The sequence below is a fragment of the Pristiophorus japonicus genome, chromosome 22, assembly GCF_044704955.1.
Source record: "Pristiophorus japonicus isolate sPriJap1 chromosome 22, sPriJap1.hap1, whole genome shotgun sequence".
In the NCBI taxonomy this organism is placed as follows: domain Eukaryota; kingdom Metazoa; phylum Chordata; class Chondrichthyes; family Pristiophoridae; genus Pristiophorus; species Pristiophorus japonicus.
Genome location: NC_091998.1, coordinates 21,648,966 through 21,793,144, shown reverse-complemented (window position 1 = coordinate 21,793,144; position 144,179 = coordinate 21,648,966). Strand labels below are relative to the sequence as shown.

The following is a 144,179-nucleotide window of genomic DNA, read 5'->3' as shown; positions in this document are numbered from 1 at the left end:
TCAGTACTGCTGTGGAGAGTCAGCCTAGATTTATGTGCTCAGGTCCCTGGAGTGAGACTTAAAGCCGCAACCTTCTGACTCAGGGGCGAGTGTGCTATTAACTGAGCCACGGCTGACACTGATAGGGCAGACCTGGAGAAACCCTACCTCTGGGGAGAAATCAAGAACAATGGGACATTATCTTCAAACTAGAGCTAGGCCGTTCAGGAGCTAATCAGGAAGCAGAAATCTGGAATAAAGGGTAGTAGAAATCTGGAACACACTCTACCAAAAGGCTGTGGATGCTGTGAGCTTTAAAACATGAGTTTGATAGATTATTGTTAGGTGCGGGTATCAAGGAATACGGAGAAAAGGCAGGTAAACGCAGTTGAGGTGTGCACAGTCATGTTCTAATTGAATGGTGGAGCAGGCTTGAGGGGCTGAATGGCCTACTCCTGTTCCTATGTTGTGTGAGGAAAGTAGTGACTAATTTCACAGAAACATAGAAACATAAAAATTAGCAGCGCAGAAGGAGGCCATTTCGGCCCATCGTGTCCGCGTCGGCCGACAAAGAGCCCCACGGCCCTCAGTCAGCAGCCCTGAAGGTTACATATAAACCTATGAACAATGAACAATGGTAGAAAGGTAAAGAGCGCCCAGCCCAACCAGTCCGCCCCACACAACTGCGGCACCCCTTACACTGAAACATTCTACACTCCATTGTTAATGTACAGTTGCTGCAGTACCAACTTCCCAAGGAAGGCAATTTCTGACTTTATGTCATCCCTGTGTTAAAATAGCCTAAAACACCAACACGGCCATCAGAACATAAGAAATAGGAGCAGCGGTAGGCCATCAGACCTCTCAAACCTGCTCTGCCATTCACTAAGATCATGGCTGATCTTCGACCTCAATTCCCGTCTGATCTCCAAATCCCATGATTCCCTTAGAGTCCAAAAATCTATCGATCTCAGTTTTGAATGTACTCAACGACTGAGCATCCACAGCTCCTTGGGGTAGAGAATTCCAACGATTCACCACCCACTGAGTGAAAAAATGACTCCTCATCTCAGTCCTAAAATGGCCGACCCTTATCATGAGATAGTGACCCCCTAGTTCTAATCTGTCCAACTAGCCTGTCAAGCCCTCTTAAGAATGTTATACATTTCAATTAGATCACCTCTCATTCGTCTAAATTCCAGAGAAATGTGTAACAACCTTATCGAATGCCTTCTGAAAATCCAAATAAACTACATCCACTAGTTCCCCCCTTATCTACCCTGGCAATTACACCCTCAAAAAAACTCGAATAGATTTGTTTCAATGATGATCACCTCTTATTCTTCTAAACTCCAGAGAATATAAGCCCATTCGACTCAATTAGAGGGAGCCAGAGAAATAGTTGCTCCCAAATAAGGAGCATTAGCACCAGTTGTTAGTTTTCAGAGAGCTAAATCTGGATCCTGCTGAAAGTGGGCTTTAAAATACTACAAACATTCTACTTTTGCTGGTAGCCAATGGCCTGGGAATCCTGAGGGACAAGCTCATATGCTGTCAAAAAAGTGCTAAATTCAAAGCCTGACATCTCTATCACATACATGTAGAAGGGTAAGCTATGCATGGCTGCGGAGTGATGCACACCAGGTCGAATGTCAAGACAAAGGCAGGTGGACTGAAAATTCCAAGTTAATCATTCTTAAAGCGGCACAGTCATCATGAAGAAATATTTGGTAAATGTTTTCATTTGTTTGTGAATGTTTAATGCCGTGAAGCAAATCTTAATATAAGGACATAAGGACATAAGGAGTATGTGATACTGTCTCTTCGAGCCCTTCTCCCCTTCCCACAAAGTCTTTGGAGAGTGATCTTGGATGGTACAAATGGAGTATTTAAGCAAAACATTCCTTCTGTTTTAGCTAACCGATTATATTATCAGCTCAACATGCAATCATTTCATTTTCAAAATATATACCATATCCAGGTTCACAATAAACAGATTTCACATCATTATTTTTCATAATTCAAACATTAATATTAAATACACAAAATAATATATTGTTTTTCCACTGTCTTGATGCTATAGAAAAGTGTGACTTTTGGCAGTACCAATGGGTCTGAGGCCCGAGCACAGCTTTCCACGTAGGATCATAGAATGGTCACAGCATGGAAGGCCATTCGGCCCATCGAGCCTGCTCCGCCATTCAATAAGCTCATGGCTGATCTGATCATGGACTCAGCTCCACTTCCCTGCCCGCTCCCCATAACCCTTTAGACCCCTATTGTTCCAAAATCTGTCTATCTCTGCCTTAAATATATTCAACGACCCAACTTCCACAGCTCTCTGGGGCAGAGAATTCCACAGATTTACAACCCTCTGAGAAAAGAAATTGCTCCTCATCTCAGTTTTAAATGGGTTGCTCCTTATTCTGAGACGATGCCCCTAGTTCTAGTCTCCTCCATCAGTGGAAACATCCTCTCTGCATCTACCTTGTCAAGCCCCCTCATTATCTTATATGTTTCGATAAGATCACCTCTCATTCTTCTGAACTGCAATGTGTATAGGCCCAACCTACTCAACCTATCTTCATAAGTCAAACCCCTCATCTCCGGAAGCCTCCAATGCAAGTATATCCCTCCTTAAATACGGAGACCAAAACCGTACGCAGTACTCCAGGTACGGCTCCTGTGAAGTGCCTTGGGACGTTAAAGGCGTTATATAAATACAAGTTGTTGTTGTTGTTTTATTGTTTACCTCTTCCTGTCAGTGTCAATAAAAGTGACGCGCAACTGATGCGCAATTCAATCCACACAGCTTACCACACAGGAGCAGGCTGACTAAGAATATTGATGAGCTCATTCGAAGGAATACACCGAATAAATAATGGAGAGAGAGCAGCAGGTCTGATTCATTCTCAAATAATCTATTTTTCTTTGAGAATGCTTGACAACTCCTGCAAAGTTTTAATGTGCAAGATTTCTTACGATCTGCTTTTGGGAAAGAGCATGGGTTTGAAGGCTTGAAACCATTGGCCAGTACTTAACAAACTTGCGCAGAAGGAAAATAGCAAACAATATGTACCGCCAACAGATCAAAAATGAGCCTTTCAAAATTTATAAACATCATCATTTCATAAAATGTATAAACACTTAGGAAGGAAGCTCATTAAAAAAAATTCACTGTTTTTATTTTACACCATATGCTAATTTTATTGGAGATTATTCTCACTGTCAGAAATACAACTGGAATCACAAAATCAGCAGAGAATTAAAGATGAGGGAGGCCATTTGGCCCATCATAATTTATCCTGAAACGCCCTATTATCGCCCATTTCAGCACCCAGTTGTTTCCTCAAAAGATACCATGTATTTTTTGCCTCCAATGCTCTGTCTGAGAGTGCACTCCATGTGCTAGGAACATAGAAGCAGGAGTAGGCCATTCGGCCCCTTTAGCCTACCCTGCTATTCAATCAGATCATGGCTGATTTTTACCTCAACTCCATTTTTCTGCCACAGCTCAATAACCCTTACTTAACAAAACGATATCGATCTCAGTCTTGAAAGCCCCAATTGGCCCAGTATTCACTGACTTTTGGGAGAGAAATCCAGATTTCTGCTACCCTTTGTGTGAAAAGTGATTCCTGATTTCCCTCCTCTATGACCTAGCTCTAATTTTAAGATTATGTCCCCTCATTCTTGATTCCCCCACCATAGAAAATAGTTTCTCTGTATCTACCCTATCGAATCCTTTTAACATGTTGAACACCTCGATCAGATCACCCTCAATATTTAATACTCAAGTGTGCTCCTTACTCTTTGTGAGAAGACAGACTTCCTGTTATCAGTCCTAAATGTGCCTTTTATTAATTTCACACTTCACTAGAAAAAAAACATTGCAGGAATTCATAATTTTGACACCATAAATTTTCAATTAACTTCCTTTCATAGACACTGAAATAGCACTCTAAACAAGGAGGAAAAGTGCTAAAACTGAAGATGTTCAGTTGCCATGGAGATAGCTATAATAATCTCAATATAGCACCATCTGACAGGCTCCAACAACAATTTGCCGGAATGTATTTTGGTTCAAGAAAATGAAACCTCCAGTCAGGAGAGGGTTTTATATAGTTTCTTTCTGCTAAGCAACGCAGTCAGAAATAATCAGTACTGCATTAGAATTTGCGGCATGTGAGAGTGTTATACAGGGGACACTCTGCAGTTCCTTTGTTGAATTCACATTGGTCTGACATTTTGCATTCTGCGAGACGGCTTATTCCGTACCGGTTTGCTCATGCTTACCAATAAATAAATGGCCTCCTGACTGCAGGCACATCGTCCAAGGGTCAGGTATAGATTATTCCTGATTTCTCAGTCTGAATCTGGCAAGATATAGTCAATATGACCTACCGCTGTGATGGGAATGGGGGCTTACACAAAAAGGGTATAGGAAGCAAACAAGAGAGTGAAATGAGACTAGGTGGCTCACGTGGAGATAACTGGCACAGTCAATGGGCAAAAAAAATGGTTTGCTTTCGTGTTACAACACGTTATAATTCTATGGAAGCATGGGAGAAAATTGCAGAGCTATGGGGAAAGAGCTGGAGAATGGGACTAATTGGATCGCTCTTTCAAAATGGCAGCACAGGCATGATGGGCCAAATGGCCTCCTCCTGTGCTGTAAGATTCTATGATTGATTACATTCTCGAATTCTATGGAAGCATAATGCATGGATGGTTTAAAGGGCCTCACTCATCATCATCATAGGCAGTCCCTTGGAATCGAGGAAGACTTGCTTCCACTCTAAAAATGAGTCCTTAGGTGGTTGAACAGTCCAATACAAGAACCACAGTCCCTGTCACAGGTGGGACAGATAGTCGTTGAGCGAAAGGGTGGGTGGGACAGGTTTGCCGCACACTCTTTCCGCTGCCTACGCTTGTTTACTGCATGCTCTCGGCGATGAGACTCGAGGTGCTCAGCGCCCTCCAGGATGTACTTCCTCCACTTAGGGCGGTCTTTGGCCAGGGACTCCCAGGTGTCGATGGGGATGTTGCACTTTATCAGGGAGGCTTTGAGGGTGTCCTTGTCACGTTTCCTCTGCCCACCTTTGGCTCGCTTGCCGTGAAGGAGTTCCGAGTAGAGCGCTCGCTTTGAGAGCCTCATGTCAGGCATGCGAATAATGTGGCCTGCCCAGCGGAGCTGATCAAGTGCGGTCAGTGCTTTGATGCTGGGGATGTTGGCCTGGTTGAGGACGCTAACGTTGGTGCGTCTGTCCTCCCAGGGGATTTGTCGGATCATTGCTACAGTTTTAGGATCAGGAGCGTCACAGGGCTATAGCCTAGTTTTATACCATCATTCTGCGGACACCACAGACCTATGTTGAGTGACGTACTGCTTGTCGCTGACCACAAGTCAACTGCTCCAGGATCTCCCAGTAGGCATTTCATAAAGTGTTAAAGTCAGACATGGGTCCCTATTCACTCCCTGCCAGTTCCATCTGATGATATAGGAGCTCCCCTCATTCCCATGACATGCCATCACTTCACTGAATGTAGGTTGAAGGCTCAAATGCTGCCCAAGGTTGCATAGATTGTGCTTGCTGAGGACAGTACTGGACCTCTCCAGTGGGATGAGCTCAATGGGCAATGATTGACCATCACTATCTGGCATTTGGCATCTGCATCATCCCTATTGCAATTATTCGATGGTATAAAATTATATGGTGAAGTGATCGTATGAATCTTCAATGTGCATGTACCAAATTCCCTTCTTCAATATTTTAATGGAGGTGTGGAAGATTAATGTCTCCATTAAAATAGAGTTAGTAATGTTGTAGGAATATGTTCAACAGTCATACAACAATATCACTGACAGTAATTTTCAGTCATATCTTTACTCGCAGGTGTAATGGGATTGATATTTTCTCCCAGATACATTTTGGGTCAAGGTGATTTTGTTCCTCTACCAAACAGTTTATTTTTAATTTTAAAGACTTGAGTTAACATCCCAGCCAGCAGGGGGGGGGGGGGGGGGGGCCTGGCTGAACAAGATGCACTGGTACTGCAAGCCCCCACATCAAAGGGGGAAAGGTAGCATTTCATTCAAGGTGCCAACTTGGTAGTTTCGCAGGTCAAACTTGGCACACAAAGTTGAATGAGGGGTCAGTGGACATTTTGTTTTTCTCTCCCCTCTATATCTTATATCAACATGTATGGCCTGTAATGGAGCAAATTAGGACCAATTAGGTTAAGGACACCTAGCTTGAAAAGTGAGTTTCCGACCAGAATGGCAATAGGGATGTATCACTTATTGGCCCAGATTTTGCAGTGAGTAATAACAAGAAACTATCAATATTCGCCATCTCTACCCCTCTGATACTGACCATAATTTCAGGATTTAGTGCATGCACATCTAAACATGGAAATTCCACAGATTCACAACCCTCAGAGAAGAAATTCCTCCTTCTCTCAGTTTTAAATGGGCCCCTTATTCTAAAACTATGTCCCCTAGTTCTAGATTCCCCCATAATTGGAAACATCCTCTCTGCATCTACCTTGTCATGCCCCCTCATTATCTGTTGCCTAGGGAACTCCTAAACCTCTCTTTCCTCCTTCAAGACGCTCCTTAAAACCTACCTCTTTGACCAAGCCTTTGCTAATTTCTAGTTTGAATTTTTTTATCTCATAATACTCCTGTGAAGCACCTTGGGACATTTCACTACGTTAAAGACGCTATATAAATATAAGTTGTTGTTGTTGTTGTGTCACCCATATCAAACCTTAGGCAAGTGGTGCGAGATTACCTTAAGCTATTAGTCTCATACCATCGTAGTTTCACAATGGTTCACTTACATCTGTGACTGATGCCATGTGCGATTTACAAACTTTCACGGCAGCCCAACTTTCCAAGCATCAAACCTTCACAATTCCAATGTTAACTGACAATGTTCCATCAGTTTTTTTTCCTAACATGACAATGTAACCAGTATTTGGAAGCCAGTGAGCAGGGATTTACACATTTGTGCCAGCTGAGCTCCACTTTGCCTGCTCAGTGAGCATCATGGAGCCAGCAGTATAACTTAGTTCTGCAGTCTAAGCAGATGCCAGTTTCAAACTGGCATCTGTAGCATAACTGCCTTTTTAATCTAGTGAGTTCACAATGGGGATTTGAAAAAATACTTGATTTGTACCGGTGCTAATTCAGTAGGAACTGAGGCTCCTATAGTGTCAGCTGTGACTCAGTGGGCAGCATACTCACCTGAGTCAGAAAGTTGTGGGTTCAAGTCCCACTCCAGAACTTGAGCACATAAACCTAGGCTGACACTCCAGTGCAGTGCTGAGGGAGTGCTGCACTGTCGGAGATGCCGTCTTTCAGATGAGATGTTAAACCGAGGCCCTGTCTGCTCTCTCAGGTGGATGTAAAAGATCCCATGCCATTATTTCGAAGAAAAGCAGGGGAGTTATCCCCGATGTCCTGACCAATATTTATCCCTCAATCAACATTAACAAAAACAGATTATCTGATCATTATCACATTGCTGTTTGTGGGAGCTTGCTGTGCGCAAATTGGCTGTCACGTTTCCCTCATTACAACAGTGACTACACTCTAAAAGTACTTCATTGACTGTAAAGCGCTTTGAGACGTCCGGTGGTCGTGAAAGGCGCTGTATAAATGCAAGTCTCTCTTTTCTATTGTGTAGGACTCGAAAGCATACTAATTAAACCCCCTCCCCCTACTCTTTGACAACCTGTTTTGCTCAACTAATACAGCAGTCTTTTGCTCAGTCCCACAGGATTGACGTAACTGAATGTTTATCTGCATCACGGTTACCATAGAGTAATCAAGGGATAGCTGGTCGACTGCAACAAATCCCAGTCAACTGCTGCCAGCGATTAAACATTTAGCTCTTCCACGCGCATGCTGCAACCAGGAAAGGTGAGCTCCTTTCTGGCCGCTGCCCTGCCACCACGCTTCATCAGTCAGGAATCCCAGCGTGGAATTTCATTGAGCATTTCAGGTCGGTCACAAACGTGCATCCAACATCAGTGACTCTTTCCCCAGACCGCATCATGCATACCAATGATGTCAGAAGTGGAGAGAGAGAGGAGGTGGGTAATGCTGAAATTAATATTCCATTGGATTGATTGCAATGAATTGTAGATATGAAGAACTAACTGTTTTGTGGAAGAAATATTGTAGATTGCACTCGGTTTTCTTGATATAAAAAATATGTTGTGGGACGTTGCTTGTTCAGAAGGGGGAATAATCATATAATTATTGCACCTCTTCAAACTTCACTGGACTGAAACACATTATGTGGTAATTAAGCAAAACCACGACTGTTTATGCAGCTATGGCAGCATTAAACCTCGCTCAAATCTACCAGCTGCGTTAACGTGGTTAAGACATAACATGAAAAGACAGAGAGAATGAAACAGGTCTAAAATAACAGAATACTGCCAACTCCCCTCCCAAGCAGACACACCATCACGTGTCCCCTTGTTTTGCAGACTGATGCAAGGTTGGCGTGTGATCTGCGTTTTAGGTGCTTCATATCGTTACATTTACCAACAAACTTATGTACTGAACACTTGTAATGGATTCTTGCAATTGTAGACCTTCAACAATAGTAATGAGGAAATGTATAGCGGGTCAGTCTGCATTTGAAAGAGGAACAGGAAGAGGTTAATGCTTCCGAGGCCACTCTTAATCATCACAAGATGACTCTTTTCACCTGAAATGTTAACAACTTATATTTATATAGTTAACCTGTCTAGCTCCTTCAGGTTGATTTGCTGTGCGTATTCCAGCCTTGCCTGCTTTAACTTTTAAGATTTTCCAAATTTCCAGATAATCTGTTTTAGGAAGAAAGACTTGCATTTATATAGCGCCTTTCGTGACCTCAGGATGTCCCAAAACCCTTTATAGCCAATGAAATGCAGTCACTGTTGTAATCTCTGTGCATTTCTGCATTTGTTCAATTTGAATCTACCTCGATAGAGGGTTTACTTACTTTCATTGCAACCTCCATACAGTTTATTTTCGTTAAGACTATTTCTTGCAGGTAAAGGCACAGTCCTAGCACCTTGCTCTATCAGTATGAGAACTGCAACATGCTAATGCCATCAGTATGATTTGTTGATCGACCTTAGAAGTAGGTCCTTGAACGAGGCTATTGACAAACACAGAAACGTGACAAAATAGTTACTAAAAAGCTTCTACGAATGCCTTGCTAAATCTCCCCAGAGGTCTGTAATCTTTCATGAATGAAATCAGAGGGCAACAGGTTGGAGTCCTCTGAGATGACTGAAGCACAACTCCAGCATTCCAATGTTTTCACTGGGCTGACCCAATGTACAAGCAGGATCAGGCTTGGCTGAGTATTTTGCTGTCGGCATTCATTGTCTTTCCCCCAAAAGGCTAAACATAAACAGATTGGCCTACCTTCCAGGCATACTGATTTCAGACATCTAAGTATTCACACAAGCTATTGCTTAAATCTGCGAAGCATGTGTGAGAAAATCAACTTGACCTTTCTGTGTACCTAGCCCCAGAAGATCTGCTGTCAAATCCCACTTCTAAATATGTTCATTCCAGAATTCATTCTTTCTCATATGATCAATCAGTCTCTCAATCCCTTGTGCCAGTGTACAACATACCAGAATGCTCATTGTTAGCATTCTAAAATATTGTTTTTTTTTCTAAAAAATATATTTGTTCTTTCCTCCCTCCCCTTCTGCCAAGCTGGATACATTTCCATTGCGAAGGCCCAATTCTCTGTTATCTCATCCAAGTAGCCATTCTTCATGTGTGAATGTCACCAGACATACACACACACAAGAACATAAGAAATAGGAGCAGGAGTGGGCTATTCGGCCTCTCGAGCCTGCTCCGCCATTCAATAAGATCATGGCTGATCTTCTACCTCAACTCCACTTTCCTGCACTGTCCCCATATCCCTTGATTCCCTTAATATTCAAAAATCTACCAATCTCTGTCTTGAATGTACTGAATATATCTTGAAGACTGAGCCTCCACAGCCCTCTGGGGTAGAGAATTCCAAAAATTCACCACTCTCTGAGTGAAGACATTTCTCCTCACCTCAGTCCTCAATGGCCAACTCCTTATTCTTTGACTGTGACCCCTGGTCTGGGTCACGAACTGGGGATTAGGAGCAAGAACACAGATTAGTTTTGACGTTCCCAAGACTGAGCGTGAGCCACGGGAACTGAGGCCAATTGGCGTGCTCCAGCTGAGCAATCAGGTAATTCAGCACCACTGAGCGGGTTCAAACCTGAAATCTTCCCCATCTCTGTGGTTCAATGCCACACCAAGCCGTCTGGGAAATTAAAATGGAGACAAAGTATTTTTTTTTCATTACACACGCTGACACATAATTTGAAAAGAAGGTAAGACTGGTATTTTTATAGTGCCTCAGAAACATCTCAACGTGAATGACTTTCAAGTGGAGTTTCTGGCATGTTGTGGACACAACTCCACAGGGAGCTTGCCCGAGCAAAGGCTTCAACCCGCCTCATTAGCGGCCCTCAGTTAAGGCCTGAAATATGGAGGTTGGTGTGGGCTATGGGGGTGGGGGGAGGGGCTCTATCGTGACTCGTGGAGTTAGGTAGCAAACCTACAGATTAGGCACGGGCTGTCCCATTGCTAAATTGGTATGGGCACAATGCATACCAATCATGTCTTACTGTAATTATCTAGGGCCCTGGTGAGACCGCACCTGGAGTATTGAGTACAGTTTTGGTCTCCTTAACTACGGAAGGATATGCTTGCCATAGAGGGAGTGCAACAAAGGTCCACCAGACTGATTCCTGGGATGGTGGGATTGTCCTATGAGGAGAGATTGAGTAGACTAGGCCTATATTCTCCAGAGTTTAGAAGAATGAGAGGTGATCTCATTGAACCATACAAAATTCTTACAGGGCTTGACAGTGTAGATGCAGGGAGGATGTTTCCCCTGGCTGGGGAGTCTAGAACCAGGGGTCACAGTCTCAGAATAAGGGGGCCATTAAGGGGTGAATCTTTGGAATTCTCTACCCCAGAGGGCTGTGGAGGCTCAGTCATTGAGTATATTTAAGACAGAGGTCGATAGATTTTTGGATATTAAGGGAATCAAGGGATATAGGGTAGTGCAGGAAAGTGGAGTTGAGGTAGAAGATCAACAGTGATCTTATTGAATGACGGAGCAGGCTCGAGGGGCCGAATGGCCTACTCCTGCTCCTATTTCTTATGTTCTTACTATCCCATTATCTCAATTATAATTTTGCTACTCTACAAATAACATTTTAGCTCTCCCAAATGATTGGATTGGAGAGGACTGTTCAGGGAAGTACTGGGAAAAGTGAGACTGATATAAAATGAAAAGATTAATTCCATGAGCAAAACTAAAGGTCTGAGCTAAAGTTTGCACAGGCAGGTGGAGATGCTTTGCCTTCTGATTGTAACAACATCACACCTGAGCAGCAGGCAGGAAGTGATTAAAAATAGTGCAAGAAATTGAAAGAGGCACTTCATGCCCAGGATACAGCTGCAGGAAACCATGTAAACCCACACGTTCCTTCCAGAAAAAGCATCGCTATTTGAAAGTGTTACATTTAGAATAACTCCACAAGACTGTACATCTTCAGCTCAAACTGTTGTGACCTTGGTCTCTTTATTGTAACTCCAGAGTGAGGAAGCAGCATGGTAGTCTGCCTTTTATACCTGCTTGCCCAGGGTGTGCAGGTGACCCTTGGGTCTCCCACAGGTTCGCCCCCTGGTGGCAAGTCTTACACTTTGGTAGTGTTTACATACATAAGAGCAAGGTTTGCCACGGAGTTGGAAATCAATCTTTTTCCTTGCTGGTGACAGCAGATCTGACGATGGTGCATTGAACAAAATGAAAACACTTTGGTTGCTGACATTAATACGGTCCCTGTCCCTTCGTGTCAGCTGTGGCTCAGTGGCTAGCACTCTCGCCTCTGAGTCAGAAGGTTGTGGGTTCCACTCCAGAGACTTGAGCTCAAAAATCTAGGCTGATGCTACAGTGCAGTGCTGAGGCAGTGCTGCATTGTTGGAGGTGCCGTCTTTCAGATGAGTCGTAAAACCGAGGCCCCGTCTGCTCTCTCAGGTGGATGTAAAAGATCCCATGGCACTGTTTAGAAGAAGAGCAGGGGAGTTATCCCCGGTGTCCTAGTCAGCATTTATCCCTCAACCTACATCACTAAAACAGATTATCTGGTCATTATCACATTGTTGTTTGTGGGAGCTTGCTGTGTGCAATTGGCTGTCGTGTTTCCTACATTACAACAGTAACTATACTTCAAAAATACTTCATTGGCTGTGTTATGTATGTAAACTTTACTAAGACTTGCCACTAGGGGGTGCACCTGTGGGAGACCCAAGGGTCACCTGTACACCCCGGGCAAGCAGGTATAAAAGGCATTTCGTTTGTTCATTTTTTTTGTAAAGAATCATGACGTTAATCAATTATCCATTTCAGTGATAGCCTGATGGGTCTATGCCTATCTTTTGTTGCTTGTCTAGGGTTGTAAATACAAGGGCTCACTTTCTGTGGTCACCTTGCATGGGGGAAGGGGCATGGGAGGAGGTATCTCAGTCTGAGGTTTGCATTACTCTGATGGAAGCAAATCTGTCTGTGATTTCCCTAGTGGTCCAGGGAGGCTGACTTCCTAACCCAATTCTGAATCTAAAGTCGAAATCAATCCAAATGCTCATCCCTAAAACCTAGTAATGATAGCCCCAGGTCATAGCCGCACAAAGATGGCAGGTGCAGGCTTCAACCAACTTATATTCGGTGAATGTGTCTTTTATCATGGGCTCTGTATTGCTGACACTTCTGCCAACAAGATACAAGACAATCAAATGGTGCTGAGCAACAGGTTGCACGACCAGATATTGGAATGACAATAGAAATTGGGTCTATAGGCTTCAAAATGTATTTTTGAAAAAACAATGACCATGATTAACCCCTCCTCCAACGTTCCATCCAACTTTGTATCACAAGTTCAGGATTTGGGCAAAAAGACACACAAGATGTAAGGAGGAAAGAAATGAACTAAAATTACTTGCTTTGCGATAACATTTGCAAAATCTATAATACATTAAAAATCTTAGCAAGATCAATGCCTTGATGCTGGGGATGTTGGCCTGAGAGAGAACAGAGAGAGTACACCTAGCCTGCCAATGGATTTGCAGGATTTTGCGGAGACAGTGTTGCTGGTACTTCTCCAGTGCTTTGAGATGACACTGGTGGGAGCCATGGGAGATCACGTGTGTGTATATAGGCTCTAGAAGTTGGCTTATTCAACAAAATGTCCAACCAACTTTGCCTTTTGTAAGTATAACTCCCAGTCCATATGTCTCATTATGTCTCATCCCATGCACTGTTGAAGTTCATTTGTCCTTTTGAAATACAGTTCCCATTCCTGGAGATTCTATTCCCTGTTTGTGGGAATTTGCTGTGTGAAATTTGGTTGCTGCGTTTCCCACATTAAATCAGTGACTACACTTCAAAAGTACTTAATTGGCTGTAAAGCGCTGTTTGAAGTGGTGTTTGTGGAAGGCGCTATATAAATGCAAGTCTTACTTTATTTTTTTTAAACTGTGACTATATATAGCACCCTACCTGAAACCAGCACAAACTAGGGATTGAACAATAAACTTTTCTTATATGTATTACTGAGTCGTCATCATCATCATCATAGGCAATCCCTCGGAATCGAGGAAGACTTGCTTCCACTCTTAACATGAGTCCTTAGGTGGCTGTACAGTCCAATACGAGAACCACAGTCTCTGTCACAGGTGGGACAAATAGTCGTTGAGGGAAGGGGTGGGTGGGACTGGTTTGCCGCACGTTCTTTCCGCTGCCTGCGCTTGATGTCTGCATGCTCTCGGCAACGAGACTCGAGGTGCTCAGCGCCCTCCCGGATGCACTTCCTCCACTTAGGGCAGTCTTTGGCCAGGGACTCCCAAGTGTCAGTGGGGATGTTGCACTTTATCAGGGAGGCTTTGTGGGTGGACTGAGTACCACACAGAAGTACATTTACCATTGAGAGAGCTGAACTTACTGCCGTTCCTTTAACACATGTAAATTCATGACCACTATAGTTACACCTATCATTTCTGCAGAGCTACCAACATGGGGGAGAAGCTGGGAGTGAGATGATCGACAGTATAAAAACCCAAGTTCCAGTAGTGCAACTTCTAGGGTGGCCAACTCTGGTAGGACATTTTCTGGAGGTATTACCACATGATCTTCTCTGGAACAGGTGTGAAATCACAGAATGACAATCTTAATTTTCAGAATGATAATCATTAAATAGGTCAATTTTTGAAAGCACTGTGAAAGAGACCTGGCAGGCCATTTTTTCAACCCTATATCTACCTAACAATCTGGAGCCATCCTGTTACTTGTCAACCTCCCACTCTCACTGAGCTCACTATCTTCAGATTCTAGAGGAAGTTGTGGGGATGATTCAAGAGATAAGTTTTCAAAGATGTTGATGATTCTGCTCTCCACTTTCAACGTGCAACTCTGAGATTCCTTGCACTGCTGAAGAACTGTAGTTAGCCCAGAAAAAAACTCCAGTTTATGTTCTCAAATTGGAAGTAAGATCACTGACTGGATTTTCAAACTTTAGTCATGACATTAGAGATTTCTTTTTGTAAATTACTTTTGTAAATTTGGTGTTCAGAAACTAACCAGCGTGGGTCACTATGGCATATGTGTGCTTTGATGTTCAACTGTTAACAACAATCCTGCACTCCTCAAGTAAAGGAACATCTTATTACAAACATACCAATAATGACCAGATAAAAACCCAAGCCAATTTGGGAGGAACAAATCAGGGAAATTCCACTCCGATCCACCTCCCCAGGCAACCGAAACTGGTCCAGGAGACCATGCTGGCCCTGATTTTGTACAAGCCGATCTCCTCCCCAGACAGAAACAGGTCCAACTCTCGCTTGAAGGCATTCAGCGAATCGGCGTCCACCGCACGAGACAGCAGCCTGTTCCAGAGGCCCATTATTCTCTGGGTAAAGAACCACCTCCTCCTGGCATCTAACTTGGCCTTATACAACTTAAATTTGTGACCCTAATCCTCCATAACCTATTTAATTGGAACAAACTGTCAACTCGAACACAATCTATTCCCTTCATCATCTTTTAAACCTGAGGCTCTTTACCAGGAAGAGACGTGGACATTGATCAGGAAGTAAAGCAAATTTGGGGAAGGATGAGATATCAGCAGCTATCCATCAACTGTGCAAACTGTTTTCAGTGAGCGAACTATGATTAGAACCAATTTTTGACAGATGGTGAGTGGTACACTCATAATAAAGGATGAAACTGTGTACAATGAGCAAGTATGACCTTAGCTCCTTTAATAAGACTCGAGTGCAGGTACCTCATGCGTTGCCTGCTTATATACCATGTTCCCAAGGGATGCTTGGATCCCTTGGGACTCCAACAGGTGGGCCCTCTGGTGGTCGGGTGTCATACAGGAGTTAAATACATAACATGTGAAGTCAACAGTACGCTCATTTACAAGGTGAGACGATCTGGGGCTTTTCGCTCTCATCGATCGTCTCGGTACAAATGCGAGTGTGGGTGAGTTGGTTAGTTCTTCACTGGGCTGTTGGGCAGCTGGCCTTGCCGGGCTGCTGGGGATGATGAGTTCAGCTTCGTGGTCAATTATGATATCAGTTGCCACTTGTGTGTGTGTTGGAGGGTCAAAGTTGGTGGTGTCTTCTTCGGGTTGCTCGTAGCTGTTGGTAAACCGCAATTTGATTTGGTCCAAATGTTTTCTGTACATTTGTCCATTGGCCAATTTGATCTGAAACACCCTACTCCCCTCTTTGGCTGTGACTGTGCCAGCGAGCCATTTGGGACCATGTCCATAATTGAGCACTGATCATTGATCTCAATATCACGTGACAAATTTGAGCAGTCATGGTACATGCCTTGTTGATGCCGCTAGACCTCCATGTGATCATGGAGATCAGGGTGGACAAGAGAAAGCCTTGTTTTTTGCGCACTTTTCATGAGCAGCACGGCTGGGGAATCCCAGTGAGTGAGTGGGGTCTGGTGCGGTAGCTGAACAGCACTCGAGACAGCCAGGTCTGCAGGGAGCCTTCCGACACTCGTTTCAAGCTTTGCTTGATGGTCTGAACTGCCCGTTCTGCCTGGTTGTTGGATGCGGGCTTGAACGGGGCAGTTGTGACGTGATTGATCCTGTTGCGGGTCATGAATTCCTTGAATTCAGCACTGGTAAAGCACGGCCCATTGTCGCTGACTAGGACATCAGGCAAGCCGTGCATGGCAAACATGGCTCATAGGCTTTCAATGGTGGGCGTGCATGTGCTTACAGACATTATTGCTCATTCAATCCATTTTGAGTAAGCGTCCACGACAACCATAAACATTTTGCCTAGAAATGGGCCCGCATAGTCCACGTGGATCCTCGACCACAGTTTGGAGGGCCACGACCACAAACTCTCTGGGTGCATTGCTCAGCTGCGAGCAAGTGTTGCACTGGCGCACGCATGACTCTACATCTGAATCGATGCCAGGCCACCACACGTGTGATCTGGATATGGCTTTCATCATTACAATGCCTGGGTGGGTGCTGTGCAGTTCACATATGAATGTGTCTCTGCCTTTCTTGGGCAAGACCACGCGATTGCCCCACAAAAGACAGTCCGCCTGCAAGGACAACTCATCTTTGCGTCTGTGGAACGGCTTAATCGCCTCCTGGATGTCCGCTGGGACACTGGACCAGCTCCCATGGAGGACACAGTATTTTTACCAAGGACAGTAAAGGATCCTGGCTGGTCCAGGTCCTGATCTGGCTGGCCATAACGGGGGACTTCTCGTTCTCAAATGCCTCCATGACCATGAGCAAGTCCGCTGGCTGTGCCATTTCCACCCTGGTGGTGAGCAATGGGAGCCGACTGAGAGCATCTGCGCAGTTCTCTGTACCTGGTCTGTGGCAGATTACATAGTTGTATGCCGACAGCATGAGCGCCCATCTTTGGATGCGGGCAGAGGCATTGGTATTAATCCCTTTGCTCTTAGAGAACAGCGATATGAGTGGCTTGTGGTCAGTTTCAAGCTCAAACTTGAGGCCAAATAAGTACTGGTGCATTTTTTTCACCCCGTAAACGCACGCCAGAGCCTCTTTTTCAATCATGCTGTTGGCCCTTTCACCCTTGGACAAACTCCTGGACGCATAAGCGACCGGTTGCAGAATCCCCGATTCGTTAGCCTGTTGTAACACACACCCGACTCATCGCAAGCTAGCACTAATCGTTTACAAAGGTTATACAGGACAAGCAGTTTGTTTGAACACAACAGATTTCTGGCTTTCTTAAAGGCAGCTTCTTGTGAATTCTCCCATACCCAGTCGTCTCCCTTACGCAGTAGCGCGTGTAGGGGTTATAGCAGGGTGCTTAACCCAGGTAGGAAATTACCGAAATAGTTAAGGAGCCCCAGGAACGACCGCAGCTCCGTCACGTTCTGTGGTCTCGGCGCGTTCTTGATGGCCTCCGTCTTGGGGTCTGATGCCATCTGTCATTATTCTTCTTCACAATCACTGTGCAAGCTACCGACTTTAGCAGGCGCTCCATGTTCCACTGGAAGATCGCCGCGGCCGACCGAATCCTGAACGGGCACCGGTTGCAGATAAACAGACCTTTGTGCGTGTTGATGCAGGTGAGGCCTTTCGAAGACTCTTCCAGCGCCTGCATGGTCCAGCTTGATGAACGTGTTCCCTCCAGCCAGGGTCGCAAATAGGTCGTCTGCCTTGGGTAGCGGATACTGGTCCTGCAGCGAAAAACGATTAATCGTTACTTTATAGTCCCCACAAATTCTAACCGTGCCGTCCTCTAAGTACCGGGACAATCGGACTAGCCCAGTCATTGAATTCCACTGGCGCGATGATGTCTTCTCGCTGCAGGCTGTCCAGCTCAATTTCCACTTTTTCATCCATCATGTACGGGACCGCCCGAGCCTTGTGATGGATGGGTCGAGTACCGGGAACCAAATGGATCTGCACTTTCACCCCCGAGAAGCTTCCAATGCCTGGCTCGAACAATGATGGGAACTTGCTCAGAACCTGGGCACATGAGGCGTCGTCGACGGATGAAAGCGCTCGGATGTCGTCCCAGTTCCTGCGGATTTTTCCCAACCAGCTTCTGCACAATCCATAGCGGGAGTTCGTGTACTGCTCCGTCATAGGAGACTTTGACTTCTGCACTGCCAATTACAGGGATTAGTTCCTTGGTGTAAGTCCTTAATTTGGTGTGACTGGGGCTGAGCTTGGGACTGTGTGCCTTTTTGCCCCACAGCCTGTCGAAGGCCTTTATACTCATTATGGACTGACTTGCACCTGTGTCCAGTTCCATAGATACTGGAATACTGTTCTGTTCAACTTTCAACATTATTGGGGACATTTCGTGGTGAATGTGTGTACCCGTACACTACTGCCTCCTCGGTACGAGTCTCCAATTCAGCCTGATCCACAGTGGATCGATCTTCCTCTGCAAAGTGATGGTTTGCAGGGTTTGCAGCTTGCTGAGGTGTCCCATTGTTCTGCAACCTGGAGGTGATCAATGCTGCGCACAGTGCTTGAAGCGGCATTGATGAGGCCGATGATCACCTCCACAACGCCAACAAGGTGTTAACTGCCTCGCATTACCGATTGATGGCGAACTCTGGGTCAACTGAGGTTGAGCAGCAACAGCCGGCCTGTGCGCTCTGCCATGTACATTTCTACTTTATGCACAGTACAGGCTAAAACTTCTTTCTTCTGCGAAATCTGTTTGGTGTTGTCGCTGGTGGACATAAATGCCTGGGCTATCGTTATGGCTTTACATAGATTCGGAGTTTCGACAGTCAACAGTTTGCGAAGGATTGTCTCCTGGCCAATGCCCAGTACAAAAAAAGTCTCTGAGCATTTGTTCCAGGAATCCCACAAACTTGCAATGTCCTGTGAGGCGCCTTAGTTCGGCAACATAGCTCGCCATTTCCTGGCCCTCCGATCGTTGACACAAGTAGAACCGATATCTCGCCATCAAAACGCTTTCCTTAGGATTTAGGTGCTCCCAGACCAGCATACACAATTCTTTGTAGGATTTCTCTGTTGGTTTTGCCGGAGCCAGGAGATTTTTCATGAGGCCATATGTTGCCCCACAGACAGTTAGGAGGATCGCCCTACATTTGGTAGCATTCTCGTCCCCTTCCAGCTTGTTGGCCACGAAGTATTGGTCGAGTCTCTCCACAAAGGCCTCCCAATCATCCCCTCAGAGAACTTCTCCAGGATACCAACTGTTCTTTGCATTTTCACGCTGTTGTTCGTTACCTCATCACCAATTGGTACACTCATAATAAGGGATGAAACTGAGTACTGTGTACAATGAGCAAGTGTGACCTTAGCTCCTTTAATAAGACTCCAGAGTGCAGATACCTCCATGGGTGGCCTGCTTTATATACCGTGCTCCCAAGGGATGCTGGGATCCCTTGGGACTCCAACAGTTGGGCCCTCTGGTGGTCAGGTGTCATACAGGTTACAAGGGGTTAAATACATAACAGTGAGTAATACGATTCATCCAATTCTTTACTTAAAAAGAAAGAACTTGCATTTATATCATCATAGGCAGTCCCTCAAAGCGAGGATGACTTGCTTCCATGCCTAAAACGGATGAGTTCATAGGTGTTTCGATGAAGGACCTAATATTCCAGGTCCCGAATTACATCATGAAAGGTGGAAGATGCCTGTGCGTGGATTTTTTTAACGTGTGGTGGCCGTTGCACACCAGCCACCACACGGGCTTGACAGAGCTAGGTCTTGGTCCAGTGGCAAGGATTAACCAAGATGACTGGAGATCAGCTCTGCTGCACAGACCTAGCGCGCGCACACATCGCAGTGCAGGCTGGCCCCTGGGCCCTTGCCTCTTCTGGGCATTTATATAGCGCCTTTCACAACCTCAGGAAGTCCCAAAGTGCTTTGCAGTCAATGAAGTACATTTTGAACTGTACTTGCTGTTGTAATGTAGGAAACATGGCAAGTAATTTGCACACAGCAAGGTCCCACAAACAGCAATGAGATAATAACCAGATAATCTGTTTTAGTGATGTTGGTTGGGGGATAAATATTGGCCAAGACACCAGGGAGAACTCCCCTGCTCTTCTTCAAAATAGCGCCATGGAATCTTTTATGTCCACCTGAGACGAAAGACTCAATTTAACTTCTCGTGCCCAATGTCAAGAAAGACGGCACCTTTGACAGTGCAGCACTCCCACAGCCTAGATTATGATACTCAAGTCTCTGGAGTGGGGCTTGAACCTACATCATTCTGACTAAAAGGTGAGAGTGCTACCTCTGAGCCACAGCTGACACCTGTAATATAGGATTATATGAATGTGTCAAATGCTTATTTTTTAAGTCTGTGGTCACTGGCATAACACGTAAACCGAAAAATTAGAGGATTAACATTTAACTGCATATGATATACCTCTGACTGCTTCTTTAACAAAGGTGTTTATTTGTTTATTTTAAATAGGCAAACATCTCCATTAAAATGGCAGGTAAAAGTAGATTGAATGAAAGTGCTTAATACCTTCATACAGCATTCCTGCTGCGGGGACTTGACAGGGTAGATGCAGAGAGGATGTTTCCCCTCGTGGGGGAATCTAGAACTAGGGGGCATAGTCTCAGAATAAGGGGTCACCCATTTAAAACGGAGATGAGGAGGAATTTCTTTTCTCAGAGGGTCATGAATCTGTGGAATTCTCTACCACAGAGAGCTGTAGAGGCTGGGTCATTGAATAGATTTAAGGTGGAGATAAACAGATTTTTGGACTACAGAGGAGTCAAGGATTATGGGGAGTGGGCAGGGAAGTGGTGTTGAGGCCAAGATCAGATCAGCCATGATCTTATTGAATGGTGGAGCAGGCTCGAGGGGCCAAATGGCCTACTCCTGCTCCTATTTCTTATGTTCCTCAATCTACTATTATACTAGCAGTAATTTCTAAATCTTTATGCCCTTAAACTGATTGAACCACATCAAGAAAATGGATTATACCCATTTACTTGAATGTCTTAACTGGAACCCCTGGATTGGGATGTACTAAGAAACCCCTCCCCTCAGTTCAAGTTGTTGGTTACTTGCTCAACATTCTCCAGGAGCTTCTGTACAACTCTTGGGTGATCATCACTGTTTAGTCCTCAGACTTTTTGCCAGCACGTTAACTATTGCCATCTCCCAGTGATTAAGGAAGATGTTGGTTCTGGTTGATTAATTAAAGAAGTGTGGGAGTGGGTGTGCCAAGATCTAACCCAAGCTCATCCAAAAATCTGCAGTCCATATCCTAACTCGCACCAAGCCCCACTCTCCCATCACCCCTGTGCTCGCTGACATACATTGGCTACTGGTCTGGCAACACCTCGATTTTTTAACGTTTTCATCCTAGGGTTCAAATCCCTCCATGGCCTTGCCCCTTCCTCCATTTGTAATCTCCTCGAGTCCTACAACCCACCGAGATCTCTGCTTACCTCCAATTCTGGCCTCTTTATCCCCGATTTCCATCACTCCACCATTGGTGGCCGTGCCTTCAGGCGCTTAGGCCCTAATCTCTGGAATTCTTTCCCTAAACCTCCATCTCTTTACCTTTCTCTCCTCCTTTAAGTCGCCTCTTAAAACCTACCTCTTTGACCAAGTTTTTGATCACCTGCCCTAATATTTCCTGATATAACTCCACTGTGGCTCGGTTTCAAATTTTATTTGATAGCGCTCCTGTGAAGTGCCTTAGGATGTTTTATGAGGTTAAAGATGCAACATAAATGCAAGTTGTTGTTTATGACTATATTCTTCCATCATTTGTTAGCGTGGGAATTAAAATCAATATATGAACTACCTAATAACGCCAACTGTAACATCTACAATTAAAACACTTAGCCAAGTTTTTAATGTGCTCTGTATAGATGGATGTTACTTACAAGATTTTTATTGAAAAGGTAATAACATAATAAGGGTCCATGCAACATATACATGTGATATTATGGTAACCTAGAAAGACTCCTTAAATCATTCCCAATTATGAGATGATTAACTCACGGCAGATGTGTTCCTTACATTTGGCTCACTAAAATATTTGTCAGTCTATCTTCCAACTGAGTCATGAATCTAATTGCAGACGGTATTCCACATCCCTCGTGAAGAATATCAAAACAGGTTTTTTAGCCCAGTTCATGGTTGGAATTCTCTTTCTAAAAAAACTTCTCACGGGAACAAAAAGTAAGCAAGCACTTTGAATATTTTAATTGTTGGTTCACTGAAGATTAAGTTACGTTGAGGCCCAGGTCTGACCTAAGCAGCCATATTGAGTTGGAACATGTGGCTACTCTCTCTGGGTTACTTTCTTTCCTCAGAAAACATGAAGGAGCCGAAATAGCCCTCCACCCCAAATGGGGCACACCTAATGTTTTCTTTTTCTCTGCTCCAATCCACGGGGCAGAGAGTAGAGCGATACTCAGCTCTTTCATTTTTATTTTGTGTTGGTGCGGTGTTCCGGCGGCTGCGGGGTGCAAGTGCCGTTGGGATGGGTCGGCCGCCTCTCCGAGTCACAACGTTCCTCCCCTTCAGTTAAAGTGGCAGGCCACTGCGAGCTCTGCAGTCACTTCAGCCACTGGGCCACCAGGGAGGGTTTTGGTCGGGCCAAGAGGGGGTGGCGGGGTTGCCTGTTGGCGGCCCGGCCAAACCCATGGCTGCCATTGTCGGGCCACCTCGGAGTCGGCTTGACAATTAAAATAAAATGGCGGCCGCGGCAGTGCGCCCTCCCCTTTTTTAAGGGCGGACGGGTCGCCCAGCCACAGGAAGCTTCCCACCGGGGTAAGTTGCCGGGCGCACCGACCGGCCGCCAATCCGCTCTCGCGGGGCAATTTCCCCACGCGGGGCAGAAAGGGGGTCACCGACGTTCGGTAAGGGGTTGGGGCGTGCCCAGCGGGGCGGGAAGATGGCCGGGGTGGTCCCGTACACCGCTCCAAAAATAAAGGAGGGAAATTTAGAAAATGTCGGCTCCTCCGCGCGGACCGAGGGGTGAGTGCTTTCCGCAAGCGGTAATAGCTCTTAAAAAAAGAAAGGGGAAATTTCGGCCCCCAAGCGTCTAATCCTTACTTTATATAGGTCGGGAAGGTGGAAGGTAGAAGATCAGCCATGATCTTATTGAATGGTGGTGCAGGCTCGAGGGGCCTACTCCTGCTCCTATTTCTGATATTCTTTTTTTCTTAATTTGTTTTTAATCCATTTCCATTTCCTTAGTTCATTCAAATAATTAATTTGCACATTAAAACACAGAATTCTTTCAAATGAGTTGTACTTTCTTCCAACTCCTATAAGTTAAATCAATCCTCTTTCTGGTACATTGCAGTGTCATACTGAGTCATACACTTTGGTCCCTGGCCTGTGCTGCGTTCTTGTAATCAGAAAAACCCCTTTGAAAATCAGGCCCTGCTTTGTAGGTCAGCTTATGAGATAAAGATAATAAACTTAAATAATGTAAAATAATCTTCACAACCTATAAACATAAATGTATGATCATGACGACCAATCTGTGTTTGGTTCAACAAATCCTATTGATCCCTGGTTCAAATCATCATTAGTTCCCTTTGGAATATGTTGAAAGCAGCCTCTTTGATTGATTGGATTATAGTGATTGTTTCGAGTTGGACATTCACCTTTGATAAGTTTGGCAAGAAAAATGTTTGCATATTATTTCTCCCTTCAAAAGGTTACTGTAGACCTCTGCACCTAAATTCTCAAATGGATGTAAAAGATCCCATTGCACTATTTCGAAGAAGAGCAGTGGAGTTATCCCTTGTGTTTTGGCCAATATTAATCCCTCAATCAACATCACTAAAATGCAGATTATCTGGTCATTATCACATTGCTGTGTATGGGAGCTTGCTATGTGCAAATTGGCTGCCACGTTTCCCACATTACAACAGTGACTACACTTTTAAAAAGTACTTCATTGGCTGTAAAGTGCTTTGAGACATCCAGTGATTGTGAAAGGAGCTATATAAATGCAAGTCATTCTTTTAAATTAATGCACGAGCTTTATGAGTGTGATGGTTTAAAATACATTTAAACTGAAGCACACAGTAAAGAAAAGTTAAGAAATCTTGGACAATTTTTATGAGAATGTAGTTTACATTTCTTCTAATTCTCCTTACTTCCATCATCCATGGTTCCTTCCGCTTTGGCTTTTTCCTTAAGACTTTCTCTCTTATAACCAATGCTATTTTTGATTTGTTTCTAATATGGTTCAATAGTACATTCTCCACTTCTTTTTCTGTGACCTCTTTGAGCAAGCTTTTTGTCAACACTGCAAATCTCTCCATGTTTGGTTCAGCATCCATTTTGTTCCCATCATGCTCCTGTGAATAGTTTTCTACATTAAAGGAATTGCATAAATACAAGTTGTTACTGTAGTCCATTCAAGCTCCTCAGATCTGTTATTCACTTTCATGGGGTACTTCATCGCTGCCTTATCTGCTTTAAAACTATTGCTGTTCGTAACCTCGGTGTCATATGTGACCCTGAAATAAGCTTTCCACGCCATAACTAAAACCGCTTATTTCCACTTCTGTAACATCGCCTAACTCCACCCCTGCCTCTGCTCATAAGAACAGAAGAATATAAGAAATAGGAGAAGGAGTAGACCATTTGGCCCCTCGAGCCTGCTCCATAATCCAATAATGCCCGCTCCCCATAACCCTTTACTCCCTTATCGTTCAAAAATCTGTCTATCTCCGCCTTAAATATAATCAATGACCCAGCCTCCACAGCTCTCTGGGGCAGAGAATTCTATAGATTTACAAGTCTCTGCTGCTGAAACCCTCATCCATGCCTTTGTTACCTCTAGACTTGACTATTCCAGCGTCTTTTTGGCTGGCTTCCTGTGGTGTATAAAATGATACAATGAACTCTGTACTGTGAGCCAGTGACTAGGTGTAACCTGGTCAGTCTTTAATGGCTCCCAGAAGTGAGGATACAAAGGTGAAGTTCAGGTTATATACCGGGCCCAGCACAAGTGTACGTGTGACCCGAGGACCTCTGGTAGTGCCCCCTAGTGGTGGGAAGATCTTATGTACATACATTACATCATTCCCCCCCCTAGTTCTTGGCACCAGTCCATATTACAAGTTCAGACGGTCCGGAGCCCTTCGCTCCCTGGTTGACCATCTCAGTACAATCCCAGTGCTTTCCTAGACTCTCCCAACTTGGGGCTGGGCCACAGTGGGTTCTTCTGATGGCTGGACATGAGTTGGTTGGCCGTCTAAGCTCGCGGTGTCTTCTTCCAACTGTTCCAGTTCGTCAGTGTGTCTTAGCTTGATTTGATCAATGTGTTTTCCTGCACATCTGCCCATTCTTGAGCTTAACCATATACACCCGGTTACCCTCCTTATCCATAACATTGCCCGGGAGCCACTTGGGCCCTTGACCATGGTTAAGTACATACACTGGGTCATTTACAGAGATGTCACGTGACACTGTGGCGCAGTCGTGATACCATTACTGGGGGTGACATCGGTTTTCGACATGATCGTTAAGGTCAGGATGGACTAGAGAGAGCCTGGTTTTGAGGCCTCACCATCAATAGTTCCGCAGGCGGGACCCCATTGAGCGTGTGTGGCCTCGTCCTGTAACTGAGCAGTTTGCGTAACGGGCGTGTCTGCAAGGAACTGTGAGTTACGCGTTTCAGGTTCTGCTTGATGGTTTGAACAGCCCGCTCTGCTTGACCATTGGACGCGGGTTTGAACAGGGCTGACCTCACATGTTTTATGCCGTTGCGTTTCATGAACTCTTGAAACTTCAGGCTCGTGAAACATGGTCCATTGTCGCTGACAACAATGTCTGGTAGACCATGTCTGGCAAACATGGCTCTCAGGTTCTCAATGGTGGCAGTGGAAGTGCTGGATGACATGATCACACATTCTATCCATTTGGAGTATGCATCCACCACCACAAAAAACATTTTACTGAGGAAGGTGCCCGCAAAGTAAATGTGGATTCTAGACCATGGTTTGGATGGCCATGACCACAGACTGATCGGAGCTTGTTTTGGGGCATTGCTTAACTGCATGCAAGTGCTGCACTGATGCACGCATGACTCTTAAGTCCTGGTCAATGCCAGGCCACAATGCCTTCATCATGACAATACCAGGATGCATACAATGGGCCCAATTTTTGGGTGGAGTTGCACTAATATTTTTGGAGCAACTAGTTTAGTTTGGAGTATCTTAGAAATCGCAATTCTCGGCATTTAGTTTGCTCCAGTTCTAGTGAGTTAGTTTAGTTTCGTTTTAGTTCAGTTTTTTTTCAAAAGGGGGCGTGTCCAGCCACTTAAGCCTGTTTTGCAAGTTTAGACAGTGAAAACTTATTCCAAACAAACTTAGAATGGAGTAAGTGTCCACTTTTATAAGTTCTGAAAAACCTTACCTAGAGTTTAGTTCAGTGCAGGTACAGGCAAGGGGATGGGAAGCATTAAACACAAAGGACTAAAGCATTAAACACATCACTTAAAATGGCCTAAAACCTCTTGCGATTATATTTTGCCTTATACACCAACATCAACGGGCGGGGAGTGGGGGCGGGGGAAGGGAAGTTAGAGGATTTTCCAAAGCACTAAACACCTTCACAATAACATTAAAGAAGCATAAGTACATTTAAAGCACCAAGCACTAAACGAAGCACTAAAAGTAATAAACAATTAATAAATAAAAAATAAAAGCAACCCTGCACCTAAAGCACCAAGACCAAAGTAATAACCAACGAATCAATAACAAATAAAAAATAAGTCCTAGCTTTATGTGAAGGGAAGGTGTTTCTGTCAGCCTCTCTCTGTCTCTGTCTCTCTCTCTTTCTCTCTGTCAGTGTCTCTCTGTGTTTCTGACAGTGAGGGGTAGGGGGGGAGGAGGAGAAGTGGAGGAGGAGGAGGAGAAGTGGAGGAGGAGGAGGAGGAGGTGTGGTGGTGGAGGAGGGGGGAGGAGGATGGGGTGGAGGGGTTGAATGCGGGGGGGTTGGGGAGGGGTGATCAGAGGCTGAACGCTGGGGGGTGGGGGGAGGATGGGTGAACATCCTGAGGATAACACACTTAATTCATTTACGATTAGATGTTCTATCAATTCTTCAAAGCTCAATAATGTTCTTAAAATGCTGAGGTCAAGCATTCATAGATCAGGCAAACAGTATACATGCAATAGTACTTAAAAAAGAACTCCATATGAGAAGAACCTATGCCTTTTCAATAACTTCACTTAGCCTGCAGAGATTTGGAGGCGAGGACCTACTGCACATGCTCGCGCACTCTAGCGCACATGCGCAAAGGTCCCGGCACTGTTTTCAGCGCCGGGACCTGGCTTCGCCCCCCCATCCCTCGTGCTGCACTACGCCAAATCTGAAGACGTCCTGAGGAGCTCTGAGAATCATAAGGTAAGTTTTCGGCGCCCTTTGTTTTTCCAGGGGACAGAAACTTGGGCCCTATGTAACTCCAGTACAAATCTCGCCTTGCCTTTCTTGGGCATTACAACACAATTACCCCACAGTAAGATGGAAAGCTCATCTTTGCAATGGCTGTTCGGTTTGGTTGCATCACCCATTTCCTTGGGGATGGTGGACCAGTCCCCGATAAGAACACAACGTTTTACAACCGATAGGGTCGGATTCTGGTTGGTCCAAGTGTAAACTTGTTGACCCTTCACTCTCCAAGGCATCCATGACCATGAGTTGCTCTGCGGGCATTGGCGTATCCATCTCCGGTGTGGGCAACGGTAAACTGCTTAATGCATCAGCGCCCACCTCTGGATGCGAGACAACGCGTTGGTATGTTCCAAGAACAACGATATAAGCGGCTTGTGATCAGTTTCCAGCTCGAAGCGAAGCCCAAACAGGTACCGGTACATTTTTTTTACCCCATAAACACATGCTAAAGCCTCTTTCTCTACCATGCCGTAGGCTCTTTCCACCTTAGACAGGCTTCACGATGCGTATGTAACTGGGTGTAGTTTGCCTGACTCATTGGCTTGCTGGAGTACGCAGCCGATCCCATAGGATGATGCATCACAGGTCAGAACTAGACACTTGCATGGGTCATACAGTACCAGCAGCTTGTGGGAACACAACAGATTTCTAGCCTTCTCAAAGGCTCTGTCTTGAAATTCACCCACATGCAGTCATCTCCTTTCCTGAGCAGCTTGTGCAAAGGCTCTAATACTGTGCTCAATTTAGGTAAGAAGTTACCGAAGTAGTTGAGAAGACCCAGGAACGAACGCAGCTCCGTCACATTCTGAGTCTGGACACATTTTTGATGGCCTTTGTTTTCATGTTTGCATGGCTTGATTCCATCTGCAGTAATGGCATGTTGGCCTTCATAGTGAGGGGATTTGAGTACAGGGGCAGGGAGGTGTTGCTACAGTTGTACAGGGCCTTGGTGAGGCCACAGCTGGAGTATTGTGTACAGTTTTGGTCTCCTAACTTGAGGAAGGACATTCTTGCTATTGAGGGAGTGCAGCGAAGGTTCACCAGACTGATTCCCGGGATGGTGGGACTGACCTATCAAGAAAGACTGGATCAACTGGGCTTGTATTCACTGGAGTTCAGAAGAATGAGAGGGGACCTCATGGAAACGTTTAAAATTCTGACGGGTTTAGACAGGTTAGATGCAGGAAGAATGTTCCCAATGTTGGGGAAGTCCAGAACCAGGGGTCACAGTCTGAGGATAAGGGGTAAGCCATTTAGGACCGAGATGAGGAGAAACTTCTTCACCCAGAGAGTGGTGAACCTGTGGAATTCTCTACCACAGAAAGTAGTTGAGGCTAATTCACTAAATATATTCAAAAGGGAGTTAGATGAAGTCCTTACTACTCGGGGGATCAAGGGGTATGGCGAGAAAGCAGGAAGGGGGTACTGAAGTTTCATGTTCAGCCATGAACTCATTGAATGGCGGTGCAGGCTAGAATGGCTGAATGGCCGGCTCCCGCACCTATTTTCTATGTTTCTATGTTTCTATGTAATCTTGTGTCCAAGGAATTTGACCTCTGGTGCCATGAAAACGCACTTCGAACATTTCAGCCTGAGTCCCACTTTGCCCAGACAACGCAGAACCTCTTCCAGATTGTGCAGGTGCTCGGTGGTGTCACGACCTGTGACTAGGATGTCGTCTTGGAATACCACAGTCCTGAGGACGGATTTCAATAGGCTCTCCATGTTTCTCTGAAATATGGCTGCCACCGAACGAATGTCAAAAGGGCATCTGTTGTAAATAAACAGTCCTTTGTGCGTGTTGATGCATGAAAGTTTCTTTGATGATTCAACCAGTTCTTGTGTCATGTCGGCCGACGATAGATCCAATTTGGTGAACGATTTTCCCCCGGCTAGCGTTGCAAACAGGTCATCAGCTTTCGGTAGCGGGTACTGATCTTGTTTCAAAACTCGGTTGATCGTGACCTTGTAGTCTCCACAAATCCTGACCGTGCCATCGTTCTTTAACACCGGAACAATGGGCCTGGCCCATTCAGTAAATTTGACAGGTGAGATGACCCCCTCACATTGTAGCCTGTCCATTTCGAGCTCGACCTTTTCTCTCATCATGTGCGGGACCGCCCTGGCTTTGTGATGGATGGGCCTTGCGGCTGGGCCTTGGTGAATCTGCACCTTGGCTCCCTTGAAGCTGCCAATTCCCGGTTCAAACAGTGAGGGAAATTTGCTCAGCACTTGAGCACACAAATCACCATCCGCTGATGACAAAGCTTTGATATCGTACCATTTCCATTTTATTTTCTCGAGCCAACTCCTGCCGAATAACAATGGGCCGTTGCCCGGGATAATCCATAATGGTAGATCATGAACCGATCCCTCGTACGACACTCTTACTGCTGTACTACCGATCACTGGTATGAGCTCTTTGGTGTAGGTACGGAACTTCGCATTTATCGGACTCAGGTTGGGTCTCTCTGCCTTGGTCTCCCACAGCTTTTCGAAAGTCCTTTGGCTCATTATCGATTGACTCGCACCCGTGTCTAATTCCATGGATACCGGCACGCCGTTTAATTTTACCTCTATCATTATCGGTTGGATCTTTGTTAGGAACACACGTACGCTATACACTTCCTCCTCTGAGCACTCAAATATCTCTGGCTGCATCGCCAGATCCACGCTGAATTGATCATCATTGCTGCGGACACGTCCTCTGAAGATGCCCCGTCTTCGCAAACCCTCTGCATACATACTGCCTGAAGCGGCACTGATGAGCTCGGATTTGCGCCCGATGGCGGGCTTTGAGCGGCTCCCGTTCTCGCATACGCAATCGAGTAGGCCCTCGATGGCGAACTTTGAGCGGCTCTTGGTCTTGCAGATGCAGTCGAGTAGACCCTGCCATGTGCAGTTCTGCCAGCCGCTGATGCAATTTTGTGCACAGTACTTGCCGTGGAGTTCTTGTTTTGTCACAATATCTGCTTTGTGCTTTTCTGCATGGACATGCAAGCCTGGGCAATGGTGATAACCTTGCTGAGGTCCGGCATCTCCGCAGCCTACTTAAGCAGCTTACTTAAGATCGCCTCGTGGTTGACCCCGATCACGAAAAAGTCACGCAGCATGTCTTCCAACGCAAATTTGCAAGGCCCTGCAAGACGTCTCAGGTCGGCAACAAATGCTGCTATGTCCTGGCCTTCTGGACGAACGTGCATGTAGAAGCGATATCTGGATATGAGGATTCCTTCTGTGGGTTTAAGGTGTTCCCGAACTACAGCACACAGTTCTTTGTAATCCTTTTCTGTAGGAAGAGTGGGTGAGAGCAGACTCTTGATGAGTGCATAGGTCGTGGGGCCACAGACGGTGAGAAGAACTGCCCTGCGCTTCTCTGCATCCTTGTCTTTGTTTAGGTCGTTTGCCACGAAATATTGGTCAAGACGATCCGTGAAATCTCCCCAATCCTATCCCTCACTGAATCTCTCGAGAATTCCAACAGTACTCGATCATGCTGTGCTCGCCATACTTTTGCGTGGGTTCATTTTTGCCTCGTCGCCAGTTGTGGTGTGTGAAATGATACAATGAACTCCGTACTGTGAGCCAGTGACCAGGTGTAACCTGGTCAGTCTTTAATGACTTCCAGAAGTGAAGATACAAAGGTGAAGTTCAGGTTATATGCTGGGCCCGGCACGAGTGTACCTGTGACCCGAGGACCTCCGCCTGTAGTGCCCCTGGTGGTGGCAGACCTTATGTACTTACATTACACTTCACATGTTCGACCCTATGTAAACTTGAGGTCATCCAAAACTTGACCACCTATGTCCTAACTCACACCACGTCCCGTTCACCCATCATCATCATCATCATCGTAGGCAGTCCCTCGGAATCGAGGGAAGACTTGCTTCTACTCTTGAAAATGAGTCCTTAGGTGGCTGCACAGTCCAATCACCCATCACCATCTGTGCTCACTGACCTACATTGGCTCCCGGTTAACGAACGCCTCAATTTTAAAATACTCATCCTTGTGTTCAAATCCCTCTATGGCCTTGCTCTACCCTTTCTCTGTAATCTCCTCCAGACCCACAACCCCCCCGAGATGTCTGCGCTCCTCTAATTCTGCCCTCTTGAGCATCCCTGATTATAATCGCTCCACCATTGGCGGCCGTGCCTTCAGCTGCCGAGACCCTAAACTCTGGAATTCCCTCCTTTTAAACCTCTCCGTCTCTCTACCTCTCTCTTTCCTCCTTTTATGATGCTCTTTGACCAAGCTTTTAGTTATCTGTCCTAATATCTGTCCTAATATGTAGCTTGGTGTCAAATTTTGTTTGATAATGCTCCTGTGAAGCGCCTTGGGATGTTTTACTACATTAAAGGCGCTATTAAAAAAAAGTTGTTGTTGTTATCTTTGATGTGGTTATGCTCTTGTTGACTACGTGAACTAGATTTTTAACAATGCAACAATTGGGTTGTGGTTTGCGTCAGTTTATTGCAGGCTAGGTTTACACATTCTTTCTTCCAAAGCACTTTCCTATCAGAGTGTACTTGATCTGCTTTCTTATAATGTTTAAAATATTAAAATCTGACCAAAGTTGAATTTTAAAAACCCATGTCTTGCGACATTCTTATTACTAATCCTTTGGCTTGACGTAAAGAGTGTTACAATGCATTTCCTCCTTCCTTCTGTTGTGTCCTTAGATGCTCTAACAATGACCCCACGAGGCAGTGTGTTGTACTTGAACTGTAGTGACCTTAGTCCTTTATTAGTTAACTCCAGAGTGAGGATCACACCTGGTGGCCTGCCTTTTATACAAGTAACCTACAAGTTTCCCACTGCTGTGCCCTCTGGTGGCACACCTTGAGAGAGTAGCAACAGTAGCCATGTAGAATACATGACATCACTTGCCCCTGAGCCCTCAGTGCAAATTGCCTCTGCATTGACTGTGCTCTGGACTTAGCTCTATGTGGGTTTTGTCTGTTTGACCTCTGGCGGGCCGGCTCCACCTTGGGTGGGTAGTTGGTGCAGTAGCGTGCTGGTGGTTGCTGTTTGTGTGTTCCTGACCACTCCATTCTCTCCCCCGCCCGCCCCCTCCCCCCGCCCCCCACATTGACATTCATATACATTCAAGTTCAGGTAAGTGGGTTTTGCATTTTTTTTGTTGTTGTGGTTCCGTGGTGCGACAAGTACGTTAGATGCCTTGTCGATGCGGTGACCGGTGTGTGAGGACAAGCTAATTCCGGAGCTGCTGGGTGGTGTCCCTGCAGTCTGGTGGCGGCTCAGTGCCCGGTGCTGGCAGTGGGAACCCGGTTGGCTCGCATAGCTTGCTCTCGGGGCTGTTGCCATGGTCTCTAGCGTTGGGCGGGTGCACAGATGTCTGTGACCTTCCCCCCCGGTCCTTTCTTTACGCCCTGGGTCACAGCTGCTCCCTGAGGAGCTGTCGTCTAGCAATGCACAGGGAACTGCAGACTCGCTGGCCTAAGTTTGGAATCCTGGCTGGTGCTTGTTTTCTCTGGGGGAACAGTGGCGGGTGACCCTACATCTAGGGGTATATGGCCTTGGTGCAATCTGTTCCTTCAGGCTCGTGGCTGTTGGTGCCATCGGTTGCCTGAGAGATGGAGCCGACCCAGGGCATGGTATCAATACCGTTGCAGTTGCCCTGCTGAGGTCGCTTGCTTCGCAGCTCGTGTGTGTTGGCTGCTTGTGGCCACACTTCGTGGTGCCTGACTCTGGTCCCCCAGACGCAGGCTACTGCTCTGGGTAGCTCGCTGGACCTGTGTGCACCCGATGGGTGTCTGCCCGCTGCATTGGCTGCATGCAGTGGGAATCCTGCATCACACAGCTTTTCCTTGCCTATGATGGACACGATAGGGGTTCGATCACAATCGCGTGACTTTTCCTCGCTGGCTGCATGTATACAATACAGTTACACATTTTACATGATCAGTTACACACTTTACATAATCCGTTACACCTTTTGTCTCTAACTTACAATTACTGTTACATTGCTTAAATGTTTGTAACTGTCCCTTTAATTGTAGTGGGTTGCCGGCCTCCTTTAAGAGAGCCTTGCTTGCTTTACCCCAATCCGCTTCCTCGTTTGGTGCCATATGTTGCTCCATCAGCGCTGCACCTCGTGGTCTGGTCGTGGCCATCTTTTTCTTCAGCGCATCACCTCGTGGTTCGTGCGCCATCTTTCCGTCGTCCACGATGTCTACTGCGGTGATCCTCTTCTCCCTGGGTTCTGCCTCCGCAGTTGGGAAGTCATTTCTGGATCCTCCGGAGTCCTGCCACTGGAGCCTGGAAGGTGCATTCGGGTCGTCTCAGCTGGATCATCTCCACGCAGTCGTGCTGAGCGGTCTGTGTCTCGGATGCCGTGCTGGTCTGCTCTTCGGTGCCGGGTTCACCCTCAGGTGAGGGCTTGCTTTGCCTCTGAGCGCTGAGGGCTTCGATCACTGGAGGGGTGAAGTCTTCCCACTTCCAATGGATCTTCTCCATCTATCTTCTGCCGAGTAACGTTGGTCCATCATCTGCAACAATCCACAGAGGTAACGTGCACCGCGCCATCATGGAGTACCTTTACATTCACACTACCAACGACTGGGATGATTTCATTGGTGTAGGTGAGCAGCTTTGCCTGAACCGGGGCCAACTCTGGTCGTTCAGCCGGATTGTCCCATAGCCTCACTGACTGGCTCGTCCCCGTGATCACTTCCATGAAGACTGGACTTCCTTCTATCTCAACTTCCATCTTCAGCAGGGAGCACTCGGTGTTGCAGGTAAACATGCTATGTACCTCCCCATGAGACTGGGCTGCCTCTCTGTCTAACAATTGATAATCCACACTGGATTCATGGCCATCTGCGGACTCCTCATTGACACAGTGAGTCCTATTTCTCTAACACATTCTCTGGAGGTGGCCCTTTGTGCTGCAGCCTTTGCAACCATAGTCTTTAAAACAGCACTGGTGAGCCCTATGATTCCCTCCGCAACGCCAACATGATGCTACTTGATTAGCCTCCCTCGGCGGACTGAGTTAAGGGACTTGGGGCCTGTTCTCTCTTCCCTGAAAGGATTCGCGCTCTACAGTCCAGTACCTGAACGGTGCCACTCTGTGCACAGTACCTGCCAGGTTTGAGTCCTGAGGGTGAGACATCTGCCTAGAGCCGCAGGTCCAGGTCATGAATGACTGGCTCACAGAGATGGCCTTCTGCAGTGTGACTGTGGTATCAACTGACAGTAGCTTGTGAAGAAGGCCCTCATGGCCAATTCCAATGACAAAAATGTCCCGCAACGCTTCGTTGAGGTGGGTGCCGAACTCGCACGGTGCCACCAGCCTCCTGAGGTCTGCGGCGTACTTTGCGACTTCCTGGCCTTCAAGCCGTCGGTGGGTATAGAACCGGCGTCTGCCTGTGAGGATGCTCTCCTTGGGCTTGAGTTGCTCCTGGATCAGGGTTACGAACTCCTTGTACGACTTGGTCGTTGTCTTCGCTGGTGCCGGCAAGTCCCTGACGAGGCCATAGATGTTGGGCCCACAACTGGTTAGCAGGATATTGCAGCACTTATCAGCCAGTATGGCAGGGTCATTTCCTGCTGGGTCGTTTGCTGTGAAGAAGTGTTCTAGCCTCTCCACAAAGGCGTCCCAATCATCACCATCAGCGAACTGCTGCAACGTACCAAGGGTAGCCATTTCCACGCGAAAGTTCGTAATCTCGTCGCCAGTTGTTGTGTCATTAGATGCTCAAACAATGACTCCACGGCAGTGTGTTGTACATAAAATGTAGTGACCTTAGTCCTTTATTAGTTAACTCCAGAGTGAGGATCACACCTGCTGGCCTGCCTTTTATACTAGGCCAGGCAACCTGTACAGGAAACCTACGAGTCTCCGACTGCTGTGCCCTCTGGTGGCACACCTTGAGATAGTACCAACAGTAACCATGTAGAATACATGACACCTTCCTCAACGACCTGCTCCAACCACTGCAAATAACTAGCGCTGCCCAGTTGCAGTATTCGTGTAACCACCATGCCATGTAAATGGGAATGTAGATATTCCGAAATCGCCAATGGCATTGCTGTTGGGGGGGGGGGGGCAAAAATGCAACTAGTTTGCAAAGCCGGGCTAAACAGATAAATAAAGTGTGAAAATTCAGATCAGATCGAGATGAAAACTAAGAGAATTTTTACTGGTTTGGCCTGCAAGCATTGATGAATGCGAAGGTTCTCTTGCTGCCAGCAGGTAACAGGAAAATACCAACTATAATTTTTGTGTTCAAATAAAACCAAAGCAAGAGCACAAGTTAAAAGCAACGTGTTCAGAAATTGTGCTCATGTTGGTGTTGAGCATGTCTTTGGTTCTGTCTCCACGAAGGAAGACACAAATAACCTTCCGAAAGAACTCGGGGACCGAGAGCCTAGTGAGAAGGAGGAACTGAAGGATATCCTTATTAGGTGGGAAATTGTGTTCGGGAAATTGAAGGGATTGAAGGCCGATAGATCCCCGGGGCCTGATAGTCTGCGTCCCAGAGTACTGAAGGAAGTGGCCCTAGAAATAGTGGATGCATTGGTGATCATTTTCCAACAGTCTATCGACTCGGGATCAGTTCCTATGGACTGGAGGGTAGCTAATGTAACACCACTTTTTAAAAAGGGAGGGAGAGAGAAAGCGGGTAATTATAGACCGGTTAGCCTGATATCAGTGGTGGGGAAAATGTTGGAATCAATTATTAAGGATGAAATAGCAGCGCATTTGGAAAGCAGTGACAGAATCAGTCCAAGTCAGCACGGATTTATGAAGGGGAAATCATGCTTGACAAATCTTCTGGACTTTTTTGAGGATGTAACTAGTAGCATGGAGAAGGGAGAACCAGTGGATGTGGTGTATTTGGACTTTCTAAAGGCTTTTGACAAGGTCGCACACAAGAGATTGGTGTGCAAAATCAAAGCACATGGTATTGGGGTAATATACTGAAGTGGATAGAGAACTGGTTGGCAGACGGGAAGCAGAGCGTCAGGGTAAAGGGTCCTTTTCAGAATGGCAGGCAGTGACTATTGGAGTGCCGCAGGACTCAGTGCTGGGACCTCCGCTCTTTACAATATACGTCAATGATTTGGATGAAGGAATTGAGTGTAATATCTCCAAGTTTGCAGATGACACTAAACTGGGTGGTGGTGTGAGCTGTGAGGGGGACGCTAAGAGACTGCAGGGTGACTTGAACAGGTTAGGTGAGTGGGCAAATGCATGGCAGATGCAGTATAATGTGCATAAATGTGAGGTTATCCACTTTGGGGGAAAAACGCAAAGACAGAATGTTATCTGAGTGGTGGCAAATTAGGAAAAGGGGAGGTACAACGAGACCTGGGTGTCATGGTTCATCAGTCATTGAAAGTTGGCATACAGGTACAGCAAGCGGTAAAGAAGGCAAATGGTATGTTGGCCTTCATAGCTAGGAGATTTGAGTATAGGAGCTGGGAGGTCTTACTGCAGTTGTACAGGGCCTTGGTGAGGACTCACCTGGAATATTGTGTTCAATTTTGGTCTCCTAATCAGAGGAAGGACGTTTTTGCTATTGAAGGAGTGCAGCGAAGGTTCACCAGACTGATTCCAGGGATGGCAGGACCGACATATCAGGAGAGACTGGATCGACTGGGCCTTTATACACTGGAGTTTAGAAGGATGAGAGGGGATCTCATAGAAACATACAAGATTCTGATGGGACGGGACAGGTTAGATGCGGGTAGATTGTTCCTGATGTTAGGGAAGTCCAGAACCAGGGGACACAGTCTTAGGATAAGGGGTAGGCCATTTAGGACTGAAATGAGGAGAAACTTCTTCACTCAGAGAGTTGTTAACCTGTGGAATTCCCTGCCGCAGAGAGTTGTTGATGCCAGTTCATTGGATATATTCAAGAGGGAGTTAGATATGCCCCTTACGGCTAAAGGGATCAAGGGGTATGGAGAGAAAGCAGGAAAGGGGTACTGAGGGAATGATCAGTCATGATCTTATTGAATGGTGGTGCAGGCTCGAAGGGCCGAATGGCCTACTCCTGCACCTATTTTCTATGTTTTCTATGTTGACTGTATTTTATACGGTAGAGATTTAAGATGAAATCCTCCCCAATGGCTCAATTGGCCCAAATTACATAGGATAGGATATACAGCACACAAACAGGCCATTCTATCCCTCTGGAAATAAATCCTAGTGCTTGGTTTGCTTTTCTTATGGCCTTGTTAACCTGTGTTGCAACTTTTAGTGATTTGTGTATTTGTACTCCGAAATCCCTTTGTTCCTCTACCCCACCCAGACTCGCACGCTCCCAGTAATAAGTGACCTCCCTATTCTTCCTAATACCTCACATTTAACTGTGTGGAACTTCATTTGCCAATTATATGCCTATTCTGCAAGTTTATTAATGTCCTCCTGTAATTTGTTGCAGTCCTCCTCAGTACTGACTATCCCCCAATTTGATGTCAACCGCAAATTCAGAAATTGAGTTTTTGATTCTAATATCTAAATCGTTGCTATAAATTGTGAACATCAGTAGTCCCAACGTTGATCCTTGTGGAACACCACTACCCACCTTCTGCCACTGTGAATTTTGACCCTACTCTCTGCTTTCTGTCTTGAAGCCAGCTAGCTATCCATTTGTCCCCTGACTCCACATTCTCTCACCTTGTTCTTCAGTCCATTATGGGGTACCATATTGAAGGCCTTTTGAAAACCCAGATAAATGAACATAAGAATTAGGAACAGGAGTAGGCCATCTAGCCCCTCGAGCCTGCTCCGCCATTCAACAAGATCATGGCTGATCTGGCTGTGGACTCAGCTCCACTTACCCGCCCGCTCCCCGTAACCCTTAATTCCCTTATTGGTTAAAAATCTGTGATTGGAATACATTCAATGAGCTAGCCTCAACTGCTTCCTTGGGCAGAGAATTCCACAGATTCACAACCCTCTGGGAGAAGAAATTCCTTCTCAACTCGGTTTTAAATTGGCTCCCCTGTATTTTGAGGCTGTGCCCCTAGTTCCAATCTCCCCGACCAATGGAAACAACCTCTCTGCCTCTATCTTGTCGATCCGTTTCATTATTTTAAATGTTTCTATAAAATCATCCCTCATCCTTCTGAACTCCAACGAGTAAAGACCCAGTCTACTCAATCTATCATCTTAAGGTAACTCCCTCATCTCCGGAATCAGCCTCGTGAATCGTCTCTGTACCCCCTCCAAAGCTAGTATATCCTTCCTTAAGTAAGGTGACCAAAACTACACGCAGTACTCCAGGTGCGGCCTCACCAATACTCTATACAGTTGCAGAAGGACCTCCCTGCTTTTGTACTCCATCTCTCTCGCAATGAAGGCCAACATTTCATTCGCCTTCCTGATTACCTGCTGCATCTGCAAACTAACTTTTTGGGATTCATGCACAAGGACCCCCAGGTCCCTCTGCACCGCAGCATGTTGTAATTTCTCCCCATTCAAATAATATTCCCTTTTACTGTTTTTTTTTCAAGGTGGATGACCTCACATTTTCCGACATTGTATTCCATCTGCCAAACCTTAGCCCATTCACTTAACCTATCTAAATCTCTTTGCAGCCTTTCTGCGTCCTCTACACAACCCGCTTTCCCACTAATCTTTGTGTCATCTGCAAATTTTGTTACACTACACTCTGTCCCCTCTTCCAGGTCATCTATGTATATTATAAACAGTTGCGGTCCCAGCACCGATCCCTAACCACCGATTTCCAACCCGAAAAGGACCCATTTATCCCGACTCTCTGCTTTCTGTTCGCCAGCCAATTCTCTATCCATGCTAATACATTTCCTCCGACTCTGCGTACCTTTATCTTCTGCAGTAACCTTTTGTGTGGCACCTTATCGAATGCCTTTTGGAAATCTAAATACACCACATCCATCGGTACACCTCTATCCACCATGCTCGTTATATCCTTAAAGAATTCCAGTAAATTAGTTAAACATGATTTCCCCTTCATGAATCCATGCTGCATCTGCTTGATTGCACTATTCCTATCTAGATGTCCCGCTATTTCTTCCTTAATGATAGTTTCAAGCATTTTCCCCACTACAGATGTTAAACTAACCGGCCTATAGTTACCTGACTTTTGTCTGCCCCCTTTTTTAAAAGGCGTTACATTAGCTGCTTTCCAATCTGCTGGTACCTCCCCAGAGTCCAGAGAATTTTGGTAGATTATAACGAATGCATCTGCTATAACATCCGCCATCTCTTTTAATACCCTGGGATGCATTTCATCGGGACCAGGGGACTTGTCTACCTTGAGTCTCATTAACCTATCCAGCACTACCTAGTGATAGTGATTGTCTCAAGGTCCTCCCTTCCCACATTCCTGTGACCAGCAACTTTTGGCATGGTTTTTGTGTCTTCCACTGTGAAGACCGACGCAAAATAATTGTTTAAGGTCTCAGCCATTTCCACATTTCCCATTATTAAATCCCCCTTCTCATCTTCTAAGGGACCAACATTTACTTTAGTCACTCTTTTCCATTTTATATATCTGTAAAAGCTTTTACTATCCATTTTTATGTTTTGCGCAAATTTACCTTCGTAATCTATCTTTCCTTTCTTTATTGCTTTCTTAGTCATTCCTTGCTGTCGTTTAAAATTTTCCCAATCTTCTAGTTTCCCACTAACCTTGGCCACCTTATACGCATTGGTTTTTAATTTGATACTCTCCTTTATTTCCTTGGTTATCCACGGCTGGTTATCCCTTCTCTTACCGCCCTTCTTTTTCACTGGAATATATTTTTGTTGAGCACTATGAAAGAGCTCCTTAAAAGTCCTCCACTGTTCCTCAATTGTGCCACCGTTTAGTCTGTGTTTCCAGTCTACTTTAGCCAACTCTGCCCTCATCCCACTGTAGTCCCCTTTGTTTAAGCATAGTATGCTCGTTTGAGACACGACTTCCTCACCCTCAATCTGTATTACAAATTCAACCATACTATGATCACTCATTCCGAGAGGATCATTTACTAGGAGATTGTTTATTATTCCTGTCTCATTACACAGGACCAGATCTAAGATAGCTTGCTCCCTTGTAGGTTCTGTAACATACTGTTCTAAGAAACAATCCCTTATGCATTCTATGAATTCCTCCTCCAGGCTACCCCGTGCGATTTGATTTGACCAATCGATATGTAGGTTAAAATCCCCCATGATTACTGCCGTTCCTTTTTCACATGCCTCCATTATTCCCTTGATTATTGCCCTCCCCACTGTGAAGTTATTATTTGGGGGCCTATAAACTACACCCACCAGTGACTTTTTCCCCTTACTATCTCTAATCTCCACCCACAATGATTCAACATTTTGTTCATTAGAGCCAATATCGTCTCTCACAACTGCCCTGATATCATCCTTTATTAACAGAGCTACCCCACCTCCTTTTCCTTCTTGTCTATCTTTCCGAATCGTCAGATACCCCTGTATGTTTAATTCCCAGTCTTGGCCATCCTGCAACCATGTTTCTGTAATGGCCACCAAATCATACCCATTTGTAATGATTTGTGCCGTCAACTCATTTACTTTATTTTGAATGCTGCGTGCGTTTAGGTAGAGTGTTTTAATACTAGTTTTTAAACCATGATTTTTAGTTTTGACCCCTCCTGCAGCCTCTTTATATTCAGTGGCCCTTTTTGTTTTTTGCCTTGGGTTTCTCTGCCCTCCACTTTTACTCATCTCCTTTCTGTCTTTTGCTTTTGTCTCCTTTTTGTTTCCCTCTGTCTCCCTGCATTGGTTCCCATCCCCCTGCCATATGAGATTGAGCAATACAATCCTGTGAAGTGCTAGGTTTGCTCATTTGTCTGCCTGACCATAGCAGGTTCTTTACAATTTGTCCCGTATCCTTGGAGCAAGGAGGGAAAGATCAATCCCAAATTTCCATCCCCAGATGCAAACCAATGATTCCTACGAGAACGTGTTTGAATGGGGACAGGAGTGAGGAGAGGACCGGTCTAAGCTGTGGTCCCAACTGCTGTCCAATGGCTTGCTAACACTTGGATACTTTGGTGAGACACAGGAGGATGGTTTGTGTCCACAGAATCAGTACCTGACATCAGAAGAGGGGAGAAAGTTGGGCGAATCGTATTTAATCTTTACAGAGATTCATTTCTGTTAGCACAAGTTCCCCAATCCCGAGCTCTCGGCAGGGGTCGGAGAATGGCAACCACAGTGCTGGGACTGCGGGAGTGCTGAATTACCCCCTACACTGTAATAGAAAGCAAGGTATGAAAACTGCATAGAATTTCACTATTTGAAGCTCATCATTTTTTCGAGGAAGAAAAAGAACATCAAAGTAATAGCAGGTCGAGCGTCCGAATTCCGGAAACCTCGGGACCGAGGCCGTTCCGGATTTTGGAACATCTTTGCCCGGGCCGAGGTAGGTGGGGTCGGCCCGCTGAGGTAAGGGGGAGGGGGGGAACAAGGGGGAGGGATCCATGGTGAGGTCGGGCCGCCAAGGCAGGGGAAGTCTGGATTCCATAACATTTTCCGGTTTCTGGACGATCCCGCCACGGATCGGCCCAGTGTCCGGATTCCGGAACATTCCGAATTTTGGAACTCTGGATTTCGGATGCTCAACCTGTATAGACAAATCAATAATTGTTTTCTTTTTTTATCGATACCTAGTGAAAGAAATGTAAAAAAATAAAGAATTACTTACATTTATATAGTGCCTTTCATGACCACCTGACGTTTCAGTATTTTTTGGAGTACAGTCACTCTTGTAATGTGAGAAACGCAGCAGCCAATTAATATCACAGCAATGTGATATTGACCAGATAAACTGTTTTTGTTATGTGATTGAGGGATAAATATTGGCCAGGACACCAGGGAGAACTCCTCTGCTGTTCTTCGAAATAATGGGATCTTTTATGTCTACCTGAGCGAACAGACAGGCCTTGGTTTAACATCTCATCCAAAAGATGGCAGGCAGCTCTGACAGTGCAGCACTCCCTCAGCACTGCACTGGAGTGTCATCCTACTGCTCTAGACACTGGAGTGGGATTTGAACCTACAACTATATGACTCTGAGGTAAGTGTGCTGCCCACTGAGCCACTAGCTGACATTCTAATGTAACTGATGTAATGTACTCCACTTGTCTGGCTATGCTCTTGATCCAATACCCAATCTGACTGACATTTCTGTCTCGTGTGGTCAAGTTTAACCAGTTCTTAGTTGGGCTACTGGTGAGAATTGCTCAATTTTAAGGCTAAGGAAAAATGGCCAAGATCTGTTCTGTCTGATATAACCCCGTATCACGTTGGACAATTCTGGAGCAGCAATGGTAAATTTAGCATGTCTGCCCCTTACTAATGGAAGAAACATGTGCCAAGCAGCAATGGGACCCTGGAAAGGGGGAAAGATATTTAAGATGTGGAAGAAGAATGTGCATTTAATGAGTTGTACATATTTTTAGTGCTGGATATCTTCACGCAGGCACGGCACACCAGTATTAACTGGAGATTATCACCTTCAAACTGAAGAGTGGAACTCAGTTTAAAAAAGAATGAGCAGAGATATGATCCAATCAGTCAGTAAGTTGTCGTCACCAGACTGACCACAGATACGATATGATTTGCTCTTAATCTCTTTGGGTTCCCTCAGCTGTCTCTCTGTGTCACTCTTCCATTCACGATTTCACACACTTAATCGCACTATATCGGCGGTGGTTATTTATGTTTTTCTCTTCTCCATTTGGCCCTTTCCCGCTTTCAGTGATACTAATCTTCGACGACAAAGAAAAAAAAAAAGACTTGCGTTCCATAGCACCTTTGATGACTTCATGACATCCCAAAGCGCTTTACAGAAAATGAAATATTCCTGAAGTCACTGTTGTTATGTAGGAAGCGTGGAAGCCAATTTGCACACAGCAAGGTCTCATGAACAAACAGCTTGCATGCTCTGTTCATAGAAACATAGAAACATAGAAAATAGGTGCAGGAGCAGACCATTCAGCCCTTCTAGCCTGCACTGCCATTCAATGAGTTCATGGCTGAACATGAAACTTCAGTACCCCCTTCCTGCTTTCTCGCCATACCCCTTGATCCCCCGAGTAGTAAGGACTTCATCTAACTCCCTTTTGAATATATTTAGTGAATTGGCCTCAACTACTTTCTGTGGTAGAGAATTCCACAGGTTCACCACTCTCTGGGTGAAGAAGTTTCTCCTCATCTCGGTCCTAAATGGCTTACCCCTTATCCTCAGACTGTGACCCCTGGTTCTGGACTTCCCCAACATTGGGAACATTCTTCCTGCATCTAACCTGTCTAAACCCGTCAGAATTTTAAACGTTTCCATGAGGTCCCCTCTCATTCTTCTGAACTCCAGTGAATACAAGCCCAGTTGATCCAGTCTTTCTTGATAGGTCAGTCCCACCATCCCAGGAATCAGTCTGGTGAATCTTCGCTGCACTCCCTCAATAGCAAGAATGTCCTTCCTCAAGTTAGGAGACCAAAACTGTACACAATACTCCAGGTGTGGCCTCACCAAGGCCCTGTACAACTGTAGCAACACCTCCCTGCCCCTGTACTCAAATCCCCTCGCTATGAAGGCCAACATGCCATTTGCTTTCTTAACCGCCTGCTGTACCTGCATGCCAACCTTCAATGACTGATGTACCATGACACCCAGGTCTCGTTGCACCTTCCCTTTTCCTAATCTGTCACCATTCAGACAATAGTCTGTCTCTCTGTTTTTACCACCAAAGTGGATAACCTCACATTTATCCACATTATACTTCATCTGCCATGCATTTTCCCACTCACCTAACCTATCCAAGTCACTCTGCAGCCTAATAGCATCCTCCTCGCAGTTCACACTGCCACCCAACTTAGTGTCATCCGCAAATTTGGAGATACTGCATTTAATCCCCTCGTCTAAATCATTAATGTACAATGTAAACAGCTGGGGCCCCAGCTGTTTACATTACAGTCTTCTTGCCCTAACACGCACTGTTATTGCGTACAGACCACATATTACTTTGTTGGTCACTCTGACCTTCCAGCTGTCCTTCAAGACACAATGGATTCCAAAAGTATCTAGCCTCTTCTTCTATGACCTCAGTCTCAGCACCATACAGAAGTGTCGACTAGACACTCGCCTCACATACTCTTCCTATAATAACCCAAGACATGGCTCTTCTCTTCCAGAGTGGTTTCTATAATCCACCAAAATATTTCAGCCACAGCATTGTGTCTCTTCCCCTTCATTAGACAGAAAATTTTGCAGGTACAAACTCATCTGTCACCTCCTCCTTCGAACCACCGAGGCTGACTTTTCTCATTCTTACTTCTTCCTCCGGTGCCTTTCCTTATACATAAGAATTAAAAGCAGGAGTAGGCTATGTGGACCCTTTGAGCCTGCTCCGCCATTCAATATGGTCATGGCTGATCTTGGACCTTCACTTTTCCGCCCTAACCCTATATCCCCTGATTCCCTTAGTGTTCAAAAATCTATCGATCTCAGTCTTGAATATACTCAACGACTGAGCATCCACAACCCTCTGGGATAGACAATTCCAAAGATTTACAACCATTGGTCCCTGTAAGGTTTTGTTGGTGGGCTGGCCCTTTAACTGACCTCCAGAGGCCTCATGGTTCTAGACTCTCCAGTCAAGGGAAACCGCCTTTTGTTAGCAAAGAATGATGAATAAGAAGCCAATGATTTCCCAGGTAAGCCTATATCACAAACCATCAAGGCAATGATCAACAGATCAGTTACGAAAACTGAAAAACTGCTCCTTTTAAGAGATGGGTGTGAGTGACTAAATCCCTATAAAGATATTACACTTTCCTTCACAATTCGTAGAGACAAGAATGAAAGAATCAATGGTGGTTATGTCCCTACTCAGAGCGAATATCATTTATTTCTCTGTATGATGATTGCTTAAGACATTGAAAGTGTCAAGACTTGGTCGGACTCAATAAAGGTTATTTGCAACCAAGATTGGTGTCAAGTCTAAGAACTTCACAATAATAAGAGAGGAGCATCTGTGTGCAAGACAAGGATGTATTGAGGAGGTTAACATGGATCTGATAGTCACTGTGTCTAGGCTGAGGTGTAGGTAAACTGGCAAGGAGCAACAAACAGAGCAGTTAGATAGACTTCAGTGCGCTAAAGGACTCAGCAGAGAAGGTTTAATTAGCGTGAGTGGATGGGTATTTGCCCTACTTTCTGATCTGGCTAACCTTGGAGATGTAGGGAAGCTATGAGATACCTACTATGACAAGACAGTGAGGGAAATGCTCAGCCCAAAGGGAAAGACAGGGCAGGAGAAATGGTTTAAGTCATTTTCTGTCTGTCAGCGAATGGTAAGGAAAGCAAGATGATGGAAAGGAGGCGAACTTTCTGAGTACTTCTCTGGAGTGAGGAACCTTGCCTGCTACCAATGCATATCGGAGAATTGCGTGATTTTCTGACAATTGATTTGAGCAGGTGGAAAATTGCAGTCGGTGAACAGTGTTGTTCCTGCCATGTGTGGGCTTCCTCGTCACCACCACATTGGGAAAATGTAGACTGAAATGTAGACAACTACCTAAAATGTGAAATGCAAATGAGGTAATAATGCAAAAACTTGGATTAAAAACAGGCATTTAGCCTATAGCTCAGAAACAATTCAGCTCCAAGATGATCAAATTGTGCAAAGTATCAAAATGGCTAAGCTGCTGATACAATGATGAGTCCTCTGCAATTGGTTCGGGTTGAATAGTACGGCTTTTGAAATTCAATTTAGGCCGTGGAGTTTTAAAGATCGGTGTAATGTATGCATCTGTGAGTATGCTCACAGGTTTGTGGAGCTGTTGCATTGTGAGTGGCTTAAACAGTCGCGTGATGTTCACAAGACTCAATAAAACCCCAGCCAGTTGGGTTCGGGGGATGGGGCAGGTGGTTGTGAGCCTGGCGGATGAACTGATAATGTGTAATGTGATTGTTAAACCTTTTGCTAATAAACCAGCTAGTTCTTAATAGCAATGTGTTGCAATGAATTCTTGACCTTTCATGACCTCTGGATGTCCCGGGGTGCTTTGCAGTCAGTGAAGTATTTTGGATAGAGTGGATAGGATGGATCTATTTCCCTGAGCAGAGGTGTCAACAACCAGTGGGAATCGATTTAAAGTACTTGTAGGAGGTTTACCGGAGATTTGAGGGGAAATTTCTTCACCCAGAGGGTTGTGGGGATCTGGAACTCACGACCTGAAAGGGTAGTAGAGACAAACGCCCAGCTCTAATTTTAAGGTTATGCCCCCTTGTTCTGGACTCCCCCTTGTTCTGGACTCCCCGCCCCCAACCAGAGGGAATAGTTTCACTCTATCTACCCGATCAAATCCTTGAATCATATTAAACACCTCAATTAGATTGCCCCTTAATGCTCTATGCTCGAAGGGGTGAACTTCTGTGGGGGTTTCCTGCTCCTCCACCATATTTTGCCAGAAGAGCTGTGGAAACACCTGAAAAACAGCATAAACACTGAATCTATGGTGGACCAGCTCACAGAAATTTATCCCCTTGATGCAATCTGTATGAGGAGGGAACAATTATTTTTCAATCCTGATACAAATTCTCCCTTCCTCTACTTCCAGAGCCCCGATAATGCCTCTCTACACTTTGCCCTGTCATTTGGCAGCTGTGCCTTCAAAACACCTAAGCCCCACTCGGTGGAATTCCCTTCCTAATCTCCCCTGCCTCTCCACCTCCCACGCCTCCCTTAACATCCTTTTTTTAAACCCACCTCACCTCTCCTTTGGCTCGGTGTCAGTTTCCCTCCCGCCTCAGTGAAGCGTCCCGAGACATTTTTTTTTCGAAGGCACCGCTGTGTAAATGCAAGTTCTTGATTGTCAATGTTATCTCCCATTCAATTTTTTAAAACAAGATCCTGAATTGGTACTGATATTTGGGAGCTGAAACAGCCTCTGTCACAGAGATCTAGCAGTGGACAAGTAAATATCTGCCTTTGTTTATGAATCACTGGCTGATGTCTGATTGCTTCCCCCCCCCCCCCTCCTTCCACCCCATAATCCGACAACACATTTGTGAATGTCCATCAACTGGTCCTGTGAGATCACTGGACCGAGGGCTCTTGGGAACTTAGCCACTGTATCCATCGCCTATTATAGTATTGCTTGTCTGCATATAAGGCTGCAGGGGGATTACTTGACTAAGCAGAGAACTGAAAAGTGTGCTGTTCTCTTTCTTGAGATATCCTGTGCACGTCTTCTGACCTTCATTGCTGAGAGGTAAGTGTATAAAACTCTTAAAGAGAAATGCCCCATAAATTCCTTTCTACTTTTAAATCGTCCCAAATGCCTGCACAGCACACACAGGAGATTGCCTTGAGGGTTGGCTCTAAAGAACTGAGTTGTTATCGCTGCAAAAGACGTACCATGATTAAAAATGCGTATTTGAGGTCAATCATCTATTTGAGACGTTCATTAGCCTGGTATTATATACCTGCCGCTCTAATAAACAACAATAGATTTACTAAAGGAAAATACAGCACAAATCACTCTGTGTTAACCTTGGATCTCTAATTCGCACAGTAAGGTGATGAAACAGTGTACTGTACTGGAAAAGTCAGATCTTGTCCCAGTAGATGACTATTATACTGGCGAAGGTATGACCACACTTATTTTGACCTGATGATGCAACCTTTCTATTTATGGGGCGGAGAAATCGACGGAGGGATCATGTGCTGCTTGTGTGTAAGCCTCGGCTCATTTTAACGTACACAAAAACAAGTTATTAGGAAAATAAAACCACATCCAGATCGGAAGGCGTCCGGGCACTTATGTTTTTGAGGGACATCATGGTGTTTTAACTGCAGCTGAGGCTTTCATTCGAGAAGATAAAGTAAGCAACCCATCAAAATAACTGTCCAAATATAAAAATAGCTGACCAGCCTGTTTGTTTCATCTATGTGATACCCGACACTGACAGTATCGCAGTGCATGTACTCGTTTCTCCATCTGATCAACTCTTTTTGGTTTCTACTTTCATGGGGTCTATTTAAGTACTTTTTACTCACGCTGACTCCCCCTGCAATTTTTCAACTCCCTGCTCCTGGTTCGCACAAGATCTCCAAGAGGTTCGGCGAGTACCTTTCTTTCAAATCATTTTTAGTGTGGTAAGACGGCACAGAAAGAGTAACAGAAATCACTTGCTTTCATCACAGCTGCCCCGAACCGAATGCAAAGCATAATACCTGGCCAGAAGACCAAGTACTGAGGAAGGATTGAAGGATTGGGAATGGGAGCACTTTGACCATTACCAGACAGAACACAGTGATGGTAAGTCCATCTCTCATTTATTTTCGTGTCGTAAAATTGAAGAAAAAGAAACTCAAAATCTCTGCAAAACTGTGGTGTAAATACATCAAATCTGAATTGTAAACAAGAGAATACCCTGGTACAATTAATTTGATTCCTAAGAGGAGTCCCGTACATCGTGGAACTTTGGTGTTTATTTGGAATGAATTTAAGAGTTTCTTCCTGCTCAATATCTCAAATCTAAATAAATGGAATAACATCGATGGATAAATCATTTGCAATGTTTATTTGCAGCCCTTGTGTTACTTGAGCTATGTCATGTATGGTTAAGCAGTCCTTGGTCATCTTGCAGAGAAGTGGTGCCCACTGTGTAGCAGAATGCACCATCAGTAACAACAGAGCTCAGAATCACACAAAATGAAAATGATCCTGTGACAACTGTCAACCAGGGGCTGGTTAGCTGAAAGACAAATTCTCCCCTTATCTTTTAATTCATTGTCGCGGGCAAGTCATGCACGCGTGCAATTGCTTTTCGTAAGTAGTTAACTCACAGTTTGTGCCACAGTGCTACCTGTGCTTTAAAAGCAGATTTTCTGTTTTCACTGAACTATAAGGTGGCAAAGAGCATACGGTGGAGAATGGCGAAAGGCAGGGCTTGTTCGCGGTATGACTAACAACACAATATTCTGCATAAATTATGATTTTTAATGGCAAAATAGGTAAACTCACTGTTCAGCCAACCTTTGTACAGCTTCTATTTCTTCCTCAGGTAATGGAGGGTCTGTGTGGTTTTAAATTATACAGCAAAGAACGGAACGGGTTCAAACAATAGGAGCTACATATTGTATCTTTATGACATCATGAGGTGCAGTGCGGAAGTAGAGGGCAGTGATACACTCTCACTCGGGTATCTGATGATATGTGCATGGTATTCTGTGATGTTTAGCCAACTGCTACAAGATGCCATCTTTATTCCACAATATCCTACAGGCTTGGGGACAATATTGGTGTCCACTGTAATTTTAATGAATCCACTACTTTTTGACTTGGCTTCCTTGTCCAAGTAAGTTAAATATTATTTTTTTTTATTAGTTCATGGGATGTGGGCATCTCCAGCAAGGCCAGAATTTACTGCCCATCCATCTCTAATTGCCCTCGAAGGTGGCGGTGAGCCATCATTTCAGAGGGGGCAGTTAAGAGTCAACCACATTGCTGTGGGTTTGGAGTCACATATAGGTCAGACCAGGTAAGAATGGAAGATTTCCTTCCCTAAGGGACATTAGTGAACCAGATGGGTTTTTAACAACAGTCCAATAGTTTCATGGTCACCATTACTGACACTAGCTCTTTATTCTATATTTATTTAAGTGAATTTAAATTCCCCAGCTGCCGTGGTGGGATTTGAAAACACGTCTCCAGATCATTAGCCCAGGCCTCCGGATTACAACTTCAGTAACATAGCCACTATGCTAACGTATCCAGTAATGTTCTGATGACCTAATGCTGATCATATGGTAACATATCCTGTAGTCTCCTATGGTTCTCTGAAAATCCTTGTCCAAAACATGGTGATCATATGGTAACATATCCTGTCGTCTCATATGGTTCTCCGAAAATCCTTGTCCAAAACAAGGATCCAAATGTAAGTTTGATCATTATCTCATGTGCTTGTGTAAGGTCAGGTACAGACCATTTGAACTATTCCATATCCTCAGAGCCCAAAGGCAACAAAAGCTCATGCCGTTGACATTGATCCATAGCACCCAACTGTAAGACAATAGATGCAAAGCATTTCTTGTTGGAAATATTGCCAAGGCCACACTGAATTATAAACAGTTTCATTCCTGTTTTGGTTGGAATCAAGAAAGTTCTTGATGTTCTGCAGATGTTCATTTTACTCTTTTGGCCTGTTAATCCAGAAGCTGAATCCTGGTGTGAGACATTTAATGCAGTGAGATGAGAAGGAGGATGTCTGTAATGTTCTTCTCAACACTGGACCTGTAGTACTTGTAAATCTGGAGCACTTTGGAAAGTCTAAACAACTATGTCCTCCAAACAGAGATGGGATTAATTCTCTATAGTTCAGTGTATTGGCTCAAGGTGGAATTATACTTTTACAGTCCAAGGTTAGGGCTAGAAATTGGCCTTCTTTGCGTCTCCTGTTAGCGCCTCCGGGGGGGCGATAATGAGGCGCTACCGGCTCTGCGACTGGGCGCAGCGAGAGTACCGACGCCGGCGAACTTGCCGTGGAGGTTAGCAGCGGCGGTAACCCCCAGCGCCACGATCTCCTGTGCCTCGGAGATCGTGACGTCACCCTGCTGCGCGGCACCCCAGATACGAACTTCGGTTCCGTCCCTGCAGCATCGTCATGTGTCAACACCGACAGCTGCAGGAGGCGTTGTTCGGGAGACCAGCTGCTCGGGGAGCACTATTTAAAGGTAATGCCGCTAGCGTACAGTTAAAAATTTGTTTGTTGCCCTTGGGTAAATTTCTCCCCATTCTGTCATGCCGCGATTGATCAGCCCTGTACTCTGCGAGAGTGCTTGATGGCTGATCGTCACGGATCGCAGCCGGCGTCGGCAAGGAGGGGCATCGATTTCATGCAGAGCCTGCAACAATGGCCCTTCCCTTTAAGGGAGGGAACTAGCCTCCGATCCCGGCAGTGCAGTGCTGCATCACTACCGCTACTCTTGCCGGCTTTAGCGCTCCAAGGGAAGTGGTAGTGCTTGATTTAGTGCTCCACTTCCCTCCTGGAGCGCTAAACCGGAAGTTCGTGTCTGCTGGAATTGGGTAGCGCCCAGCGATTCTTTTGCGTTCTCGCAAAAGTTAGCACCCCAGAAGGGGGCGCCACGCAATGCCTCCCCCTGGGTCTTATTAGCTTATAGAAGCATTGTGTAGCCTTTTCTATTTTTCTTCATCAATGAAAATACCATAACACAGAACATGATGAGTGCTCTCCTTTTATTCAACTGTTTGTCCATTGTGTGTAAACTTTAGCTGTACATTTCCATTCTCAGCAGATTGAAGGTTAAAAGTCTTATTTGTTGAACTGGAAGATGACCAGTAAACTGCTTGACTATTTAGCTGTACATTTCCATTCTCAGCAGATTGAAGGTTAAAAGTCTTATTTGTTGCACTGGAAGATGGCCAGTAAACTGCTTGACTAACCCCAGCGAAGGTGGGAGGGGAGAGAGCAAACCATCTACCAGTAGAATTTGACCTATGTCGACCCTGACCAAAGAGTTGCACCACCCAATTTGAGGGAGCAAAGTCTGTCGAACAGATTGAAGACCAGCTGAACACTCTCTTTTCCGAATGACGTGTGTTGAACGGCCGTCAACAATTTTCAAGAATTACAAATTGAGCAGATTGCAGCACATTTGCGTCCCGGCATGACTGCAATAAACAAATTGGAGATTTTCTTTCTTATTCGCCCGGTACAATCTTGCCTCCAAGGCGCATTTAGGGTGGATCTCAGGTGTTGTTCTGCACACTTGGAGGGATCACAAGAGAGTTCCAGATATAGTAGTGAAGGCATAATCCCTGGAATCGTGTCAGAAACAATTTGATGCTAAAATAGGGAAATGTTAGGGGTTTTCTGGTTAGGTTAACAAAGATGGGCTGAATGGCCTTCCTCATCTGTAAATATTGGTGATCCTGAAATCTTTGGCTGGATTTTGTCCACTTATTTTTGTACTACAGTTGTACAGGGTTGTGACTTCTGTGCCATTTTATATAAAATTTACTTCAGAAAACCAGTTGCAGCTGTGGCTCAGTGGGGAGCACTCTCGCCTCTGAGTCAGAATATTGGTGGGTTCAAGTCCCACTCCAGAGACTTGCGTACAAAAATCTAGGCTGGGGAGTGCTGCACTGTCGGAGGGGCCATCTTTTGGATGAGATGTTAAACCAAAGTCCCTGCTCTTCTCAGGTGGACGTAAAACATTCTATGACACTATTTCGAAGAAGAGCAGGGGAGTTATCCCTCGGGTCCTGGCCAATATTTATCCCTCAATCAACATCACTAAAACAGATTATCTGGTTATTATCACATTGCTGTTTGTGAGAGATTGCTGTGCGCAAGTTAGCCACTGCGTTTCCCACATTACAACAGTGACTACGCTTCAAAAGTAGTTCATTGATTGTAAAGCGCTTTCGGACGTCCTCAGGTTGTGAAAGGCGCTATATAAATGCAAGTCTTTTCTTTTAGTTCAAAAGAGGTCCTAATGGCTCAGTGGGTAAATCCATTACTTTGTGTGTACATGAGCCTGGTGGATCTCCAGTATGTGCCCAGTTAGCTAATCTTGGCCAAGGTGTTGTTTACAATTGGCCTCAGTGATTTAGCCTAGAGAATGAGAAAGAGCCAGAGATTCTGACCCTGATCGCCATCCAGTGTTTGCTACTGGTACACGTGTGCAGATGTCTGTTGACAACCAGGGTCAGGCCTAACTGCGTTGGCTATTTGGCTTGAATAGCCTGCTGAACTCAGTCCAGATTCTCACACAAAGAATGATAGCTTGGGTGGGGTATTAAAAGATGGTCAGCATCTGTGGAATCAGGACCAGCAAGGGTTGGTGTCCTGAGGAGGAAATTGGAAAGAAAAAGATCTTTAAATGAAAAGAAAGTATCACTGAATCCTCCATTCTACATGATGGTGAGGCTAAACCTTTGCGAGATTAAGCAATGCTTCATCAAGTCTTTGACTGTTTTGATCTAAGCTGAATTAAGCCAACTGAAGCGATAGACTGGGTGCAAACCATTTGCCCGGCACTAGTATAGCCCTCAGTGTTTATACATCTATTTACTCAGGGGCAGGTTCAAATCTAATATTGTAGTTATACTACAGTTACTGCAGTATCAATCGAATTAGCAGATCTACTGTACACAGTGGGTTGTGGGCACAGAATCATAGAAATTTACAGCACAGAAGGAGGGCATTTGGCTCATCACCTCGATTTCAAACTTCTCATCTGTTTTCAAATCCCTCCACAGCCTCGCCCCTCCCTATCTCTGGAATCTCCTCCAGCCCACAACCCCCCAAGATGTCTGCGCTTCTCGAATTCTGCCGTCTTGAGCATCCCCGATTATAATAGCTCAACCATTGATGGCCGTGCCTTCTGTTGCCTGGGCCCCAAGCTCTGGAACTCCCTCCCTAAACCTCTCCGTCTCTCTACCTCTCTTTCCTCCTTCAAGATGCTCCTTAAAACCTACCCCTTTGACCGAGCTTTTTGGTCACCTGCCCTAATTTCTCCTTATGTGGCTCGGTGTCAAATCCTTTATCTCATAATACTCCTGTGAAGCGCTTTGGGACGTTTCACTATGTTAAAGGCGCTATTTAAATACACGTTGTTGTTGTTGAGGCAAATATGCTGTCCCGCCTCTAACACTAGGCAGGATCGATGAACCTGATGTGTGTTTCTCCTTTCCAGTCCTAGATTTCCTGTCCATGGATATTTACATGGCTGTTTGTGGGAGCTTGCTGTGTGCAAATTGGCTGCTGCATTTCCTACATTACAAAAGTGACTACACTTAAAAAAAAGTACTTCATTGGTTGTAAAGCGCTTTGAGATGTCTGGTGGTCATGAAAGGCACTATATAAAGGCAAGTCTTTATTGTACTATAGTTATATTGTACAAACACCAGGACTGGTGAGGGAGGTAATTCAGCCCATCTAGCTCATTCATACGAACAATGAAGAACAGTCTATGCCACACAATTGCAATGCCTTATGCATCCCACTGAATATTCCCCATCCCACTGAAAACCATGTCATCGCCTCAGAGAGACAAGAAACCAGATAAAGACCCAGTGGGGGCGGTGGAGACGGGAGTGGGAAGAAGTCTGGAAACTGCCACTCCAACTCCCTTGGGTAATCAGAATTAGTCCAGGAGACCACGCTGGCCCTGATTTTGTATAAGCTGATCTCCGCATCAGCCAGAAACAGGTCCAGCTCTCGCTTGAAGGAGTTCAGTGAATTGACGTCCACCGCACGAGATGACAACCTGTCCCACAGGTCCAGAATTCTTGAGGAAAAGAACCACCTCCTGACATCTCCCCTTGTTCTGGCCTTTCATAACTTGAGATAGTGACCCCTTGGTTTTCGCTAACCTATTAGTTGAAACAAACTCTCTACACAAACACAATCAATTCCTATCATCTTATAAATCTCAATCAAATCACTCCCAAACTAAGCTTCTCGAAACAACAACAACAACAATAGCAACAACTTTTATTTATATAGCAACTTTAACGTAGTAAAACGTCCCAAGGCGCTTCTTGAAGTATTACAAGAAAAAACAGATACATTTGATACCGAGCCACAAAAGAAGAAATTAAGGCAGAACACTAAAAGCTTGGCCAAAGAGGTAGGTTTTAAGGAATGTCTTAAAGGAGGAAAGAGAGGCGGCGAGGTTTAGGGAGGGAGTTCAAGAGCTTGGGGCCCAAACAGCTGAAGGCCCGGCCACCGATGGTTGAGTTGTAATGAGAGATGTTCAAGAGGGCAGAATTTGAGGAGTGCAGACATGTTGTGAGGCTGAAAAAGATTACAGAGATAGGGAGGGGTGAGGCCATGAAAGTGGAAAGTCCCAACTCTTGATAACTAAGATGCTTTAAAGTGGGAATTAATCTTGTGGCCCTCCGCTGCCTCAATCTTCTTCCATAGAAACCTTTGATTCCATCCCCCATCTCAGCATCTTTGGAATGATTCCAGCGTTTCTGTCTTTCCTAGCCTATCGGGAAAACCATCCATTGTGTAGGAAGAAGTGCGCCTGGACATCGATCCTAACCTTGCCTTTTACAATGTGTACATATATTCCCTTATCCCGCAGTCATGGTTTAAATGGTGATTACTGACCCAGAGCTGGATTAGTTTCTGTCGCACAGAGTCAGACAGATAGAGTTTCAGGACGGACTACCTTGTGCTGTTCATTTGGAGGGAAGTACGACACAAGATATTATATCGTTTACCATCTGACAGGAGCTGTTTAACGCTGTCTCCCACATACACAGATGGAAAGTAAATCATATTGCAGTTTAGACTGGAGATATATGTTTCCAGTGACTTTAAATGTCAAGAGGTCAGGCCTCATAATTATGAATCATTTGATCCTATCAGTCACAGTGCAGTTGACAATAATGAGAAGCAGATAGGCTGAGAAATTGGGTACCGTCCCGTTTGGAGGGGCGCGGTAACACACGCAGAAGTCTCGCCCTCGCGAGAAATTGGAGTTACCGCCCCCGAAAGGATGTGGAGTGCTGAATCAAGCTTCCTTCCTGGGACGGAAGTGGGGCGCACGGCTCGAGAGCGTTACGCACTGGGCCGCGCAGAGCTGCCGCGTACGAGGGGCTCATCCCTGAGTTAAAGGGAAAGGTCCCAAGCTGCCGACTCTGCAGAATAAAAAGGGTCCAACGTGGACCCACCGGGGAGCGGGTGTGCCACGCGACCAGCAGAGCGCCGGGCTGAGTGATCGCGGCACCGACCCCGTGACCAAAGCAGCACCGGAGCGGGAAGCGAAATGGAAAGCTTTTTTTCCAGCAGCAGCCAGCCACCTCCCCTTTTAAATTTTACCCCAGTATCGTCTTGGGGCAGCTTCAGCGGGTGGAGCCCAATTTAGGTACTGGGGTGCCAACGGGGCAATGCGCGAGGTGATGACGTCACGATCTCCGGGCACTAAACTCCCGCCGAATTTAGCATGAGTCGTTAGCCCGGTCACAATGTTATTTGGGCGCAAATGCACCCAATTTCTCCCCCTCATTGCCAGAGTCTCGATATTCAGCCATACCCCACAACACTGCAACTCAGGAAAAGTAGAAGCTAAAATCTTTGATCTGCAAAGATAATTCGGGCTGATTGCATAACTGTCCTGGAGTTGACCTGTCTCTTTAAATTCAGCAAGCTGGTTGGGACTGTTTAAACATGTGTCGAACAGATATCCACCAGTCTGGATATGTTTCTCCCCTGTCTAGTGTAACACTACTTTGCAGTAATTCGTGATCTTCATCAGCACTCTGCTTGAGGAGATGTCTGGTACAGAATGGGGAAAAGGGAGCACACCAACCTTAAATATCGCTGGAGCGAATGCAGTCTCTGTTGTTATGTCGGCAAATGTTTGCAGCCATTCTGCACACGGCAAGATCCCACAAACAGCAATGAGATGACTGTCCAGTTAATTTTGGAGGTGAAGAATGCCAGCACGATACTGAGAATACTCCCCATTCTTCTTCGAATAGTGCGCCATGGGAGCGGGACAGGAACCCACAACTTCCTCAGAGGAAAGAGTGCTACCAACTGAGCCAGTCTGATGAGCTCAACACTTTTAATCTCAAAGACGATTTGATCTTGCATGTCAGCCTTGGTTCAGTAGGTAGCACGCTTGTCTCCAAATCAGGAGGTTATTGGTTCAAGCCTCACTCCAGAGACTTGAGCACATAATCTAGGCTGACATTTCTGTGCAGTGCTGAGGGAGTGCTGCACTGTCGGAGATGCCATCTTTAATGAGACATTAAACCGAGTCTGCTCTCTCAGGTAGTTGTAAAAGATCACCTCGCTGCAGGTGAACAGTGACTTCACGTAATTCATTAGGATGTCCTGAGCACATAATGAGGGGTTAGATAAATGCAAGTGAGGCACTGTATAAACGCAGTGTTATGTCTGTAATGCACTTATGAATGACTCCATGAGACAATGTGTTGTACTCAAACTGTGTGACCTTGGTCCTTTATTTGTAACTCCAGAGTGAGGCACAAGCATGGTGGGCAGCCTTTTATACTGGGCCCTGCACACCTATGCAGGTGACTCTCCGGTCTCCCACCACAATGCCCTCTGGTGGACAGCCTCTGCCACAGGGGCAGGAAACCCCAGTCTCCACCAGTTGCACCCTCTAGTGGTGCCAGCTTAGTATATACACAGTGTAAACCTTATTGATAATACATCAGGTAAACAAGTCTCCATCTTGTGCAACTATACAATGACTACACAGAGAGTACATCTATAGTCTGCATATATAACACGCAGGTTAATTATTTTAAGTGGGAACAGAATTTTCTCTCTATCACCCAAAGCTGTTTGGCCTTTGAAGATTTGTGCTGTAGGGTTTCAACCTTCCCTCTCCCAAATATCTTATTCTTGTGACATCCAATCATGCAGGGGTAAACAGCCAGTTTGTAACAATGAGGGATTCCAGTTACGTGGATAGACTGGAGAAGCTGGAGTAGTTCCCCTCAGAGCAGAGAAGGTTGAGAGGAGATTTGATAGAGGTGTTCAAAATCATGAGAGGTCTAGACAGAGTAGATAGAGAGAAACTGTTCCCATTGGTCGTGAATCAGAGGACACAGATTTAACGTGATTGGCAAAAGAACCAAAGGTGACACGAGGAAAAACATTTTTTACGCAACGAGTGTTTAGGATCTGGAACCCACTGCCTGACAGGGTGGTGGAGGCAGATTCAATCGTGGCTTTCAAAAGGGAGTTAGATAAGTACCAGAAGGAAAAAAAATTGCAAGGCTACGGGGAAAGGGTGGGGGGAGTGGGTCTGGCTGAGATACTCTTGCAGAGAGCCGGCACGGGCTCGACGGGTCGAATGGCCTCCTTCTGAGGCTGACATCAGTGCTGCACTGTCCTCAACCAATATTACTGAAATTGATTATCTGGTCACATTGTCACATTGGCTGCTATGTTTCCTACATTACAGATATAAAAGTGCTGCATTGACTTCAAAGTGCTGTTGGAATCCTCCGGTCATGATAGGTGCTGTATAAAGGTTTTTCGTTCTTCTATAAAATAGCACACAGAGAGTCATAACATACACAAGAATGTAAAATTACTTGCATTTATATAGCGCCTTTCATAGCCACGGGACATCTCAAAGCGTTTTACAGTCGATGAAGTACCTTTGGAGTGTAGTCGCTGTGGTAATGTGGTAAAACACGGCTGCCAACCTGTGCACAGCAAGCTCCCACAAACAGCAATGTGATACTGAGGAGATTGGTCAATTTTGGGGGGTCAGAAATGGTCAATGAGCAAGGTAAGATTTGTACATGAGTGCTATTGAGCAGAATTTCTCCCCTCCATTCTCAGTAAGTGCCGCTGGTCTCCAGCGCTCGTGCTGTATGGGGTTTGCCATGGTAACCAGGTGTTGCTCCCTCAATTCCAGGAAGGACAAACATAAGTGAAAGTAATAAATGATACAATTCAATCCAATTCGATTACAATTTGAATAATTGAACAGATTAGCTCTTAGAAACTGGATCATGGTGGAACCTGAATTGATTTTTTGCCTTGATCTTCTCTTGGGCTGTGTATCAGAATTCTAAAGGCCAGTCACCACATCACCTTTCGCCATCAGCATCATCCGAGATGTCCTGCTAAGGGAACTTGCACCACATATGCAGATAATGTTTGGTTGAGTGTTATACTTTGTGATTCTACATTACCATTTTAATGCAGTCATTTCACGCAGACAAAGTGTTATTTTTTAATTTCTCTTTCTGCTGTCGCTATTTGCAGGGTAGTTTTCGACACCAACCTCCAATTACTTGCCTGTGTTGTTGACAACAGTACATTTCTTTGGTGCTAATAAAAGCAGAAGTTTATAGAATAAGGTTGTGTCACTGCCGAGCAAGACAGTTCAAAATGGCTGAAGGCTTTGTTCTTTCAAGAGGCGTAGTATTCACAAGAACACATCCTGAAGGACTGCTAGAGGGAATGTTTTGGGATTGTGTAATGTATTTGCTTCATGGATTTTTTGCTTAAGTATTCATAGCAACACATTGTTATTAACAACTAGTTAGTTTATTGGCAAAGGTTTAACAATCACACTACACATTACCAGTTCATCCACTAGGCTCACAACTGGATGCCTCATCGTGGATCCCCTGAACCCAACTGGCTGGGGTTTTATTGAGTCTTGTGAACATCACATGACTGGCGAAGCCACTCACAACTCAATTGCTCCAGAAACCTGTGAGCATACTCACAGGTGCATACATTACAGATTGAATCATATGTTTGTTTCATGAAACAAACATGTGATCTGTACGAAGAGTTAGAGTGTAGATTGAAGCAAAAGATACCCAGGAATTAAGTTATTCCAGTGGAAAGAAGTCAACCATAACACTCCTCTTCTACACTCATCGACTTTTCAACAAAACCATTGCAAACCTCAGTCATATCAAATTGTTTCTCTCACTCATTGTTGAATTAGTCATCAGAATGCACACTTCATCCACTTCATCTTAACCCTGCAACAGTCGAGGGCAAATCGAGCGTTTCCTTATCGCTCCAGTTGCCCAACATCCTGGAGGCAACCAATGGTCCTCCAGATACATCCACACGTTATTTCCTGAAACAGACAGTGTTTCATTCAGTGCACAATTTTGTTTGATATTATTTATTTGTTCATGGGATGTGGGCATCGCTGGCAAGGCCAGCATTTATTGCCCATCCCTAATCACCCTTGAGGAGGTGGTGGTGAGCTGCCTTATACAACTGAATGCCTTGCTAGGCCATTTCAGAGGGCAGTTAAGAGTCAACCACATTTCTGTGGGTCTAGAGTGGGTTTAGAAGTTACTGATGATCTAGTTAACCTGCACTAATTATTTAGGAGTTCAAATCCAACCTTGGGCTGTTGTGAAGTTGAGTTTTGGAGGGAAGGGACAGGGGAGTGGGACTAGCTGAAGTGCTCTTGCAGAGAGCTGGCACGGGCTCGATGGACTGAATGGCCTCCTTCCGTGCTGTAACCATTCTATGATTCTAGAGTCACATATAGGCCAGACCGGGGAAGGATGGCAGATTTCCTTCCCCAAAGGGCATTAGGGAACAATATGGGTTTTTTTAAAAACAACAATCCAATAGTTTCATCGTAGCTTTAAATTCCAGATTTTTCTATTTAATGAACTGAATTTAAATTCTCCAGCTTCCCTGGCGGGATTTGAACTCACAACCCTCAGATTACTAGTCCAGTGACATCACCACTATGCTGCCATACCCAACAAATGGTGTGTGATACCTTGTGCCGGACCAACATCCTGCACAAACCCAAGATCACTCCAAGATGGATGCTGTGTTCCTCTGTCTATGCAGTGCAGCTTTCTATTGGCTCTCTTTACTGTTACCACACACTGTGATGAAGGCTTCAACAATCTGTTCACCAGTAACTGCGCTCCTGACCCGCCCCCCAACCCCGACCAACTCCCGATGCCTCTCGTGTTATGTACTGTGCACTGATGTCATTTAGCTTATACTGCCACTGATGGTTACCTGTTCCCAGTCTCATAACTTTGTATTTGTCCTCATTACTTGACATCTGCCACTTATCAGCTTAATGCTCCAATCTCTTCGAGTCCTTCTGTATTTTATCAGTCCATTCCCTTCTCCTCTACACCACCACCAACCCCCCCCTCCCCTCCCCCACCCCCCCTGCCATCAGTTAGGTGCCATCTTAAACTTGGAGCTTTATTTCTGTCTACATTTTCAAGTCATTTATCTGCATTGTAAACCGCAATGGCCCCAACACTGGTCGCTGAAACAGTCCATTAGCTGCCGCCTCCCCCATGCCGTTCCAGCTCCACGTAGAACCTTTGCTGCCTTATTTAAGGAGAGATATACTTGCACTGGGGGCAGTTCAGAGAGGGTCCACGAGGTTGATTTCTGAGATGAAGGGGTTGTCTTATGAAGAAAGGTTGGGCCTATACTCATTGGAGTTTAGAAGATTGCGAGATGATCTTATTGAAACATATAAGTTTCTGAGAGGGCTTGATGGGGTAGATGCAGAGAGGATGTTTACCCTCGTGGGGAAATCTAGAACTAGGGGGCATAGTTTCAGAATAAGCGGTTGGCTATTTAAAACGGAAGTGAGGAGGAATTTCTTCTCTGAGGGTCGTGAATCTGTGGAATTCTCTATCCTAGAGAGCTGTGGAGGCTGAGTCATTGGATATATTTAAGGTGGAGATAGACAGATTTTTGAACGATAAGGGAGTGAAGGGTTATGGGGAGCGGGCTGAGAAGTGGAGTTGAGGCCAGGATCAGATCAGCCATAATCTTATTGAATGGCGGAGCAGGCTTGAGGGGCCAAATGGCCGACTCCTGCTCCTAGTTCTTATTTCCTATGTTCTCTGCTTCAGTCAACTTTTGATCCATGTGGCACTGCATCAAAAGCTTTGCTGAGATTATGGACCTCTTTACTTCCTTCTGCCTTCCTCTCATTCTACAATCTTTCGGTCTTTAAACCCAAAAGTCTTTTGCACGACTCATTCACTACGCCTGATTTATCTCCTCTTCTCTCTTACTCTTAACCTCTGTGGTCTCCTGCAGTATGGTCCTTAGCACGTCACCTTAAGTTCTCGATTAATAAAACAGATGCTAAAAGTGCTGCATGAGAGAGGTTACAAATAGCAACTATGAAATCATGTTCTCTGTCTGGATTTATCATCTCATACTCCACTGCTGCTAGTGTATCAGATCTACTGGTTCATGTCCACACTCAGAAACTTCCTTTACAGCTTTTTAGGCAAATACCTGATCCCACCTATTCTTGGCTAGTGCTCTTTGACCTGTGAGAGGTCGGGAGGATGAAAGAACGAGCGCGGGCCCTACAACATCATGGGCCACCCCGACCTATGAGAGTACACCACTGCAGGTCGGGAGGATAAAGAGCTGGAGCCTGCCACTACAGCTTCCAGCGTGAGTCGTCCCAAGTGTGCGATGGCTTTGAGGTGGGCGACAGGGTGACGTCATCAAGGCCCAGGTCACCAGTTAGAGCGTGGGCTGGAACATCAGTGGGGCCCAGGCACAGCAGAGGAGCGGGAAGGTCGGGGCGGATGAGCGGCAAATGATGATTAAGGCGAACGAGCGGCGAGAGATCATGGCTGAGATGTGACGAGAGACGAGCGGTGAGAGATCGTGGCGGAGGTGCGGCGAATGTTTTGTGGCGGAGGAGCGGCGAGAGATTGTGGCGGAGGAGCGCTGAGAGATCAGCGGCAAGAAATCATAACGGAAGAACGGCGAATGATTGTGGCGGAGGAGTGGCGAGTGATCGCGGCGGAGGAGTGGCGAGTGATCGCGGCGGAGGAGTGGCGAGTGATCGCGGCGGAGGAGTGGCGAGTGATCGCGGCGGAGGAGTGGCGAGTGATCGCGGCGGAGGAGTGGCGAGTGAGGGTGCGGGGCCTAGTAGAGCCAAGGACCCAGTCGCAGCACAGACCAGCCCACACTGCGATGTGGGCGCACTAGGACCATGCAGCAGAGCATGGTTAACCCTTGTCACTGGACCAAGACCTAGCTCTGTCAAGCCCGTGTGGTGGTTGATGTGCAACGGTCACCACACGTTAAAAAAATCCACGCACAGGCATCTTCCAACCCTCGAGTTCAAGACTGGAATATCGGGTCCTGTGAACTCATCCCTTTTGGTGTGGAATCAAGTCATCCTCGTTCGAGAGACTGCCTATGATGATGACTCTTGTAAGACACACTGAGTTCTAGAACTTTCTGATCAGTGCTTTGAGTAATCTGGCCAGGCCTTGCCTAAGCTCCTGGGCGCACCTCTGGGTAGGTTTCATTGACTGGTTTGAATGACGCTGATTTCAGATTTTTTTTTGGTTCGAAGGTCCGTTACCCAGGTGTAATGTATACCTGTGAGCCAGGTTTGTCGCCACCAAGCACAGTTCTCCCCCGTCTGGGGTGGCGGCTGTCCTTCAGGAGCCGTTGCTCAGGAATCCGTACCTCCACGACCGCGGTTTTAGGTGGCAGGCGGCGAGAGGGCTGTATTTGGTAAGGTGACCAGGGTCAGGGACCTGCTCGATGGCGGAGGAGCGGGCTGGTTGGCGCCAGAGGAGCTGGCATGACACCTATCCTGGGCCGACGTCCGGCGCGTGGCCAGTGCCATCGAGTTGCTAAAAACAGTACTGGGCCCTGACTCCGTTAGGTGCGTCGAGGAGGCTCAAGCACGTGGGGCGATCCCGTCCGAACTGACCCCCGTCCGGGTGGAATTCCTTATCAGCGCCAAGACCCAAAGCTTCCCTCGGGATCCGGCGCCTCACAACTTGAGCTGCCTCGGGGAAATCCCCTCCGTGCCTTTCAGTTCTACACTGAGGGGTTTCCTGTACGGGCTGCTCTTGCACACTCTCCACTTTGCCATCCTCATCTGCCGTCCGGACACGCCATGGCGCACCATCTTGCCATCCGGAGGAGGCGGGGATCCCCAATGGAGTGCTCTCTATGCGGGAGTCCTCCCTTTATTTACTGGGGACTTGGCCTGGAGGGTGTTGCACAGAGCAGTCCCATACAATACATTGTTAAGTCGGTTCACGGACTCCCAGGCTGCTTGCAATTTCTGCGGTCTGGAGGAGTCCGTGTTCCATGTTTATGTACATTGTGTGAGGTTGCAGCCTCTCTTCCATTATTTGAAGGGGCTGCTCCTCAAATTCTAGTTGCACTTCAGTCCCACATTCCTGATCTTTGGGCACCCTGTGCAGAGGGGAGCAGGCAGGTCGGAAGGCCTCCTCGTAGGACTGCTCCTGGGCATGGCCAAGGGGGCCATCAGCCGGTCCAGGCACCGGGCGGTCGAGGGGGTTGTTCAGCCTGACTGCCTGCCTCTCTTCCGTGGTTACATCCGAGCCAGGGTGTCCCTGGAGATGGAGCACGCGGTGTCCACTGTACGCTCGCGGTCTTCCGCGAGAGGTGGGCACCAGAGGGAGGGGAGTGCATCATCAGCCCTGGCAACCAAATTTTAATTTCATTTAAGTTACTGTCCAAAGTTTAATTTGTTTAATGTGTCGGTTTTAGTGTCCCCTTTAATCAGGGGGCTCTTGATTTACAGATCAACTTAAAATAGTTGTAGAGCTTTTGCATTGTGAGTGGCTTAGCCAGTCATGTATTGTTCACAAGACTCAATAAAACCCCGGTCAGTTGGGTCGAGGTCATCCACGATGAGGTATGCAGTTGTGAGCATAGTGGATGAGCTGGTATATGTGTAGTGTGATTGTTAGACCTTTGTTAATAAAGAAACTAGTTCTTAATAGCAATGTGTTGCTATGAATTCTTACGCAAAGAACCTATTGTGTATGGAGAAAGAGTCAGACTGAACACCGTGAGCTTAAAGTAAAGTGTGACCTTAGTCTTTTATTGCAGGTCTCCAGAGTTCCTCTCCAACCTGTGAAGCCTCCTTAAATACCTGTGCTCCCAAGAGATTATGGGATCCCTTGGGACTCCAGGGGATGAGCCCTCTGGTGGTTGTACAGAGTAAATACAAGTTTACATATAAAACAACACTCCCCCCGCTCTCCCCCCCCCCCCCCCACCTCCAAAATCAGTATGTGAGTCGATCTGGGGCCCTGGTCATGAGCAGTTCAGCAGGTGGGATCCCAGTGAGTGAGTGGGGTCTCAGTGTGAAAGCTGGTGTTGTTGAATCATTTCTTGGGCGCTCGCTGGGCTGCTGTGCAGCTGGCCTTGCTGGGCTGCCTGGTGTGTTGGGCCCTGCTGGGCTGCTGCTTCGTGGTCAACCGTGGTGCCGGTTGCCACTGGTGTGTATGTTGGGGGATCAAAAAAGGTAGGGTCCAAGGTGGGTTGCTCAGGATAGTCCGTGAATCTGAGTTTGATTTGGTTCAAGTGTTTCCGGTGAATGAGTCCATTTGAAAGTTCGACCCGAAACACCCTGCTCCCCTCTTTGGCCATGACAGTGCTGGGAAGCCACTCAAAACCTTGTCCATAATTTAATACAAATACAGGATCTTTGATTTCAATCTCGTGTGACACATTTGCGCTATCATGGTATGTACTTTGTTGAAGCCGCCTGCTCTCTACCTGTTCATGTAGATCAGGGTGAACTAACGAGAGCCTTGCGGTAGCTAAGCAGAACTTGGGATAGGCGAGTCTGCAGTGAGCCTTCAGTTACCCTCTTCAAGCCTTGCTTGATAGTTTGCACTGCTCTCTCTGCCTGACCATTGGACGCTGGTTTAAACGGGGCAGATATGACATGTTTGATCCCGTTACGGGTCATGAATTCTTTGAACTCAGCACTGGTAAAACATGGCCCATTGTCGCTCACCAGGACATCGGGAAGGCCGTGTGTGGCAAACATGGCCCGCAGGCTTTCAGTAGTGGCAGTGGATGTACTAGCTGACATTATTTCACATGCAATCCACTTGGAGTATGCGTCTACAACTACGAAGAATATTTTGCCCAAGAACGTGCCTGCGTAGTCGACGTGTACCCTAGACCACGGTTTGGAGGGCCAAGACCATAAACTTAGCGGCGCCTCCCTGGATACATTGCTTAACTGCAAGCATGTATTATATCTGTGAACGCAGGATTCTAAGTCTGCATCGATACCGGGCCACCACAGTAGGATCTGGCTATCGCTTTCATCATTACGATTCCTGGATAGGTACTGTGGAGGTCATTGATGAAGGTTTCTCTGCCCTTCTTGGGGACCACTACTTGATTGCCCCACAGAAAGCAGTCTGCCTGTATAGACATTTCATCTTTGCGCCGCTGGAACGGCTTTATCTCTTCCAGCATTTCCACTGGGACACTGGACCAGCTCCCGTGAAGCACACAGCTTTTGACTAGAGATAATAAGGGATCCGGGCTTGTCCAGGTTTTGATCTGCCGGGTAGTAACGAGTGATTGCTCACTCTCAAATGCTTCCATAACCATGGCTAGATCTATGGGCTGCACCATTTCCACCCCCCTTAGTGGGCAATGGCAGCCTACTGAGAGCATCGGCGCAGTTTTCTGTGCCTGGCCTGTGGCAGATGGCATAGTTATATGCGGACAAAGTGAGCACCCATCTCTGGATGCCGACCGATGCATTGGTATTTATCCCTTTGCTCTCGGAGAACAGGGATATAAGTGGCTTATGGTCAGTTTTCAATTCGAATTTGAGCCCAAACAGGTATTGATGCCATTCTTTACCCCATAAACATACGCTAATGCTTCTTTCTCAATCATGCTGTCAGCTCTCTCAGCTTTAGACAGACTCCTGAATGCATAAGCAACCGGTTGCAGTTTCCCGAAATTATTAGCTTGTTGCAATACACACCCTACGCCATATGACGATGTATCACATGCGAGTACCAAACGCTTACATGGATCATACAACACAAGCAATTTGTTTGAGCATAACAATTTTCTCGCTTTTACAAAGGCATTTCGTTGGCTTTTGCCCCAAACCCATTGATCCTCTTTTCGTAGTAAGACATGCAGTGGTTCTAACATTGTGCTGAGACCCGGTAAGAAGTTACCAAAGTAGTTCAGGAGTCCCAGAAACGACCGCAGCTCCGTCATGTTCTGTGGCCTCGGTGCGTTCTCGATTGCTTCCATCTACGCGTTGGTGTGCCTGATGCCGTCTGCCGCAATCCTCCTTCCCAGGAACTCCACTTCAGGTGCTAGGAAAACGCACTTCAAGCGTTTTAACCTGAGCCCCTTGCGGTTGAGTCGACTAAGAACCTCCTCCAGGTTCTGCAGAAGCTCGACTGTGTTCCGACCTGTGACCAAGGTGTCGTCCTGGAAGACCACGGTATGCGGGACCAACTTCAGTAAGCTTTCCATGTTTCTCTGGAATATCGCCGCTGCTGATCGGCTTCCAAACGGGAGTCTGTTATAAACAAAAAGACCTTTGTGTGTGTTGATGCAGTTGAGGGCCTTCGATGATTCCTCCAGTTCCTGCGTCATGTAGGCTAAAGTCAGATCCAGCTTCGTGAACGTCTTTCCTCCCGCCAGCGTTGCAAAGAGGTCGTCGGCCTTTGGTAGTGGGTATTGGTCCTGCAGGGATAAACGATTGATAGTTACTTTGTAATCGCCACAGATTCTGACGGTGCCATCTCCCTTGAGGACTGGGACGATAGGACTGGCCCACTCGTTGAACTCGATCAGGGAAATGATGCCCTCTCTTTGCAGCCGGTCTAGCTCGATCTCTACCCTTTCTCTCATCATGTACAGTATTGCTCTCGCCTCGTGATGGATGGGTCATGCCCCCGGAATTAGATGGATCTGCACTTTTGCTCCTTGGAATTTCCCGATGCCTGGTTCGAACAACGAAGGAAATTTGTTTATGACCTGGGCACACGAAGTGTCATCAGCGGGCAATAGCGCTCGGATGTCGTCCCAGTTCCAGCGTATCTTTCACAGCCAGCTCCTGCCGAGCAGTGTGGGACCATCACCCAGTACCATCCAGAGTGGTAGCTTGTGCACCGCTCCATCATAGGAGACCTTTACGGTAGCACTGCCGATTTACAGGAATCAGTTCTTACGTGTAAGTTCTTTCGTGCGAACTGGAGTTAAGACTGGGGCCTTGAGGCCTTGTTGCACCACCACCTTTCAAAAGTCTTTTTGCCCATGATGGACTGGCTTGCGCCCGTGTCCAGCTCCATTGATACCGGGAGTCCATTTAGTTCAACATTCAGCATTATCGGGGGACAATTCGTGGTGAATGTATGCACCCCATGTACCTCTGCCTCCTTGATCTGAGGCTCTGGTTCATCGTGATTCTCCGTGGGTCTGTCCTCCTCTGCAACATGGTGGTTTGCAGGTTTAACAGGCTTTGCAGCTTGCCTGCACACTTCTTGGAGGTGTCCCATTATTCCACAGCCTTTGCAAATGTACTCTTTGAATCGGCATGAATGGAAACGATGATCACCCCCGCAGCGCCAACAAGGTGTTAATGGCCTTGCATTCATCACCCTTGATGGTGGACTCTGAGACATCTGCAGACGTGTAGCTTCAGGTATGTGTGACCTGCTCTGTACGTTACGATTCAAAAACAACATCACTTTGTTCTCAGTATTTGTAGCAGCACTCGTGTGCTGAGAGATTTGCTTCGTATTGTCATTGGTGGTAATGAATGCCTGGGCTATCATTTTGGCCTTACTCAAGGTTGGCGTCTCTACAGTCAAAAGTATGGTTTCGTGGCCAATGCCAAGTACGAAAAAGTCTCTGAGCATGTGCTCCAAATATACTTCAAATTCGCACTGTCCTGCAAGGCGTCTTAGCTCGGTGACATAACTCACCACTTCCTGACCTTCAGATCTTTTGTAGGTGTAGAACTGGTACCTCGCCATCAGACCGCTTTCTTTCGGGTTCAAATGTTCTCGGACCAGTGTGCACAAATCGTCGTACGATTTCTCCGTGGGTTTCGCTGGAGTGAGCAGATTCTTCATGAGGCCATACGTTGGTGCCCCACAGTCAGTGAGGAGGATCGCCATTTGTTTAGCAGCACTCTCTTCCCCATCTAGCTCGTTGGCCAGGAAGTATTGATCGAGTCGCTCCACAAAAGTTTCACAATCATCTCCCTCTGAGAATTTCTCCAGGATGCCCACTGTTCTCTGCATCTTTGGGTTCGCTATCTGTATCTCGTCACCAGTTGTTGTGTATGAAGAAAGAGTCAGACTGAACACTGTGAGCTCAAAGTAAAGTGTGACCTTAGTCTTTTATTGCAAGTCTCCAGAGTACCTCTCCAACCTGTGAAGCCTCCTTAAATACCTGTGCTCCCAAGGGATTATGGGATCCCTTGGGACTCCAGGGGATGAACCCTCTAGTGACTGTACAGAATAAATACAAATTTACATATATAACAGAACCAATGAAGTAAATATGTTACACCAGGCAGTGTCGAGGGCTCGTTATCTGAAGTACTCATTAGCCGGATCTATTTAGGACCTAGATGAGGAGAAACTTCTTCACCCAGAGAGTGGTGAACCTGTGGAATTCTCTACCACAGAAAGTTGTTGAGGCCAATTCATTAAATATATTGAAAAAGGAGTTAGATGTAGTCCTTACTACTAGGAGGATCAAGGGGTATGGCGCGAAAGCAGGAATGGGGTACTGAGGTTGCATGTTCAGCCATGAACTCATTGAATGGCGGTGCAGGCTCGAGAGATCAAATGGCCTACTCCTGCACCTATTTTCTATATTTTCTAATATCAGTTTGTGTATTCAGATTCAGACTGTGCAAGGCCTGAACTGAACCTCAGAGTGTCAGCAAATTCCCAGCCTTACTTACAGATACTTTCCAAATCCAATGCGTTTATTCATTTTAATCGCACAACTTGCATTTAACATCGTAAGGCCCTTCACAGGAGTGATATCAGACACAGTTTGGTGCTCTGTCAGTGAAATTGTGTAAGCTGTGGTCAAGTCCGGTTTATACACATTGCGAGCAATGTTCCCGTTAAGCTGCATGGCAACTTGCCAGCTTTACAGTAGGACAGACCGCGCACGTGTGGGAATAACTGGCCGTGCAGCCCGTTAAAGAAGCCACGCACCCCAAAAACAATTAAGGGAACATTTATCACGAGCATTAATGCTGCCTAACAATTGGCTTCCCCATTGATTTTGCCAAATCAAATAAGAATGTTTGCAAATACCTATTGTCCTTCAGTGCTTCATCACAATATTCCAAAAACTTGCCACTTGTAACCCATCTGATGGTGACTTTGTTTTACTCGTTTTATTGCAAAGCATTCATTCTTTGCTTCACACAACCTTATTCTGTAGGAAAAGATTTTACTTAGGGTATGAAAAATGGCTGCTTTGTTTGCATACAACAGTGACTGTGTCTCAAAAGGAATTTGTTGTATGTGAAACACCTTCGGACGCCTTCAGCGAGATGTGATAAGGTGCGGTATAAATGTGACTTCAGTGTAGGACTTGAACAGTGAAGTAATGGCTGCAGGGCAATATAAATTTTTAAAAGCAAATAGTCGCAGATGTTAGAAATCTGAAAAAATATAAAATACCAGAAACACCCAGTGGGTGAGTTGGTATTTGTGGAAAGAGCAGATTACAAAGTTATATAAAAATTATAACACGGTTGTTTGGACCAACCAGACTGCTGGTGTTTATCCTCTACATGACCAGTGGTCCTAATCTCATAGAATCATAGACATTTACAGCACAGAAGGAGGCCATTCAGCCCATCATGCCTATACCTATATCCCTTTATTCTCCCTTTCCTTCAACAATCTATCAAACCTATTCCGAAATGTTAACATGAAATGAGTTCTCGTCACAGATGCTGGTTGATGATTGAGTGGTTTCACTGGTTTTGATGATTCACTGGTTTTGCTCGAGAAATGTACTTCTGGGTTTCGAGAGGGACATTCAAAATATGGTCTCTGTCATTGGTGATCTGAGGTAATGCTGTGAACGGGAACTAGAGGTTTGCCATGGATGGATTGGTCAAATGGCGTCCTCATCTGTATCTATCCATCACCAGTAACGATGTAATGCAAGGATGAAACTGCTTCTTCCCCCTCTAGTATCAGGAGGAACACACTACACTGAGATGTTTCAACCAATTTATTAAAGGGGAATAACATCATTGTACATTGTCATTATTGATTGATGGTTATCCAGGTGTAATGACATTGTGACGGTTCGCATGCTCATATACATTTCATCCCTGACACTACAATTGGTCACTAAAGGTCTTAAGGGATATGGGGCAAAGGATATATGGAGTTAGGTTGCAGATTAGCCATGATCTCATTGAATGGCAGAACAGGCTTGAGGGGCTCAAAGGCATACTTCTATTCCTATGTTCCATAGCATCTCTGGGCTAATGTGGGAACTGTAACTGGCCACCGCACCTGTCGGTTTGGAGAGAAAAACATCAGTGGAGTCAGACTATTCAGTGACCTATGCTAGGAAGTGCAGGGAGTGGCCAGGATCAGGCTTGGTCTCGTAACCTTCCACCACTCACAGTCTAGGCTCACACATGAGGAATTGCCAGTTATATGAGCTCCAGTGGGCAGCCGGCACCTGTACAACTGTACTACAGCACTAGTAAACGTGCATCTACCCTACAACAGTGAGAGTCTACCATACTATTGCCCAAGTCTACCATTCTACCGAACGAGTCCACCCGACTACAGCACCAGTCTACCCCACTACAACACCAGTCTACCCCACTACAACACCAGTCTACCCCACTACAACACCAGTCTACCCCACTACTCTAGCCAACTGCAGCCCCAGTCTACCATACTACAGCACCAGTCTGCACCCTCAAGGGATGAACGAAGAAAATTGGGGGGAAAAATTCAAGTAGAAACAGTCCAAACAAGGGAGACGCAAAATAAAATAAATGTATTTGACACATGCATTTTTTTTGCCACATATTTTTGATGACTGTGTCTGCTTGGCAGATGTTAAAAGGCATCCGTATAACATGTGAATTCAGCCCAACGTTTATAGGCTGCATGGAAACCAATTAGTGGTGACATTCCAAAATGGGATAAGCATTGCGATCACTTGGAGCAGTGGGGATTTGAAAATAGACGACACTCGCACATGGCAGCGTACTGACAATTCAAACCTCAGAGATTTTTATACGCTCTCCGGCCTTGCCTGTCTCACTGGTCTGGATTTATTAGGAGGATAAAGGCATGTCATGAATTTATAGACAGCTCTAACTGTGAATTCCTGTTTGCAGGAAGGTTTACTTAACTTGCAAATGATCGGCTTTGATGAGACGTATCAATAGCAACTAATGGGGACCACTTCAATTGCGATATTGTTCCAGATCCTATTCCTGTGCTTGTTTTTGAAGCTAAATGTGGCAGCAGTTGAGTGAAATAATTCCAGACTGGATTTAGTGTACTTTCCAGTCCTTCCTCAGGGCGGGGAAAAGCACACCCGGCAAAATCGCTCCATAAATGGTGCCAATTTAATCGCCTTTTATCTCCAGTACACCAACTGCAATGATGCAATTGTGAAACAGTCTCCAATCCCTGGTGAGGTTGACCAGGCAAATGTTTTTTTTCATTAATGGGATGTGGGCATCGCCTGGCAAGGCCGGCATTTATTGCGCATCCCTAATTTCCCTTGAGAAGGTGGTGTTGAGCCACCTTCTTGAACTGCTGCAGTCCGTGTGGTAAAGGTACTCCCATAGTGCTGTTAGGTGGCTTAGGGCATCGTAGAGGCATGCCACTGCAAGGTACAGCACGAGCTGGTACAGGAGGGCGACGGCAGCAAAGAGGGCGACTGGATTGGACGTCAAGGTCCAAATCGCTGATTGGATTCCGGGTAGGTACAGCAGGAGCAGCAGAGTTGGGGTGCTGGAGCGGTGAGTGATTGTGGAGCGATGTGATCGGGGCTCAGGAGAGGCGTGAATTTGGGGCCCAGACGAAGCATGGGCCCAGGGGCAGCACGGGCCAGCCCACACTGCGATATGTGTGCGCACTAGGCCCGTGCAGCAGAGCAGGTCTCCAATCGTCCTGGTTAATCCTTGCCACTGGACCAAGATCTAGCTCTGTCAAGCCCGTGTGGTGGCTGGTGTGCAACGGCCACCACACGTTAAAAAAAATCCACGCACAGGCATCTTCCACCCTTCAACATTTAGTTCGGGACCTGGAATATTAGGTCCTTTATTGAAACACCTGTGAACTCATCCCTTTTTGCCGTGGTAGCAAGTCATCCTCACTTCGAGGGACCGCCTATGATGATGATGATAGGGAGTTCCAGGATTTTGATCCAGTGACGATGAAAGAACAGCGATATATTTTCAAGTCAGGATGGTATGTGACTTGCAGGTGATGGTGTTCCCACACGTCTGCTGCCTATCCCCTTCTAGTGGGTAGAGGCCGCGGGTTTGGGAGGTGCTGCCGAAGAAGCCATGGCACACACTGCAGTCACGTTGCGCCGGCAGTGGAGGGAGTGAATGTTTAAAATGGTGGGTGGGGTGCCAATCATGAATTTACATCACAATTTGCTGGAAAACCACATTGAAAGTGTTGCAACAAGCATAGCGGCAAATCGGGAGCGGCACAGCCAATGACTAATGGCCAAAGTATGAACTCATCGCATTGAAGTGTTTAAAATAGATGTTTGCGGGGTGAACGGATGGGAAGAAACAAGCACACATTCTACTAAGAGAGAGCTGATTTCCTCAGTTGCTCAGTGGGTAGCACTCTCGCCTGAGTCAGGTGGTTGTAAGTTCAAGCCCCACTCTAGAGACTTGAGCACATAATCCCGGTCAATACTCCAGTGCAGTGCTGAGGGATTGCTGCACTGTCGTAGGTGCCCTGTTTCAGATGAGAAGTCTGTCCCCTCAGGTGGACATAAATGATTCCACGCCACTAATTTGAAGATGAGCAGGGAGTAATCCCCAGTGTCCTGGTCATATTTATCCCTCAACCAACTTCAGCAAAATTTGTTTAATTAGTCATTTATCTCATTGCTATTTGTGGGACCTTGCTGTGCGCTAATTTGCTGTTGCATTTCGCACCATTTCAACAGTGACTATACTTCAAAAGCGATTAACGGCTGTGAAGTGCTTTGGGAGATCATGAAAGGTGTTACATAAATATAATTTAATTTCTTTAATCACTATTTTTATACCCGTCTGATTAGTTCATTAGATGGAACAGACCTCCATCTTTCCCTTCCCTTTTGAGGTTGTACGAACAGCACAGAGAGCAGAGGGTTTTAGTCTTCAATTGCTCAAGCAGTCTGTAATCCCACTGCTATATCTGTTACGACTTGGTAACACGGTGTAAATAGGCACATTGTGACCACTGATGACCACATTGGATTGTTAATCCTATGCATTGCTAATCACGTATTTAAAAAGTTCCATCGGGATGGTAGATTAAGGCTAGGAACCTACACCCACCGGATATATATCGTTTCTGTTAGTTTGAACTTTGCACCAGTGACACCAGACACTGACCAAGCCGTACCACTGAATCACAAACCAAGCACCTAATGAGGGCAACACGGTTTAATCATTTAAACAGTACACTGCGATTCCTGTGATTGCCCCAAACATACTGAGCCCACTGGCACCATCCTGCACTGGTCCACGTGACTGTGGCGACCACAGGGTGTTAATTCAGAAAACTGCCTCTCGCCATTATTGGGTGATAATTATCTCACCAACGTTCCCCAATATAAACTGCATGGACGAACTACAACATTGAGCAATTAAAACCACCAAGCTAAATTATTGTAATTGGAGAGGTCGGTTACATTAAACGAGTTGGTGAAGAAAACAGTTGCCTGCAGCCAGATTTGAAAGCAACGGGCCTGAATTTGCGGTTGGAGGCTTCCCGCAGGCGAATGTCTCCGAACTGTAAGAAAAGTACGAACTTTTGATGGACCCGGGGGTTCGTCTACTCATGCTCCTGGGCCTCTACGTGTACACCTGCCTAAAGGTACACGGATCCCAGGAGCGCAGGCGGTTCGCAAGCGCCCCTGCGATCACATGGGCCAGGCCAACCAATCAAAAAGGGGGAAATCTCCATTATGCTTATGGGGGATTCCATTTACGTATGGAATCCCTATAAGCATGAATAAGAAACCCCTAAAAAACACAATTTCGCACCAGTTAAATAAAAATAAATCATGACCTGTTCAAAATTAATTTAAATACAATTAAATTCAACATTTAAAACAAAAATTACATTTTTTGAAAAAAAAATTTAAATATTTTAAAGGGGCTAAGCATATCCTATAACTAATTTGAAAGTTTTTTTTAAGTGTAAATGATTTTTTTAAATTATTTTTATATTTATCTAAACTCTTACATGGGTAATAGAAGGCCCAACCCTTGCTTTTACCAGGAGTAAGAGTTTCACGGGTATTCGCTGGGCAGTAGTTGGGCAAATAGCCCACCTCTCCACCAGCGAATGTCCATTTTCTGGGGATGGGGAGGATCTGTCAAGTTGAAACTTAACAGATCGTAAGTTCTAGGTGTAGCGCATGCGGAAACCCAGAACTTGCGGGGCACTTACGACCGCGTATCCCTTCATAGGCCCTGGAAATTCCAAGGCAATATCTGCGCAGTCAACAGACTGAGGCGAGGGGAGGTGAGGTGAGGCTTGCATAGAAGAGTGCCGAGCCTGTATATCGGAGGTGAATCTAAATGAGTCTCCATAGAAGTTGTTCAGGCAGAGGTTAGCTCTTAAAGTAAAGGTTGCGTGACCATGTTAAACCGCGACAGGTAACTACTCAGGCAGACGGTAAAATGGAACGGGCAGCTGAATGAAACCAGCCCATGGGCTAATGTTGGCTGACAGGATGCATGTCGGACAACACTGCTGTAAAGTAAATGAAGCACTGAAAGCTGCCTTCTGACTGGTTATCTCTAGCACCTCTGGTGTCCTGCTTCTACCTCTGCCTTTATTCCTTGCTCGCGTTTGAATTTCATCAGCCTGGAGGTTTGCCAATGTTCTCAGGACAGTTGCCTCCTTCATGGAGAAAGCCGAAGGGACAAATTCTCCCAGCGGGCATTATGGGATGGAAAACCGCAGGGAACTTGGCACTTTTCAATGTGCGATGGTAACGGCAAGGTTCCTCACCAGTCGTACTTGTGAAACTTGGTTTAAATATGCATGAAAAGAACTTATTTTATATGCAAATCAATGGCAGATTGATTACAACTTTATGGGCTCAATTTTCCCCAGTTTTTTTTGTGGAGCCGGCTGCTTTTTCTGGCCTAACTTAAAAATCCCCAGTTTCCCCAAACAATTTGCATCAGCCAAACTCAGTTAGTTATGAATTTTTTAAGTCAGTTTTTTTTTTCAGTCAAAGGGGGCATAACCAGCCACCTATGCCAATTCTGGTCAGTGAGGGAAGTTTGGCCAGCTGAGAGTTACTCCAGTTGTGCTTAGGCCAGCCTATGTGGCCTGTCCTGAAAAACCTTCCCAGAGTTAAGGAAATCGGCGCAAGTAAGGAAAACGGTGCAGCAAATGCCCGGACACACAGAAAGAATTGAACACCACACAGCAGCAACTTGCCTTCAACCACGCCCAAAGGCTGTCCAGTCCCATTCTCAGTGCCCGGTTCTCACACACACAGTCCGAGTGGGAGAGAGAGAGAGAGAGGGGGAGAGAGAGACTTTTGAGGTAAGGTGGCGCTATGTGTTTTTCAGTTCTTTTAATGTGTTGGGAGGTGGCTGCATGCTTCACTTTGCAGCCTCAGCTCGCGTTGTGTTCCTGGATACCATGGAAGCCCGATCTTTTTAGCGCAGATCAAGGCTCCACTGCCCTCGGATTAGGCTACGCCAAAGTGAAAAGATCCAATAGCGAAACTTACAACACTTTTTTGTTTTGGCGTACTTGGGCCCTAAAAAATCAGGCGTAACTCTTCAAGTACGCCAAAAAAAAGCTTTGGGTAAAATTGAGCCCTATATGTGGCCCAGGAGGCACTTAAATGGCCAATCCACACACAGAAAGCCTGGACACTCCTCGAGTCCGACGCTTATTAAATAGCTTGCTAATTGCAACTTTATTCTACCTTAAAGACCTGCCACAATTACGGACGCTTAATTCGGATGAAAGTTTTATGGGGCGAGGACTCAGCAAGGTGAAAAAAAAGAAAGACTTGCACTTATATAGCGCCTTTCACGACCATCGGATGTCTCAAAGCGCTTTACCGCCAATGAAGTACTTTTGGAGTGTAGTCATTGTTGTAATGTGGGAAACGCGGCAGCCAGTTTGCGCACAGCAAGCTCCCACAAACAGCAGTATGATAATGACCAGATAATCTGTTTTTGTTATGTTGATTGAAGGATAAATATTGGCCAGGACACCAAAAATAACACCCCTGCTCTTCTTCAACATAGTGTCATGGGATCTTTTATGCCCACCTGAGAGAGCAGATGGGGCCTCAGTTTAACATCTCATCTGAAAGACGGCACCTCCAACAGTGCAGCACTCCCTCAGCACTGCACTGGAGTGCCAACCTTGATTTTTATGTGGGACTTGAACCCACAACCTTCTGACTCAGAAGTGAGTGTGCTACCCACTGAGCCATAGCTGACAGCTGAGATAATTGTATCTCGATCTGTGTTAAAAAAACTGTAGAAACCAGCTCTCAGAGCGAGAGGATTATTCACAACTAAGAGTGTCACCCTCTACATGACATTGAGCTGGATAATCTGTAGTTAAGATTGAAGTAATCAGGAAGGCAAATGGAATGTTGGCCTTTATTGCAAGGTGGGTGGAGTATAAAGTGGGGAAGTCCTACTACAACTGGAGTACTGTGTACAGTTTTGGGCTCCATATTTAAGGAGGCAATTCAGAGAAGGTTCACGAGGTTGATTCCTGAGATGAAGGGGTTGGCTTATGGAGAAAGGTTGAGCAGGTTGGGCCTATAGTCATTGGAGTTTAGAAGAATCAGAGGTGATTTTGTTGAAACATATAAGATTCTGAGGGGGCAGGAAAGTGGCGTTGAGGCTAAGATCAGATCAGCCATAATTTTATTGAATGGCGGAGCAGGCTCGAAGGGCCAAATGGCCTACTCCTGCTCTAATTTCTTGTGTTCTTGTTTCTTATGTTCATCATGACACAATACAGTTTTGGTTTCCATATTTAATAAAGGATGTACTTGTTTTGGAGGCAGTTCAGAGAAGGTTTACTAGGTTGATTCTGGAGATGAGGGGGTTGACTTATGAGGAAAGGTTGAGTAGGTTGGGCATCTACTCATTCGAATTCAGAAGAATGAGAGGTGATCTTTTCAAAACATCTAAGATTATGAGGGGGCTTGACAAGGTGGATGTAGAGAGGATGTTTCCACTGATGGGGGAGACTAGAACTAGGGAGCATAATCTTAGAATAAGGGGCTGCCCATTTAAAATTGAGATGAGGTGGAATTTCTTCTGAGGGTTATAAATCTGGAATTCGCTGCCTCAGAGAGCTGTGGAAGCTGGATCATTGAATAAATTTAAGACAGAGATAGACAGTTTCTTAACTGATAAAGGAATAAGGGGTTATGGGGAGCGGGCAGGGAAGTGGGCCTGAGTCCATGATCGGATCAGCCATGATCGTATTAAGTGGCGGAGCAGGTTCGAGGGGCCATATGGCCTACTCCTGCTCCTATTTCTTATGTTCTTATGTAATCCTCCTGCTGGTTCTTATTACTCCTTGTGGAGCATAGTTCTCCTACTGTTTCTCACCATTGAAGTCTGTTTTGGGAAACAGGTTATCTGTGTTTAAATAGAATGCAGGACCATGATCAGAACCAAAGCACATTAACTGCAACATTTACTCTTGATACAAGCTGCACACATGGTTTAACAGCATACCAATCCTGAAATTCTATAGGTTGGTGCTTTACATTCTTTCAGTATTACAAGGCAACGAGTGAGAGAGAATTGGCGCCTATTCAATCCTCCTATTTCGTAGGATCACATAGGATATACAACACAGAAACAGGCCATTCAGCCCAACCAGTCCATGCCAGCGTTTATGCTACACTCGAGCCTCCTCCCGTCTTTCCTCATCTAAATCTATCAGCATGACCCTCTATTTCCATCTCCCTCATACACTTGTCTAGCCTCCCCTTAAATGCATCTAAAGTATTCGCTTCAATCACTCCCTCTGGTAACAAGTTCCACATTCTCACCACTCTCTGGGTAAAGAAATTTCTTCTCAATTCCCCACTGGATTTCTTGGTGACTATCTTACATTGATAGCCTCTAGTTTTGCTCTTCCCCATAAGTGGAAACATTCTCTCTCGCTCTACTCTATCAAAACCTTTCATAATTTTAAAGACATCTATTTTAAAGACACCCCTCAGCCTTATTTTTTCAAGTGAAAAGAGAGCCAGCCTGTTCATCCTTTCTTAATATGTATTCCCTCACATTTCTGGTATCATCCTTTATAAATCATCTCTGCACCCTCTCCACCACCTCAAGATATGCTTTTTTATAATATGGCGACCAGAACTGTACGCAGTACTCTAAGTTTGTCTAATCAATGTTTGATACAGGTTTAGCATAACTTCACTACTTTTTAAAATCTCTGGGGCCGAAATTGCCCCTTCCCTTAAAGCCTGTTACCGCCAGAAATCGGCGGCCACGGTGCGGAGTGGAATGGCCGCCGATTTATTGTGGAATGGCCGCCATTTTGAAAATTCCACTCCTGCGGTACCCCGGCAGTGACCCGCTCCCCCCACAACCGGCCCGCTGCTGCCGATCCGTCCTAAGTGCGTCATCAGAGCGCGCACCGCCAATGTTTTGCCTCCGATCGCAAACTTCTGTGGAGAAAATCTTGCTGCTGCAGCTCGGTGCCATCAGCAGCTTTTTCTGCCGGTGCACTGTGCTTGGAGTGCTTGTTAAATGGCGGTGCGGCTGCCATTAAAGGGGAGGGGGCATTGCCGCGGCCGCCATCTTCATTTTTTTTGTCGGCCGACTGCCATGTTGGGCCGACAATTATGCCGCCGGGTTCAGGCGGGCCGCCAACAGGCAGCCTGGCACCCCGGCCGAAACCTCCCTGGTGGCCCAGTGGGACCGAACTTCAAGAATCGCGTGGGGAGCAGAAGTGTGGCAGAGTGAAGGGGAGCGATGTGGTGATGCGCCAGCGCGATGACTGACAGCGGCGGACACTCCACCCGCCCCCAACTTCCGCCCTTCTAGTGTGCGAATTTCCGCTCACCGCCACACTTCTGCTCCCCATTATGACCGACTTCCAGGCCGCTGGAACAAAAGGCCAAAGAGCGGAATTTTTCTCAAGAGGCCACCGAATCCACCGTACTGGTAAAAACTACTGATACAGGGTAAGTGCACCGCGTTTTCAGCGGTGGGCAATTTCGGCCCCTATACCTCTATAAATAAACCCTGGTTCTTAGTTTGCTTTTTTATGGCCTTGCTAACCTGTGGCGCAACTTTTAGTGATTTGTGTATTTGTACTCTCCTTTGTTCCTCTACCCCACCCAGACTCGCATCCTCCAAGTAATAAGTGGCCTCCCTATTCTTCCTACCAAACTGTAATACCTCACATTTATCTGTGCTGAGCTTCATTTGCCAATTATATGCCCATTCGGCGAGTTTATTAATGCCCTCCTGTAATTTGTTGCAGTCCTCCTCAATATTGACTATTGACCCCAAATTGATACCATCCGCAAATTTCGAAATTGTGCTTTTGATTCCGAAGTCTAAATCGTTAATATAAATTGTGAAGAAGTGTTCCCAGCACTGTTTCTTGTGGAACACCACTATCCGCCTTCTGCCACTGTGAATAGTTACCTTTTACCCTTGCTCTGTGCTTTCTGTCTTGAAGCCAGCTAGCTTTCCATTCTGCTACTTGTCCCCTGACTCCGCATGCTCTGACCTTGTTCATCAGTCTATTATGGGGTACGTTATCAAAAGCCTTTTGTAAATCTAGATAAATTACATCTACTGCATTACTATTGCCTACTCTCTCTGTTACCTCTTTCAAAAGAATTGGTCAAACAGGACCTTCCCTTTTGAAATCCATGCTGATTATTCATTACTATATTTTTGGTTTCTAGAAGTTCTTCTATTTTCTCCTTTAGTAGGGATTCCATTATTTTTCCGAACACCGATGTTAAGTTGACTGGTCTATAATTTCCTGGACATGTTCTATCCCTCTTCATAAATATAGATATTACATGAGCTATCCACCAGTCCTCTGGTACTTTTTCTCACAAATTATTAAATATGTGTAGCAATGCCTTTGCTATCTCTTCCCTAGATTCTTTTAAAATGCATGGATGCAATCCATCCGGATCAGGGGTTTTATCCTCTTTGAGTTTGATTAGTTTGCACTTTGTTGAACACCATTTTAAATGTTTACCTTTGCAGTTCTACATCGTTGTTTGCCAATATTGTTGCCCATTTTATTTTCCCAAGTTCTATTCTCAGCCCCTTAAAATCAGCTTTTTTCCAATTTATTACCCTGGTTTTAATCATACTTATATCCTTCTCAATTATCATCTTAAAGCATATTATATTATGGTCACTATTGCCTAGATGTTCCCCTACTTTTACTTCTCTTATCTGCTCTGGTTCATTCCCCATTATTAGATCCAATAACGAATCCTTCCTTGTTGGGCTTTTTACATATTGGGTTAGAAAGGAGTCCTGTACACATGGTAGGAACTCTATTCCCTTATTCCCTTTGCCTACTTCTTCTGTTAAATTAATATTGGGGTAGTTGAAATGCTCCATGATTATTATTTTATGGTTTTTTTTACTAATTTCTCTAATTTGTCTGCATATCCCTTCCACTATTAGGTGGTCTGAAGACTACACCCATTAGTGTGATTGGTCCTTTATTGTCTTTTATCTGTATCCCTCTATCTTTTATCCCTGATTTTTCTGTAGACCTGTCTCAGTAATCCCTATTATGTCTGGTTCCTCGCAATGCCTGATTGCCTCCTGCTCCCCTGTTCTTTATGGACACTGTGTACATTGCTGTACAGACAGTTTAACTCATTTTTAATGATTTCACGTTTCACCATCTTTTTAGCCTCCTGTTCTATAACTCTATTTATTCCCTTGTCATCAATGTCCTCCCTTACTTTATTCTTTCCTATGCTCTCTTTTCCTGTTTTGCTTATATTTAGGCTGGTTACATTTCTTGTGGATCCTTCCCCCCATCTTACTTTGCTTCTTCCTTATTTACCCTTTCCGCTAGGACACGGATCCCATTCTGGTTCAGGTGGAGTCCGTTCCATCGGTACAGCTCCTTCCTGTCGCAGAACTGATGCCAGTGTCCCATGAAAAGGAACTCCTCCACTCCACACCAGCCCTTTAGCCACGTATTAATTCTCCTGATCTGTCTGCTTCTATGCCAATTTGCACGTGGCTTGGCTAATAATCTGGAGATCATTACCCTCGGTCCTGCTTTTTAATTTAGAGTCTAACTCCTGATACTCTTTCAGCAGGACCTCCTGCCTGTTCCAAGTTTCTCTCTGGCCACCATGAGATATCCCTTACGCTGGTACACCTTTGGTATTCTCATTCTTGGCTGTAGAGGACGCTATCTATCCCCCTAATTATAGAGTCCCCTATCATTACCACATTTCTATTCTGCTCTTTCCCCTCCCCCCCCCCCCCCCCCCACACTCCTTGGACAGTCTGAGCCACGGTGCCTTGGTCTGCATTGTGGCTATCCTCCCTGTATTCTTTTTCCCTGTCCTCACAGGTAGCGAGTACATCGCATCTGTTGGACGGGACCAGTGTCTGTGGGGCGTCCTTCTCACCCTCTCCTAAATCCCCTCTACCCAGCTCCCTAACAGTCACACCCTCCTTTTCCTGAACCTGTGCTTTCCTCTGGGGCATGATTGTATTCTAGATAAAACTGTCCAGAAATTCCTCCCCCTCCCTTGTATGTCGGAGTGTCTCCAGCTCAGTGACCCTGAGCCGGAGAGATTCGAGATGGAGACATCTCCTGCAGACGTGTTTGCTCGGGACAGTCTCGCTATCCACAAACTCCCACATACTGCAGTCCAGACACACAACCTGCCCTGCCATATCTTAGTCTAGCCTGATTTTATTTATTTCATTAATGAAAGTCTTTATTCAATGATTATTTATAGTTATATTAATTATTTTATCTAGTTAAGCTATAAATTTAAAACAGTACTTTATAGTTTCCCACACCTAGTTTAAACCAGTGTCCTAGATTGGAGAGAAAAGAGAAAAAAAAACCTTAATACTCACCAACCAATTACCTACCTGCTGTCCTATGATGTTACTCCGTGTTGTTTTGGAAATCGGCGAAGATTCCGCCTCTGCTGATACCGCATCCAATTAGTTCCGCGTTGACTGGTCACCTGCTGTTTTAAGTACTGCCGCCGCTGGTACCGCCTCCAATTAGGCATGTGACCAGTCCTGGGAATTTCCTTGGAGCTGCTCCCACTTGGCCACGGAAACTTCCCGTTTATTGTGTAACTGGGTTTCCAGCGTACTCCCAGCGACGGAGAAGCTCTGAGGGAAGTCAGCCCGGGCCTCTAACCAGGCGGCACCACACTTCCTCCGAAACAGTCACCAATGAAATATCACCAGCATGGAGTCCTTCCAATGTCATCTATCAACATGAGCCGGCCCATGCTGCCAAGCCTACCTCCCCTTTCCGATAGGAGCAGCCGATCTCACATTTCCTTATGTTCCATTAGCACAGCCACTTGGCAACAGATGATCATCCTTATTCTGTTCCTATCATGCACCCATTTGGTTTTGAGACGATAGCCAAATGATCTACTTGCTCGGGCCATTTTTAAACAGCTTTGGTTTCCTGAGATATGAAATCATATCCCCAATGTCTGCCTATTGTGCGACTGGGTGTGAACTCCTGTGCGCACAATGTAGACTAACATATGAACAATGACAGACAGTGATCGACCCTCTGGCCTGTCCCGCCCAATTGTAATGCCTTGTGTATCACAATATATAAACTCCAGTTCCACCCAAAAGCCAAATAATCTCCCTGGCGATTGGAAAAAGCCAGGTAAAACACCAGGCCAATTTGGGGGGGAAATGTGGGAAATTCATCTCCGACCACCTTAGGCAATCGAAGTCAGACCAGGAGATCACTCTGGCCCTCATAACTCTATGCTGTACCAACCTTTGGTACGTATATCAACTGTAAGCTTCACAGCACTAGAGTCAGTAACAGAGAGAGGGACAGGCTGTGTTTGTCAGAGCTCTGTCCTTGCCTGTATCTTGGGTGGTAGTTACCATCTATCCTACCAATGTTGCCCCACAGTAGGGTTGACATGTCACCCATTTTTGAGTAGATTGACATACTTGAGCACATAAATCTAGGCTGACACTCCCAGTGCAGTGCTGAGAGAGCACTACACTGTCGTAGGTGCCGTCTTTTGGATGAGACGTTAAACTGAGACACTGTCTGCTCTCTCAGGTGGACGTAAAAGATTATTCCCTGTGTCCTGGCCAATATTTATCCCTCAATCAACATAACAAAACAGATTATCTGGTCATTATCACGCTGCTGTTTGTGGGAGCTTGCTGTGCGCAAAATTGGCTGCCGCATTTCCCACATTACAATAGTGACTACACTCCAAAGGTACTTCATTGGCTGTAAAGCGCTTTGCGACATCTGATGGTCATGAAAGGCTCTATATGAATGCAAGTCTCATTCTTTTCATTTCTAATATTTAAACTGGACACCCAGAGTCTTTGCTTTCAAAACAGGAATCATTTCTTGTCCAGTTTGTTTCCTATCTTATGATGGGGAGGGTTTGTAGTTGAGGTTCACAGGGAAATGTCATTATCCATGAAGCCAACATCAGTGCTCAGTCCTCAATCTGATTCTCCTCGCCCACCTCAACCCTCTCTCCAGCCTCACCGACAACCCCTCCTCCTCCCTGCCTGGATTTGGAATTAGCAAAAGGGACGACAACCTTATGGCATATATTTATCCCCATTCATCTCTGAGTCAGATCCAGAATAAATTGCAAGGTTTCCTCCACCAATAATATCCACCTAGCCAGGCCCACCTTCCGTGGTGTCAGTAAAATATCCGTATCTCTTAAATTCGGCCTTCCCGATACCTGACCAGTGAGGAAATATTTATCCATATCTACACAGTGGCAGAAATATCTTGCAGTGATCTAAGTGATAAAGCTATTTGATTGCACTTTGCCAAATAAAATAAAATAAGTGGTCTCCCAAGATCTATTAGCATAAACACAGCTGTCCTGTAAACATACTAAAAATAAATTAAACCATGGTATAGGAAAGAGTATCCAATACATTATATAGATGTATAATTCCTATCTATTTACATTATTCTGACACTCTACATGGGAGTAGTTTTGTCACTGCACTCCTGCCTATTCAAGGTTCCTCTCTGTGCCCACGCAGTTTTAGAAGTTTTAATAGATTTGCATTTATACTTTGTCACGAATTGTCTCCGGGTGCTTTTCCAATGGAATTCATCCTGTTCTGCGGACCCAAAATGCTGTTGCCTCTGTTCCAAATTTTACCCGTCTAAATGCTCGGTACAGCGAATTCGGGGACCAGCAGCAACTACAGAACAACTAGTTGTGTTCAGGATCCTGCTATTGTGAAGGTGAGATTTCCATGATGTGAACGAAGGTGCAAACAGGCAGTGTGAAATTTGCTTTTCTGTTCCGTGTGGATGGGCCGAGGACGCCTGGCCAAAATAAAATGGCCTCAATCGCAGCCATCTATTTAATGTTTTCCATCAATGACCCTTTGCCCTTGGAGGGCAAGGGAGGGTAGCCATCTGTGAGGTGGTGATCTCTACCTGCAGAGGCATGAATGGTGCTTCATGTTGACGACAGTCCTACCTGGCAACTGTGCTGGATTCACCAGCTTTGCTGAAATTTCATTGAGAAGTTGGTCATAAGCCACCTTCATGAATACAACTAAGTGACACAGGGCAGTTAAGCGTCAACCACATTGCTGTGGGTCTGGAGTCACATATAGGCCAGACCGGGTAAGGACAGTAGATTTCCTTCCCTAAAGGACATTAGTGAACCAAATGGGTTTTTACAACCATGTTTCATGGTTAGCATTATTGACACTAGCTTTTTATTCCAGATTTATTTAATTAATTGAACTTAAATTCTATATTACAACAGTGACTATACTTCAAAAAGTACTTAATTGGCTGGAAAGTGCTTTGTGTTGTTTGGTGGTCGTGAAAGGCACTATATAAATGCAAGCCTTTATTTATTTTCTTTAAATTCCCCAGCTACCGTGGTGGGATTTGAACTAATGTCTCCGGATCATTAGTCTAGGTTTCTGGATTATTCGTCCAGCAACGTAACCAGTATGCTACCATATCCCAGGTACCTGGGAATTAAACCAGCCAACAAGGAAATATGAAAGAGGACTTGTCCTGTTTGAGATGCATCCCCTACTTTGAGCCCCAAACTGAGTTCGTACATTTCTGATCTTACAGCCAAGTATATACGTAACCATAACCTACCAGAGAGCTGACTCTCTGTTTGACTCTTTATTAATATTAAAACATAATTGGATGCTGGTGGGCAGAGCCCATTTCCCAATGGTCAGGAAGCAATGCAGAATTGGAAGTATAACTTAAGTGCCCATTTTCAAAAATGTAAAATGCCACTTCTTTTTAAAAAAAAAAAAATTAATTCTCAGGATATGGGTGTCGCTGAGAAGGTCAGCATTTATTGCCCATCCCTATTTGCAGTTGAGAAGGTGGTGGTGAACCACCTTATTGAATCGCTGTGGTCCGTGTGGTGAAGGTAGTCCCACAGTGCTGTTAGGGGGTCAGGTCCAAGATTTTGACCCTATATCGGTGCTGTAAATTCTATGTAATTCGTTGAACTATCTAGGTAAGCGTTAGCCCAAATGGCAAATCACTGGAATGCAGGACCTCCAAAGGGACCAGGCAGAATCAGGTGTCTTTAAATTCCTGCCTCCCACTTGTCTAAATTATGCCGAATCCTACTAGCCAGAAAATATACACCATAATATACAAAGAGGACACCCGGCAGAAACGATTTACTTGGCCGAGAATACCACACTGAGTATAAAATGCATTGTATTACGACCTCCGTGACCTCCTCCAGCTCTACAACCCTTTGAGAACTCTGCGTTCCTCCAATTCTGGCTTCTTGCGCATCCCCAAATTCCTTCGCCGCACCATTGGCCTCGTGCATCTAGGCTCTAAGCTCTGGCATTCCCTCCTACACATCTCTGCATCTCCACCTCTTACTTCCTTTTAGATGTTCCTTAAAATTTAACTCTGTCATCTGTCCTGGAAACCTGGAACTTGTGACCTGTCAAGATTTTTCTTGACAGATCCTCTGCATCCCGGGAAATGGACATTCGCTTGCGGAGAGTTCGGCTATTTGCCCAGCGAATGCCCATGAAACTCTTATGCCTTGTAAAAGCAGGTGTAAGGCTTTCTTTTATTAGCGTAAAGGTGAAAATAAATATTAAAATCAAAAAATTTTAATTATTCAAAAACCTGTAAAATAAGTTTGTTGTTTTTAGCCCCTTAAAAAAAATGCTTAAATTTAATTTTCAAAAAATTAAATTTTTGTTTTAAATGTTTAATGAAATTGTATTTTAATTAATTTTAAACATGTAATGATTTTTATTTCAAGGTTGTATAAGTGTATTTTTTGGATGATTCCTATTCATGTTTATGGCAATTCCGTAGGTAAATGGAATCCCCATAAGCATAATGGGAATCCCCTTTCTGATTGGTTATGCTGGCCCACGTGATCACAGGGGTGTTTGCGATCCGCCTGCACCCCAGGTATATGTGGGCCTCGACGCAGGCCTACGCGTAGAGGCCCAGGAGTGCAAGTCTCCGTGGATCCAGAGCCATCAGTTAAGTTTGTAGATTTATTGCGATTCGGAGCCATTTGCCCGTAGAAAGCCTCCAACCGCAAATTCAGGCTCAATATCTCTTTATGTGACTCGGTGTGAATTTTTGTCTGAAAACTCTCCTGTGAAGCACCTTGGGATGACATTAAAAGCTCAATATAATTACAAGTTGTTGTTGTTGTATACTCATCATCCAGAGCCCCACACCAATTATTGGGGGAGTGGTCAGCTCTGGACAAGTCTAATATTCCAACTATATCAAGTTATTTGAAGAAAATGGTTTGCCTCAAAAGCTGGACAAGGGTACTATCAAGATAACTGCATGAACTTCCATTTTGCAAACTTATTTGTATCTTCTGTGCGTATTAGTCACTACCCTCGGTAATGTGACACATCACAGCACTTTAAACAGCTTCTGCAGTAATAGATTTGTGTGAAGATTGACATGTCGCTGCACTAAAGTGATATTCATCATCATCCTTTCAAAATCTAGGCTCCATACCAGCACTGGTGAGGTGCTATCCTCTTAAAGGAAAAATTAACTCATCAGAACTGGCACATCATTATTAAAGTTAGAAGGCAACAGACATATAAGATGAATAGAGCCTCACTCACATCTTCTTTATTTGCATATTTTAAGCTGTTGACTGGTGTGTGTGAGCTTGTCGAAAGTTCTTCTGCAAAAAACAAAAGACTTGCATTATATGGCGCTTTTCATGACCTCAGGACGACCCAAAGCACTTTACAGCCAATTAAGTATTTTCGAAGTGTCACTGTAGTAATGTAGGAAACGCGGCAGCCAACTTGCGCACAGCAAGCTCCCACAAACAGCATTGTGATAATGACCAGATCATTTGTTTTTGTTACGTTGATTAAGGGATAAATATTGGCCAGGACACTGGGGAAAGCTCCCCTGCTCTTCTTCGAAATAGTGTCATGGGATTATTTTAAATCCACTTGAGAGAGCAGACAGTGTAGTGTCTCTTTTGAAAGACAGCACCTCTGACAGTACAGCACTCCTTCAGCACTGCACTGGGAATGTCAGCTTAGAATTTTGTGCTTAAGTCACTGGAGTGGGACTTGAACTCACACCTTCTGACTCAGAGACAAGTATACTACCCACTGAGCCATGGTTGACACGTTAGACATTCAACCTGCAGTAGAGTTGCAATCCATCTAGAATGTAAACTACACACCTAATTAATAAAAGTCTTATCTTTTCATTTGCTTCTCTGTCTTATGATGTGAAAGCATTGATTATTAATGTCACAGTTGCCCCATCACACTTGCATGTCTGGTTTAGGTCTTTGCCAATAGTGCCAGCACTATGGCCTGTAGAGATATCATGAATGCCAAACAAGCTAATGGCTGGTACAGCCAGGTGTTGGCGTCATTTAAACATACTGATCTGGAGAATACATGGAGTACTAAAAAACATCGCACCTTGTTGGGAAATAATGGCGTCCAGCTGCCAAGGCAGTTTTCCCAATGTTCCACCACAGTTATGACAGAAGATCAGGAGAAATCCAGCAGAACCTCAACCTCAATATATTTATAAAAGCGCCCTTTGATATTTACAAAAGGACAGTTTAGGATACTGTAGAGAACTGCGGAGTATAAATCTAACAGTTACTTGAGATTGGCTGATGATGAATAAGGAGGTATTAAACTGACACACGAGATGAACAATATCAGAGATGGGAACTGACATTTTTTTTATCTGTTGCTTAATTGTGTGTCCTTTGTGTGTGGGATGTGGGTCATAGTTAATATTGCAGAACCACTTACAGCTGAAGTGCTTCTATAAAATAATGGGATCCGCCCCTCCTCCCCCCCCCCCCCCCCCCCATTCAGAAATTGCCTTATTTATACTTAGGGTCACCAACCCTCTAGGGTTATCCTGGAGACTCCAGGAATTAATGATTCATCTCTACTGCGAGCAACACCCGGGAGAAAATTATAGGGGTGTTGAAAACATTGTGGGTTGCTCACGCGGCACTAAGCACCTCCCGCCTGAGCGCCGAGCTGTCCGCGCCTGCCGCGAACTTAAGTGAAGGTTTAGTGGCGGCGCTGACCGATTGCGCTGTGCTCGCTAGCGCCACCCACTCAGTGACGTCACCAAGTGTGCAACGCCTCCGTAGCCCCGCATTTGCAAAATTCATTCTTTCGCCTGCCATAAGCGCCTGGCGCTGAGACCGGCGGGGAAAGCAGTCGGTCCGGCGACAATCCCGGGGTGATAGCGTCCGGAGTGCAAGGTAAGGGCTGAAATTGTACCTTTTTCAACTTTTATTTATTTGTTGCAGTAGTGAAGTGTGGCTGAGGTTTATTGAATTTTAAAACAACATTTTTTTTTCATCTTCAGGCACAAGATCGCCCGCCTCCTCACGTCAATAATAGAGTCGGCCTTCTGCGCTATCGCTCCGTTAGCACCCGTTCTCTCAGCGCTCCACTCTCCTCTTGGGGCAATACAACTGAATATCCTACTTTGAGGCGGTAGACACCACCTGGCGCTAAAAGTACCGCCCCGGAGCCGTCACCGCCTCAATGCGGCCATACCGAATGTCTAGCCCACTGTGTGTTTTCTTCATTTTCTTTGAACAGTTTTGGTTATTACTTATAAATATATTGAGATGGGGAAATAAAGGCTGTTTGAACCGGGCAGGGTGGTTGGAGGTCAAGTGACCAAACCTCCAGGAACACATCCAGCCAGAGGCGAAGTCCGAGATCATGGCTTGCTGGAATGACTGCGAATGCACAAGGTTTTAGGACTTTAATGATTCCAGCTGTGGGCCCCCCAGAGCCACTAGTTGCTGGGCATTGTGCAGCCATGTTAAAATCATGCTGTTGGCCCAGAAGCTGGGCTGAGACCCGGTAACCTGGCAACAAGAGCTGCTAGCGGTGCTTATTTATGTTTGCCACTGGCAGCTGTTGAGGTGGAGTTAAGTGCTTCCAGAGGCATGTCCACTGTCTCACTTACACTGCCGTCCAGTCAGTGAAAGGACTGCTTGCGTTAGAAAGAAAGTAAGACCTGCATTTATATAGTGCCTGTCACGACCTTTGTCTCAAAGCGCTTTACAGCCAAAGAAGTGTGGTCACTGTTGTAATGTAGGAATCGCGGCAGCCAACTTGCTCACAGCAAGCTCCCACAAATAGCCATGTGTTAATGACCAGATTGTCTGTTTTTGTTATGTTGATTGAGGGATAAATATTGGCCCCAGGACACCAAGGGTAACTCCCCTGCTCTTCTTCGAAATAGTGCCATGGGATCCTTTACGTCCACCCGAGAGAGCAGACGGGGCCTCGATTTAACGTCTCATCCGAAAGATGGCACCTCCGACAGTGCAGCACTCCCTCAGCACTGCACTGGAGTGTCAGCCTAGATTTATGTGCTCAATTTCGTGAAGTGGGACTTGAACCCACAAACTTCTGACTGAAAGAAGGGAATGCTACCCACTGCTGTAATATAAGTGGGGTGCCATCCTCGTCTATGGGGAGTTTGTGGGCAAAGCTAATGCCTGGTATGGTCAACAACAACTCTGGATCAAACGGCAACAGCTAGCAACTGGTAATAAGGAGCATTCTGTCTGGCTTCAGTCTGATATTTTCCCCAGTGATTTTAACAAGAAAGGCTTTACTCCTGATGCATGACAGTGAAGATTATTCGAGGCACACAATCAGTAATATAATTTCATTGCACTTCCACAATGTACTTGTGCAACAGACTTTGTAACCAGACTTGTGAGAAAATGACAACTATAACTTGTATTTATATAGCACCTTTAACATAGTAAAACATCCCAATGTGCTTCACAGGAGCATTATCAAACAAAGATTGACACTGAAGCAAAGATGGAGACATTAAGACAGGTGACCATCATCATCATAGGCAGTCCCTCGAAATCGAGGAAGACTTGCTTCCACTCTAAAAATGAGTTCTCAGGTGGCTGTACAGTCCACTATGGGAATTACAGTCTCTGTCACAGGTAGGGCAGACAGTGATTGGAGGAAAGGGTGGGTGAGGAGTCTGGTTTGCCACATGCTCCTTCCACTGTCTGCGTTTGGTTTCTGCATGCTCTCGACGACGAAACTTGAGGTGCTCAGCGCCTTCCCGGATGCTGTTCCTCCATTTAGGGTGGTCTTTGGCCAGGGACTCCCAGGTGTCAGTGGTGGAGCCTTCAGGATAGATCCAAGGTCATCCCATCCTCTGTCATCGACAGGTGACCAAAAGCTTGCTCAACGAAGAAGATTTTAAGGAGTGTCTTAAAGGAGGAGAGAGAGGTGGCGAGGTTTAGGGAGGGAATTCCAGGGCTTAGGGCCTAGGCAGCTAAAGGCACGGCCGTCAATGGTGGTTTGAAGAAAAGGGGATGGACCAGAGGCTAGAGTTAGAGGAATGCATTATTCTCAGAATTCCGGAGTGGAGGAGGTTAGAGATATGGAGGGGTGAGGCCATGGAATGATTTGAACACCAGGATGAGAATTTTAAGTTGGAGGTGTTCAGGGACTGGGAGCCAATGTAGGTCAGCGAGCACAGGATTGATGGGTGAACGGGACTTGGTGCAAGTTAGGATACAGACAGTTGAGATTTGGATGAATGTAAGTTTATGGAAGGAGAAAGATGGGAGATAGGTCAGGAGTCGAATCTAGAGGTAGCAAAAGCATGCATAAGGGTTTCAGCAGCAGCTGGACTGAGGCAGGGGTGGAGATGGGCGATATTACAGAAGTGGAAGTAGGCGGTTTTTGTGATGAAGAGAATATGGGGCCAGAAGCTCAGCTCCGTGTCAAATAGGACGTTGAGGTTCAGCGTGAGACAATGGCTAGGGAGGGGGATGGATTCGCTGGCTAGGGAACAGAGTTTGTGGTGGGGACAATAGCTTCAGCCTTCCCAATATGTAATTGGAGGAAATTTTTGCTCATCCAGAACTGGATGTCAGACAAGCAATCTGACAACACCGAGGCATTGGAGGGGTGCAAAGCAATGGTGGTGGGGTAGAGCTGGGTGTAGTCAGCATACATGAGTAACCTGACGTGTTTTCGAATAATTTTGCTGAGGGGCAGCATGTAGATGAGAAATAGGAGTTGGCCAAGGATAGATCATTGGGAGACACCAGAGGTAACGGTGCAGGAGTGGGAAGAGAAGCCATTGCAGAAGATTCAGGGTTTGAGAGAAACAGCACTGTGTGCTCGTGTCCTCTCGTTGGAGGAGCTGAGATCCAAGTCAGGAATGTGCTGATACCCTCTCCTGTGACAGTACTGAAGAGCAGGGGAAGCAGGAACATACTGTGCTAATCTTCTCTGCTGTGATGGATGGAAGGATAATGGGAAAGAGTACAACAGTGTACCTAATGCATTTTGCTGCGCTGGAACTGAGGAAGGCCAAGAGAACCTCAGGACCCTGATAAAGCCCCTCTTTTTGTAAAGGAGGAGGGGGATCCACATCACGTTGTATTTTTCTCCTGTTATACTATAGAGTCGGCAAAATTGTGGTGTGCTAGTAATGTCCCGTCTCCTAATAACCCAACTCTGGGAAAGAGCTCCAGCAAACAGCGTTTTAACGTCCTTGTCAATTAGCAAGTCAGCAGCGATAGAGGATTGGAACAGTCGACTGCTGTCCAATTTTCCAACCATTTAACATTTTGTATGATCGGGCCTCGAATTGTATTGCATAGACATGTGTGATTTCCAGCACAGTTTGAACTCAAAGTTATGAGATTCACCCCCAAAGGCTTCAAAACTGAGATACCTAACAGTTCCTAGTGCGGGAACCTCTGAGTCTCTTTCATTGCATAAAGTCATTGTAGTACCATTTGCTGCAATCTCCATTTATAACTGATCACTCAATATATCCACCCAATTGACTCAAGACACCAACTGTACATCGAATAGTTCCATTCCATCTATTTTACATATCAACTGTACACCCAATACATCGACCCCATTGATTCAACACTGCAACTGTATATCTAATATATCCAGTTCATCTACTCTACACTCCAGCTGTCAATTTCTCAAGACTAGAGACTGCAGTGCAAACTGTGCCAAATAACAATTTTAGCAACATATGAGCTGAGTGCAATAATACAGTATCATCGATGCTGCTATCTTGGCAACAACCAATTGTTAGCAGTCTTGCAATTATGCCTCTACACTAAGCCATGGAGATGAGGACAGTCCCAGGTTCAAATGCTGATCTCAGCCAGGACAGCCTTGGGTTGGGAAGATGGAAACAATCAGGCAGTGAGTCCCATTCACACCGGCCTTCTACTGAAGAGTGAGTGTGTGTAATCATCGAGCTTGGCTGCAATGTCATTCTTTGTCAACCAACCTGCCAACACTAACTGTGTGTGAGAACTGGCCATTTGGGTGAGGTATGGGAGGGCCCCTGCTTCCTGCTGCCTGTGGAACGCTACCCCAACTCGAGGCTCGGCCTTTAGGAGCGGACAGAATAAAAAGGGGACAAAACACAAGAGGGAAAAAAAGTATAACTTATTTTACCAAAAGCAAAGTTGTTCTGTTTCTTCTCCAGAGCACCCCCATTTTGAAGCTGCACCAGCAACAAATCATTGGATATATCAATCACCAACTACTATATTTATAATACTTCATAAGTATGAAAGATCGGCAGTTTAAGACTGGATGTGATCACTTTTGTCTAGCGTATTAGTTTACAATAAGCATTTCTGATGTTAATAATGGCCCTAGTCTCTTTCCATGTACTGAGAGAGTTCAAGCAGTGTCAAAATGGCTGAAGGTCACAGCTACGCTAAATCAAAGTTTTACTAGCAAAGGATCTAGTTCATTGCACTAAATTTAACTTCTCGCTATAGATGGGCAGCAATGAGACCAAATGAAGGTGTGACAGGAGGCTTTAAATGTACAGGAACCTGGTCGGAATGCACACAAGCCCCGTTACTTCAGCTGACACAGCAGGTACGTCTAAGGTCAAGGCTTTTCTTCTGTCATGTAAAAATATGTAAAATTGATTGTTCAGCTGCCTTTGAAACAAAAATGGACCATCCATTTTAAAGTGTCCATTTCATTTTAGGACATGTTTTTTTTTTAATATTTTAATTTACGTGTGAAAAATAAATAGATAAATTTCAAAAAAGTTATGGTCTCGGTTTTTGTGCTGGTTGCCCACGTAGTGGTCCCGGGTCCAAAGCCTGCCTTTGAACTCTAAGTGGCATAACTCAGTTGAGTTTTAACACCTTCTGAAGCGTCCTGTTGGTTGTCCATGGAATGGCAATGGCAGCAACAGTGGCCAATCCTCTGAGCCAAGGAAGGGAAGAGCAGGTAATCATAACTTGCTCATCTGATGTTCCTGGAGTGTGGAATCAAGCTACGAGAAATGTCTGACTCTCTTATTGACAGGTCAGTAGACCTTCCCCAAATACTTCTCGTGACGGTTGCCTCAACTGCACAAATAAAGTCACTGTGGATGGAGGCACGGAGGGGAAAGTTCTTTCTAAATTATATTTAAGCTACAAAGCCACAATATTTTTATTTGATCTGAGCTCTTGGCTCAAGCAGCAACTGGACTGGAACCTTCCTGCTGCTAATCCGGGAGAATTTCAGTGGTTCTCCATCAGGCCACTGGAGGGCAGCCTGTGAGACAAGACAGGTGGGTAGGGGGGGGGGAACATTTGCAGGACCCATATTTACAGAATGATTTAAATCACAGGCCTATCTGGGGAGGGTTTCGGTGTCCTAAACTGACACGGCCCAAGAAGATAGCATGGAGACCCTGTGGCACCTGTTACAGACTGTTTTAATTACGTGCAATGTATCAGCATTACCGACGCAGTATTGAGAGGAGACAGATTCCTTTTCAGGCATTATGCTCTCAAAACTTTTTCAGCTGGTCTAGTACTTTGATATTTCAGTCAGTAGCAGTCAGTGAGGAGATACTGTACTTTATGGACCACTCTGCCTTCTACTGGCAGAGCAGTTGTCAGCACACAATTCCTGCTAAAGATTGTGAATGCAAGCTATTCAACTAATTCATGCAGTTGATATATCTCACTTTATTGAGAAAAATATGCAAGCGATGGTAAGATTCTACGACATGAAACCCCAGGTCATTTTATAAAATTTAGAAATATTTTCTGTATGATGCAAGTGTCAATTGTACATTAAATGTAACCCATTCATAAGTAACTTGTAAAGAAGAATTTTGTTTTCTAAAAATAATAAGGTAGGATTACCTTCTATCCAACCTGAAGTGTACATCAATTATATATGTTTATACTCAATAGCATTAAACATATTGTACTGTAATTACCTTGAAAATTGTGTTTCATATTTTATATCGCTGATATCTATGTTTAACTGATTCAGATATGTTCAGTTACATAGGAAATTACAGAGCATTCTACAACCCATCTTATAAACAAAATGGTTATTTTTAAATGACCCTCCCTCTTAGTTTCAAGGTCCTGTTTTTTTTTATCGAAAATGTATTCATTGCACAGTCCCATTGTGTCAGTGTATATTGCCAATGGAATTTGCACACACCAAGGTGAGGGATGTTGGTGCTAGAGAATGGAACCATTTCCATCTCGGTATCAAGTACACCCAAGTCAGCTATTAGTTAGCTGCAAAGCAAATCTCCCTCTACTCTGCCCCAACAACACATCTCAGCTCTAAACTGAGCTCTTAAGTGTCAGCTGTGGCTCAGTTTAGAGCTGAATTTCACATCTGAGTCAGAAGGTTGTGGGTTCAAGTCCCACTCCAGGGATTTGAGCACAAAAAAAATTCAGGCTGACACTCCAGGGATGCTGAGGGAGTGCTGCACTGTCGGAGGTGCCGTCTGTCGGATGAGATGTTAAACCGAGGCCCTGTCTGCTCTCTTAGGTAGACGTAAAAGATCCCATGGCACTATTTCGAAGAAGAGTAGGGAAGTTATCCCCAATGTCCTGGCCAATATTTATCTCTTAATCAACATAACAAAAAAAAACTGATTATCTGGTCATTATCATATTGCTGTTTGTGGGAGCTTGCTGTGCGCAAATTGGCTGTCTCATTTCCTACGTTACAACAATGACTACACTCCAAAAGTACTTCATTGGTTGTAAAGAGCTTTGAGACATCTGGTGGTCATGAAAGGTGCTATATAAATCTTTATTTTCTAAACTACCCCAAGTATCTCTTGTAGCATTTCTTTTTCTGTTTCCCACACTGCGATCACCAATTACTGCCAGATTAGGGACAGTTTTATGTCTTGAGCCAATCGAACTGCATGGAGACCGCCCAAATCCATTTTACATAAGGCTCTTGCATCTATCAGACTGAGCTGGATTTTAACCCAGGTTTCAGGGATGAAAGGCTGGTGTCTCACCCACTGTGGCAACCAGTCTATAGTTACAACAGCACTTGGACATATTTAAGATTGAGAAAACGTTGACTTATTGGAAAATACACTTTCCAGTGTGGTACTGAGCCGTGTACAGCAGGAGAGTCCCAAGTTCAATCTGATATATTTAGTTAGGTGGTGAGGTGACTGATATTAGTTGAGAGTCAAATAGGAATGCTGTTATTGGCCACGGAGCCCTTGGACTAGGGAAAGGAGAAGATCAGCGATATTCCATCCCTTTTTTTTCTCTGATTACTGTGAGCTTTGGGATTAGCCCAGTGGATAAAAGTGGTATTTTCTGTTTCAGTTCCTGTCCCTGTCTTCTTAAGAAAATTGAGGTATATGGGAATTGTGGGTTAATTAAGTACAATTAATAAATGTTAAACTGAGACCCATCCAACAATTGAGGTGGGCATGATGGCCCCCTTCATACTTTCAAAGAAGAGCAGGGAATTATCCCAGTGTCCTGACCAATATTCCTCCCTGAATCAACCAACACCAAAAACAGATTATCTGGTCATTGACGATTTGTGAGGCTTTGCTGTGCACCATTTGGTTGCTGCTGTTGCCTCCATAGCAACAGTGAGTGCACTTTGACAGTAATTCATTGGTTCTGAAGTGTCTCAGGCAGACCTGAAGATGTGAAATGCACAATATAACTACAACAACTTGTATTTATATAATGCCTTTAATGTAGTGAAACATCCCAAGGTGCTTTACAGGATTATTATGCGATAAAAATCTGATACCGAACCGCATAAGTAGAAACATATTTACCCTTACTTAAGCCACGATTTGTGAGATTGGATGCAAGTCTTGAATTACAATCATTATTATTTCCATTTACAGTAGGTTAACAAAAAAAGTATAATCTTTTTATTGCAGGTTGTAAGCACTGTATATTATGACAATGCAAGATGGCAAGGTCAGATGATAGAAAATAGGTATGGCATCAAGAACAGAAGAACATAAGAAATAGGAGCAGGAGTAAGCTATTTAAGAACATAAGAACATAAGAACTAGGAACAGGAGTAGGCCATATGGCCCCTCGAGCCTGTTCTGCCATTCAATAAGATCATGGCTGATCTGATCATGGACTCAGCTCCACTTCCCCATAACCCGTTATCCCCCTATCTTTTAAGAAACTGTTTATTTCTATCTTAAATGTATTCAATGGCCCAGCTTCCACAGCTCTCTGAGGCAGCGAATTCCACAGATTTACAACCCTCTGAAAGAGGAAATTCCTCCTCGTCTTTGTTTTAAATGGGCGGCCCTTATTCTAAGGTCATGCCCTCTAGTTCTAGTCTCCCCCATCAGTGGAAACATCCTCTCTGCATCCACCTTGTCAAGCCCCCTCATAATCTTGTACGTTTCGATAAGATCACTTCTCATTCTACTGAATTCCAATGAGGCCCAACTTACTCAACCTTTCCTCATAAGTCAACCCCCTCATCCCCGGAATCAACCTAGTGAACCTTCTCTGAACTGCCTCCAAAGCAAATATATCCTTTCGTAAATATGGAAACCAAAACTGCACGCAGTATTCCAGGTGTGGCCTCACCAATATCTTGTATAGCTATAGCAAGACTTCCCTGCTTTTATACTCCATCCCCTTTGCAATAAAGGCCAAGATACCATTGGCCTTTCTGATCACTTGCTGTGTTTCATGCACAAGTACCCCCAGGTCCCGCTGTACTGTGGCACTTTGCAATCTTTCTCCATTTAAATAATAACTTGCTCTTTGATTTTTTTTCTGCCAAAGTGCATGACCTCACATTTTCCAACATTATACTCCGTCTGCCAAATTTTTGCCCACTCACTTAGCCTGTCTATGACCTTTTGCAGATTTTTTGTGTCCTCCTCACACATTGCTTTTCCTTCCATCTTTGTATCGTCAACAAACTTGGCTACATTACACTCTGTCCCTTCATCCAAGTCATTAATATAGATTGTAAATAGTTGAGGACCCAGCACCGATCCCTGCAGCACCTACTAGACACTGTTTGCCAACTGGAAAATGACCCATTTATCCCGACTCTCTGTTTTCTGTTAGTTAGCCAATCCTTTATCCATGTTAATATATTACCCCCAACCCCATGAACTTTTATCTTGTGCAGTAACCTCTTATGTGGCACCTTATTGAATGCCTTCTGGAAATCCAAATACACAACATCCACTGGTTCCCCTTTATCCACCCTGATTGTTACATCCTCAAAGAACTCCAGCAAATTTGTCAAACATGAATTTCCCTTTCATAAAACCATGCTGACTCTGCTTGATTGAATCATGCTTTTCAAAATGTCCGGCTTCTGCTTCCTTAATAATGGACTCCAGCATTTTCCCAATGACAGATGTTAGGCTAACTGGTCTATAGTTCCTGCTTTTTGTCTGCCTCCTTTTTTAAATAGGGGCATTACATTTGCGGTTTTTCAATCTGCTGGGACCGCCCCAGAATCCAAGGAATTTTGGTAGATTACAACCAATGCATCCACTATCTCTGCAGCCACTTCTCTTAAGACCCTAGGATGTAAGGCATCAGGTCTAGGAGACTTGTCCACCTTTAGTCCCATTATTTTACCTAGTACTACATTAGTGATAGTGAATGTATTAAGTTCCTCCCTATCTATAGCCCCTTGATTATCCACTATTGGGATGTTTTTTGTGTCTTCTACCGTGAAAACCGCTAACAAATATTTGTTCAACGTCTCTGCCATTTCCCTGTTCTTCATTATTAATTCCCCAGTCTCATCCTCCAAAGGACCAACATTTACTTTAGCCACTCTTTTCCTTTTTATATACCTGTAGAAACTCTTACTATCTGTTTTTATATTTTGTGCTACTTTTTGATTTTTATCAAACATTTCAAGATTGCCTCCTACTTCAGATTCCACCCCCCCCCCCCCCCCCCTCTGGATGATAGAATTTTAATTTAAGGCTCTACTTTACAATTACAGCTAAATTATGTTTGTGCCCAAATAAGCAAAGCTGCTGGTGCAGGAAACTCAACAGAGCTTAGTCGGCGTTTTTGGAAAGGAATAAAGGGCAGTTCTCTCTTTCCTTTCTTAAGGTGACATTTTTTTCCAAATATTCTTAAAATAGATTTTTACCTGTTCCCATCTACAGTGTCAGCTGTGGCTCAGTGGGTAGCACGCTCACCTCTGAGTCAGAAGATTGTGGCTTCAAGTCCCATTCCAGAGACTTGAGCACATAAAAATCTAGGCTGTCGGAGATGCCATCTTTCAGATGAGACGTTAAACCAAGGCCCCGTCTGCTCTCTCAGTTGGACGTAAACGATCCCATGGCACCATTTTGAAGAAGAGCAGGGGAGTTATTCCTGGTATCCAGGCCAAATATTTATCCCATCAATCAACATAACAATACAGATTATTTGGTCATTATCACATTGCTGTTTGTGGGAGATTGCTGTGCACAAATTGGCTGCCGTGTTTCCCACATTACAACAGTGTCTACATTCCAAAAGTTCTTAATTGGTTGTAAAGTGCTTTGAGGTGTCTGGTGGTTGTGAAAGGTGCTATATAAATGCAAACCTTTTTTTTTCTTTAACATGCCTCCAGTTCAGGGAGAGTGGAAGGTGATTGAAGTTAGTAAGTTGACTAAGTTGAGGGTTTGGACTGCGCCATTGGTCTGTTTGGGTAGGTCAAACTCCTCAGCCCATTGGTGGCCAGAGAAAGATGGCAGCTCTGCCTCTGATGGTAATGTCTGGGGGAGGATGAGGAAAGGGAAGATTAAGGTTAGGGATGATTTAAATTATGAAGTGAATAGAAACTGGTGAGGAATCTCTCTGTGAGGAACCAAGGAAGATGATGGTAAGATCAAGAAACCATGAGTTAAGATTAAAGTTCTACATATGGTAGAGTTTACATAGGATATACGGCACAGAAACAGGCCATTCGGCCCAACCAGTCCAGTTCTGAACTAAATCTAGAATGTGTTGAAATGTCAAGCAGTAGCTGAATGGGTTTCTGGTGAACAGGTGTAGATGTGTATAGGTTTATATATGTACAAGTGGTCTCCTCCATTCAGTTAAAATGACCTGGAAAGGTCCGGTATCCTTTTATTTTTCCTTAACGAATGCCTTTATTAAAAAAAAGTGAATTTTCCAACAAGTTCATTCTTCAGCTAATGTGAAATCAGTTGGTGGGCTATTCTCTATCGAAAAATAGCAAAACGACCCATTCTCCACATTCACAGATCATTCTATTTATGTCCCTGTGTGCGTGGACATTGTGTGTTCTTCATCGTCCCAGTTTCCCCCTTTCCCTTATTCTGTCCCTTTGTAAATGCCGTTCATCTGTAATATCTTTCAGTTCTGATGACGGGTCCTACACCGAAATATGGACTTGTGGTCTGTCAACAGATGTTGCCTGACATGCTGCGTGTTTCCAGTATTTCCAATTAAGTTTCAGATTTCTAGCATCTACAGTTCAATTATCTCCATTCTGAATTTCCCTGTATCTCGACATTTGAGTGCGTGCTAGATCCAATGCCAGCAGTATTGCTTAATTAGAACACAAACATAACATTACTGTAACGGTGACAAATGTTCAACCTTATCCACTGTTATAACTTCCAACAAGATAAAGCTTTCAAGTTTTTTTTTAAAGTAACAATATTTTTCTTTGCACAGGAAAGAACTCCTTGTTTCATGACTTGGTATCTGAACGGATGAAGGATGAAGAAGTTACAGAAATCATAAGTACGAAGGAAAAACTTTTAGGAACACGAAGGAAAGTAGAATTGAACGTACGCGTGACGACAAAACAGATTCTGGTGAACAGGCCAGAATTATGGACTCTTTGGATCACGGGTGTGCAGCTAAGACAAGAATTATGCAAGGACATTCTAAACACGTGGATGGTTTGAGTGATACGTCGAGTGTTGGAAGCATTTTGGACGAAGCGGATAGAGAAGTGAGTAGTCTTACGGAGCGTGCTTTTAAGAGCTTGTGTGTTGCAGAAGAAGGCATCTGTAATGATTTGGAAATTCCCAGTTCGCCATCGGCTGTCAGTGTGACTCATGCAAGTGGTCTTCCAAGCATGGAAAGGAGGAAGCATTCTGCGGGCGAATTGAAAAACTGTAATAAGTCATCGAAACTCATCAAAAAGCAACCAAACGAATTACCTGACACATTCCAGGAGCCAGTGGGACAGTGTCCTGTCCGAGAAGAGAACGATGCCAAGGGTAACGCAGGAAATGGCTTCCTGAGTGAAACCGTTGGCTCCAGTCAGAAACCAAGTAAGCACAAGTCAAAGGTTTCTTCTTTGATTGAAGTATTTGATCAAAGTGAGAGTGATTTCACCGGAGACCTCGTGTCGAGTGCAAAGCAAGCTACGAGTGGACACTCTGAACAGCCGCAAGAAAGTGACATTAAAAACATTGCACAGTGGGACACGGCCGCGATCATCAACTTGCACAAAGAGAAATCAAGCTTTTCTGCTACTTGCCAAGAAAATTATTGGGTGAACAGGAAACAACCTCCACAAGAAAAAGGCGGCAAACCCAATATTTTGAGACAAATGACAAACGCACAGTACAGGAAGCAAGGTCACCCCTCTGACTTGACAATTCTTAATCATTCGAGTAAGAAGTCAGAGAAGAACCCGTCTCAAAAAGCCAACAGGGTGAAGAAGCCGGATTCAAAGAGCAGCTTCCTTCATAGTGAGTGCAGCGCATTCAAATCCTGGCAAGACCACAGCAAATCTCTCTTCGAGGAGAAGGATCATATTGAACAACTTAACGCCAACCTGCAGTCCAGTGTACGGATGCAGCGCTTGTGTGACGAACTCGTCAGTTGTAGACGGGGGCATTCATTGGCGCAAGTGCCATCTCCAAGCGACATCAAAACTAACACAACTCATAAACCAGTCCCCTGTTCGCCCAATAGCAGAGATTCAAATTTTCACTCGTGTATGCCCGAAGAGAACAATTGTAGTGTCGAAGGAAAACAAGAGCAACTCAATAGTTTGCAAGTAAAGCATAGCGGGGGCGCAATCGAAAATGGGGACGAGGAAAAAGGTTTTCAGCTGTGGAAAATCTCAAGAAATCCACCGCATAAAAAGCAAGCGATTGTGACTGGAGATGTTCCCTCCACAAAATGCCACCCTGGGGCTGACGTTAAAGAAGTTGTAACGTTGGCTGAGCAGATGCTTCAAGGGGAAAGTCCAACCTTCAGTATTTCAAAGCTCCTGACACCAAATATTGTCCACAATACAAATGGAACAGACGTGTCAAAAAACCAGACGATTGTAGTGACCCCTCCCCTCATTCCGCTTCCCGTGAGTCAAGGGGATGAAATTAAAGGGGCCGCTGATTACCAATCGCGTGACAGTTATAAATCCAAGGCGTCAAGCCTGCTGTACAATCTCAAAGATGTCAGGAAACGAGTCAAATCCACATACTCGTCTGCCACTACCCCACAAAACCTTTCTGAACAAAGCAAAAACAGGGACTACCTTTTTCAGAACATACACCAAGCCAGTGAAAGGACATCTTCTGCACCTTTAAGGCTGGGGATTCGGGAAAGCAATATGGGTGAGTCCAACGAACAGGAAAGACCTGACAAAATGCCCAGTGCCATAAATGTGACGCCGACTGCTGGGTTTCTCAGTAAAGCTGCAACAATCCACAAGGCTGATCCCGACACGTGGAAGAACGATGACTATCTCAACGTAAGGTCACCACAAACGGTTAAAGAAGCCGGAGGTCACCCCAGATGGCGGACAAAAAACGCCAGGCCGCAATCTGCGATGATAGCAACAGAAATTCGCGCAGAGGGGGGCTGGGACAGGAAGGTCGCACATCAGCCGAACAAATTTGCTGTGAAGAAGAAAATAGATTGTCCTCCGACAACTGTACAGAGAAAATCAGTGTCTGCCAGAACTAGCCCAGAGGAAGCAAAGACGGTGCAAGAAAAGACAGAAGAGAAGCAAAATAGATTCCATCGCAACAGAAAGCCGGACTGTCCCTTACTCAGCCACATGCACAAAGATAACTGTCCCAATGAAAGTCATGTCAGAAAGCAAGATGATACGTTGGCATCACAAAGAGCAGAAGATACCTGTTGGCCAATGATGGAAGGGAATGTGTCCAGAAACAGAGCATCTTCCCATCCGACCAGAGAAGACAAAGCTGCGCAGGACTTAAAATCACCCAGTCAATCCTATTTTGTCCTGGGTGATGACCACTATCGGGACACAGAACAAGCGACGGCTGACTACCCGACTGAGAGGTGCGCTGCTGGAAATACCAGAAGGAGTTCTTCGAATAGTCGTCCCGCATCTGAGGAGGACAAAGATTTGGAAAAGAATGAGTTGCAGTATTATGCTCTGAGCGACCCAGCAGCAAACCCCGAGAGGAAGGACGAGAATCAGAACCTCCTTACGGAGTTTCCGAGCCATTTCCCAGAGGAAATGCTCAGAGATTCCACAGAAAATAGAATGAGAGACAACTCTTCCATGGGCAGGTTGTGCGAGGAAAAATTCTACAGCATCTTCTCAAAGCAGGATGTAGGAGGAGCAGGGAATGTCGGTAATTCACCGAGGCCTAATTTGCATAAAATCAAAGGTAACGCGTTAAAATCATCCCAAGTAACAAAAACTCTGAAGCCGGCTATCACCAAAACAGCAGCTGAAGATGCTGACGTGAATACTTTGAAGGAAACACCGGTCATGTTTGTGTCCGAGGAACAACTAGAATGCGACAAATTTGACGCCGAGGAGATGATGTCCTTGCGCAGCGCAGCCGGATTGAATCCACGGCCAGAATCGGCGTGCAGTTTTGACTCAAAAGCAGCGGGCAAACCTCCCGTTGTCCCTCCAAAGTCTGAAAAGGCCATGCGTCGAGCCAAGAAGTTGGCCACCCGGAAGAAAAGGTCCGACAGCAAGCAGAAAAGGCAAGATAACGATGAGACGGAAAGTGACGCGGCTGTCTCAAACGTGCCAATGTCCTCGCCATGTGCACCCACATCACCAATGCCCTTCGTCTGTTCTCCCATACCGTCAGTGCAACTCGATTCGCGTGTTATCCCATCCGTCCCCAACATCATGGCATTCAATAGCGCACGGCCGGTTGCATCCGTGCACTCGTTTCCATTAAGCCAACGGAAATTACTTCAAGATCCTGAGTCTGGTCAATACTTTGTTGTAGATATCCCCATCCAAGTGCAGACAAAGACCTTGTATGATCCCGAAACTGGCAAGTACTTCCAGGTGTCTATACCCTCAACAGGTCAAAACTCGGCGCTAGATTTTTTTAATACTTCCTACGTGTTATATCCCGGGTTTCTGTCCTTCCCTTTGTCATCCGTGTCGGCCATCAGGCCTCCTTCTCAAATGTCCGCACCTGCAATTCTCCTGGAGGTACAAGAAGAGGACGAATCTTTAAACGAATGGACTAACATTGACTTGGGGCGCACAGACGAACAAGGCATCCAACCATACATTGAGACACTTTATGACCCTCGCTCTGGGAGCAGGGCAGGTATTGAAAATGAGACTCGGTGCAGTTCCATGAACAGTCAGTTACAACCAGATCACCAGAACTTGGAATTAATTGTCACAAGGGAGCTGGAGGATATTGCCACAGAACACAATTAGCAAAAAGTAACGAGAGCTGTACTCTAGGAATCCCAGCATTTTAAAGACTAAATACATGTCTGTAGAGTAATTCGGCAATGACATCTGGAGTGTTTCATACATGTACTGCGTTGTATGGTGATTTTTAATAATTCAGATGTTAAACTAGATGTGGCATCGGAGTTTGGAAAATCAAATAAAGAAACAAAAGTTGTATAAAATATGAATCATTTCTTAATGGTGAAGGAGGTTAACTGGTGCAAAAATGGGTGGGCTTAGTCACATGGCTGACTAAAATGTATGTAGTACATTTCAAGCTTTACAAGGAATATACATTGTGATTTATTTCCCCTTGTTATTTTAGCTTTTTCTCAAGGTATACATGGAGCAATGTTTTTTCTACTGGACGATAAAACTCGTGACGTGGACAAATTTGAAGATGGTTCTTGGCTGAAGTAAAAGATGACAATTTTTAAAATTTGGTTTGAGCTTATTAAATAAGGAGTGCCATATTGATCGTACCTATTGTCAAGACTTGGCACCATTCCATAAGCCCTTGCACCAATACCCAACTCGCACCTGAGAAATTTCAGCACCCTCTCCAAGACACATCAATATTTATTCACCACGCCATCCACAATCAGGGCAATTTCAATTTGAATACAACCTAACACTGCTTAGATTTGTGTCAAGCGAAAAGCACTTGTGATTCTAAAATACTCCACTTGAAAGTGAACCTGTATAACTCGTAAATGACAATACTCTCGAGTTCGGAGTGCCTGCTAGATATATCGCCACTGCACAATGCTTTAAATGTGATACATGGTGCAATTTTTTTCCATGCATTTTTCAGAATGCAATAGCACCAATAGTAAGATTATCATTCCTCAGTTCATTTGGAGAATAATGTGAATTGAGAAGTGATGTACAAGCGAGCTCCCCTTCCTGGTGGTTGAGGGGCCAAATGTACCATGTGATGTAGCGTTGAGCCTTAAACACCGGCGAGGTCCCAGGTTTGATCTGTGGGCCGTGAAATTCCAAGGAGCTTCGCCCTCTCCCGTTGGAACTTCAGATGTCGTAAGTAGCCGTTTTCAGCTCTTTACACCGCTTCTCCAAGGGTTCCAGATGTTTCCGGGGAATACGGTGGGTGACTGGGTGAACCCCCATTACATTTCAGGTCTCTACTGACTTCATTTATCTCAGCAGGGTCAATGGTGGAGAGGGGAAGTTTGATCTACACTGGGCTGGGAAGGACAGCAAGAACCATCTCCGAACTCTATCCAGAAACTCCTGGTACACATTGGGCGAGGTCAAAATAGGTGCTTCACTGTGATGTCCTGCATAGTCAAGTAGCCCACTGATAGTCAATGTTCGACAGCAACATTTATATTGCACCTTTAATATAGTGAAATGTCCCATGGTGCTTCACAAGTGCAGAATCAGACCAAAACCGACACCAAGCCAAAGGAGATATCGGGACAGGTGGCAGAATGATTGATCAAAGGTGGGTTTTAAGAAACGTCTTAAAGGAGGAGAGAGGGGTAGAGAAGCAGAGATGTTTAGGGAGGGAATTGCAGAGTTTAGGGCCTAGATGGCTGAAGGCACGGCTGCCAATGGCGAGGCCAGAGTTGGAGAAAGACTACATTCTCAGTGGGTTGTAGGGCTAGAGGAGCTCACAGAGAAAGCGAGGGGTGGGGCCATTGGAACATGAGGATGAGGACTTTAAATTGGAGGCGTTGGTGGCCCGGGAACCATTGTAGGTCAGCAAGCACTGGGGTGACGGGTGAACGGGATTTGGTGCAAGAAGAATGCTCACTTGGATGAGGCAATAGAAGCCTGCTGTTTCCTGTGGAACTACAAAATGTGAGGAGAGAGAGTGCAATTTTAAAAAAGGTTTAAAGGTTTCAAATATTCCATTAGTATTGCTTCCTAATCTTTTAGTGTTAGAGAAAATAGTTTTAGCTTTGTATGGTTGTGAAAGTTGCACGGGATAGTCAGTAATTAAGGGGTCAATCCCTGTGACTGCATGTGGCAGGGTGACTTCTCATAGCATCCCGTCCTCCACCGCCAACATTAGCAGTGCTGATGATGAAAGGCCTTCTGTGGTGCTGACCTCTGCCACTAGGGGTCGTGCAGCAGTGAATGTCATTATAGTATATATTAGTGCATTTTCTGTAATTCACTGTTAAAGATAACTCAGTAATATTACTGGTCCGAAATCCAGAGTCTCCCAAATTGTCCAGGCCATCGATATCATTAGGACCCCTAAAAATACAATGACACTTTCAATGTCAATGAAAAAATGCACGCTGCAAAAGTGCATTAACGCTTGTCTTTTTTTATGGGTCACTAACACAAGGGAACATCATGACGTTACGTTGCATAATCTATTTGAACCTAATGCCTAATTCTCTTGGCGGCCTGTTCTGCTAAATATTGGGAGGGCCAAAGCCATTGTTTTCGGTCCCCGTCACCAACTCCATTCCCTAGCCACCAATCCCATCCCTCTCCCTGGCCACTGTCTGAGGCTGAACCAGACCGTTCGCAACCTTGGCGTCTTATTTGACCCTGATTTGAGCTTCTGTCCCATTATTTGCTCCATCACCAAGACCGCCTACTTCCACCTCCTGACGTCACCCATTTCCACCTCTGCTTCAGCTCATCTGCTGCTGAAGCTTATCCATACCTTTGTTGTCTCGTGAGTTGAGTATTCCAATGCTCTCCTGGCTGGTCTCATACCTTGCACCCTCCGTAAACTTGAGCTCATCTAAAACTCGGCTCCCGGTCCGGCAACACATCGATTTTAAAATTTTCATCCTTGTTTTCAATAGGCCAAAGGCTCAAAGAGAAAAGAACATCTTAACATCAATATTATAGTGAGGATAAACCAAGAATTGGCTATAAGACCACAAATAGGGAGATAGAGAACTTCAGAGGGAGCGTTAAGCAATGCCTCGATTTCAAAATTCTCATCCTTGTTTTCAAATCCCTCCATAGCCTCGCCCCCTCCCTATCTCTGTAACTTTGTTCAGCCTTACAACCCCCCCCCCCCGAGATATCTGCACTTCTCTAATTCCGGCCTCTTGCACATCCCCAATTATCTTTGCCTCGCCATTGGCAGCTGTGCTTTTAGCTGCCGAGGTGCAAAGCTCTGGAATTCCCTCCCTCAAACTCTCCACCTCTCTACCTCACTCTCCTCCTTTGACACTCCTTAAAACCAACCTCTTTGATCAAGTGTTTGGTCATATGTCCTAATATCGTCTATGTGGCTCGTTGTCAAATTTTGTTTGTTAATGCACCTGCAAAGGGTCTTGGGATGTTTCTCTAAGTTAAAGACATTAAATAAATGCAAGTTGTGTTGTTTTCAACGACACGCCTGAGGAACACAATATTAAACATGACTTTCTCATGTTCTTTGAAAAAGGGGTCAGGTTTGATCTCAGTCACTCAGGGTGGTGGTGGGGGAGGGGACAGGTGTGACCTCAGTCACTGTGAGGGGGGAAGGGGTCAGGTGTGACCTCAGGCACTGGGCGGAGGTGTTCAGGCCTCCGAATACGCTTAAATAGTGTGATGTCACATCCAAGGTGATTATATGCACATTTTTTTGGCATTTTGTAGTGTATATGTGGAACTGTTAAAATATAGACTGCTAAAAAAAAAATAGCCTCGCTACTCTATGTTTTCTGTCCTGGCTACTTGGCTGTGCTCCCACCCTGTGTGTTGCCGAATTCGGTTTAGAAAATATGGTCACCCGAGGATACAAGGGTAGGTAAGCAGTGGAGATGTTCGGATTTACCTCATTGGCTACATGGATTGGAGTGGTGTGAAGAACTGTCATGGTGGCTGGCAAGCAGTCGATTTCTGCCACCCCTTCCCCCTCTCTCTCTCACTGATTATCTGATTGGGAGTACTGAGTGCCTGTACTGTGAAAAGCAACCAATCTGAAACTGGGGCATGAGACAACAATTGGACAATCAGACAATCACTCTGCCAGTCCTCCAGCATCAAGGAAAGTATTTATCATCTGCATCAACACCAGTAGGAGCCCACTGAATCTGGCACAAGCCATTACAAACATCAGTCAAAGATCTGACAGTACATTTGTCGCCAACAGGAATGCCCAGGTCAGTATTTTTGCTCTGATCAATGTGCTTATTAAAAATTAAAATCATTTATGAATAAGAATTGTGTTATATCAATGGAGTTTCAGGCCCCTTTCACTTTTGATCCCTTTCCTTCACACCTTACTCTGCTAATTATATTTTTGAGGGAACGTAGATGCACTTGAATGCAAGTAAATAAGCTCCTTTTATTTGCTTGAGAAGAAAAATACTCGAGCACAGTTCAGGCTAGACTAATAATTTAATTTATTGAGGAAATCTTGGAGTGCATGGATAAAGGAAATATATGGTTGATGTTATATATTGATTTTATATAAGTGCCACACTTGTTACTAAAATTCAGGCACGTGGCATTAAAGAGAAAGTAGCTACGTGGATAGAGAGATGGCTAAGGGTCAAAAGGCAAAAAGTTGGGGTAATTGGATGTTTTTCACATCGGATGGATACGGATAGTGGTTTCTTCCAGGGATTGGGCTGAAACTCCCTTTGCTTTTCATAAATGTAAATTATTTGGACAAAGGTTGATGATAGGTGGCATGGCGAACTGTGAGGAAAAATGCAGGAGATTGCAGAATGCATAGGCAGGTTTACAGAGTTTTCAAGTACATGATACCTATTGGGGGAAAAAGACAAGTATCTAAATGATAAGATCCTTAACAGAGTGGATGAACTGAGAGATGTAATAGTGCAGAGACAAAGATCATTAAAGGAGGAGTGCAGTTGAGAAAAGCTACATCATTATCAAAATGGGATTCTGTTTTTTTACAGAGGCATGTTGAATATAAAATCAAGAAGGTGATGTTTGAAGTTATACAGGAGCGGTTCGGCCACAAGTTTAAGGATATGGATATCGGGTTCAGGGACAGCCGGCAAGAATCGTTGGACTGAACATCAAGTCAGTGTTTGATGGAGTATGGAACAGAGTAGTCCCAGCAAAACTCAGGTTAATGACAATTGCCTATGATCAGGTAGCACAACGGAACAGGGCGGTGCCCCATACTGAGAGAGCCCGACAGCAGATGAGAAACTAGTTCGCTATCCTCAGAATATCAACCCCTGTAAAGTTACTCAGCAATACCAGATACACAGTAAATGAGCTAAGTACAAAGGGTCAAAGGGAAAGCCTTTCAGTGATTGGACTCATACCTGCCACATACAAACGCTGTTGTGGTTGTCCAGGGCCAATCATCACAGCCTCACAATATCGCTGGTTGAGTTCCTTACGATAGTATCCTCAGCCCAACCATCTTCAGCTGCTTCATCAATCTTCTCTCATCATAAGGTCAGGATTGAGGCTGTTTGTTGATATCCAAGAGTGTTCATCCCCATTCACAACCCTTTCAATGAGGAGACTTTCAAACCAGAATGATATCAATACATATGAAAGATCACCTGCGCTGGACAGAGTCTTTAGTCAATTTAAAGAAAAGCTTGGAAGCATTCATTATATATAAATACATAAGCTCTACCTCATGATTTTCCATTATGGCTTTCCTGGCAATCAGCTCGCCCTTCGCTGTGGACAATTTCAATAAAATTCCTAAAATATGGCATAATTGATAACAAGACAAATGATTATAAAATTGCAAGTGAAATTTCAGACTTTTGTGAACCACCCATTCTGTGTTCTGGAATTGGGTTATAATTTATGGTCCCATCATTCGGGCTGTGGGACTGATGTACTGCTGGCTTTGTGCTCATGTGAATTAGGCATGGTTGACCCCCAACCTGAAGATATATCCACTGCCTGGATTGTGACTTCTGCCTGGACTTCATTCAGTGGGGAGGGGGGGCAATTCAACTACACTGCAGCTTTTAAAGGGGAGGTCATATTTTTGACATTAAAAAGATGACGGGCAGTAGGCCAATCACTGAAAAGCAAAGGTGTAACCTTCAATGCTGCTATTCCTTCAAGAGGTGCTAAAGAAACCTTTTTCAGTTTGGCACTGAAGGGCACCCTCTCCCCATTGAAAGGACTCACCCGCGGAGTATGGAACACAGTAGTCCTAGCAAAACTGGGGTCAAAGGGAAAACAATTACCTATGATCAGGTAGCACAACGGAACAGGGCGGTGTCCCATACTGAGAGCCCGACAGCAGATGAGAAACTAGTTTGCTATCCTCAGAATATCAACCCCTGTAAAGTTACCCAGCAATACCAGTAAATGAGCTAAGTACAAAGGGTCTCCTTTCGCCTGTTACAGCTCAACTGAGGTGGCGTGCAAGGCACTTGGACAACCTTACAGCTCTTTCCCAGCTTCACATGCATGCCCACACTGCATCGGAAAAGCAATTTCTAACCAAAGCATCAAACTGGAACTTTTATGGCACTAACATCCACCCAGCTGAGCCCACACAGTAAGCTTCAATAAAACATAATTGCTGGATATCTGTTCATTGTCTTGCAAACACTGGAGAGCAGGATGATCAAGATGGTGTCACTATAATGTTTTCTGCAAACTTTCAACATCTCAAAACTAGTCCTATGTTTGTAATACAAGGTGACATACAGCAGGAAAATGCGGACCGGCACAGGAGGTGAGCCTTGAATTTTCTTAATTTAACTATATTTGAGGACGTTGCACCGAAAACCCTGGGGCTTGACACTAGAGAGGAAATGGGACAGGGTCATCCTCTATGGTATTCAGCGATGCATGGCTGGAATCTTGTCCACAAAGTGCAGGACCAAACGCTGATCATATCTCTTGTCACCCTGTGAACAGACTTCATCTACTAAAATGGGGCAAAGAGCAATTTCTGGAGCAATCAACCCCCAAAATAGATATATTAGCGGTTAAATATAAATGTACTGTGCTTATACTACAGAAAGAACAAATTTGCATTAATATAGTGTCTTTCACATCCTCGCGACATCCCAAAGTGCTTCATAGTCAATTAATTACTTTTGAAATGCAATTCATTTAGGCAAATGCAGCAGGCAATTTGAACACAAGGTTCTGCAAACAGCAATGAGATAAATGACCTGTTAACCTGTTTTGGTAGTGTTGGTTGACCGATAAATGTTCGCTTGGACTCCAGGAGAAGTCCCCTGCTCTTCAAATAGTTTTTTTATATTCGTTCATGGGATGTGGACGTTGCTGCCAAGGCAAATATTTATTGCCCATCCCTAACTGCCCTTGAGAAGGTGGTGGTGAGCTGCCGCCTTGGATCACTGCAGTCCGTGTGGTGAAGGTGCTCCCACAGTGCTGTTAGGGAGGGAGTTCCAGGGTTTTGACCCAGCGACAATGAAGGAACGTTGATATATTTCCAAGTCAGGATGGTGTGTGACTTGGAGGAGAATTTGCAAGTGATGGTGTCCCCATGTTCCTGCTGCCCTTGTCCTTCTAGGTGTTAGAGGTCACGGGTTTGGGAGGTGCTGCAGAAGAAGCCTTGGCGAGTTGCTGCAGTGCTTCTTGTAGATGGTACACACTGCAGCCAGCGTGCACCGGTGGTGGAGGGAGTGAATGTTTAAGGTGGTGAATGGGATGGCAATTAACCGGCTGCTTTGTCCTGGATTGTGTCGAGCTTCTTGTGTGTTGGTGCTACACTCATCCAGGCAAGTGGAGAGTATTCCATCACACTCCTGACTTGTGCCTTGTAGATGGTGGAAAGGCTTTAGGGAGTCAGGAGGTGAGACACTCGCCGCAGAATACCTAGCCTCTAACCTGCTCTTGTTGCCACAGTATTTATGTGGTTTGTCCAGCTAAGCTTCTGATCAGTGGTAACCCCCAAGATGTTGATGGGTGGGGATACGACGATGGTAATGCCATTGAATGTCAAAGGGCGGTGGTTAGACTCTCATTTGTGGAGATAGTCAGTACCTGACACTTGTGTGGCGCAAATGTTACAAGCCTGAATGTTGTCCAGTTCGTGCTGCATGCAGGCATGGACTGCTTCATTATCTGAGGAGTTGCGAATGGCACTGAACACTGTGCAGTCATCAGCGAACACCCCTACTTCTGACCTTTATGATGGAGCGAAGGCGCAGGATGAAACAGCTGACAATGCCATGGGCTCTTTTACATCGAGCAGAAGAAACAGATGAACATCTGATTGAAAAGACAGTGCCTCTAACAATGCAGCACTTCTTCAGTACTGCACTGAGGTGTGCTCAGGTCCTGTAGCGGGGCTTAAACCCACAACCTTCTGATTCAAACTGCACTTACACTTTGGTACATTGGGAGCAGATCCTGAGGTTGCAGTGTGCACCACTGCTCCAGAGAAAACTTGTTTCCTGTGTGAATTTAGAACATTTTCCATAGGAGTACTAATATTGCTACAACCAATCCCTGGAAGTCAGGATAGATTATAACTAATAGTCCTGTTGTGTTGTGTTGACAACTATAAATGGTGAAGCTCATTCAGTGGGAGGAGTTGTGTTCGAACAGCAGTTTAGGTTAGTATTTTGACTTGCAATTGTCTGGCTGAGGGGAAAATGCTGTACCCCATGATGTAGTATTCCATTTCTTAGCCCCTCTACCTCCACCTCCTTCTTCTCCTTTAACCCACTCCTTTGGCCAAGATTTTGGCTATTCCTCCTAATATCTCTTTCTCTATCTTGGCACTCATGTTTTGATGAAGCCTCTGTGAAATGCTTTGGGATATTTATCTATATTAAAAGTGTTTATATGGATGCAACTGGTTAGGTGTACAGCAATGGTGCTATTTTAGCTGTCCTTCTGGTGAAATTTACATTTACAATAAAACATTCTTTGCCCTCTAAATCTCTGGTGGACCTCCCAGAAAACAGAGCAACCTCAGATCTCAAATGACCTGCCATTTCCGATGACTTTTACTTAACTTGCTACATTCACAACACAAAAGGCTGCACTCCAGCAAACTGACCTTACTATTAAACTCCAGGCAATGCCTAGTTTAATGTAATTAGTTACAGCTTTTCAAGACTACTACTCAGTGAGTTCCAACTTGGCATAGTGACCATCGTAAAACTGCTGCATTCGATCACATACCTGCGGCAACCTTATAATGACACAAAAACACAGCTTTCACCCAGCAGTCTGCTTGTCTACATCAGTTCTGACAGGGTACAAGTTGTGTTGTGCATCCCCGCCTTCTCCAGAGTCCTGATTAAATGGAAGGTCTTCCAAAAAGTAACAGTTGTCTCCAGGAAACATGGCATCAATGCCAGTGAACAGGGCATTTTCTATCAGTTTATTAAAGAAATCTCCACACAAAAATAAAAGTGTTACAGTTAGTCCCTAACCACTTGGCCACATGGTGCTATCATTGCAGCTGGTAAGTGGCAAACTACCCACTCATTAATTGTACGATAATCCTTTCTACAGATGCACAAGTGTTTGCCCTTCAATAGGGCACCAATTGGGATTAATTAACTGCTCATTATACTGAGGCTGCATAGAAAGTTCCTCCAAGACATTCTGGCATGATGTTGGTCCCTTTCACAGCATCTTATTGCATGATACAAATCAACTGTGCTGTGATGGTTTGACACAGCGGGCGATGCAGGTAGGATTCATTTCGGAAAAGCTCTATCATGTTGGCAGTCCTACATTGGCACTGCCACAGTACTTGGCATGTTGCTATGAGGGACTAATGTACTGAGGAGTATCATGCAACATTCAAACGAAATTGAGCTTCTGTAAGATGCAAACGCATTAGGGGTCATTTTAACCTAACCCACCCTTTGGGAATCTGGCCGAACTGGTTTGCCTCCCCGGCAAATTTTACCCTTTAATAAATCAATGGAGGCTAATATTAGGTGGGGTGTAAATTCAGCATTCCACCCAATTTCGTGGGTTTCCCAGTTAGGTTAGCATTACCCTCATTGAATCTCTTATACATCATCTGTGTCTAAATTCAGGAGGTTAAATGGTTTCATTCATTTGCCATTGGTATTACAAGTGGTGTAATGTTTCTCCAAGTTAGAAACAAATCACAACTGATAGGGAAATGGGTATAGACAACACTGCATTCCTTCGTAATACATGATTTTTATGCTGCGAACATAATGTTATACCATTACAGTTACAATCTTTGTCCAATAGATAAACAGTGCCAATGTTAACTACAGATCAATCATGCATGGGGTCCTGGAGCTAATGGAGCCCCTGTTTGGCCAGAAATCAATATTATTTCATTCTTGCTCCGGAGTGCCGATAAACAATTAGTGTTATTTCAATAAGTGTTGAGCAAGATCCCCAAGGCAGAGAACGATGGCATTATGTATAACCTAATGTTATAACCTTACATCTTCAAATTGTGGGTAAGTTACAGAAAGCCAAAACAAATGTATAAATGCATTTTGCATGAATGCAAATTAATTTTAAAACAATGTGCCAAACTTAAAATCATTAGACTTAAAAAAAAGTCTGACATACTTAAAAGATGGTTTTGCCTTTCACATTAATATAGCAACTAACATTGTTTAGTTTCACTAGAACTAGGTTATTGTACATTAGAAATGCTTTTTGAATTCCTGTCAGTTAACCAAAACGATTGCGTCCATTTTAAGATTAGATTCAGATATAGTGCCATAACCATAGACAATCATTTAGACACAATTCCTCAGCTATGAGCTTCCCATTGAGAGTAATTTCCCCCTTCTGTTAACAAATGTCTCAACTGATATAAGCACTGCCCAGTGTGGTACAGATTAAGGCCAGCCCAGGATTAGATCCCCAATCTGTGTTGAGATGGCAGAGCTCAGTCAGAATGGTGCCAGAGACATTATAGTTGACCTCAGGACCGCCTAATAGGGAAGGGGAATGACATCATCCAGGGTTTCCTATTCCGTGTCAGATGTGGCTCAGTGGGTAGCACTCACGCCTCTGAGCCCGAAGATTGTGGGTTCAACTGCCACCCCAGAGACTTGAGCACTAAAATCTAGGCTGATGCTCCAGGGGAATGCTGCACTGTCGGAGGTGCCGTCTTTTGGATGAGACGTTAAACCGAGGCCCCGCCTGCGCTCTCAGGTGGATGTGAAAGATCCCATGACACTATTTCGAAGAAGAGCAGGGGAGTTATCCCGGGTGTCCTGGTCAATATTTATCCCTCAGTTAACATCAACATCTGGCCATTATCACATTGCTGTGTGCAAATTGGCTGCCACGTTTCTTACATTACAACAATGACTACACTTCAAAAGTACTTCATTGGCTCTAAGGTGCTTTGGGACAGCCGGTGGTTGTGAAAGGTGCTATATAAATGCAGGTCTTTCTTTTCCTGATTACTATCCATTGGTTGCAGCTGGACAGTGGCTATGCGTAGACATCAGCTAAGACAAGATCAGGGCCACCTCAACTGAAAATCCGCTGACGTGAACGGCCCAGTGTAGAATGGCAACTGAGTAGAGTGAAGCTAGAGGACCCGTGAAACCATACTCCTGTCTACGACAGCACATTCAGGAAGGGAGTGGCAGGAATTGTGGCAGATGTTTTAAAAGACCTACAGCCAGTATTAACTGCTGATCCACCATAACTGACCCCAATTTTAACTCCGGGTAGATTCTCCACTCAGGCCCGAGTTAAAATTACAGTTAGGTCTCAATTATGTCATCGGGCCACAACATGCACATGTAAAGAAGGACCCTGTTGGCTCCGGGCGCCTGTCTTTATTGCCTGCTCAGGAGAGCAGGTTAAAATTGAAGATGTTGCGACCATTGGCGGATTTTGCACAGGTAAGAGCCAGGACGATTGTAACTGTCCGCCCGCCAGGTTTCTGCTGAGCGAGTGAGGTTAAAATCATCCCTGTGTGATTGTGGATTTTATAGCAAGATATCTTCTGCTCCTGTGCTAATACCAGAAATATACTATCAAAGGTATGTTTGATTGTCAGCCGTGACTAAGTTTGTAGCACCCTTTCCTCTGAGTTAGAAGGTTGTGGGTTCAAGTCCCAGAGACTTAAACACAAAAATCTAGGCTGACATTCCAGTGCAGTGCTATGGGAGTGCTGCACTGTTGGGGGTGCCTTCTTTCAAATGAGATGTTAAACTGAGGCCCCGTCTGCTCTCTCGGGTGGACGTAAAAATTTCCATGGCAGTATTTCGAAGAAGAGCAGGGGAGTTATCACCCGTGTCCTGGCCAATGTTTATTCCTCAATCAACATCAGTAAAACAGATTATCTTATCATTATCACATTGCTGTTTGTGGGAGCTTGCTGTGTGCAAACTGGCTGCCGCGTTACAACAGTGACTGCACTTCGAAAGTACTTTATTGGTTGTAAAGTGTTTTGGGACTTCTGGTGGTTGTGAATTGCACTATATAAATGCAAGTCTTTTTTATTCCTCATCTTTTAATATAGCTTATTTGCAGCAGGAGATGAGATGTTCAAAAACAATTGCATCTCATACTCTGAATCATTACTTGTGCTTATTTTTTTTTAAGTGGGGAAGCAATATATTTTAATTAAAGGCAAAGACTACAGTTAAAAACTTTGCTGTTAAAATATATGCATGATGATGTGATCAGTAAATGCTGCTAATATTAAAACTTAATTCAAGCTCTGGCTTTCCTCATATGAATGAATAATTATGTCGAAAGCCCTGGGGCAAATATCTGTGGAACCAACAAGTAGATCTTAATCCTTCGAGTGTCACAAAAGAAATGATTGAGTTGTACTTAGAAATGATCTCATTCAGGGTGAAAATGCTTTGAATATTTAGGTGAAAACATAAAATATAAATGTGTTATTTTGTATATACAACATGTGATACTCCAAACAATACTTTGTGTGAACTAATTAAAACCAAGGGGATTGGGGTATCTATTAAAAAGCACTTCTTTAAACATTGAGTGCATTTAGCTCATTTGTTGTATTAAATATATCACATGATCTTTCTTAATTTATTACTTTGATACCATTGTTCATGCATCGGCGTTTCAATTAACAAGTAATTACAGAAAAATAAAATGAAGTGGACAAGAAAAATAGTAATTAGATAATATTTTTTCCTTTCTTATCGGGAGTTATTGAAATGAAGCAAACATTCTACCATTAATTTGTGTTAAAAGTACATTCCTGGAGATTTATGGGCACAATAGATGCTGTTACATAACTGGGACCTGATTTTAATTCATTCCCTCTCCTTTTGCGGTAAGGGTCCTACCTGAAATGATGATGGGCGTTTTAAACCCACCTTCGAATGGGTTCATACCTACGGAACCAAAGCTGGCAACAGATTAGGCACCAAATAGCCATTTATTCTCCGATAAACTAGAAATGAAGCAATATGCATTGCAGCAGTCACAGGTGCTCTTCTGTTGGGTAAAGTGTAGGGAGCTCTATTCGTCCATGCTGTATCTCACCCGAGAGTGCTCGATGCTGATGGTGACGGTCAAAAGTGAGCAAAATGTTCCATTCCACATCCCTCTTCCCTATTGGCACTATAAAAATGACCTGAAAATCAACGTTAAAAAATGGACGCGCTTATTTGTACTGCAAAAATGGCCACCATGCTCCACCCTTTGTTTCTGATTGGTCCCCGTGGAGGATAAGCCACACCCTGAAGTTTCACTGGATATGTGTAACTGGAACCGACCATCCCAAGGGCTCACTGACTTTGCAAATTGTAACTCGATGCACTTTGACTTCCTGAAGCGACAGAGGACAGAGCTCCCCAGAAGACAGCAAGGGCCAGCCAAAGTGCCTTGCCCCTGTCCAGTACATCCCTCCCCCAGCCAAAGTGCCTTACCTCAGTCCAAGTACATCCCTCCTCCAGCCGAAGTGCCTTACCTCAGTCCAAGTACATGTCTCCCCCCAGCAAAAGTGCCTTATCCCAGCGCAAGTGCATCCTCCAACCACCGTTGCCCCCCTGACCTCCCCACCATAGATGAGGCAGGCATTGTGTATGGATTATTAACAGGATTATTGGGTATGAAGTTAATAGTGACAGTGTTGTGACTTCTGGATTTCATCCACTCCAACGATGTCCCTTGTAGGGTGTTGGAAGAATGTGATCCGTCTTCCCCCCACCCGTGTATCTCCCCCCACCCCAGCCTCTCTCTCTCCCACCAGCGCCTCTCTACCCCCCAGCCTCTCTCTCTCTCCCACCCCCCAGCCTTTCTGTCCCATCCCCCAGCGCCTCTCACTCCCCGCCAGCCTCTCTCTCCCCCGCCGCCTCTCTCTCCCCTCTCTCCACCCCCCCCAGCCTCTCTCTCACCCACCCCCAGCCGCTCTTCCCGCCCCCAGTCTCTCTCTCTCCCCCACCTCCCCCAGCCTCTCTCTCTTTCCCACCCCACAGACTCTCTCTCCCTCCACAGCCTCCCTCCTCCCTCCTCCCTATCCACCCCCCAGCCTCCCTCGCCCTCCCCCCTCTCTCCGCCCCTCCCTCCTCTCCCTCTCCCTCTCTCCCCTCTCCTCCCCCCTCCCCTCTCCCTCTCCTCCTCTCCCCTCCTCACCCTCTCCTCCCCCCTCCTCCCCCTCCTCCCCCCTCCTCTCCCTCTCCCCTCCTCCTCTCCTCTCCCCCTTCCTCTCCTCTCCCTCTCCTCCCCTGTCCCTCCCCCTCCTCTTCTCTCTTCCCTCCGCTCCTCTCCACTCCCCTCTCCTCCTCTCCTCTACCTCTCCTCCCCATCTCCCCTCTCCCTCTCCTCCCCCTCCTCTCACTCCTCCTCCCCCTTCCTCCTCTCCTCTCCCTCTCCTCCCCCCCTCCTCTCCTCTTCCTCTCCCCCTGCCCTCCTCCCTCTCCTCCCCCCCCCCCCACAGCTTCTCTCTCTCTCTCTCTCTCTCTCTCTCTCTCTCTCTCTCTCTCTCTCTCTCTCTCTCTCTCTCTCTCTCTCTCTCTCTCTCTCTCTCTCTCTCTCTCTCTCTCTCTTCACTCTCTCTCTCTCAACCCCCTCCCCCTCTCCTCCCCCCCCCAGCCTCCCTCCCCCTCTCCTCCACCCCCCGAGTCTCCCTCCCTCTCTCTCTCTCTCACCCCCCTCCTTCTCCTCCCCTCCCCAGCCTCCCTCCTACACCCCCCTCCCGGGCCTCCCTTCCCCCTCCCTCTCTCCCCCCACACAGCCTCGCCCCCCAGCCTCTCTCCTCCCCCATCCTCCCTCCTCCCTCTCACACCCCCTCCCTCTCCCTCCCTCCCTCCTCCCTCTCACCCCCACATCCCTCCCTCCTCCCTCTCACCCCCACTCCTCCCTCTCCTCTCCCCTCAGCTTCCTCTCCCCCACCCCCCAGCCTCCCTCCTCCCACTCTCTCCCCCCCCTCCCTCCCTCCCTCCCTCCCTCCCTACTCCGTCTCTCTCCCCCCCATTCCCTCACTCCTCCCTCCCTCCCTCCCTCTCAACCCCCTCCCTCCCTCCCTCCTCCCTCTCTCTCACCCCCATCGCCTCCCTCTCCTCGCCCCCCAGCCTTGCTCTTCCTCTTCCCCCTTCATCCTCCCTCTTCCCCCCTCCTCCCTCTTCCCCCCTCCTCCCTCTTCCCCCCTCCTCCCTCTTTTCCCCCCTCCTCCCTCTTCTCCCTCTTCCCCCCCCCCCTCCCTCTTCCCCCCCTCCTCCCCTCTTCCCCCCCTCCTCCCTCTTCCCCCTCCTCCCTCTTTTCCTCCCTCTTCCCCCCCCCCTCTCCTCCCTCTTCCCCCTCCTCCCTCTTCCCCCTCCTCCCTCTTTTCCTCCCTCTTCCCCCCCCTCCTCTCCCTCTTCCCCCCCCCTCTCCTCCCTCTTCCCCCTCCCTCTTTTCCTCCCTCTTCCCCCCCCCCCTCTCCTCCTCTCCTCTCCGTCTCCCCTCTCCTCTCCTCTCTCCCCCCTCCTCTCCTCTCCCCTCTCCTCTCCTCTCTCCCCCCTCCTCTCCTCTCCCCTCTCCCGCCTCCTCCCCTCTCCCGCCTCCTCCCCTCTCCCACCTCCTCCCCTCTCCCACCTCCTCCCCCCCCAGCCTCCCTCTCCTTCCCCCCTTCTCTCCCTCTTCTCCCCCCCTTCTCTCTCTCCCTTTTCTCCCCCCCTTCTCTCTCTCCCTCTTCTCCCCCCTTCTCTCTCTCCCTCTCCTCTTCTCCCCCTTCTCTCTCTCCCTCTCCTCTTCTCCCCCTTCTCTCTCTCCCTCTCCTCTTCCCCCCTTCTCTCTCTCCCCCTCTTCTCCCCCCTTCTCTCTCTCCCTCTCCTCACCCCCCCCTTCTCTCTCTCCCCCTCTTCTCCCCCCTTCTCCTCCTCCCTCTCCTCCCCCCCTCTCCCCCACCTCTCCTCCCTCCCCCCCCACCAGCCTCCCTCCTCCCTCTCCCTCCCTCTCTTCCCTCCCTCTCCCTCCTCCCTCTCCCCCCAGCCTCTCTATCGCTATCGGGCCCACGCCGGCCGCTCTCGGCCCTCCCCCGCCAGTGGGGAGAGAGTCGGAGCCTGAGGTCCTGCTTCTTGGCAGCACGTGCATGGAATGATCTGGGCCGGTGGGCGGGGGGGAGCTTGTCAGGGGTGGGGCTTGTCGCCAGTCGGTCAAAAACGCATAGTACGGGCAAGGGGGGACGGAGCTGGACAGACGCCTGTCTGTCAAAAAAAGTGCTGTACAGATAGCTACATCGTTAAAAAATATAATGGGAGACCACGAAAAAATTGTGAATACTTACAACGATACAACCATCACATCTGCTGCACAGTGAAAAGATCTGCTGAATTAAGAACCTAGTAATTGCTAGACCAACAAAGACCAAGGTCCATCTAGTTCACCTTCTACCATCCTGGTAGTCACATTATACAACGATAATGGAGTTGTTGACTAATCACAGCAATCAATCTCTATCTATTAATCTACAACAGACAATTAAGGAGCATTTTTTTTTTTTACATTTTTCAATTTTACTTTCCTTGCTGCAGAGCTCATTTATTTCAGTCAAGTTAAGACTACATTGTGTTCGCCATCAGTACTGCTCCATGCCAGATTGACAAGGGATTACTCCACTGCCAAGTTTTGCATACTCTCCAGTAATCTAGCTGAGAATGGAATATGAGTTTGGCAGTTGGGTTTGAAGTGCTCTGCTCAGCACTCTGATACCCCACTTCCCATCATGCTTCCCTCTGAGGGCACAAAACCTTGTGTTTTTTTCTTTCAAAAACATTTCTCATTATAAACTGCTGGAGACCTGCGTTAATTTGTTCACTGATTGGCCTCTCAACCAGATAATGTGAAATACTTTACTTCAGCTGTATATAATGATCTTACAACCTTTTTCCAGCAAGCCTGCTTTTCTTTAAATTGAATAGTTTAGCCCTGAAATATATCTGTTTCAGAGGCATCTCAGCTAGGTAGCCTAATTCAGCTTCCTTCTACCACATCCTATTAGAATATATATCTGCTTACCTATATTGCTTAGCATCCCTCTGTTACGTTAATTTTATCCAACTCATTAACTGAAGCTCAGATTTTCTTAAGCATTTGCCCAGAAACTTAACCGGACCAACCACATAAATACTGTGGCTACAAGAGTAGGTCAGAGGCTGGGTATTCTGTGGTGAGTGTCTCGCCTCCTGACTCCCCAAAGCCTTTCTACCACCAACAAGGCACACGTCAGGAATATGATGGAATACTCTTCACTTGCCTGGATGAGTGCAGCTCCAACAACACTCAAGAAGCTTGACAGCTTCCAGGACAAAGCAGTCCGCTTGATTGGCACTCCATCCACCACCTTCAACATTCACTCCCTCCACCACCGGCGCACCGTGGCTGCAGTGTGTACCATCTACAGGATGCACTGCAGCAACTCGCCAAGGCTTCTTCGGCAGCATCTCCCAAACGCGCGACCTCTACCACCGAGAAGGACAAGGGCATCAGGCGCATGGGAACACCACCACCTACACGTTCCCCTCCAAGTCATACACCATCCTGACTTGGAAATATATCACCGTTCCTTCATCGTCGTTGGGTCAAAATCCTGGCACGCCCTCCCTAATAGCACTGTGGGAGAAAATTCACCATACGGAGTGCAGCAGTTCAAGAAGGCAGACCACCTTCTCAAGGGCAATTAAGGATGGGCAATAAATGCGGGCCTTTCCAGCGATACCCACATCCCCAAAACGAATAATTAAAAAAATAGGCTCGCTGCTTTATTATCTTGGCATCCTATTCGATCTCAAACTGTGCTTCTGATTGTATATTTTCCCCATCACAAAGATTTCATACTTCAACCTTAGTAACATCACCCACTTCCACCCTTACCTTAGTCCAGCTGATGCTGAAACCCTCATTCATTCTTTTGTTACCTTCCAGACTTTATTATTCCAATGCTCTCATGGCCGGCCTCCCATCCTCCAACCTCCATGCACTTCTGCTCTTCCAAAGCTCTGCTGCCCATAACCTATCCCGTACCAAGTCTCTCTCACCCAGTGACATACATTGGCTCTAGGTCCCCACAACATCCCACATTTAAAATTCTCAACCTCATGTTTAAAGCTTTGCTCCACCCAACCTCTATAGGCCCTACAACCCCCACCAAACTCTCCGTTCCTCCAACAATGGCCTTTTATGCATCCCCTCCCTTTCCCCAACATTGGCGACTGTGTTTTCAGCCACCTAAACCCCATGTTCTGGAATTCCTTCCCTACAAACTTCAGCCTCTCCACCTCCGATCCTTTAAGATCTTCATAATAAAACATCTCTTTTACCAATCTTTCAGTCAGCTGTCCTATTATCTTCTTTTTGGCATAACATCTGAGAACAATCATTAAATAAAATTGCATAACAAGCTAATAAAATTGTTTTTATGAATTTACCTCTGTAACTAATATTGGGGATGTTTATTTTTGTGTGTTTGGCTTATATAACATTAAAAGGAGCTGACCAGGATAAATTGATTATTGATCATTTATTATGTTATCGACCTACTTGATATCTATGATATAGGTTTACAGGCATACTTATTCATCCCTCTGCGCATTAGGGGAATATGCAACACAATTAAAATAATTGTGCCAGTAGAATATGCAGCACAATTAAAATAATTGTGTTTTACATTGTGGCACCGTGTACTTTTTCTCATTTTAAGTTTTAGAATTTTGTGGCACTGGTCTGCCTACTCTTAGCAAGGAATTGATGGCACTAAAATTGGGTGGGTTCTATGAAGGGTGGACTATACACTCAGATTTCCAGCCAGCAGTGAAGCCACATATTTATCTCAGTGTGTCTGCATTGGTGAAGCCCAGGTTAAAGGACGGCGTTTCCCAGGTGAAGCCACTCCACTGTAAGTTGACCACCAACACATGGTTTCCAAGCATTGTAATCTGTGATCGATTTAATTAGACTGTGAGGCCCCAGGCTCAATAGTGCTGTCGTAGGTAAGTCCTGTAATCAGCACAACACTCAAACTGATATAAATACTAGTTCCAAGCATTGTAACAACTTTATGAGTGTATATTAATAAATTAACAATTTAATAATTAATTACCTCCTTAACAAACCAATTGCTGTTTTCCTGGGAGTATTTATGGCCTTATTCCTTCAAAGCACTAAAGCTGGTGCCGTGATATTCTGTACCACCGATCAGTAAAAGAAAAGCCTGAGATGCCGCTATAACACTTCTGTGGTGTCGTCTTCATCGTAAGCTGGGCAGGCCACATAGTTCGCATGTCAGACACGAGACTCCCAAAGCAAGCGCTCTACTCGGAACTCATTCACGGCAAACGAGCCAAAGGAGGGCAGCAGAAATGTTACAAGGACACCCTCAAAGCCTCCTTGATAAAGTGCGACATCCCCACTGACACCTGGGGGTCCCAGGGCAAAGACCGCCCTAAGTGAAGGAAGTGCATCCGGGAGGGCACTGAGCTCCTCGACTCTCGTCGCCAAGAGCATGCAGAAATCAAACGCAGGCAGCGGAAGGAGCATGCGGCAAACCAGGCTCCCTGCCCATCCTTTCCTTCAACCACTGTCTGTCCCACCTGTGACAGAGACTGTAATTCCCGTATTGGACTGTTCAGTCACCGAAGAACTCATGCTAAGAGTGGAAGCAAGTCTTCCTCGATTCCGAGGGACTGCCTATGATGATGATGATGAATCATGATCTATTCCTCAGTAGCCATCTGGCAGCTCTTCTTGAGCCCCAATTTTGCTTCTTTCTTAGTTGTCCTTCTCTATTCAGTAGCAGCTGCCTAAATCTATTTTTATTGAGAAACTGAGGTGAAGAGAACAAGGCCCAAACAGGAGAACACCATCGAAATCAAAAAGAGTGGGTCAGACGGTAAAATTGATCAGGAATCCATGCTTTGGCAATGCCAAGCCTGGGTTTTAAAAAGCTGAAGATTGCAAGATGAGAGAAAGCCGAGGGAAGAGAAAGGAAGTCCAATGCTTTGAGGTTCCTGGAAAGAGCAGGAAACTATACAATGAGTCCTGATTTTAACAAAGTGAGGATACAAAGAGGAGAGAGAGCATGTAGCATGGTATTTTCAAGATGAGGAGGAATGAGAGAGAAAAGTTCAGAGGAGCATTGCTAGTAGTTGTAAAATATTTGCTTCAGGGGTTCTTTGTTTAAGAATTCAAACCAACACATTGCTCATAAACCAACTAGTTCTTAATAGCAAAGGTTTAACAATCACACTTCACATTACCAGTTCATCCATCAGGCTCACAACCGCATACCTCATCGTGGATCCCCTAAACCCAACTGGCTGGGGTTTTATTGTGAACATCACATGATTGTCTAAACCATTCCCAACTCAACAGCTACAACTATTTTTAGTAGAACATTAATACAAAGTGCCCCCTTATTAAAGGGGCACTACATCAACAACTAAACAAATTAAACTTTAGACATTATGTGGTTCAAATTAAAACTTGGATTCCAGGAGTGATGATTCATTCCAGTCCCTCCGGCGCCCACCTCTCGCAGAAGGCTGCGAGCGTACTGGTGGACACCGCGTGCTCCATCTCCAGGGACACCCTGGCTCGGGTGTAACCGCAGACGAGAGGCGGGCAGTCGGGCTGAACGACCCCCTCAACCGCCCACTGCCTGGATCGGCTGATGGCCCCCTTGGCCATGCCCAGGAGCAGTCCTACAAGTAGGCCTTCTGACCGCCGTACAGGATGCTCAAAGATCAGGAGTGTGGGACTAAAGTGCAACCAGAATTTGAGGAGCAGCCCCTTCCAACAGCTCTACAACTCTTTTGGGGCAAACATAAACATTAATTCACGTGCCCCCCGATCTGGGGGACACTCCAAACATTTCCCAAGGCCCTTTTTTTTCTTTTTTTCTTTCTTTTTTTTGGTATTTTTTGGAGGGTTTTTTTGTGGGTTTTTTTAAGGCATTAAAATTCCATATTTTACAAGTGCCCCCTATAAAAGGGGAGGGGGACACTAAAAACACCGGCAATTAAAACATTAAACTTTAAGACATAAAATCAAATTAAAATTTGTTTGCCGGGGGTAATAATGCACTCCAGTCCCTCCGGTGCCCACCTCTCGCGGAAGGTCGCGAGCGTACGAGTGGACACCGCATGCTCCATCTCTAGGGACACCCTGGCCCGGATGTAACCGCAGACGAGAGGCAGGCAGTCGGGCTGAAAGACCCCCTCAACCGCCCACTGCCTGGACTGGCTGATGGCCCCCTTGGCCATATCCAGGAGCAGTCCTACGAGTAGGCCTTCTGACCGCCGCACAGGATGCTCAAAAATCAGGAGTGTGGAACTGAAGTGCAACCAGAATTTGAGGAGCAGCCCCTTCCAATCGCTCGACAAACCTATGAGCATACTCACAGGTGCATACATTACAGTAGTATTGGTAAAATAGAGAAAGAGATACTGGAAAGGTTGTGATGGAGAAAGTGCAATTAGGAGCTAGAGGTGAGACAGGGATCTACTGTCCAGGAGTGCAAGGAAGATGTTTGCTTCCAGATCATTATCTAACCCCTGTTTCAATCTTACAGCAAAATTAACTCTGAAAAAAATAGAAATAAAAGTGTTGGAGAACTGAGTGACATGGTGAAGAAACAAAGACTTGCATTTATATAGCATCTTGCATGACCTCAAGATGTCCTAAATCACTTCACAACCAATGGCATATTTTTGGAGTCACAGTTGCAATGTAAAGAAGCACATCAGATAATTTTCACACAGCAAGGTCCCACATACAGAGACACGATGGGTCGAAAGGCCTCCATCTGTGCCAAAACTTTCTATGATTCTATTAAACAGCAATAAGATTAATGGCCTGGTAATATATTTTTTTAATGATGTAGATTGAGAGATAAATATTGTCCAAGACATCGGAGAACTTCCCTGTGCTTCTTCAAAACAGTGTCCTGGGATCTTTCACGCCCACGTGAGAGGGCAGATGGGATCTCAGTTTAACATTTCATTTGAAAGATGGCACCGGTGAAAAATTAGCTCAGTTTGAATCTATTCTAGGTTGTTAAGGTCTCTCTCTTTCAGTTGTAACATTTAAGAACATAAGAACATAAGAAATAGGAACAGGAGTAGGCCATATGGCCTCTCGAGCCTGGTCCGCCATTTAATAAGATCATGGCTGATCTGATCATGGACTCAGCTTCACTTCCCCACCCACTCCCCATAACCCCTTATTCCCTTATCGTTTAAGAAACAGTCTAATTCTCTTTGAAATTTATTCAATGGCCCAGCTTCCACAGCTCTCTGAGGCAGCGAATTCCACAGATTTACAACCCTCTGAGAGAAGAAATTTCTAATCTCTGTTTTAAATGGGCGGCCCCTTATTCTAAGATCGTGCCCTCTAGTTCTAGTCTCCCCCATCAGTGGAAACATCCTCTCTGCATCCACCTTGTCAAGCCCCCTCATAATCCTATACATTTTGATAAGATCACCTCTCATTCTTCTGAATTCCAATGAGTAGAGGACCAACCTACTCAACCTTTCCTCATAAGTCAACCACCTCATCCCTGGAATCAACCTAGTGAACCTTCTCTGAACTGCCTCCAAAGAAAGTATATCCTTTCGTAAATATGGAAACCAAAACTGCACGGAATATTCCAGGTTTGGCCTTACCAATACCTTATATAGCTGTAGCAAAACTTCACTGCTTTTATACTCCATCCCCTTTGCAATAAAGGCCAAGATACCATTGGCCTTCGTGATCAATTGCTGCACTTGCATACTATCCTTTTGTGTTTCATGCACAAGTACCACCAGGTCCTGCTGTACTGCGGCACTTTGCAATCTTTCTCCATTTAAATAATAACTTGCTCTTTGATTTTTTTCTGCCAAAGTGCATGCCCTTACACTTTCCAACATTTCTATGACATATGAGTTTGGACTGTCTCAGCAAAGTGATACCACTAAAATGAGTTCTAATTTGGTAATCTCACTCAGAAGCCAGAGCGATGGAAATATCACACCAATGTATTATGGGTATTCTTCTCAGGGTGAGACTAAAGCCCTTTGTTGGGCGGAGCGGATGGAGTCTCACTCTTCAGCTGGCTATGTTCTGCCTCACCTGATAGTCCTTGGCAGTGCTTGAAACGGAAGGGCTCCCATTCATCTTTTCTCGATGAGCACGTAAATTCACACAAAACACAATCTGTTACGTTGTTGGTCACTCCTAGCAGTCACCTGTCGGGTTGAACAAGAAAATAGACACATGGGCCTGGATGTTCTCCTGCTAGTGGTGAGTTGTCGCGATGTAAATCGAATGGTTGGTAACAGAAAATGAATGGCAGTTACAGAACGCCTCCCAATTTGCACCACGATGCAGGTTCTGGACCAGCTAGGGTGGGCGCTTCAGTTAAATGGGCCTGTGTCTGAGCTGCACACCATTTCCCGCCATCCTGGTATGCCGATCTAAATCACGTCCATGTGAAACAGGCATCCAGGGTGGCTAGGCACGTGCTAGTTACATGTCACACACACTACACCAGCACAAAGAGGAAGCACCATGGGGGAGAAACAATCACATCACAAACACATGCCAGAAGGAGGTGTAGAAATGAATATACTATTTTTGTCCAGAGAGAATAAGAAATGGCCATTAATAGTGGTTGATGAAATGGATAGCACAGGTTGCCTAAGGTGTTTGGTGTTGTGTACGGACATAAACAGACTAACTGCAACAGGAGTAAGGTAACGTAACTGTGTTTATAGCAAATCCCAAAATGGTGTCCCAAACCAGCATGAACCAGAATTTTTACAGCAACTGTGAATAGCTCCCACAGGGTCCTAATGCCTGTCTAGTGAGAGTTCATGTAATAAACAAATAGAGTATGAACACAACATATTTCCCTCCTTTTGAAAACATAGTCTATGAACAGACAAAGTCCTTGAGATAGCCAGGCCGTGTTCTGATACGCTGAGACTGGCGTGGAGCTTGCAGTGTTTGATCGAGGTTTTCGGTTGGGAAACAGAACAATACCTCTGTTCCATCCAGCTGGTCTGTTGGCCTGTGGGTTGGGATCAGTCTATGAGCGTTCAATCGAGTTCCATCATTGAGCTCGTAGGTGTGAGGGCTGAACTTTCGTCTGATCTGTTTTGGAGGCGAAAGTGAAGATGTGAGCTTATGACTCCGGTTTGGGCGCTTAACTCTGACCCAATCTCCGTTCTTCAGTTGGGGCTTTTGAGCGTGTCGCTTTGTGTCAGTGTACGACTTTGCTTTTCGTTGACGTTCCGAAATCTGGGATGGGAGTGTGGTTATCTTCGCACTAGGTCTGGCTGGGAGTTTGAGAATGTGCAGTAGTCAGCGAAGATTCCGCCCAATCATGAGCTCAGCGGGAGTCTCCCCCGTTAGTGAGTGCTTTGTCGAATGGTATGTGTGGAGAATAGTTTGAACCACTTCGTCGAATGTTTAGTCTGCTGCGAATTTGGCTTTCAAACCATCTTTGATGACGTGGTTAAATCGCTCAACACCTCCGTTGCTTTGAGGATTGTACCGAGCAGTAAGGTGATGCTCGATAGCATGCCGAATGAGGAAATCCGCGAACTGGTCGGACACAAACTGTGGTCCATTGTCAGTGATTATGGCCTCTGGGAGGCCCCACTTCATGAACATATACTGCAGAATAGTGACGATCGTTGATGAGGTCACTGAACTTGTTCTAGCAATTTCTGGCCATTTGGAATGCAGGACATGTACTACAACAAGGAAACGCTGGTGTTGTGGAGCTGCTTCAACTAGACCAATGATATCCAACTGAAGTTGTTGCCGTGGTTTTTATGGCCATGGTTACTCTGCTCATTCGAGGCCTCCTTGGAGTCATTCATAGATTAGGCCCAAGGTTAGTACTACGATGATGCTTGTTGCTCAAAGTAGAGATACTAAGGGGGTTAGGAGCTGGTCACCTCATGGTAGAGGTAGGAGAAGAGCAGTTTCTAGGTCAATTGGCTTCATTGGTGCTGGTTGGATGTTTGTGGCCTTTTCGCTCAGACTGCATGCTTCACAGTGTGAGACAAACTCTTCAATGTGAGTGTCAATCCCAGGCCACCATACTGAATCGCAACATCTCTGCTTCATGCGGACAATGCCAGGGTGTCCATCGTGTGGCAATGAGAGAACGTGCTGTTGAAGCGACTTGGGAATTACTGCTCTATCACCATGAGCTAGGCAGCCATCGTTCCAAATGGAAAATTCATCGCAAAGTCTGTGGATGGTTGTCAGCTCTTCCAGAATTTGCTTAGGCCACTCAATCTGGAGGAAGTGGCACACATGCTGGAGCGTAGCATCACTCTGTGACTCAGTTTTGAGTTTGTCGCAGGAGACAAGGTTTCTGATGGACGGAATGATGATCGCCGTGACATATGTGTGGTCATCTGTGAACAAGTCAGCACCAGAGCCCGAAGCAGGTATCGAGCGGCTTAGCATGTCAGTTACATGGTTGCGACTGCCAGCGATGTACTGTACATCAAAGTTATACTGATCAAGACGATCTGACCATCAGCTGATTCATAGTGGTCTGTGCCCAGAACCAGTTCTAGCGAGTTGGTAGTTAGCGTTTGGTGATCTGTAAGGAGGGTAAATTTCCTGCCATAGAGGTAGATGTGCCAACATAGAAACATAGAAACATAGAAAATAGGTGCAGGAGTAGGCCATTCGGCCCTTCTAGCCTGCACTGCCATTCAATGAGTTCATGGCTGAACATGCAACTTCAGTACCCCATTCCTGCTTTCTCGCCATACCCCTTGATCCCCCTAGTAGTAAAGACTTCATCTAACTCCTTCTTGAATATATTTAGTGAATTGGCCTCAACAACTTTCTGTGGTAGAGAATTCCACAGGTTCACCACTCTCTGGGTGAAGAAGTTTCTCCTCACATACGTTCACATGCGTAGATGCAAGTGAGTGCTTCACATTCTGCTGCAGACGTTCTGCAGACGAGAGGTGTGCGAGAGGCGAAGGCTACTGTGCGTCCAGGCCGCCAATCCATTGCTAGAGCACAGCACCCATGGTGGTGCCTGATGCATCCGTAGTGGCATTCGGATCAAAATGCGCAAGGATAGGAGGGGATGTGATTTTCTCCTTAAGCGTGGTGAATGCCTGAGCCTGGGAAGCTGTCCATTCCCAAGGGATGTCCTTGCGCAGCAACTTGTGAAGTGGTTCGGCAATGTGCGCGTAGTGTGGGACCAACTTCAGATAGAAGTTGCAAGTGCCAAGGAATGATGAAAGTTCTTTGACGTTGGTAGCCTCCTGCATTCGCTGGATCGCGTCAATCGGCTTGACACCTTGTGCTGTGATTCTGTAGCCCAGAAAGTTTATTTCTCCAGCAGCGAATGTATACTTATCGGCATTAAGTGTAATGTTATGTGTAGTAAGTCTAGCCATAACTGCGTGAAGTCACTGGTCATGTTCTTTCATTGTCCGTCCATGGATGATGATACATCAGGCAGATTGAGGGCTCCCTCGATGCCTGCTAGCATAAGAGTGACAATCTTCTGAAATGCACTTGGTGCAGAAGATAGTTCGTAGGGCATGTATCGATACTGATACAGATCATCATGCATTGTGAATGTCGTGAGTGGTCCGCTAGGGGTATTTGGAGGTAACTGTGGTGCATGTCGAGTTTGGTAAGACTATTGAGCCGTGGAATTCTGAAGACAGTTCGTCGATGGTAGGAAGAGGCTACTTGTTGGGGATGATGACCTTGTTGACTTCTTTCAGGTCGATGCATAGAGGGATCTCCCCATTTTTACGCCAAGCAATGACTAAGTTCGAGATCCAGGGTGAGGAATCGATGCTCTCAACGATTCCCTGAGATTCGAGTCGTGTTAATTCTGCCGATACTTGGTCGCAAACCGTGAATGGGAGATGGTGAAGTCGCTGTGTAACCGGTTTGACAGAAGGGTCAATGCGGGGACGATAGCAGAATTTTGTTGTCACTCCAAACCTTATGAAGATTGAGGGATATTGTTTGTCATAGTCCACCGTGGGTCGTAAACTTTGAACCCAAGCTTGTCAAAAAGATCGACATCCATGAGATTTCATCGCTTCACGACCTGAAAGGAAAAGTTCTCCACGGAGCAAGAGGTGGAAAGTGGGATTAACTGGATAGCTCTTTTTTGGCTGGCACAGACAAGATGGGCCAAATGGCCTCCTTCTGTGCCGTAAATTTCTATGATTCTATGCTTCATTGCAGTATAAATTTAAGCCTAGCACTATTTACATCTTTGTATGATCTAAAAGATTACAAATGATTGCATGAGGGAGAAAGGAATAGAGGGTTATGCTGATCGAGTTAGATGAGGAAAGACGGGAGGAGGCTGGAGTGGAGCATTAACGCCAACATGGACTGGTTGTGCCGAATGGCCTGTTCCTGCACCGTATATCCTATGTCTTCCTATGTAATCCTTTGTAAAAATTGTAGAATCCTTCGATACCTTTGTATAGATAGATTTTTGAATTGTTCATTCCACTCCATCTGTTTGCAGTTCCATAGATACATTCATCCAGTTTAAGCCTTAGTTGAGGTCATTTTGACTTTGTGTTTGTGTAAAACTGGTGACAACGAATCGGTAGCCCATTTTACAGCTCTCCTGATTTTTGTTTCCACATGAAACTCGCTGCCAATTTACTGTCAATCATTTTACTCTATCGCACAAAGTCAAAAGTACTCCATTATTGGGTAGGGATGCAGTACATAGAATTGGAATCGTTTATAAAGGCGGCCCTCTAGAATTTAAAGATGCAGGGGTCAAAATGCAGTTGCTAATGCCTGCTGATAACACCGGTGTTGGGTATTAGCTGGGAGTTAGGCGGTTGGGAGTGGTACTGGGTGCTGTTCACGCCCTACGCGAAATTCAGTGGTCATTTTTAAGGATGTTAAAAACGTTATGTTCCGCCGGGAAATCATGGCATCAGTATGCATGCAATGCCTCATTGGCGCCTCTATCGCAATATTTTGTTTGTACTGCTGCCGTACTGGCAGGCCGCCGTACAGCCTGAAAACAGTGGCGGTTAAACAGCGGAACTCGGGCAGAATGGGCCAGAGAACAAGGTAAGTTTTTTCTTTCTTTATTTCTTCATTTTTTCATCAGTTGTAACAGTGGGAAGTTTGTGTGTGGGTTGGAGATGGCCGTTGGAGCCTGCAACTAACGCCCGACGGTAAAATCACTCGGGCGATGACAGCGCCTCAAAAATGGCGGTACAGTATTTCAACCCCGAATTCCTCTAATTCTGGAGCATCCTGGGAAGGACACTATGCAATGGGACAAAAGCCATCTTCACTGGAATCAATCTTGTGATCACTGAAAGAAAAGTGAGCACAAATTAAAAAAGAAACGTCTGGTCTCGTGAAATTAGATGTCGTTCAGATTATCCTTGATTGGGCAATTGGGCTCACGGATCCTGAAGGTGGACAAGATAGCTGATGGAGTAGAGAAGTGTAATAATAGCTGATTTCTGACTCACAAATTATTCTTCAGCACATGAATGCCTCCTCTCTTCAATCAGCTCCCTTCTTCATGGGCCTAGTCATTAATCACATGTGTGAAGACCCCGATAATGAATTGGGTACAGAATGTTATGATACCTTCAAAAATTTTCACTATGTTTTTCATTAGCACAGTGAGCACTTTGCTAAGAATGATGCAGTTTTGAGGAGTGACAGATAACTATGGTATACAAGAGCAGGAGTAGGCCATTCGGCCCCTCAAGCCTGCTTCGCCATTCAATAAGATCATGTCTGATCTTCAACCTCAACTTCACTTTGCTGCTCGATCTCCATATCCCTTGATTCCCCTAGAAGTGAAAAATCTGTCTATCTCAGCCTTGAATATAATCAACAATTCAGTATTCACAGCTCTTTGGGGTAGAGAATTCCAAAGACGTACAAGCTTCTGAGTGAAGAAATTCCTTCCTCATCTCAGTTTTATATGGCTGACCCGTTATCCCGAGACTATGCCCCCTAGTTCTAGACTCTCCAGCCAGGGGAAACAACCTCTCAGCATCCCCTCACAATTTTATGTGTTTCAATGAGATCATCTCTCATTCTTCTAACCTCCAGGGAATATAAACCCACTTTACTAAATCTCTCCTCATAGGTCAACTGTCTCATCCCAGGAATCAATCTACTGAACCATCATGGCAACGCCTCTAAAGAAAGTATATCCTTCCTCAGATAAGGAGAACAAAACTGTGCATAGTACTTTGTGTGGTCTCACCAAAGCCCTGTACAATTGTAGCAAGACTTCCTTACTCTTATACTCCAATTACCTTGCACTAAAGGCTAACATGCCATTTGCCTTCCTATGTTTTAAAGTGACAAATGGATTTTATCCTCTAATAGAATTACAAAACAAAATTGAAAAGAATCATTTTGGTTTGTGTTTCCACCTCCGATCACTCAAAAGGAGATGCTTCACACAAAATACTGCAAGAGGTAGACACAATGGGCATAAATAACAATCTTGCAGGTGACAAGGGTATGATGGGTATATTGTATCAAGCAACTCATGCATGATTTAAATTTAGTATCCTTTTAATTTTCAATTGCCTTTATCCCAACAATTGTATAGAAAATATTGAAATATTAAACAGAATATTGAGTATAAGTTATTAATTACATTCAAGTTCTTTTTGGCAGACACGAAGCAAAGAGTAGGAGTAAATGGGTACTTTTCAGAATGGCAGGCAGTGACTAGTGGGGTACCGCAAGGTTCTGTGCTGGGGCCCCAGCTGTTTACATTGTACATTAATGATTTAGACGAGGGGATTAAATGTATTATCTCCAAATTTGCGGATGACACTAAGTTGGGTGGCAGTATGAGCTGCGAGGAGGATGCTATGAGGCTGCAGAGTGACTTGGATAGGTTAGGTGAGTGGGCAAATGCATGGCAGATGAAGTATAATGTGGATAAATGTGAAGTTATCCACTTTGGTGGTAAAAACAGAGAGACAGACTATTATCTGAATGGTGACAGATTAGGAAAAGGGGAGGTGCAACGAGACCTGGGTATCATGGTACATCAGTCATTGAAGGTTGGCTTGCAGGTACAGCAGGCGGTTAAGAAAGCAAATGGCATGTTGGCTTTCACAGCGAGGGGATTTGAGTACAGGGGCAGGGAGGTATTACTACAGTTGTACAGGGCCTTGGTGAGGCCACACCTGGAGTATTGTGTACAGTTTTGGTCTCCTAACTTGAGGAAGGACATTCTTGCTATTGAGGGAGTGCAGCGAAGGTTCACCAGACTGATTCCCGGGATGGCGGGACTGACATATCAAGAAAGACTGGATCAACTGGGCTTGTATTCACTGGAGTTCAGAAGAATGAGAGGGGATCTCATAGAAACATTTAAAATTCTGCTGGGTTTAGACAGGTTAGATGCAGGAAGAATGTTCCCAATGTTGGGGAAATCCAGAACCGGGGTCACAGTCTAAGGATAAGGGGTAAGCCATTTAGGACCGAGATGAGGAGAAACTTCTTCACCCAGAGAGTGGTGAACCTGTGGAATTCTCTACCACAGAAAGTTGTTGAGGCCAATTCACTAAATATATTCAAAAAGGAGTTAGATGTAGTCCTTACTACTAGGGGGATCAAGGGGTATGGCGAGAAAGCAGGAATGGGGTACTGAAGTTGCATGTTCAGCCATGAACTCACTGAATGGTGGTGCAGGCTCGAAGGGCCGAATGGCCTACTCCTGCCCCTATTTTCTATGTTTCTATGTTTCTTTTGCCATTGCTTAGATTTGGGACATGCATGTGCCACACTTGAGAAAAATTAAATCAAATGAGTAAATACGTAGCCTGACTACAATGTAAATGGCCTGTGTGAATATTCGTTATCTCTAGGGGGATTTATAGAGACAGCATGTTTGAATGCTTTCCTATATATATATGGGGAATAATGAATTTCCATTGCACTGAGCATAAATATATTAATAACCTTCACGTTGTTTGTTCTAATGTCCAAAGAACAAATTTAAATAGACAGTGTACTACTTATTAAGTCATATTCTATGTCATTACAGAGCACCATGGGCATGAGCACGTTGGAATTGTAATCTTTTATCTTCTACAAACATGGTACATGGCACAGTGGAGGAAAAAGGATAGAGATGGCTGTTAAAGGAAGAACGTTATCATGGCTGCAGGAAACTTGGCAGCAACTTGCCAAGGCTTCTTCAGCAGCACCTCCTAAACCTGCAAGCCTCCACTACCTTGAAGAACAAGGACAGCAGATGCATGGGGACACTATCACCTACAAATTCCCTTCCGAGTCACACAACCTTCTGACTTGGGAATAGATTGCCGTTCCTTCATCGCCGCTGGGTCAAAGTCCTGGAACTCCCTACTTTAAAAGCATTATGCGAGCATCTTCACCACATGGTCTTCAAGAAGGTGGCCCACCACCACCTTCTCAAGGGCAAATACGAATAGGCAATAAATGCCAGCCACAGCAGCGACACACACATTCCAAGAATTAATTGAAAAATATCTTTAATAACAGATATTTCCTCTACTTGAAACTGAAATCAGAAAGCCACTCTTTGAATGAGCCGTGAATTTTTGAATAGAGCTGATTTTCAATTGCCCAACACTAAATTATAAACAGCTGAATTATCTAACGTTTTGAGGAAACAGTGCACACGGTTGATGTAAATGCTTCAATTCTTTTATCTGGGACTTTTAAAATACAGTGTGGCACGTACATTGGAAAAGCACTTCATTGTCATAAAAATAATACTTTTGGCTGCATTGGTAAGTTTTACTGCCCGAGGAAGAACTGAGCTATAAAGAACAGAAAGGTCCCAGTTTTGATCCGCAGTATATGCTGCGCGGGCTGATCTGAGCCAGTGTTAGGCTAAGGAAGGTGAAGAAAAGCACAACGCTGTTCTCGCTCCTGACCGCTATTGACCACCTGAAAAAGGTGCCTGCGTGGACATCAGGCCAGGATCGCAGATCAGCCATGATCTCATTGAATGGCGGAACAGGCTCGAGAGGCTGACTGGCCTCCTCCTGTTCCTATGATAGGATTGCAATGACCTCCACAGCCAAATAGCCGGATGTTCACACGCGAGGTAAATTTAGTTTTGACAGGAGACCGAAGGGCAACCAGCAAATGTAGAATCGGACCCCAACATCAGTCAATGCCTTCAGAAAAATTGGCAGGTGTGGGAGGGAGAGAGAGATTTTTAATTCGTACATCACATTTTTTTGTTCAACATAGAAACCTAAGTTTTCCCCCCACCACAAGATTTTAACAGAAGATAGCTTAAATTCTGGCCAAACTAGGGTCATTTTTTAAGATTGTGCACCTGTATTGTTTTAATCAATTGGTCACAAAGAAACCTGAGCCTAAATAATTAAATAAAGTGATTGGTAAGTAAAGCGGTACTGGACATTAGAAGAATCCAATCATGAAATATGACTGACAATGAAGTCGGAAATGATATTCAATAAACCAGAGTGGTATGATGCCCATGCTTTTACAGTGCTGCTGAATAAGCATTATAGTATTTACTGCGGGATTCATTGCATTTTAAAAAAGTATAGTATTTTAATGATTTTCAGCAGGGATGCTCAAAATTGATTGGGCAATTGATCAGAGCCTAGGCAAATAACTTTAAAAGCTTTGAGTTTCCAAAATATAATTTACAGTACCACTGTACTTTCAAAAACAAAATATACAAGGAAGAAATCTCCATTAATAAAATAGGTCTGGGTGTTGCACATTAAACAAGCGCTGATTATTTGAAAAGATTTGGTTATGATTTAATTCTTCACCTTATGTTTATTGTCTTGTTAAATAAATTGAGCCATCTCAATTATTTTTTAATCTTTATTAATTTCATTTTTTTTAAACAAAGAGGTTTAAACCATGCATCATAAATACACAACCTTTCACCTTCCAACCCATGTAATTGCACACTGCCTCGAGCATCAGGCAAGAATTCCACGTTATCTAGTATTGCAACAGTCACTAGTGTCGCATCATGAATTATTAAATCAGTACTTCGTGGTAATACATAATTTCTTATCAATTATTCATGCTAATGTGCGTGTAGTTTACTTAATTGTGTTATTGACGATCAAAAGTAATTTCCTGAAAATCCTCAAGGACACAAAATTTAATCAGTGTAACTACTTTTCGGATGCAATGTTGTTAAGTATTCTTAATTTGCTCAACAGTTCATTTATTTCTGTACCTTTCTGTTGGAAATACAAATCTAATCAAACAATTAAACTTGAAAGTTAGGCTACGAGAGCCTAGATCATATAAAGTTCAATTTTATGCAAGTAAATTATAGTTTTAAATCAAAGGTAATATCCTGATCATTACAGATTGCGATGCATGGATCGTCCGATGATATGGCAAGTGATCTAAAACAGAGGTTGTATAAGGGAGCAACAGTGCAATATTGCTCCTGATTTGACAGACCTGACCTATAGTGTGCTCACTGAACCTTTCTGAGTAAAATGCCTGATTTGTGAATATTTCTGCTAAAATAACGCAGCAGCAATGACGGATTCTGTTCCGTTTTAAGCCCATTCCGTTTTTGCCCCTTCACTTTTAGCTTCCCTTCAACTGAATACAATACTTCTTCCCGAAATCACACGTTTTAATGGTATTTACAGCCCACAACACCCTCAGTACTGTTGCGTCTCACTCCATGTGTCCGTTACAGTATTTTCATATTTCATCAGAACTTCAAGTTGAAATTAACAACATAAATTAAATTCATAAATCCTTTCATTGCAGTTCCATTAATATTTCAAATGAATTCCTGTTAACGGTTTATCCACTTAATAGAAATCTACTGTATCATAATGACCTAGAAGCTTACAGCTTTATTGCACACTAAAGGTCACCTCTTACGGAACAACCACTTGTATCTGCTAATTTAGCGGGAATTGGCAGCTGTTATTTGTTTTCTTTCACACTTGGTCTTTGCTCACTTACCTGCACGAGATTATAATCTCCCCCTTGCACTATGAACGGGGAATAGTTAGAATTGCATGTGGTCCGAGGAAGTGGTTTCTTGATCTTATGCCTCCACTCCTTAAGTGCCTGCTGCACCAGATCTAGTGCAAGACAATTCTAGCAAGTGACTATCTTCCCAACTAGCCAAGAGTGGAATAAACATGGTTAAAAGAAAAATAGGAAGGCAACTGCTACATTGCAAAAATCCAGAATTCATCTATATACATCTTTTTGGCTTTGACCCAGGTAAGAATATCTTAGTTTTTGTACAGATGGAGTCATGTCTTGGTTGTATCGTAGATCCAACATGTTTAGAGCTGTGAGGACATTCACATTCATAAAGTGATCTTAAGTGTTATCTCTACAGTTACGGCTCCCTGTCCATCTCCTCATACGTTCCTTTTGCTTTCAATCTTTTCTTTGGGATGGCTTGCCTTCTCCTGGTCGCTGTCCAATGAGGGCTTTGGTCCAACAGCGGGGCTGCTGTTGGCTGTGGGAAGCAGATTGGCCGACTGGAGCACTGCCTCCGAGTGTTCACGTGCTTTCATGCGCAGTGCTGCCACACTAGCCGTCCGATTACTCTGGCAACCATACGGTGGCAGAAAGGAGAGGCCCATTGGGTCAGGAACGCAGCAGGAACATAGGGAATTTCCTAAAAACAAACACAGGCATCTTAATAACACTTGTTTACACATGGGAATTTTGCACTCGACAAAGTTTAACACTTACGCAGAAATGTGGCCCGCTTGAACATTTTGGGATTAAGAGACAGTGTGTTTTAGGTAACAAGAATGGGTTCTAGATCTGATTCAATAAATTTGAAAACAGCTGCCATATCAGGCAACAAATAAGGTCATTCCATGACCCACTGTTTCTATATATGTTAGTCAACCCTTGATAAAATTAGACCAGTTGAGTGATTGGGTATTTCAACGGGGCGTCAGTCTCATGAAAAAGTATTTAATAAACATTTCTGTATTTGTTTAGAGTCACAAATTACAAATAATACTGAATTGTATAAGTATCAAGTCATCATGGCGAAAATAGTTTTTCTCCTTCTTGAAATAAGATCATGGCTGATCTTTTACCTCAATTCTACCTCAATTCCACCTTCCCACACTATCCCCAGATCACTTGAGTCCCTTAGTATCCAAAAATCTATCGATCTCTGTCTTGAATATGCTCAACGACTGAATATCCACAGCCCTCTGGGGTAGAGAATTCCAAAGATTCACAACCCTCTGAGTAAAGAAATTTCTCCTCATCTCAGTCCTAAACGGCCGACCCCTTATTCTGAAACTACAGTTCAAGACTCCAAAGCCAGGGGAAACATCCTCCTAGCATCTATCCTTAAGCCCTTTAAGAATGTTATATGTTCAATGAGATCATCTCTCATTATTCTAAACTTTCGGGAATATAGGCCGAATCGATACAATCTCTCTTCAAAGGATAATCCCCTCATCCCAGAAATCAGTCTTATGAACCTTTGTTGCACTCCCTCTAAGGCAGGTATATTCTTCCTCATATAAGGAGAGCAAAGAGTTGCCAATTTTTGCTTCTCTACACGACTACGCCAGTCTGGTGAAAAGCGAACTGTGTAAGGAAATCCATAGAAATTTAGAAAATTGACACTTCTAAATAACAGCAGCTTAGATTAGATCGATATTATTGTAGTTTAAGGAAATATTTGACTGGTGAAGGGTAGGTTTACAATAATAAATATGGGAACAAGACGTATTCTCTGCTGCGTAATATCCTGCATACCTGCACTTAGTTCAAACAAAGTGACATTTTAGCACTGCAACATAGGACATGTCGGGGAGTATTTTTAATTTAATGCCTAAAATGAAAATGTTTTATCCCCCGTGGCAAGTTTCAAATCTACACCGCGGCATTCTCCATTTCTACCCTCCCTGCTTCCCACCGCCCCCCCTCCCCCCCCCCTTTCCCCTTCCCGTTGACACCTGCTGAGGTAGTGGAATAAGCACCTTAAGCCCCCTGGTACATTGCCCTGTGTGAGACAGTGAGTGTTGACAGAGTGTTGCAGTGGAGAGGACATCACAGTTCAGCTAGATCCTGTTCTCACCCAATGTGCACACAGATGCATTTTCCAGTAGGTCAGAAGCAGCTCTGATTTTCCTGCTCCATGTGTGGCTGATGCCAATTGGAAGGCCCAGACTAACATCGTCAGCTATCTCATCTCTGGAATCAAGTACATGATCCGATAATAAACTTTTTTTTTGAGGTAAAGGATGCTTTCCAAATCATAGCCCACTGATCAGAGATATCAGTTACTATGATTCTGTGTTTGAAAATGGGGAAAAATACATACAATGGGACATTAGTGAATTTTCAAGTATTAATGTGCTTTGATGGACTGCAAAGCCATTGTCCTTTTTTCTCATCTTCCATACCACCAGACCTTTCCTTGTAGTATTCACATGGTTCTGGAGCAACCTTTTGAAGGGAATTGTCATCTTTACTGAAAGAAGGACAAAACCCTTTTAAACTTCCTTAGTCAAATAAGTTAAAACAAATAGACTCTAACAATGGCATTGTAAAAGGTAGGGGCTGGTTTCCCAATTCTGAAGTTATGAGTGCCAATCTTGGTCAAGTTCTTATTACATTCTTTTTATAAGCCTAAGATATTAAACCAATATATATTCCTTTGTCTTTCTTTCCTTCAATTCAACTTATTTTGTATTATAAAGAATAGAACCATTCTCTTTAATATAATTAATGAAAATACTATTGAATTACACAACACAGTTAACAAAATTACAGTATTGGTTTTATTAAAAAGTTATTTTCCCATTATTACCTTGTCATCACTTTTCTGTTCATCACCTCCCCATGTTACCTAACAAAGTTAATTCAGGCGCCACTAGTAAGATTATACCAGTGATAATTCTTTCTACATTATGCAGAGTTTTAATTACTGTCTGTATTTTACATGCCATAGTGTCCAAGCTTTTGTCACTGTGGGCCTCTTAGAGATATACCATGGAACTTTGCATGCCACACTTTAAAGTTAGAATCATAGAATGGTTGCAGCATGGAAGAAGCCCATTTGGCCCATCGAGTTCATGCTGGCTCTCTGCAAAAGCATCTCAGCTTGTCCCACTCCCCTGTCCTTTCCCCGTGGCCCTCCATTTTTTTTCCTTTCAGTTACTTATCCAACTCCCTTTTGAAAGACGTGATTGAGTCTGCCTCCACCACCTTTTCAGGCAGTGCATTCCAGATCCTAACCAGTCGCTGTGTAAAATGTTTTTCTTATGTCGCCTTTGGTTCTTTTGCCAATCACCTTAAATTGGTGTCCACTGGTTCTCAACCCTTTCGCCAATGGGAACAGTTTCTCTCTAGCTGCTCTGTCCAGATCCCTCATGATTTTGAACACCTCTATCAAATCTCCTCTCAATCGTCGCTGCTCTAAGGAGAACAACCCCAGCTTCTCCAGTCTATCCACGTAATTGAAGTCCCTTATCCCTGGAATCATTCTCGTAGATCTTTTCTGCACCCTCTCTAAGGCCTTCACATCCTTCTTAAAGTGCGTTGCCCAAAATTGTTCACAATACTCCAGTTGAGGCCGAACCAGTGTTTTTTTTACAGGTTCATCATAATTTGCATGCTTTTTATACTCTACACCTCTATTCATGAAGCCCAACATCCTATAAATATTATAAACTGCTTTCTCAACCTGCCCAATTAAACCAATACCCCCATTCATTTCCATTTACCTCACACTGTGGTTACCAACATATATATGTTGGTGTTCTGATTTATCCACCAGTGAACTTCTGGTGCCAATGTTGGATTCTCTATCCAAATTGGTGCTGAACATTTAATTTACTATAATCCCTGTTCATGGTAGCCCTGTTAACCCCAGATTATATCATTCAACTTTTGCAAGATTTTTTTGCTGGAATTGCCTAAACATTAACATGCTGTCATAACGGATTTTTTTAAATGGAAAATTGGTTATGGTTTTAGATCAAGATTATGGGATTCTTTGAAACCTGACCATTTGTAGTA

The 144,179-nt window shown here is 45.0% G+C and overlaps 2 protein-coding genes across 7 annotated transcripts in view; one reads left to right on the top strand and one right to left on the bottom strand.

Annotated features, from left to right (window-relative positions):
* Positions 1-47,703: 47,703 nt before the first annotated feature.
* On the top strand, positions 47,704-106,015 carry c22h10orf71 (chromosome 22 C10orf71 homolog). 6 transcript variants are annotated; one of them, XM_070865748.1, is made up of 5 exons: positions 48,225-48,400; positions 48,562-48,635; positions 48,723-48,837; positions 94,676-94,778; positions 101,849-106,015. In XM_070865748.1, exon 5 carries the CDS (start codon positions 102,009-102,011, stop codon positions 105,813-105,815), a length of 3,807 nt encoding a protein of 1,268 aa, XP_070721849.1. In that variant the 5' UTR covers positions 48,225-48,400; positions 48,562-48,635; positions 48,723-48,837; positions 94,676-94,778; positions 101,849-102,008; the 3' UTR covers positions 105,816-106,015. The 6 variants fall into 6 exon arrangements, 5 of the variants coding, with proteins under 5 accessions (XP_070721851.1, XP_070721849.1, XP_070721848.1 ...); XM_070865750.1 differs by lacking the exons at positions 48,225-48,400; positions 48,562-48,635 and adding an exon at positions 47,704-47,787; XR_011588357.1 differs by lacking the exon at positions 101,849-106,015 and adding an exon at positions 98,086-98,170 and having other exon boundaries at positions 48,225-48,635.
* A 34,521-nt stretch (positions 106,016-140,536) lies between these two features.
* drgx (dorsal root ganglia homeobox) overlaps positions 140,537-144,179 on the bottom strand; it is a 12,914-nt gene continuing 9,271 nt past the window's right edge. The window contains exon 6 of the mRNA XM_070865385.1: positions 140,537-140,799. Coding sequence (XP_070721486.1) covers positions 140,537-140,799 — 263 coding nt within the window. The remainder of the gene's footprint in view (positions 140,800-144,179) is intronic.

Bases quoted from the DNA above. Each gene is read 5' to 3' on its own strand.
- c22h10orf71 (XM_070865750.1), top strand. From the start codon at position 102,009: ATGGACTCTTTGGATCACGGGTGTGCAGCTAAGACAAGAATTATGCAA.